Consider the following 119379-nt stretch of genomic DNA (forward strand, 5'->3'; position numbering starts at 1 on the left):
TGGAAGATATTCAAAGGTGAAATGTTGAGAGTACAGCATTTCTATGTTCCTGTCAGGATTAAAGTTAACAAACATAGGGAACCTTGGTTTTAGAGGGATATAGGGGATCTGGTTCAAAAAAAGAGCGAGGCATACCGCAAATATAGCAACAGTGAGCAAATGAGGTATTTGAGGAGAATAAAAATGCAGGAAAAATCTTGAGGAAAATCAGGAGAGCTAAAAAGAAGTCATGAGGTTACTTGGGCAGACAAGATGAAGGAAAATCCTAAGAGCTTCTACAGGTATATTACAAGGAAAAAGGAAAGTAAGGGACAGAATTGGTACTCTTGAAGATCACAGTGATCAGATATGTATCAAGTCAGAAGAAATGGAGGGGGGGGGGTTGGGGAGATCTCAAAAATTTTTTTTTGCATCTATATTTAGGAAACTGACATAGAGTCTAGGGAAGTGAGAAAAATATACGGTGAGGTCATGGAACCCATACAGATTAAAGAGGAGGAGGTGCTTGGTGGATAATTCCCCAGGGGCAGACAAGGTATTCCCTTGAGGGAGGCTTGTGCAGAAATTGCAGGGGCCTTGGCAGATGTATTTAAAATGTCCTTGGGTGAGGAGATAAAGTTTTGGAGGGTAGCTTGTATTGTTCTGTTTTTTTTTAAAAAAAAGGCTCCAAAAATAACCAGTAAATTATAAGTCAGTGAGCCTGACATCAATCATAGGTATGTAATTGGAAAGTGTTCTAAGAGATTGGATAGTCAGGAACTGATTAGGGATAGTCAAAATTGGCTTTGCATGTGGTAGATTGTGTTTAACAAATCTCATAGTTTTTCAATGGTGGGTAACCAGTAAAGTTGATGAAGGAAAGGCTGTGAATGTTGTCTACATGGACCTGTTAGGCCTTTGACAAGGTCCCACATTGGAGGTGAGGAAGGATCAGTCGCTCGCTATTCATGGTGAAGTAGTAAGATGGATTTGACATTGGCTTTATGGAAGCCAGAGCATGGTAGTGGATGATTGCCTTTGACTGCAGGCCTGTGACTGGTAGTGTGCCTCAAGGATTGTTGCTGGGTCCATTGTTGTTTGTCATCTCTTAATGCCCTAAATGGTTATATGGTAAATTGGATCAGCATGTTTGCATATGACACAAAGATTGGGAGTTTAGTGGACACGAATAAAGGCTTTCAAAGCTTGCAAAGGGATCTGGACTGCGTGGAAAAATGGGTTTCAAAATGGCAGATGGAATTTAAAGCAGATGTATGAAGTGTTGCATTTTGGAAGGACAAATTAAAGAAAGAAAGATATACAAAGTAAATGGTAGGTCGCTGAGGAGTGCAGTCGACATGGGAATCTGGGAATACAGATACATCATTTCAGCTTTTTAAGGAAATGAAGTAATATTTGCCACACCCATTATTTTGTATATATAACAATTTTTATAGTACTTTTTTTAAAAAAAGATTACAAAATGTGGAGTTTAAAAAAAATGTAATGCAATCCATGGAGTAAAAGATATTGTCTATTACAAAACTGGTAGAATTATATTGTCGCCAGAATTAAAAATTAACTTTAGAAAAGGCTAGTCTTTGAATTAAGCTTCCAGATGTGGATCTGGTCAATTTTGATTCTTTATTTTAATGTTCTTCTATAAAACATGAGGCTGAAAGTAGCCACTTAAGTTAAGAAATTGCAGTGTCCAGTTTAGCTGGACCAAGTAACAGACATACACTGTTATAATGATCATTGAAGATAGGAACATCAACAGGCAAGCCAAATGAATACAGACAGAAACATTACCTGCTCAGTAAATAAACCCATTGTTGGTGACAAACTGCTTCTCAGCCATTAATAATTTTAAATCCTAGTTAGTAATGAGTTATTTCACTTGTAGAATATCAGGTAGGAATACATTATAATTTCACCAGGGTTCTGTTTTGGGTTTGGATCCTTGCCTTTAAACCAGCCAAAATACATAATGCTGTTTGTCCCATCCATATTCACCTGATGAAGAGAATCAAAAATAAGTTGGTAATGGTTCAAATGAATTAATATACTTTACATTTTGACATTAATACAATTTGCACCCAATACAATTGGCTCGATGGGCCATTTTTGGCCTACTCCTGTTCCTACTTCCTATGTTCATTCATTTAGAGAAATCAATCTCAAGTTTTCACATAATTCTTATCCAGTTATTTTTACTGCACCAAAACAAAAGCAATTTTGATGAAAGGTCCTCAACCCTAAACACTAACTTTATTTTCTGTTATATTCCTGCCTGATCTGATTTTCTGTTACCTTTTGCTGTTATATTACCTTTAATGTATCATTGTTTGGGATGCCAAGTATATTTTAAAACAAGACAGTAATTTAAATTAAATTCCTTCAGTCCAATAATTTGTATTTGTTGCCTATGTCTTATGAGGGCAAAGTTAGCAGCCTAGGGCTTTTCTCTTTGGAGCATAGAAGGATGAGAGGTGACTTAATAGAGGTCTACAAGATTCTGAGAGGTACAGATAAGGTAGGCAGCCAGCACCTTTTTCCCAGGCCAGGAGTAGCAAACACTAGAGGACATCTGTACAAAGTGAAGGGAGGAAGGTTTAGGGGAGACACCATGGGTAATTTATTTTTTAAACAGAGTTATGGGTGCCTGCAATGCCTTGCCATTGGTGGTGGTGGAGGCTGAAACATTAGGGCATTTTTTAGACAGGCATATGAATGAAAGAAAAATAGAGGGTCACAAGGAAGGAAGGTTTTTTTTGTTTTGGTAGAAAGAGGGACACAACATCGAGGGTCAAATGGCCTGCACTGTGCTGTGGTGTTCTCTGTTCTATGCTCTCCACCTGCTCCTGCTTTGCTGGGGAGTTTTGAACGCTGCAGCACCTGCAAAACTATATGCCATAAAGGTTCATGTGGAACCTTTTATAAATATCCTAGCAAAATTCAGACCACAAATTTAGTTCTAATTGCATTGCCTTTTCTATCCTCTCCTCAGTTATCAGGAATGAAGATGGCTTACTTCACTCCTGTTCTCTCGGCTCTGAGGTGGCTGATGGGATCTGCAGAGACCCACAGATACTGTGTGATGAGGGGGCTTGAGGTTCTTGGTGGTATCCCAGCTAATGTTTTTACATTTTTATCTGTCACAGGCTGGAGATTCCCAGGAATCAGTGAAAATGTGCTCTTACTTGTGCACTTTATTGATTTTCTTTGCTCTCCCTAAATTACACAGTTTGTTTACATTTGTTATGTATTTATAGTTCTTTTTACATGTTCACCCTTGGTGCAGATTACTTTTTGCACTAACAATTAGTGGCGATTCTGCCACGCCCGCAGGAAAAAGGAATCTCAGGGTTGTATGTACTCTGAGAATATTATATATATTCTAAATATATATTTTTCAAGGAAACTCTCAGAACATTCCTGAGGATTTATTCTCTACTTTTCAAGTAATTTGCAGGTGGAATCTTATTAACAAAAATATTGGAGAAACTCAGCAGATCATGCACATCAGAAGGAAGTAAAGGGTAACCATTGTTTTGGGTCTGAGCCATTCATCAAGGTAAGTAGGTGCCTGAATAAAAAGATGGGGGAAGGAGAGGAGAGGAAGGAAGGGACAGGCCATCAGCAAGAGGCCATCAGCAAGGTTCCAATACCTAGGCCTCAATACCCCACTGTAATTGGATCCTTGATTTCCTCACTACCTGACCCCAATCCATGAGGAATTGTAAGAACATCTCCGCTATCTCCATTAGTACCAGAGCGCCACAGGGCTGCATTCTTAGCATCCGCTCTAATCGCTTTACACCTATGACTGTGTGGCTAGGGACGAGAACCACACCATCTACAAATGTGCTGATGATACCGTGGTAGGAAGTTGTATAAAAAGGGCGATGACTCAGCATACAGGAGGGAGATTGAAAACATGGCCAAATGGTGTACCAACAATAACCTCACACGCAATATCACCAAAACTAAGGAGCTGATTGTGAACTTTAGGAAGGAAAAAAACTGAGGTGTACGATCCAATGGTCATTGGGGGTTCAGAGGTGAAGAGGGTGAGTAAATTTAGTTTCTTGGGAGTCACTATCTCAGTGAACCTTTCCTGCACCCAACACACCAATGTCATCATGAAGAAAGCTCGTGTCTACTTCCTCAGGAGTTTGCGGGGATTTGGTATGAATGATTTTGAAAACCTTGGGAAACTTCTATACACTGTATGTAGTGGAAAATGTGCTGACTGCCTGCATCATGGCCTGGTATGGGTCACCAATACTTCTGACCAGAAAGTTTAGCAAAAGGTTGTGGAAACAGCCCAACATCAAGAAAACTCTCCCCACCATCAAGAAAATCTACACAAACACTATTGTCAGTGTGCAGTGACAATTATCAAGGATCCACACCACCCAGGACATCCTCTGCTCTCTTAGTGCTGCCATCAGGAAAGAGGTATAGGTGACATAGGTTCAGGAACAGTTGCTATCCCTCCACCACCACACTCCTAAACAACAAACTCAATCGGACACTTATTGAAGGACTCCTACTTTGCACATTATTTATTATTGAATATTTATTTTTCTTCTGCATTGCAGTCAGTTTGTTTACATTTCTTTCTTTGTTTAGATTTATCTTTTGTATGTTTTTGCATTAACGGACTTCAAAACTGATATGGGAAGGGAAGAAGAGCAAAGGGCTGGGAAGTGATCAGAGGAGGGGTGTGGAGAGGGAAGGGAAGGGGGTGGGGATCTAGAGGAAAGGAGAAGAAGATATGGAATGAGGGAGACTTCAGGGAGGAGTTTCAATGGAAACTAAATTCTTTGATGTTAATGCTATCTGGATGGAAAGTGTCCAGATGGAATATTAAGTGTTTTTCCTCCAATTTGCAGGTAGCTTCAGTTTGGCAGTGCATGAGGCTTTGGACAGACAATGTCAATGTGGGGAAGGTGTGTGGAATTAAAATGATTGGCCACTGGGAGGCCCCAGTTATTGCAATGGACAGAATGATGGTGCTCAACCAAGTGATCTCTCAGTCTATGTTCAGTCTCTCCAAAGTAGAGGAGGCCACAAAGGGAACACCGGTTGCAGTAGATGACCCCTGCAGATTCACAAGTGAAATGTTGCTTGGAAGGACAATCTGAGGCCCCAAATGATGGTGAATGAGGAGGTGTGCATGCAAGTGTACTATTTCTTGCGATCACAGGGGTAAGTACCAAGTAGGAAAGAATGAGTAAACAAGGGGAGTGCTGGAGAGGGCAGTCCCTGCAGAAAGTAGAAAGAATGATATGTCTGGTGGTGGGATCATGCTGTAGGTGGTGGAAATTAGAAAAATAATATGCTGGTGGGATGGTAAGTGAGGACAAGAGGAATCCTGTCCTTTTTGTGAAGGGCTTAACAAAGGGCTCCAGCCTGAAAAAATTGTTAACTTTTACTTTCTATAGATACTCGATGACCAGGTGAGTTTCTTCAACATCTTTATGTATTACAGTATATAGAGAATTCTTTATTTCACTTGACTACTATTTCATTGTTCAGACAATAAATCTAAACTTTTAAAGTGTGATTTAAATTCCATCTTTTTCGTGTAGAAAGCCAGCATGTGACACCATAAACCAGCAATCCTGTTTGCCTTGATACATGTAATAGCAAATATAAATGAAATGTCTCCATTTCAAAAAATGCTTTCAGGTTCTTGACATCACCTCGACCCTCTGTACATATCCAGCAATTTCTCCTTATTATAAAGCAGCTAATCCATAATAAATGATCTTACATGATCCAATATTGTGCTCTGAAATGCAAACCTAAAGAGCTTATTTTAAAAAAATGTTCACATTTGACATGAACAGAATGGTACATGATTACATGGAAAATATATTCTATGCTTTCAGAAACAACTTCATTCTCTGAAATGCAGACTTAATATTTCATGGGGTACATGCAGCTTGATTTTCAGAAGTTCCACTCAAAGAACACCAGATCCATACATGATCTAGCATATGACAGTCTCAGTATTAGATAGTGAAAAAAGTGCTGAATTAAAATCCCAACTGCAAAGAGTGAACGGATGAAATGCAATCTATATTTTACAAACATATGCCCTGTAGAAAGTGGAGTTAGAAAATAAGATAAATTATTTAAAATCCTGAGGAAACTAGAACAGAACATCTTTCAAGTTAAAGTTGGTGTGTTTGGTGAAAAATGCTAAGCTAATCAATATTTTATTATTGTTTTGCTGGAAGGCAACTGTTTTTAATAGGAACTTTTCTAGCAAACAGTTACATTGCTTTAGGACATAAACAAGTAATAAAAGAATATTTTCAGAATTGATCTACTAAATAATATTTTTATTACAGAGAGAACATAATTGATGAAATACAGAAAACCGGTAATGGAGACCAGGAAATTACTGTAGTCCAGTATACATCAAAGAACTATTTCCCTGTAAATTGGATTATTTAGCATCTTGTCTTTGTGCACTCTGATCCATTATCAACAAGAATAAAGGAGTTCATATGGCTGAGGGCCATTATAGCAGAAAGTGATCAGTGGTTGTGCAGAATATATTGAAAAAAAAGCCAGATTTAATCCTCTTTCTATTACAATTGCTGTTCATCCCACAGAGTCTTCTGATTTATAAGATGTAAAGAGTACGTGTAGACTGCTGAGAAGACTAGCAGACGTGAGTCAGGTTGCACCAAGGGCCTGACCGGGACACTGGTGTGGAGGTGAGTATGGTTGTACCAAGGGCCTGACCAGGACACTGGTGTGGAGGTGAGTCTGGTTGTACCAAGGGCCTGACCGGGACACTGGTGTGGAGGTGAGTCTGGTTGTACCAAGGGCCTGACCGGGACAATGGTGTGGAGGTGAGTCTGGTTGTACCAAGGTACTGACTGGGACACTGGTGTGGAGGTGAGTCTGGTTGTACCAAGGTACTGACCGGGACACTGGTGTGGAGGTGAGTCTGGTTGTACCAAGGTACTGACCGGGACACTGGTGTGGAGGTGAGTCTGGTTGTACCAAGGGCCTGACCGGGACACTGGTGTGGAGGTGAGTCTGGTTGTACCAAGGGCCTGACCGGGACACTGGTGTGGAGGTGAGTCTGGTTGTACCAAGGGCCTGACCGGGACACTGGTGTGGAGGTGATTCTGGTTGTACCAAGGGCCTGACCGGGACACTGGTGCGGAGGTGAGTCTGGTTGTATCAAGGGCCTGACCGGGACACTGGTGTGGAGGTGAGTTGGGCTGTCAGCGCGAGGAGAGGGGGTTGATTATCTAAGCGCAAGGAGAGGGAGTTAATTATGTCAGCGCGAGGAGAGGGGGTTAATTATGTCAGTGCGAGGAGAGGGTGTTAATTATGTCAGCGCGAGGAGAGGGGGTTAATCATGTCAGCGCGAGGAGAGGGGATTAATTATGCCAACAACCAGGGTTCGAATTTAAATTTTGAAAGTTAAGGGAATTACCTGATTAAAGTAAACTTTATATAAGTAAAGACTACAATTTTTTTTATAAATTGCTTTACATTTTGCACTGTCTTTTGTCTTTTAAACGATGTATTCTTAATGCAGGTGGATTAGTTAGGCATTGAAAGAATGAGTCTCAGTAACTGGAAAACTTGTATATCTGACATCCGCGATCCCTATCAGTGCTGGATGTAATGTTTCTTTTATTGTAATAAAGAAACTCGGGTCCTTTTAAAACAACTATATTTTATTATCTATAGACACAAGATCATGTGGAGGCATCTTTCTTGAATCCAACTGAAGCTGCCATAAATGAGTCTCTGACTTTCTCTCGTGATCAGGCGTATCACTAGCACTCTATAACTACATCCCCTTTCCTTGAGATGTTCAATCTAGCAATATCACATGGTGATACAGTGTTCATTTCAATTTAAAGTTCAACACCAGCGTAAACACATCAGTAGCACAAACTTTTTAAGTGCTTTTTTTTCTTTTGGTGATTCAGTCTGTCAGATGCTTTGATGACACATGTGGATCTTCTTAACATGGGTGCTCGTGTCAACTCTGCTGGTCCACTACTGTTTAGCATTGGTGGTGTTTCCTCTGTTGCTGTGCAGGTTGAATCTTCTACAATTGTCTGTTTCTGCAGTGTCTTGTGTTTTCAGCAGGCTCTTACAATTCCTTACCAGTATTTCACCATCCTCAGTTCTGACAGTGTAGGATCTTATATTTATTTCTCCCAGAACAGTAGCTTTTTTGTCTCACTGTGTCATGTTGTACCAGTGGCTCTCAGCTTCTTGCTGACCTATCATAGTTTGCCTTTTGTCTCTATTGCAGATGCTTTTGTTTCCATTCAACATCTTCGACATCTCTGTTCTTGTTTGGGTCTGCGGAGTAGGGAAGTGTGATATGTAGTCTACGTCCCATCAGAAGCTCAGCGGGAGACATGCCATGTTCAAGTGGCAAAGCTCTGTAGTTCAACAGAGCTGGATACAGATCTGAGCCACTGTCTAGAGCTTTCTTGAGCAACTGTTTAACTATGTGAACTCTTTTCTCTGCTTTACCGTTTGACTGTGGATGCAGAGGACTTGAGGTGACATGTCGAAAAGCATACTCTTCTGCAATATCACACAAGCAGCAGACAAATTAGAAAGCACCACAACCTCCGGATAGTTTGATAGATAATCAATAACTAGCAAGTCATTCTTTCCATCCACGTGAAACAGATCAGTCCCAATTTTCTTCCATGGATTAGCATAGGTTCCTTTTTCTGCTTTGTGTGATGTTTTAAACAATTCTCTCACCTTTAATCCATCCTGTCCATATCAGCATTTATCCCTGGTCAATAAACAGCAGTTCTGGCCCTCCTCTTGCATTTTTCTATTCCAAGGTGCCCCTCATCCACCATTGTTGCAGTGATGGAGGAATGATAATTCTGCTCTAGGTAGAAGCCCATTGACAACACTCAGCTCAGCTCTGATATTGCTGTATGGTTGACATTCACCTCTAGCCCATGCCTCATTCAGATTCTTGTTTCAGCTATGATCTGCTTGGATTTCATGTCAGATATGGGAAGAGATTCAGTGATCAGGTTCATGTGGAGATTCACACCTGTTTCTATGGAACTCTCATTATGTTCTTCACTCTGCATCATTGCCCTGGATAATGCATCAGCTGACACCATAGGTTTCCTTAGTGTGTACACCCTCTTGACTAGGTTTAAGTTTTCACATGCTTTGTCACCAAGCAGTTATTTATATCCATCTGGGACCACTGTAAACCTGAGGTGGTGCTCTTTAACTTTTCTTGAGTTTACATGTCAATGTTCTCTCCATTGTAGGCTTTGAGCTGTACAAGATTTGCAAGGATGTATGGCTTTATCTTTATTCCCCTGATGTCACGCTCTCAGATCAAATTGATCTTTGCCCCTGTATCCAGCTTGAAAGGAATATTTGTTCCATTTGCTTGCAATGATACAGTCCATTTTTCCTGCTCAACTCTGTTCGTGTTTGGCCTGTTGGTTTAGAATCTGCATGATCATGCCCGCGAAGAGTATATCACTGAGAGCAATTTCTTTTATAGTGTGTAGTTTCACTTCTATTTTGTTTCCCTCTGGAAAAAACATTCCTTTGCATAGTGATTTTGCCCTTTGCACTTATTATAGACTTTTCCATAGGCTGGGCATTGTTTTGGTGCATATTTAGTGCCACATTGTTTACAATTGAATGTTTCTCCATCTTTTTGTTGTTTCCTAAATCTCATTTTTTGTTTATGTATGTGGACACATACTGTGACCATGGCAATGCCTTCGTTTTCACAGGCTTTTGCACTATCACCGAACTTTTTTTTGCGGGCTGCAGAGGTATGTCACTGGTGCGATATATCTTCACTGCTCCAGCTAAGGTAAGCCCTGTCTCTCGCAGCAATCTCTCTATTACTTTCCTACCAATAATCCAAACACAATTTGATCATGGATCATTGAATCTTGCAGTGACCAAAATTGCACTTTCTTCCTTTAAATTTCAACTTGGTTAAAAAAGAATTAAAGTTCTCTCCCTGCGGCTGTGTGCGCGAGCAAAACACGTACATCTTGAACATTTAATTTTTCTTTGATGAACAGTGTTCATCAAACATCTTGATAAACTTGTCGAACTTGCCCTAGTCAGCTGCGTCGGTGAAAACAAATGTGATGAAAACCATCATGGCTTGAGGTCCCACCACAGTAAGTAGTAGTGCAATCTTCCATGCATCCGGTTTGCTCTTGACTCCAGTGGCTTGCAGGTACAGGATGAATTGTTGTTTGAAAAACCTCTGCTCTTGGTCAACATTTCCAGACCAATTTACAGTGTCAGGATTCTTTAAACTCTCCATATCTTTGCTGATAACAAATGAATCACACTCTGCACACTCCTGGTGTTTCTTCCACTTCTGGTACCATGTGATGTTTCTTTTTATTATAATAAAGAAATGGGTTATTTTAAAACAACTATAGTTTATTAGCTATAGGCTTCAAGGCCATGTGGTGTCATCCATCTTGAATCCAACCAAAGCTTCCACAAACTCCCTCTAGTGATCAGCAGTATCACTAGCACTCTATCACTACATTGAATAATGGGGATTTTACTGTATTCAGATCCCAGCAGCAGTGCTAGTTGAGTATGGGGCCATCTGATAGTCACAGTCTCCAGCTCAGTGCAGCACGATTACTATAGCAGTTAGTGCAATGCTGTTACAGCATCAGTGAACAAGGTTAGAATCTGGTGCTGTCTGAAAGGAGCTTGTACATTCTCCCTGTGTCTACATGGGTCTCCTCTGGTTTCCTCCCATCCTTCAAAATGTACCAGGGTTGTAGGTCAATTGGCTGTAATTGTGGGCAGCACAGGCTCATGGGCTGGAAAGGCCTGTTACAGTGCTGTGTCTAAATTTAAAAAAAATTAAAACATAATTTGAAGCATGAATGGAGACACAAGAGACTGCAGATACTGGAATCTAGAGCAAAAAAACAAACTGCTGGAGGAACTCAGTGTGTCAGGCCACATCCATGGAAGAAAATGGACAGTTGACATTTTGCCTCAAAATTCTGCTTCCAGTCTGAGAAAGCGGAGGGAAAACAGAGAGTATTAAAGAGAGGGAGAGTAGTTAGTGGGTGAAAGTTGGATCAAGGAGGGGTGGAGGATGATGGACAGATGAAGCCAAGAGGGGTGGAGTAAGGAGATGGTAATAGGGGATGACAACAAAGGAAAAAAGGAGCAGGGGTGTTGCAGAAGGCAGGAGGGGTGAAGGGGAGAGAGAAGGTGGAGACAGCTGCTGCAGGAAGTAGATTGATGGCACCATCCAAGGCATGGATGATTCCCTGATGGGAACAGTAGGGGTTTATGGGTGGAGGGTAGGTGGGAAGAAGGAAAGGAACTGGGTAACAGAAATGGAGTCAGAAGTAAGGTATGCTTTGGAAGGAGGGAGAGGTTGAGGGGTAGTGGGTTACTTGAATTTGGAGAATTCATATAACCATATAACAATTACAGCATAGAAACATTCTAGTCCATGCCAAACACTTTCTCCCTCCTCACCCCACTGACCTACACTCAACCCGTAACCCTCGATTCCCTTCCCGTCCATATACATAACCAACTTCTCCTTAAATTCTAATATCGAGCCTGCCTCCACCACTTCGTCTGGAAGCTCATTGCATACACCCACCATTCTTTAAATAACAAAGTCCCCCTTCATGTTTCCTCTAAACTTTTGCCCCCTAACTCTCAACTTGTGTCCTCTCATTTGTGTTTCCCTCTTTCTTAAAGGAAAAAAGCCTCTCCATATCAACTCCATCTATACTCCTCTTAATTTTACTGACCTTAATCAAATTCCTTCTCAACCTTCTGTGCTTCAAAGAATGAAGACCTAACTTATTTAACCTTTCCCTATAACTTAGACCCTGTAACCCCAGCAACATTCTAGTAAATTTTCTCTGCACTCTCTCCAATTTGTTGATATCTATCCTATACTTTGGTAACCAAAACTGTACATAATATTCCCAAGTTTGGCCTCATCAATACCTTGTGCAATTTTAACATAACTGAGTTCCTCCTATACTAAATGCTCTGATTTATAAAGGCCAACATACCATAAGCATTCTTCACCACCCTATTCACATGTAACTTCACCTTCAGGGAACTATGTACCATTATTCCTAGATCCCTCTGTTCTAATACCCTATCATTCACCATGTATGTCCTATTTTGATTAGCACCATTTTGATTAGCCCTACTAAAATGTAACACCTCACACTTAACTGCATTAAGTTCCATCTGCCATTTTTCAGTCCACTCTCAAACTGGCCTAAATCCCTCTGCAAGCTTTGAAACCCTTCTTCACTATCCACAGCTCCACCCATCTTAGTATCATCACATACTTACTAATCTAATTTACTACCCCATCATCCGGATCATTAATGTATATGACAAATAGTAATGGACCCAATACTGCACCCTGAGGTACATCATTAGTCACCGGTTTCCAATCTGACAGTTATCTACCACTACTCTCTGGCATCTCCCATTCAACGATGTTGAATCTAATTTACTACTTCAGTGATTGAACTACCTAACTAACCTTCCCTGAGGAACCTTATCAAAGTCCTTACTAAAGTCCACATATACAACATCCACTGCCTTACCCTCATCAACTTCCTGAATAACATCCTCAAAAAATTTGTTAAGATTTTCCCCTCACAAATCCATGTTGACTGTTCCTAATCAAACCATGCCTATCCAAATATTTATATATACCATCTTTAAGAATACTTTCCATTAACTTACCCACCACTGATGTCAAACTTACAGGCCTATAATTACTAGATTTACTCATAACACCTTTTTTAAACAATGGAACTACATGAGCTACCCTCCAATCCTTTGGTACCATTCCCGTTACTAATGACATTTTAAATATCCCCGTCAAAGCCCCTACTATTTTCTACACTAATCTCCCTCAAGGTCCTAGGGAGGTTATCAGGACCTGGAGACTTATCCACCTTTATTTTCCTTAAAAGTGCCAGACTTTCCTCTTTAATCATCATCATTTCCATAAATTCCCTACTTATTTCCCTTTTTTTACACAGATCAATATCCTTCTCCATAGCAAATACTAAAACAAAACTGTTCAAAATCACCCCCATCTCTTTTGGCTCCATGAATAGTCATCCACTCTCATCCTCTAGGGGACCAATTTTATCCCTCACTATCCTTTTGGTCCTAATATATCTGTAGAAACCCTTTGGATTTATTTTCACCTTACTTCACCAACTTCATATTTCCACTTAGCCTTTCTAATTTGCTTCTTAAGATTCTTTTTACATTTCTTTATATTCCTCTAACATGTCATTTACTTCATGCTGTCTATACTTTTTGTACACCTCTCTCTTTTTCCAATAACCCTTGAAAACTAAAGCTCCCTAAAACTTTTAACCTTTCATCCTAACAGGTACATAGCGTCTCTATTTCCTTAAAATTTCACTTATTCATAAGTGAAATTTTCCTTCTACATTTTCCTTCTACATCCTTCCCATAAAACAATTTATCCCAGTCCACATCTTACAAATCCATTCTCATCTCCTCAAAATTAGCACTTCTCCAATCAAAAATCTCAACCCTGGGTCCAGACCTATCTTTCTCCATAATTATTTTGAACCCAATAGTATGTGATCACTGGACCCAAAGTGCTCACCAACACACACCTCGTCACTTCACCTAAATGATCATTTCATTGGGTTGTTGATTACCCAGGCAGAATACTAGCATGGCCTGGATAGATCCAGAGCAAAAAAGACTTGTATCCACCATAACCAATGTGGCTCTGTCCCTACTCCTTTTCTTCTGCAATTGTGGCTACAGGGAGAGGCATATCTCTCTTCTCACTATTTGGAGATGTTTCTTTCAACTTCTGAGGAGAATTATGGATAATACCCAATATGTAGCTGGTATGTGGATTGTGAAATTGTGCATAATGTTATTACCATAAGTCATAATAAATCTCAACATGCCTTGCTCAAAGACAAAAAAAAGGATTTTCTTTCAGGTTAAAATTCTATTTTTTTTAAACTTACAATGCAAAAATTATAATCAGTGCTCATACTCTTTAATTACTGCAAAACATGATCCATTTGCATGAAATAAAGAGTCAATGAATCTTCAGAAATAATTATTAACTAGAAAAAATGATGGAATATTCTGAAATAACAATTAAATCCAGAAAGGTATATTAAAAAAAGGACAGCAATTTATTGGAATATTTACAGTTCTTTTCAACTCTTCCATTCACAATGAATAATTAGTTAATTGTTACCTGCTTAGTGACATCTCTCGTCCAAGGTAACACATTTTGTCCATCGCACCAACCATTTCTGCCATAGAGCCATGTGCCATGTTCATTTGGGACTACACCCTCTGAAACCTTGTTGGCGCAACCAAAAGAAGTGCCTAGATGGAACAAACTTGATATTTAGTTCCTGTTCATTATATATAATTACATTTGTTATGCGATATCAATTCATCATTATGCTTTGGCAGAAGAGCTTAACAAGTAGCCAAACTGCACCTTTCCTCATTCTCATTTTAGTTTTTAATAAGCTGAGTTTTGAAAATAAATTACCAGTAAGCCTCTAAGAAAAGGCGAGAGAAAGAAAGAAAAATTAAGTTGGATTTTCTTAAAATCTTTCTCAACTTTAAGACGCTTTGCAGCTATTAAAGAACCCTTTGTGGGATAGTCACTGTCAGAGGTCTGCTTTGGAAATGAGGCAGCTAATTTGTCTAGAGCAAACTTTCATACAAACAACCAGATAATGACCACATGATGGGTTGCATTCTCTGTGGCCTTGCACCATTTGTTCAAGCGTGGCCCCTCGAGTGGTTTCCCAGCAGAAGCCTAGCTCCCAGCATTCTAAGTGGCTGAGTGGACAGAGGTGCAATCTTAGTGCAGGCAGGTGGCTGGTTGCACTCAGAATCACTGCCAACCAATCACTGTCTCCCAATGTAGACCTACAGGATGTCAGTGTAGTCAGTGCTGTTGATATTCTAAAAGTTTAAAAAGTGAAAATATTTTGTTAAAAAATTATGATATATAGAAAACAAACCCATTCATGCAATATCATTAAAATAACTGTTTTTATGTATTATTACATGACAATAAAAGGAATCTTGAACTTATTAATGAATCCTTGCAATTGGTTTCTCACATTCATTTGAATTGAGATGACTGCTTCTCCTTCACTTAACTTAGTCCATAGCCAAGGCCTGTACTGCTGCTCATCTGGCTTAATAGCCTATCTCTGCAAAGCCCCTGAGGATCACCTCTGTAGCAGTGAGTAACTTCCTGTGCCAGCCACCATCGAGCCTCTTGATATCGGTGCTCCTTAAGGATGCCATTTTGATACAAAAGATCTTAAAATCTTTGCACCCTTTTAGATCCCAGTCCAAATCCAACAAATAAACGCCAGATCCACCTCTCTGTGGAGCTCTTGGCTGATGGCAGACATCACCTGGTAAATGATACGTGATGGAATGGCAAGATTCAGCCACAAAATACAACCCTGTATCTCTTAAATCTAGGGGAGGATGTGGGGCACCTGCTCAGATACTGGATCAACATTTTAGTGAAAGCATCGCCAAAGAGTCCAAGTCAAAGTCAATCCCCACCAAGTTGAAAGCAGCAGGGTTCCACTTTAATTATTTCATCAAGAATTCCTAGCGTCACAAGGTCAGAGTTTAGTTGTTTGTTGAAGAGTCTCCACTCTGCAGCAATGTTGCCAGCTGCTCTGATAATGAAGCTAATGCAAACCAACCTGAGCAGTCATCAGCCTTGGATTGACAAATAGCTGACAAATAAAAAAAACGAATCCCCTGCCCATTCTTCCCTCCTCCCCTCATCTTTTTATTCAGGCCCCTGCCTGCATTTTACTAATGCCTCAATGAAGGATTTGGGGCTGAAATTTTGGCTACCCTTTACTTCCTATGCTGCCTGACCTGCTGAGAATCATCAGAACTTCTTTGTATTATTCGCAAGAGAAAACCTAGCTATATCTTCATTAAAAACCTCATGACTATCATCGAATTTCTAGTCATGAACAAGACATGCAATTCGTTGTTTTGCAGCGGGAGTCACTGTGCAAACATCAAGAGAAACAACATTAAAATTCTGGGGATTACTCACAACCAGAAACTGAAACGGATCTGCCATCATCAACAGGAGGATAGTGCCTTGATACTCTATTATAAGGCTGCATATTTCCCAAATTTTGGAAGCTTAGCCAAACATCTGGCTCAAATCAAAAATGGGATGGAACATTCAGCATTTACTTCACTGGTTGTAACCATACAAACAGTTCATAAAGGTTCAGTGCTCCCTCAGTTATTAGATGGAAAACCCATTCTAAATCATTGTAAGTTTGATCCAGAGGATGAGTTCCAGTTTATAATCCAAAAACCTCCTAAAAATGACAGTTGCTAAGACCAAGGCTCAGCAATGTCACAAGAATGCTGCGATCTCCAATTACATGCAATCTGCTTTTCATTCATCAGTCATCAAAACTGTGCTATTTCATTGTACATCACTACAAAGACTGCATTCGTTTAAGGAACAAGTCCATTGCCACTTTTCCAGGGTCAATAGGACTGAGCGCCACGCCTCTGAATTTAACAACAAAATATTCAAGATAAACTTAAAAGATAGAGTCAAAGATTTAAATTGTGCTTTCTTAAGTTATTACAATGTACAATTTGCTCTAACTGACAGAATAATGTTAATATTGACTATTTTCCTTTCTAATATGTAGATATAAATTTTGGAATATTTCAAATTTAGGAAGGTACAATTACTAATTTGTAGGAAAATAAAGTGGCTGCTTATTTACTGCCAACTATCATGGACAATTGTGAGGTACAATTCTGTTCTTAATAACTGGCTCAAGGAGGATGTCACAGAAGCTACAATATCCAAGTGAACAAGCCTTAGTTTAACAATAAACATGTAGGAATCCTCAATATCTCCATGGAGATCTAAACTACAGTATGTTCTGAAATAAATATATACACCTTCAGTTTACAACTCAGTGACTCTGAAGCGAAGATATTACTGGGTGAACTATGCTGACATGGAAGCAGTCAAACAGCAGCGTGTTGTGTCTTTGAAACTAATCTTTTGATGTTATTAGTGTGCAAAATTTAACATCTTTATTGATGTTAGAAAGATACAAATACTCCTTTTATATCTATAAAGAGGGATTTTTGCAACCAAATTTATTCTATTAAGTATCATTCAATTGTAGCCTAATTACTATAAATCCTAGTATTCATTATTCTTCATATAAAATATAATCAAATTCTCATAACCAATTAATATCTATCACTAATATTTATCTTTATTTCATGAAGCCATTATAACACATGGACCAGACCGACTCTCGGTATTTCCAAACAGTTATATAACCCTGAAGTGCAGAGAAACTATTTCAGATTATATTCTGATTTTAAACTTTAACCTTCTACTGGCTGAGCATGCATTTGCAGATCTCACTCGCTTTCATTCATTCTACACCTTTGTACATGATACACTAATCCTAACCCAATTCTACTTCCATGGCTTCAATGTAAAATTTGTGAAGTGACAAAAAATGGAAAATATGAACACAGCAAGAATTTCCAAGTTTCTTACCAGCGTTGTCAAATATCCTTGAATTATTAAATATATAATTAATTATAAAATGATGAGAAGTGACACAAAACTCTCCACAGCCATTCTCATCACTTCCATGGCCTGTGATCACAGCATAGAGTTCAACCTGCAAATAGAACAAAATGTGGGAGTCAAAAATACCCCTGAAAAATTCCAGTGGCTTTCGTTCCACTCACATAGGATTTTTAAGTATTAACTATGCCATCGGTGCTCTGTGATTAGTAAGGGATTGCTTAAGGTGGTATGTGAGTAGGAAAGGAAGGTTGAGAATCACTGCTCTAGACTCAATTGTTACTGAAATATTTTGCTTGAGAAAATTTCCTTTAGAGTTATGAAACCGTGCACATAATGAGTCAATTAGGAACGATTAAAACTGTGGTTTTCAAACATCTTTCTTTCCAGCCACATACCACCTTAAGCGATCCCTTACTAATCACAGAGCACCTACAATTAAAGGGCATAGATTTAAGATTAGAGGGGGAAAATCTTACAAGGGACCTAAGAGGGCCCTTCCTCTGGCAGAGGGTTGGTAGAACAAACTGCCAGAGGAACAGGTAGAGACAGAAACAATTGTAATGTTCAAAAACAGGAAAAAAAAGAATCTCAAGGTTGTATGTAATGTCATGTACATACTCGGACAATAAATCTGAAATCTGAAATTTAGACAGTACTTGAAGAGGAAAGATTTAGAAGATGAAAAGCCAAAGGCAAGCAAACTAGATTAGCTTGTTCAGTATGGACTTGTTTGGTCGAAGGGTCCAATTCCATGCTGTAGAACTATCACATTTCAATGAATAAGAATAAAATATCTATTAAAATCCAGGGTACAAGAATTTCCATGAAAATCCATGTGTTCTAATATTATTATTGTACTCTATAGTTGTTTCCAAGAAATGCATCTTGTACAGGTCTCGTTGGGAAACACTGAAATGAGAGCCTGTTTGAACTCAGATTACAGTAAAGTTACATCTGTAATATTATAAACCCTTCAATAAATTTTGTCAGCAGGGTAAAGCAGCTGGATCAACAGAGAATATTAACAAAGTTGGAACCACAACAGTTTGAATTAAACAAGCCTTAAATGCACATTTATAAGTGCAAAGTATTTATACAGAGGTATATCCTAATTTCCACAAGGTATCCCAATAATAGTAAAGAGGAGCCAGATAAATTCATATGCACCTCAGTCATTTCTTGATTAATAAGGGTGTCAAACATTATGAGAAGGTAGGAAAATAGAGTAAAAAGGAAAACTACATCAGCCATGATTCAAATGCCAGAGCAGGCTCAATGGGCCGAAAGGCAAAATTCTGTTCATACTCTTATGGTACGCTTGGAGGGAGTGGGCAGAACCAGCGCTAACAGCTCCCGTCTTGTGACGGCTCGACACAACAGCCTCCTATCTACTGGCAATTAGCCATTACAGCCACGAGGCATAGTGATTCAGCAGAACCCGCAGGTCTACTGAGAAGCCTTGGTCTACTCAACGTACCTATGTCATGAGATCATTCGCACTTCAGATGTCATGATTATATTAAGCTTGATAGCACGTCAATAAATGCTTCTACTCTTCTCTGGCTGACGACTTCGGCTGTGGTCTCGTTATTCCTAACACTTCAACATGATGGCATATGAGCATAAATATCATCCACCACAACACTGTCATATTTCCATTTAAAAGCAACCCTTTCAGTTCACGCTCTCTTATCAAGTTCTTACAATCCTGCAGTCATGATTTACATAAATTAGAATATTTTTGTAAAAAATTGGCTGACTTTTTGTGCACTCTAATACAAAAGTTACTTCAACAATACTCCATTCATGGGTATATTTGAAGAAGAGTTGATTAATAATTGATCAGTATTGAGATAACGGGTAAAGAGTAACCTTCCTTTCTCAGTTACTTCTATTTAAAATAGAATAGTCTAAGAAACCTGGTATAGTAATTCTGGAAGTAATGGAAATATATTATCACAATAAATAGAGGGAAAATATAAAACACCAATAAATGTGGGGAGGAAGATAGAAACATGCTGACAGATCTTTAGTCCTCCAAGCTGGATGAAACTGCATGTGGTTAATATAGCCATTATATTTCCAAAACCAGTCAATATCTTTTGTTGCACATTCATTGCCACGCTATTGAATTGGGGAATGAAAAATTTATGGCAGGAATGAGGTGTAGTAACTCAAAACTCAAAATCATCTTCTTTCACAATACCACAAAATTGTAACTATACCAATTTGAGTATAATTTATTTTGAAGTTCTTGTGAAATAGAGTAAGTCGCTAGGGTAGGTCTCTATTTTATTGAATGCATATATTAATTTACAAGGAAGGAGAAACAATGTTCTCAGTGTTAATATGTTGAAACTATGATTAGATCTTCTGTCGTTTATATTTATTAAGCTTTTAAGAACTCTTAAAAGGAGGGTACATTATGGATCCAAATGCCCATAATAGTTTAAATTGCACAAAATGGAAAATTATTTAAAATGTCGGGAAACAATTCAAAATAGCTTTCTAATATTCATCTATAATCCATTATGGGAATATACAATATCAACATTCGGTGCTGTTTTAACTGCATCATCTATGAACAGCTCGAACAAATGAAAACTTTGACATTTTGAACACTTTTAAAATTGGCTCTGATGCACTTCCAATAGAGTGGAGCTAAAAATATTCTTCTTCAAAGTGCTATTGAATTTTTTTAAAAACAATGAAATGATGGTCTAGTCTGAATGTGCACTAGCAACACTGAATGTCAATCCAGAACTAGGAGGGTGAGCAGAAGCAATGGAAAATTATCAAGATCATTGGATGGGTCATCAAAAAAGTACCTTTTGATTCATCATTATAATAATTTTGCTACCTGGAAGGAAAAAATACATAGAGTGGGTTGACGTGTCGGAGTAATTCTATTCTAAGATGTACATCTGTCAGTCTTCCTGCAGGGGTCCTGCAAAGTAGACTGATTCTTCTTGAAGATGAAAAATATACTCCTTAAAATAAAGAACAGCATCAGAACAGGCTGGGTTGAGGTCGATGAATGAGTCATTGCTGCTTCATTGTGTACAAAGTAAAGAGACTTCCCAATATAGAGCTTGGATCAATACTTGGAATTATGATGTTATCACTATTACAGAGGGACAGGACAGGACTGGCAGCTCAATACTTCCTGCATTAAAAGAGATGGAGGAGTTTGCATTATTAGTCAGGGAGAGCATCACGGCTGCACTCAGAGGGAATGTAATGGATATGAGGCAGAATGGGTTGAGATAAAAAATGTGAAAGGCATAATCATTCTGATGGGATTGTACTGGAGGCCTCCCACTGGCCAATCCAATATAGAGACACGGGTATGTGGACAGAATACAGGAAGGTGCAAATACAACAGATGTTGTAGTGGGAGACATTAATTTCCCCTAATATTGACTGGGAAGTCCATAATGCCAGAGGCTTTGATAAGGTAGAATTTGTTAAGTACATCTAAGAGGGTTTCTTGAAGCAGCATGTAGACTTATATTGGCAAATGAGGCAGGCTAGGTGTTTGGAGTTTCAGTGGGAGAGCATTTTAGGAATAGAGATCATAATTCCACAAACCTCATGTGGAGTTGTTTAAGAACCAACTAATTTGTGTTAGAACCAACATGTCCCAGCAAGGAGGAAGGACAGGATGGCAAGGTAAGAGAACCCTAGAAAACAAGGGAGATCATGGATCTAGTAAACAAAAAAAGGAACTATTAAGGTTTAGGAAGAAAAAAATGAGACAGGTCCTAAATGTTAAGATTGCAGGATAAAAGATCAAGCAGGACATAAGGAAGTTCAAAAGGGGTCATGAAATCTTATATTTGCATTTAAAACAAGAGGATGACAATGGAAAGGATAGGTCCTCAACGGCAGAGGAGGGAATCTGCCCTTAAAACCAGAGGAAGAGGGAGGGTAAGGCTCTAAAAGAGTACTTTGCATTGGTATTCACCAAATAGAAGGACATAGAGGACAGTAATAGTGTCAAGAATGCTAATGTATTGGGGCATTCTGAGATGAAGAGAGAGGGTGCTGGGTCTTTTGAAGAACATTAAAGTGGATAAATCCCCAAGGCCTGATGAGGTGTATTCCAGCTAATTGAAAGATGCAAGAGAGATTGCTGGGGCCTTGACAAAGATCTTTCTATCCTTGCTAATACTAGGCGAAGACCTGGAGGACTGCAGACTAGTCTATGTTTGTTCAAGCAGGAAATAGGGATAACCCAGGAAATTATAGACCCATGAGCCTCAAATCAATGGCAGGGAAACTATAAGATAACTGGGATTAGGATTTATGCACATTTGGAGAGGCATGTGGTCAGATTAGGGACACTCATCCTGGCATTGTGAAGGTCAGGTCAGGTCATATCGTACAAATCTGAGTGAGTTTTCTGAGGTGACAAAAGTGGTTGAGGAAGCATTTGACAAGGTCCCTCGTGGTAAACTAATCCAGAAGATATAGATTCATGGGGTCCATTGTGAATTGGTAGTTTGAATTCATAATTGGCTGGCCCATAGAAGACAAAGGGTAGTGGTGGAGGTCTGGGATGCATGGCAAGGATCAGTGTTGGGACTTTTGTTACTATGATTTATATAAATGACCTGGATGTTGGGTGGGTTAGTAAGTTTGTGGATGACACTAAGATTGGTTGATCTGTGGACTGTATAGAGGGTTGTTAAAAGGATAAAACAAGATACAGATCAGTTTCATACATGGACAGAGAAATTGCACTTTTGGAAGGGGGAGAGAATACATTAATGGCAGGACTTGAAAGCAGTGATGTGCAAAGGGATCTTGGAGTTTAGATCCATAACTCTTAAAAGTAGCTATGCAGATAGATAGGGTGGGTAAAGGCAAATAGTAAACTTGTGTTCAATGGGTGGGCATTTAGTATAAAAATAAGGATGTACAAAATATTGGTTAGTCCACACTTGGAAAAGTGTGTGAAGAGATTAGTGGGTTTGAGAGAAAGGGAGAGGTTGGACAAACCTAGGTTTGTTTTATCTGGTGTTTCAGAGGAAGAGAGTTAAACTGATAGAGGTTTATAAAATTATGAGAGGGATTGACAGGGTAGACAGTCATAAGCTTTTTCTCAAGGTAAAATATCACATTGGAGGACATGCATGTAAGTAAGTTGAAGGGAAGGGGGAGTTTAAAGGAAATGTGTAGGACTAGTCTTTTTTTAAATAAGGTGCCTTGAATGGGCTGTCAGTAGAGGTGGAAGAAGACTTGAGAGGTTTCAAACAGGCACATGAACATGCAGGGAACAGAAGGGTATGTATCAAATGCAAGCAGCAAAATTTGTTCTGTTGTCTTGACATTTAAACAATGGATAATTCACTTAATACTACAATTTCGGAAAGATATTCAAGCACAATGCCCAAGAACCTATAAAATAGCAAGAAGATAAAAGTAATCAATAGAAAGTCAATATAAAGTGACATCCACGGTGAAGATGAGATGGTGGGGACCAGGAAATCAGAAGTCGTCAAAGAGGTGAAGGACATTGGAGGTATCCTGGATGTAAATAGGAAAGGATTGGACAAGGGAAGAGAGGATGGAGTCAATATACGATGAGATATGTTCAGTGGGGCAAAAGTAGGTGGAAACAATGTGCCTGCCCGTCCTGTAGAACACTCCACAGAATTTATTTTCTCACATCTTGACTCCATCCTCTCTCCCTTTATCATTCACCACATTGACAACATCCAATTCCTTTCCAAGTGAGGAAGGGAGGAAGAATAAATGGATAGGGAGGTGGAAACAGTGGAACTGGATACAATGTGGATCCATAGAAAGTGTAGGTGAGCAATCTTTTTTGGCTCAATTTCTGTTGATATAGGATTCAACAGAATGTCACATCCCGACTTAAGAAGCAATCAGAAAATAATTTACAGGATTTTTATTAGATATTAAATTGGAGAAACAGACTACATAATAAACAAGCACCATCAAGATACCTTTAAAGAAGCATCTCTGAAATCAGTGAACTGTGAAGATACATGGGTTATAATTTTAGCAATTCAACTGCAGAATTGAAATCTACATGAAGAAACATTAATCATTAGATCTCAACCCATCTCGTGTCTTTGCTGAAATGTTAGTGAAATTATGTATTGTGACTCATTATATTGCGCTAGCTATGAGAGTTTTGCGGGGAATTTAACAATAAGCCTTTGATTGTTACAACATTATTGTATCAAAATGAAATAATTTTTGCTGAATAAAATCTATCAAGCTGTGATGGGTTATTTTATCCTCACTTAAGTGTGAATATTGAAAATTTACAAGAAAAAAAATTAAATATCGGGGTGTAGTAAAACTGGCATGTTGGAGATGAGCTGTTGTTATAGACAACCTGCTGATCATCCTAAGTTAGACTGTGTTGATCTATTATTCCCAATTTTATACCACACCAAGGCTAAAACTGATCTCCAATTATGGCAAAAGAATTACAGAAGTAGTCATGAACTTAAAAGTTTATTTAATTTCAAAACAAGGTCTCTGATACTTTGAAACAAACTGTTTAATGTTGTCATTGTCTACATCATGCTGAAGTCTTGCCTGATGAAAATCTGCGCTCGGAAAAGGCCTGTTATCAGTAATAGGACTTGCATTGTGAAATGGGACTAAGGCTTTCTGCTTGGTTTACGTCTTCTAAAACTTCCAGTCTAGATGAGAACTTTCTCTTGAGAGCGTGCACAAGCAAAAATGATAAACTGCAAAACTTTAAAATCTGTCATTTCTGCTATAAATAAAATACATTTTAGAGAGGATGTAGTAACAGATGGACACAATGCCAGGCCTCAAGCCTTTTTACACTTTCAATTAATTAATGTATTGTAGTGACCCGCGCGTCGGGCCAACACATGAAATAGCTGTCGAACACGGTGGCCAGCAAGGATCATGTGGGCTGAAAAACCCGATAACGTAGGCTGCTGGCAGAGCGGTGAAATTGGCCATTCACCACCGGTAAATCGCAGGGGACCCAATCGGGGCCCAGGCATCCAAGGTAACCAATCGGCAGCCGGCCCGCTCAAGCTACACCCTGGTGATGATGCAGTCGAGCTGACTATAAAAGGTAGAGTTGCCGCTGAATAAACTCAGTGTCGAATACATTCTACTGATGTGTGTGTGGGTCTTTCTTCTCCTGCAGATTCGAGTTATAGCATTAGGGATATAACCGAGAGCTATAACCTAGCTGTAGCCATAGCGACCTCACTACAGTGGTGACCCTAACTGGTCTAAACGGAGCTTTGGACCAGAAGATGAAGAGCAACCTGCGATCAACACTGTAGTGTTGAAGTTGCCCGGCTTCTGGATGTCATAACCAGGTGTGTGGGTCCAGCAAGCGAGGCACAGTTCACCATTCGACAGATCTAGACCAACAACGCGCTACTACACCCTCGATCAGGACACTGCAGCCTGCATCATCGACTTCCTTCAGCAGCCCCCAGAACAAGAAGGGTATGTGGCCATCAAAGAGCTGTTAACCCGCACTTTCGGGCTCTCAAATTGCGAGGGTGCTGCCCGACTGTTGCATATCGATGGCTTGGGGGACTGGACCCCTTCCGCCATGATGAGTGACATGCTCGCTCACTATGATGGCCACACCTCCTGCCCACTGTTCCAGCAGTTCTTCCTGGAGAGGCTGCCCGAGGACATCCAGCTGCTCCTCGCAGAGGAAGTCTTCGATGACCTCAGGAAGGTGGCTGCCCAAGCAGACCTGTTGTCACCTGCACTTCGCTCGAGCAGGTGACAGCACCAAGTCATCAGCGCTCAGCAAGGAAGACCACCGACAATCATCTGACTAACCACCCGAATGCCACGTCCCACTGGTGAGCAGTACTATCACTGATGGTGGGGTTCTGAGGCCCATTGATGCTGCTTCCCCTGCACATTCCAGAGATATGCCAAGGCCAGCCATTTTTAATCGCTGTGACGACCAGCCAACTGCATAGCCTGCTACATATTAAAGACTCCCTGTCGGGCTGCCACTTCTTGGTGGACACTGGGGCACAATACCGTGTCATTCCCCCAACCAGCCTGGAGGCCCGCTATGGCAAAGGGAGCTCCAAGTGGTAAATAGCTCCAACATCCGAACATTCGACACCCATACCATACCACTGCGCTTCTGGGACAGACAATTCACGTGGAAGTTTACAGTGGCGGCCGTGCAACAACCATTATTGGGTGCAGATTTCCTGCGGGCCAACTCACTCCTGGTAGATATTAAGGAGCGCCGGCTGGTGCGTGCCCAGACATTTCAGTCACTCTTGCTCAAGAGCATTGAATTCACCAGCCCCCAGCTGCACTCAGTGAGTACTAGTGACAACACATTCGCTCGGGTCCTAGCAGAATTCCCCTCCATCACCATCCTCACTTCCATTCAGCAGAACCCAAGCATGGGGTGAGGCACCAAATTGTTACAGAGGACCCTCCCCTCCATGCCAGGGCGCAGCATCTCCCCCCTGAGAAACTCAACCTAGCCAGAGATGAGTTCAAAAAGATGGAGGAACTCGGCATTGTGCGGCACTCTGATAGTCTTTGGTCCTCCCCTCTTCACATGGTCCCCAAGGCAGTGGGTGGTTGGAGGGTATGCAAAGATTACTGCTGCCTCAACGAGGCCACCACACCAGACAGATATCCCATGCCACATATCCAAGACTTCTCCGCTAATCTCAAAGGTGGACCTCATCAGGGGCTATCACTAGATCCTGACACACCCTGAAGACATCCCAAAATCACCCATCATAACCCCATTTGGATTGTTTGAATTTCTTCGCATGCCCTTCAGAATAAAAAATGCGGCTCAGACTTTCCAGAGGCTGATGGATGCAGTGGGCCCGGATCTGCATTTTGCTTTCATCTACCTCAACGACATTTTAATCGCCAGCCACACCCGCATGGAGCACGCCCACTTAAAACAATTATTCTCCAGGCTGAGCGATTTCAGCCTAATCATCATCAGTGTGACCGAGAGACTATTGATTTCCTGGGCCATCGTATTGACCAACATGAAGCCAGACTGTTGCCCACTAAGGAGGATGCTATTCATTCTTTCCCCACGCCATCAATGGTGAAGGGACTATAAGAGTTTGAAGGTATGGTCAACTTTTATCGCTGTTTTATACCTGGTACGGCCCGCGTCATGAGCCCACTCTTTCCCCTCTTGGCAGGACCCAGTAAAAACATACAATCGACCCAGGAGGCAACCAAGGTCTTCCGGCCACCAAAAATGTCCTAGCACCCGCAGACAGACATTCCGACCACCTTCATGACAGACACCTCTAGCACACGGTTGGGGGTGTACTTGAGCAACTGGTGAATGGACAATGGCAACCGCTGGCCTTTTTCAGTAAACACCTCAGGCCACCAGAGCTCAAGTACAGGGCCCTTGATAGAGAACTGTTAGCCTTATACTTGGCAATTCAGCAATTTTATTATTTCCTGGAGGGCAGGAAGTTAAAAATTTACACGGACCACAAACCCTTTACCTTTGCCTTCAGTAAGGTGTCAGATCTGTTGTCAGCCAGGCAACAGCAGCACCTGTCCTACATTACCGAATTTACAATGGACATTGAATACGTAGCCAGCAAATTCAACATGGTGCCAAACGCCCTATCCCATCCAGCTATCTTGGTGGTATACAACCCTACCCCTGGCATCAATTACGCGGCCCTGGCTGATGCGCAGCAAGCAGACCCTGACATTCCGGCATATCAGATAGCGCTCACTGACTTACAACTGCAGGACATCCAGATTGCCCCCGGCAATCGCACGCTGCTCTGCGATACTTCGACGGGTAAACCTTGCCCTGTCATTCCGGCTGCATGGAAGAGGTAGGTTTTCAACTTGGTCCAGAACTTGGCTCACCCCGCCATCAGGACTACAGTCAAAATGGTGGCGAATAGGTATGTCTGGCACGGCCTCCACAAAGAGGTCACCCTGTGGGCCAGGACTTATAAAATCAGTGCCAGTCATCCAAACTCCAGACTCATATCAAAGTTCCACCAGAGACATTCGAGCCAGCTCGTCGCCGCTTCAGCCTCGTGCACATTGACATTGTGGGGCCCCTACCCATATCCAGAGGTGCACGTTACCTTCTCACAATGGTTGACCAGATGGTCAGAGGTGGTGCCACTATCAGAGGCTTCCAAAGAAGCATGCACATGGGCTTTACTCAATACTTGGGTAGCCCGTTTCAGGGTTCCCAAACATCTTACATTGGACAGGGGGGCCCAATTCACTTCCGATCTGTGGACTGCCATAGCCCATGCCCTGGGGACCCAATTCCACCACACCATAGCATTTCACCCACAGACTAATGGGTTGGTGGAGAGGTACCACAGACACCTTAGGGCAGCCTTAATGGCATGGCTTACCAATCCTAACTGGGCCAACAAACTCCCTTGGGTCCTGTTAGGTATCCACACCGCATCCAAGGAGGACCTCGAGGCATCCTCTGTCGTGTTAATCAAGGCACACCCCTAGTTATACCAAGTGAATTCATGACGGCCCCTGAGGACTTAGAGGAGCCCCTGGTGACCACAATGTTTTGACTATGCGAGCGCCTAGCCACCCTGGCTCCCGCTAAACCTGGACTCCACAGCCAACCCTGCACTTACATCTGAAAGAACTTTACTGATTGTAAATACATGTTTATTCAGCGCGGGGTTCACTGGCCACCTCTATAGCAGCCTTACAAGTGTGTGTGTGTGTGTGTGTGTGTGTGTGTGTGTGTGTGTGTGTGTGTGTGTGTGTGTGTGTCCTCATACACACGTTTCCATCTGTATTTTGGACATTGGTGGCAGGGAAGAGACTTTCACACTCGACTGGTTGAAACTGGCCTACTTGGACTTTGTCCAGCCCATCACTCACCTGACCCCACGGCACAGGGGTCGGCCTCCTAAAAAGTGCCCCGATCGCTGGTTCTGGGAGGGGAGGGAGGAGTCATGTGGCAGGAAACGGCCGTCAAACACAGTGACCGGCAAAGCATCATGTGGGCTGAAATGCCCGTTTCCATAGGCCACTGGCAGAGCGGTGAAACTAGGCAATCACCACCGGTGTATCACAGGGGGCCCAATCGGGGCCTGGGCATCTGAGGTTGCCAATCAGCAGCTGGCCTGCTCAAGCTGTGATGCAGCCGAGCTGACTATAAAGGCCAGAGTTGCCACTGAATAAACTCAGTGTCGAATTCACTCTACTGGTGTGTGTGTGTCTTTCTTCTGTGTCAGCGTTAGGGCTATAACCGAAAGCTATAATCTAGCTGTAGCCGCAGTGACCTCACTACAGTATAATTGATTTCCAAAGTCATCTACTTCTCTTTGCTATGTAATCTTAAATATCAACCTTCTTCCTAATTTAAAATAAATGAATTAGTATCAATTGAGAGACTTACTTTTTTGTGTGAAGTTTTCTTGTTCTTTTTCTGAATGTGTTGCAGTGCCTGGAACTGTACACAGTAAATCAGAATAAATGGGGAAGTTATACCATTACTAATAAATCCAGTCAGCGCAGTAGAGGAACAGGTCATTCTGCCCATGTGTCTGTGCCAAATGTGATGTTCAAATCAAACTAAAAATATGTCGCTTGCACTTAATAGATATCTCTCCATCCCTTCATGTTCATCTTTCTACCTGGAAGTCTCTTAAACACAACCATTGTACTAGTTTCCACCACTACTCCTGGCAGCCTGTTGTCCTGCACATCACCTCTGAACTCCCTCCTCCTCCTCACTTTAAATACATGTCCCCTAGTACATGATACCTTTGCTCTGGGAAAAGATTCTGTCTACCTTATCAATGATTTTATACACCTCTATCAGGTCACCCGTTAGTCTCCTACTCTCCAGAGAAAACAACCCAAGTTTATCCAATCTCTCCCCTGAACTCAAACCCTTTCAACCAGGCAAAATCATGGTCAACCTTTTCTGTACCCTTGCACAACCTTCACACTCTTTCTGTAATGGGGTGATCAGAAATACAAGTAGTATTCCAAGAGTAGGCTCACCAAAGTTTTATACAGATGCCACATGACCTCCTTATTTTAATACTCAATGTCCCTCCCAATGAAGCCAAGTATTCCAAATGCTTTCTTTACCATCTGATTTACTTGCATGGCCACTTTCAAAAAGCTATGGACTTGGGCCTCCAGGATTTTTTTTTCCAAAAATATACTTTATTACAATAAATTATTTACAAACAAGAAAACCTTTCAACACATTTTACATTCATGATACGAGTCAATTTTTTCCAAAATGTATTTATTGAACATCAAAAACAACTTTATGCACATTATACAGATGTACATTGTGCTCCTGTGGTTTTTTTTTTTAAACTGAAAAACCAACATACATATCCACAATTGTTCACATACACCCTTAGATACATGCCTAGGCACCCCACCCCCTGACCACCTTGGCATCTTTGCTGACTGTATCATCGGTATATTACCGATTGTATTTGTACAACCATTTCACAGTTAGTCTTTTACTCCGTAAACACTCGTAATGCAAATAAAAAAATGCATAAAGGGATGCCATTTTTGATAAATATTCCTGTGGACCCTCTTAATGTGTATTTGATTTTCTCCAGTTTAATAATGAAACTGATATCCTTCATCCATTATGTAATAAGGGATCTCCATCAGACTTGCAGTACCACAAGATTAGGGAAATTGCATCTTTCTGCAGGGAATTTAGGGAGTTGTCGGCAATTCCAAATATTCCAGTCAATGGGCAGCGTTGCAAATTGACTTTAAATATTTCAGGTAATGTGCTGAAGACTCCACTCAGAACCCTTGTATTTTTGGGCACTGATAAAACATACAACTTAGGTGGCATGGGGAGCCATTACACCTATTGTATTTTTTCTCTATTTCAGGATAAATGGCTGATAGTCTGGATTTTGAAAAATGAACTCTGTGTACTACCTTAACTGAATGAGTCCAAAGCCTCTTCCCACAGTTTTTCCTCAATTTCCATTTAACTGGTTCAGAGGGAGAAAATGTTTCTTTGGATATGGCTTCCCATTCCTCTGATATTCCAACTGAGAAATCTGACAGGCATACCCCCGCCAGGGGTGCTCATTTTCATTGGATTATACATTCAGATTTTGTGGGCTGTACCACCCTAATTGAATGCCAGTGTCAAGGTGGTCCCCTCACCCCACCCCATCCCCCACAATATACAGAAATATATCTGAATACATGCCCACATACTTATTAAGCCATGGGGACAACACACATCCACATGGTCTAAATGTCCTTGCCCCGAATTGTCAAGGACTCAGAGAATGAGCTTAAATAGAAAAGAAACATGACCATCCATCCCGCAAATTTTGAATTGGGTTTACAGGCACATTGCAAGGCACTTCAGTCAGCTCTATGTCATTCAACCCAATAAATTAACAGTAGTAATGCCGTATTATACAAGTCTTGGAATTCTGCCTTAACAAACTTAATAAGTTTGGTAACTGCAGATTAAAATAAGAATGCCCAACAAGTGTAAATCATAAATCAAAGTATTGAGTACAGGACTGGGGATGTTATGTTAAAGTTGTATAAGACATTGGTAAGGCCAAATTTGGAGTACTATGTGCAGTTTTGGTCACCTAATGACAGAAAGGTTGTCAATTAGATAGAGAGGGTTCAGAGAAGATTTACTAGGATGTTGCCCGGACTTCATGAATTGAGTTACAGAGAAAGGTTAAACAGGTTAGGAATTTATTCTCTGGACCATATAGAGGTTTTTAAAATTATTTGGGGGATAGACAGAGTAAATGTAGATAGGCTTTTTCCATTGAGGGCAGGTGAGATTCAAACAAGAGGACATGGGTTAAGGGTAAAAGGGGAAAAGTTTAGGGGGAACATGAGGGGGAACTTCTTCACTCAGAGAGTGGTAGGAATGAGAAACAAGCTTCCAGCTGAAGTGGTAGATGTGGGCTTGATTTTAACATTTAAAGGAAATTTGGACAGGTATATGGATGGGAGAGGTATGGCGGGCTATGCACTGAGTGCTGGTCAGTGGGCCTAGGCAAGAAAAAGTGGCTCGGCGCAGACAAGAGGGTCCAAAATGACCTGTTTTTGTTCTGTAATTGTTCTATGGTTTCTAAGTGGCAGTGCCCCACTGCACTCACGATTTAATCAGTTGTTTTTCATCATCTTGACATATACTCTCGTTTCTTCACTCGAGAGGAAATCCTTCACCTCGTCGTCGTAAGTGATCCTAGTTGGGCTGGGTAGATTAACCCATAATGGACCCCCTGCAGGGTACACAGTTCTCGTCTGACATCATTGAATACCGCCTGCACTTAGGCCACTTTCACAGGAAGTCCATGGAAAACCTTGCGGCATTCTCTGGCATGGCATAGGACATCCACGCAATCACTGTTATAGTAAAGTCTGGCCAAAATGGACCTTGGGTGCTCCCCAGTCCTGGTATCAGCTGTGGGGTGTAATGTGCTTGGTTCACCAGTGACTCTTTATGCAGTCCAAACACCTCTTTTAATAAAGATGATACTGTGTTTTTACTCGTGTTGTCGGTTTCTTCAGGAACCCCCCATTACCTTATGTTATTTCTCCAGGACCTCGCTTCCAAATCCTCATATCTATTTTCCAGCTTCATTATATCGGTGGTGAGAGTTTTAATTTTCTTTTGCATTGAGATGTCATCAGCATACCCCGATGTTGAACTTTCTATCTCCCTAACAGTATCCTTAATTTCTCTCAGTTTGGTGTCTGTGGGTACTTCTTCAGCCACAAATTGTGTTTTTACAGTCTGCTGCTATGCCTTAAGGGCAGCCATTTCTTCTCCAATATGTATTCTTCTCTCTACAATGTCTTTACTAAGTCAGTCAATGCTTTTAGTGGTCTGACAGTGAGCTGCCTGGGAAAACATGATCAGGTGAAGCTCAGGCTTTAGTTTGCAGGGTGGGCCTGTGAGGCTGCTGCATGCTGTCTCTTCTTTTAGCCTTCGTGTAGGCATTTCAACACTTTAAAATCCACCCATCACTTCAAAATGTTGCCAACTATAATCAAATGGTATGGCATTCCCTGAATTGCTATTAAATACTGTTTTATCAATACAACTCACAGGAGTTCTGTAGGTTGTGACTTACTCCATCAATTGCTCTCTAGTGCCCCTATGTCAGTCATGTCTAAACATTCTCATCAATGTACATTGTTACCTCAATACCCCATACCACTATTGTGGCACCTTGTTGTTTCTCCCCCCTACGTTTGACTGAGCGGCTTCTCTTCAGTCTCAGCCCCTCAGAGCCAGGTAATGGGAGGACTCTAGACTATGGTCCTTCCCCACAGCACCCTCGCATTGGCTGCATCAAGCCTCAGTGCATTCCTCGGCAAATACTCCAGCAGCTTGGAATGCACCAGTCAGCAGCATTCCCCCACTGACATCTCACTGTGCTGAAAGACCAACAGGTTTCAGGTAGACAAAAGAGCATCTTTCAATGAGTTGATAACCTTCCATCAGTTCTGGATGTTGGACTCACAGGAAGAGTCCACAGATCAGAGAATCCTTTGTCACGCTGTTGCTGGGGATGAACCGTGACCTTGCATCCTTCTCCGTACACCTTTTAAATCTGCATTCAGCAAAAAGGTGGCTGACCGTATCCACTCCACTGCAGCCATCCGAGGGCAACGTGCATGGAGGGTGATGTTCTGGTTGTACAAGAAGGATCTCACTGGGAGGGCTCCTCTCATTGCCAGCCAGACCAAGTCCTGGTGCTTGTTTGTGAGCCCTAGTAATGAGGCATTCCACCAGATGACCTGAACGGCTTGCTCAGAGAACCACCCCAAGGAATCCATTGAGTCCTCGTGTCTCAGTTTCTACAGGACATTTTGTGCTGATCACTGTCTGATGGCATTGTGGTCAAAGAGGATGTTCAGGAAAAAACAACCACAAAGGATAGGTGGCATGGCAAAGTCCAGCTGACTGTGACATTCCACGGCAACTAGGCCAAGCCTATTCTTTGCAAAACCTGGGGTACTGACATGCTTTCTTCACAATTACATTAGTGTGTTGGGTCCAGGAAAGGTCTTCTGAGATAATGAATCCCAGGAATTTAAATTTGCTCACCCTCTCTATCTCTGATACCCCAATGATCACTGAATCATATACCCAGCTTTTCCATTCATTTTCTTTAATTTTGCTCACCAAGGACATTTCATGAACCTTACTGATCTTCTTCATACTCTGTCTAAGCTCTTTTCTGCAATCTTTATATTCCTCCAGGGCCATCTGCATTTGTAGATACCTAATCCTTACACATGCCTCTTTTTGACTAAATTTATGACCTCTCTCATCATCCAATCTTCTCTCACCTCACCATCCTTATCCTTCCTTCGTACTAGAACATTGTCTGTCCTGGACTCTAATTGGTCAATCCCTGAACAACTTCTATGTGTCAGGTAACAACTGCTCTCAATTACCATCCCCAAGCTTGTCTAATCATGTCTTAATTTTCTCTCCCAAGGCCCATCTTATTTTTCTCCATAACAATCTTGAAGGTTTAGGAAGAGTAAACAGTATTCTCAAAATGTTCCCCCAATGAAACTGAAAGCTCCTGGCCACCAGGCTCAGTTGCCAATGCAAGGAGTAGGGCACTCTCCTTCCTGTTTGAACCATCTAGTCACTGCTTCAAGAAACTCTCCTGGATACAAATAACAAATTCTTCTATCTCCCAGAAGCTACTGAGAAGCTATAGTATAGTCTGATCAGAGTGTTTGCATCTTTCTGATTTCTGATCTCTAAGCATGGCTAGTAATTCCCACTCTCCTTTTATTGGCTGCTATGACTCCAAAGAGCCAATCACAATTCAGGTCAAAGCACTGGTTTAGCTGTTCACTGGACTATCTTTCTTTACCCAGGGAGTTATTGGAAGGAGTTTGCTATTTGAAGGTATTTTTGAAGTAAACAGCATTTGTGGAAAAGCTGGATAAATTCACAAAGTATTATAAGGACCTGTTGATTGTGTTAAATGAAGTAAACTGAAGGAGGTCATGAAGTGTAATCACAAATATAACCAGATATACTGAATGGGTACAGTTTAACTTGTCACTTCTTTAAAAGTAACAAGGCAAAAGAAACCTAGAATAAGATATAACTTCAGAAGTATGTTATTTTTCTTTCTTCATTACCATAATAGAGTATCACAATCTACAGGAGAAAGCAAAAAAAAACTGCTGATATGGGAAAATCAGAAATTAAAAGAGAAAATGCCCAAAGATACTAAGGTCAGGCAGTGCCTTTAGAGATAGAATAATGCTGTCTGATCAGCTGAATATTTTCTGTCTTCACCACCATCTGCAGCATTGGTCTCCCTTTATCAATCCCACCGTGTTTGGACTTACAGCATGAAATAAAGGACTCAATTTCTCTCTATAATAGAAAGTGGCATCAATTTGGATTGCATCAACAATCTAGATCACTTTCTTTGAGAAGGTAAAGACATAAAGGATTTTTAAAAAAGTTTATTTACAATCCTTTTCATTATAAATATCATATTTCACTCACTCTTGACATTGTCAATTCAACATTGTTGTATGTGACGTCAAATTGACATAAGTCATATGCCAAGACTTTTCTGATAATTGTCACTATAGATTGTTGAGCACCCATATCTGGTCTCCAACTCTCCTGAGTGCTCCATGATCTCCCATTGCAATGATGGCAAGATGGAGAGAGAGTCGTAACAGAGTTACAACATATATTCATACATGGAGAGATAGCATTGAGCAAGAGTGATTGAGAGGAGGCAAGCCAGAGCAAAAGGATGTCAAGAATTGCACATTCCCCTCTCCCTCTCCCCCTCTGCAACTGTGTCAGCATGAATGTTTGGAGTCAAAGAATTAATATTGCATCTTTAAGCCTGCTAGAACTTGTTGGTTATAAAACGTGTATATTATGTTGCTTTAAAACAAAATGTAGTGACAGATGCATTACCACTCGTGTTTGGTTTACCTCTCGATCACTAAACATGCTTTTCACAAGCTAAGTTGCAGAAAATAGTCATTCAGTCTAGGATACCAAACATTGGAGTTAATACCATACACAAGTCTTCCGTGTATCACAGTTAAACACATCATATTTTGCTATTCTTTACCTTCCTGGTAGAGGGTGGCACAACAAATTTAATAGGCTGATACTTCTTGTTGTAATTCTTATCAAAAGTACCACCAGTAAAGAGCTGAAGTAGTTGAAAGGGATGCAGTGTTGAATTGTAGCCTATAAGATAAAATATATATACATGTCGAAGTACATAGAATGGAATTACAATTATAGTCGGAATAAATAATGCAATTGTAGAGCTCGTCGAAAGAACCAAAGACTTGTTGATCCAAACCAAGGCTTTTATTAGCAAAAGACCAGAGCTCTTCACAGGTGGCCGACCAGTCCAGAATGATCCGACCTGGCTAGGGACACAACCCTTTAAGGCCCAGACAATAGGTGTGGCTTAGCTCTCAGCCAATCGCTGTAAGCACAGTCTAGATACAGTAACTATACACACTATGTGATAGATCTGTACTATCACAGCAATGTTGCAAGAAAATTCACTAATAGTTTATTGTATTTATAATTGGTTCACTGATCATCATGTTCGCCTTGTGCAGAGTAATTTTTGAATGGATATATTTCACCAGGGAGTCTGTCCGTGGGTCTCACACAGAACAATTCTAATGCTTGTTGTCATGCACATAAATAAAATGTAAACATGCACCAAAATTCTTACTTGCTGCAATCAAACAGGTAGTTATGTAAAAAAAAATCGAACTCCAATAGTAAACATTTAATTGCCCTAGTACGGGAAGAGATAATAAATATAAAATATTCACATATATCAACAGTTCACAGTCTCAACATCTTAACTGCCTTGGTTTGGCATGCCGTTGAATATTCTATCAAACTTCTAGAGGTACACTGTGGAAAGTATACTAACTGCTTGCATCACACCCTGGTTTAGAAATTTGAATACTGAGAACTGCAGAAGGGTCCAGAGGGTAACAAACATAGCCAAGTCCATCAGAATCTCCGACTCCCATCTACAGGTATTGAATATATGAGGTGAAAAGAAAAGAAGACAAACAATATCATAAAGGACCCACACCACCCTGGTCACAAACCTCTTCTCACTTTGGGCAGAAGATACCAAATCCTGAAGACCTGCACCTCTACGTTCAAGAACAATTTATTTCCCACGGGCTTTTGAACCTTTCCTTGTTACACTTCTCTGGCGCCACTGAAGGACTAACAACACAATTGCAAAGTTGTTTTATTTTTAATGGGATAAATATATTATCTATTTTTTTAAAACACTCACTTTTTAAATCAATTCAATATAATATTGTGGAGTATTTTTTGTGTTGTTTTTGTAGTCTTTTATACAAAGTACCTGTTTGGCTGTAGCAAGTAAGAATTTTGGTGCACATGTACATTTTACCATGTACAGGTACACAATTCTTTATCTGGAACCCTTGGGGGACAATGTGTCCCGAATTTCGGATTTTTCCAGATTTCGGAAAGCCAGATTTAAGTCCACCTGAATTGTGCTGCCGTATCCACCCCCACCCCCTTCCAGTCGCGCTGCCATCTCCCCCCCACCACTCGCCCACCCAACTCGCGGTGCCGGTCTCCCCCTTCTCGCCCGCCCGCCCGACTCGTACTGCCGGTCTCTCCCCCTCACCCGGCTGACTCGCGCTGCCGGTCTCCCGCCCGCCTGACTTGCACTGCCAGTCTCTCGCCCGCCCAACTCGCACTGTTGCTTCCCCCTCGCCCGCCTGACTCGCGCTGCCGGTCTCTCCCCCTCGCCCGCCTGACTCGCGCTGCCATCTCTCTCCCCACTTGCCAAATTTTGGAGCTTTCCAGATTTTGTACCTATATAAGGATTGTGTACCTATATATGGTAATAAACTCATTATTATTATCTATTATTCATCTTATCTAACATAGATGACATTTACAGAAATTGTTTGACTGTATTTAGTTTGCTTTGGCTTTTTTTTCATCCCCAATGTAACTTTTAAATTTAGGTGATCAAAAAGGGTAACTTTTTTCTTGATTAATGATGATTGTCAATGGAGGCACAGAAAGAGGCTTCAGGTGTAACGTAGACAGCAATGTCCATCATAGTTTGCCTAGAATGGTGGATAATTTGTACAGAATTGGATGCCACTAATAGTTGGTAAGGTACAGCAGGAAAATTTACTTCCATGGGGCCAAATTTCAGAGGTTAAGTATAATCATGAGTTTTTCAAGCTTTGTTGGGACCAAGGAAAACTGCCTCAGGATCTTCGTGATGCCACCATCATCACCCTGTACAAAAACAAAGGCGAGAAATCAGACTGCTCAAACTACAGGGGAATCACGTTGCTCTCCATTGCAGGCAAAATCTTCGCTAGGATTCTACTAAATAGAATAATACCTAGTGTCGCCGAGAATATTCTCCCAGAATCACAGTGCGGCTTTCGCGCAAACAGAGGAACTACTGACATGGTCTTTGCCCTCAGACAGCTCCAAGAAAAGTGCAGAGAACAAAACAAAGGACTCTACATCACCTTTGTTGACCTCACCAAAGCCTTCGACACCATGAGCAGGAAAGGGCTTTGGCAAATACTAGAGCGCATCGGATGTCCCCCAAAGTTCCTCAACATGATTATCCAACTGCACGAAAACCAACAAGGTCGGGTCAGATACAGCAATGAGCTCTCTGAACCCTTCTCCATTAACAATGGTGTGAAGCAAGGCTGTGTTCTCGCACCAACCCTCTTTTCAATCTTCTTCAGCATGATGCTGAACCAAGCCATGAAAGACCCCAACAATGAAGACGCTGTTTACATCCGGTACCGCACGGATGGCAGTCTCTTCAATCTGAGGCGCCTGCAAGCTCACACCAAGACACAAGAGAAACTTGTCCGTGAACTACCCTTTGCAAACGATGCCGCTTTAGTTGCCCATTCAGAGCCAGCTCTTCAGCGCTTGACGTCCTGCTTTGCGGAAACTGCCAAAATGTTTGGCCTGGAAGTCAGCCTGAAGAAAACTGAGGTCCTCCATCAGCCAGCTCCCCACCATGACTACCAGCCCCCCCACATCTCCATCGGGCACACAAAACTCAAAACGGTCAACCAGTTTACCTATCTCGGCTGCACCATTTCATCAGATGCAAGGATCGACAATGAGATAGACAACAGACTCGCCAAGACAAATAGCGCCTTTGGAAGACTACACAAAAGAGTCTGGAAAAACAACCAACTGAAAAACCTCACAAAGATAAGCGTATACAGAGCCGTTGTCATACCCACACTCCTGTTCGGCTCCGAATCATGGGTCCTCTACCGGCACCACCTACGGCTCCTAGAACGCTTCCACCAGCGTTGTCTCCGCTCCATCCTCAACATCCATTGGAGCGCTTTCATCCCTAACGTCGAAGTACTCGAGATGGCAGAGGTCGACAGCATCGAGTCCACGCTGCTGAAGATCCAGCTGCGCTGGATGGGTCATGTCTCCAGAATGGAGGACCATCGCCTTCCCAAGATCGTGTTATATGGCGAGCTCTCCACTGGCCACCGTGACAGAGGTGCACCAAAGAAAAGGTACAAGGACTGCCTAAAGAAATCTCTTGGTGCCTGCCACATTGACCACCGCCAGTGGGCTGATAACGCCTCAAACCGTGCATCTTGGCGCCTCACAGTTTGGCGGGCAGCAACCTCCTTTGAAGAAGACCACAGAGCCCACCTCACTGACAAAAGGCAAAGGAGGAAAAACCCAACACCCAACCCCAACCAACCAATTTTCCCCTGCAACCGCTGCAACCGTGTCTGCCTGTCCCGCATCGGACTTGTCAGCCACAAACGAGCCTGCAGCTGACGTGGACTTTTTACCCCCTCCATAAATCTTCGTCCGCGAAGCCAAGCCAAAGAAGAAGTATAATCGATAGCCAGTTCTTAGGAACATAATCCTCATTAATGCCTAAAAGACAAACCTGTTTTCCTTCAACATGTTACAAATTATTCATGTGAGTTTTTTAAACTCAATTAATTAAATAACTGGAAATGTAATGCAATATGATTTCTATGCAGGGATACACAAGTGATAAACAGTTAGGTGTAATCAATGGATCTAATGCCTGATTTTATTTTCACTAATTTCAAATTGCTTTGATGAAATTATTCCTTCTATGCAAACCAGTAGAGGCAGAATGAATTTCTAAGCTCCTTTATATACCGTGAAAAATAAATTCTTCTTTTCTTCAGGATTTATGCCCTAAGCTTTATCATACATCATTTGTAAAACACATCAATGTTTAGAATAAACTGAAACACTTACTGAACTGTGTATGGGATGTCTAGCTGTACTGCTCACAACACAAACTTTATCATTGCACCTAAAGTCATAGGTCCTTCAGCTCAATTTGTCCATGCTAACCAAGTTGGCAATTTTGAGCTCATCCCATTTGCCTGCATTTAGTCAATTTCCTTCTCAATGCTTTATTTAAATGTTTTAAATATGTCCAAATGTTTTCTACAGCTTCCTCTGGCAGTTTGTTCCAGACACGAACCACCCTCCGAGTGAAATGATTTGCTTTTACATCCCTCTTAAATCTTTCACTCTCACCTTAAATTTACGCCCTCTAGTTCTAGAGTCATCTACCCTGGGCAAAAGACTATGAGCATTCACTTAATCCATGCCCCTTGAGCTATTATAAACCTCCATATGATTACCCCGCAATCTTCTTCACTCTAAGGAAATAAGGACCCAGCCTATCAAACCTCTTCCTATAACTCACCCGCTTCATCCCAGCATCATCCTAGTGAATTTCCTCTGCATTCCTTCCAAATTATTGAGGTTCTTCCAATAGCTGGGCAACCAGAACTGCATAGTGATCTCATCAAAGGCTTGTCCAGCTGTATTGAGATTCCAACCTTTATACTCAATACCCCACCCAATGAAGACCAACATGCAAAATGCTTTCTTCACCATCTTATCTATATGAATTCCCGCTTTCAAGGAACAATGCACCTGTACCCCAAGGTATCTCTGTCCTACAAAACTCTCCAGGGTCCGGCCATTCATTGTGCAAGTTTGACCATGTTTCATACTTGTCAGAGTTAAATTCCATTTGCAAAACCTTGGCCCACCTCCCCAAATTATTTAGGTCCTGTTATGAATTCCAAGGTTGCTAAGATTTTTCTCCCTGGTAATTTTAACATGGTTGAACTTCTCATTATTCATTTTCTCCAATTTCTTGGCCCATGGCTCCACATAAAGTCATGTTTGTTGATCATTAATGAGAGTAATTGTCCTCCTAGCCATCCTTTGTACTTATTATATCAGTAGAATCTCTTGATAAAGGAAATACTATTTCCTTTATCCTGCCTGCCAGCTCCATCTCATGTCATCTTTTTACCCTCCTGATTTAGATGAGATTTTTGGATAGAAACTTTTAATAGCAGTCATGGGCCAGTAGAATACAAGTAAAACTGGGTTATTTTGTGTCACAAGGCAATTATTACAATTAGCAATGGATTTTGGACACATGGACAGTCACAATTTAAAATTGCTCAATTTTCTATTTTTCTATTAACTCACATTCTCACATTTTGACCGGAATTCAAGCAAAACCAATGCAGTATTTTAGCATTCTTTCCATTAGATTTCTCCTATTAAATATTTGTTCCTTTCTGTTTCCTTTATCAGGTACAATAAAAAGAAATCAAAAATCTTGGTGTGATTTACTTCATCTCCAGTCACAAACATATTAATCACAAAATAAAATGCAGCTGTTTCCTACCTGTTAATTCCTGGTTTACCTTACTGAAACGTAGATTTAGTGTTGGTCTCCAGGGCATGGCCCATGGCACAGTCTTCATTGTGAACGTGCATTTTGCAGCATTAAGTAGGGGTAGAAGAGGAGAGACATCTGTTAACCAATGGCCAATGCGTCTGTAATTATAAGTTGGAAAGATAAGAATAACCATTTTGGCAAAGGGAAAAAATATAGATGAAAATACTAAAAGAGGGCTTACCTTGAAATAGAGCAGGGGTGGCTAAACTACCCACCTCTGGCCCGCTGCCCATAGTGTCTAACAATAAATTGCACTATATGTACATTGCCCTTGTTAACTTTAACACTAGATGCCGCTGCCATTTTTAACAATACTATGCTACCATTGCATTTCTTAATTTCAACACTAGTAATTTTGAGTCTCCACTCTTTCCTACTCGATCTTTCTCCACAAATGGATTTGTTGGAGGTGGAAGTGGGGGGGGTGTGCGTATTTTCTCCTCTTCTCCTGCTCTTTTTAAGTGGGCTGAATCTTGAGTTCAGGAAGCCATAGATCTGGCTGGAGTTGTGGTGGGGAAACCCAGCTCAAGAGAGGACAGGACTTGACTTCCTGTGTGCTGACTTGATGCTACCTGAGAAACAGATCCAAGGCAGCTGCGATGTCTTCCTCAACTGAATGGCTCATTGGTGTTCCCTGCATTGGCTCTGACACAAAGCTGAACTGCTTTGAGCTTGGGGGTTGGGCAAGGAGGGAGAGGTGGGGGAAACAAGAAGAGTCAGGTGAGGAGTCCTCCTCTGGTCCAACTCCCATTCCTGTAGTCACCTGCTCTACTCGTGTTGCAAGCTCTCCGCTCCCAGAGACCACAGTGTGGTGAACCAGAGGTTGTGACACTGCAGTTGTGCATCGCTAGATATCGACATGATGAGCCAGGAGGCACCAGTTGCAGCTGGATCAGCTGTGTCAGTGCACGTGGACAAACGGGTGAAAGGAACATGCTGTGTACATCTCCCCGAGCCTCCCAGGGTGCCCCGTAATCTATACCCACTAGGCGCGGGGAAGCACATGGGCGTGTGACACCATACATGGTATCCCATGAGGCAGCTGTGGGTGCCATGAGATCAGAAGGTGTCTGCAGCAGTAAAGCTGTGGGATCTTGCTCTATGTAGATTGGTCATTGCATTGGTGACCAGAATTGTGAGGTGGTGGAAAGGGTAGGGCCATCCCAAGGTGACTTGTCTGCTCCGTCACATTCTGAACACACAGCTCCATCTGAGACTTGGGGGTGTTGGATTAGCGGATCCACATTTCTCAGCCTCCAAGGCCTCCACAGGGAGGAACCTGAATCTCTCCAGCACCCCTTGTGTCTATTTCAGAGGGTCCCAACAGTCTGCTCTGCATCAGTCCCTTCTGCCTCCTGCAGCTGACAGCACAGCAAGATCCCAAAACTAGGCTGCCAAATAATCTGTCTGACAGTAATGAAGGTAGATACCGAGCAGGACAGGGCAACTTCTCCACATGGCATCACATGAGACACCCTGCACAGTTGTGGTCTGACAGCCCTCTGACATCTCCAGTGATGCGGCCTCAGCATGACTCTTCAGCAGTGCAGCTCTCCCTCGCTGCAGCACTGGGGTTTTCTGGTCCAAAAACACAATCTTTATTTGAGGGTAACTGGTTAAAAACTGCTGGGGTTAATATTGTTTGGCTTGTGACTCCTTATATTTTTCTATATGTGGCCCACAACCAAAAAAGTCATCATCCCTGATGTAGAGTATATATTTAAATGTCACAAAAATCTATACTCTCTGAGGTACATTTGCTGAAATTATTGTGAGGGAAAATCTGAGAAATATTTGAAGAAATTATCAATGTGCATCTCCAGCTGATTGTCAGATTGATAATCAACTAATTGAAGATTTCAGATGTGATTTTCTCATAAACATTCCCAATGATGCAGTTGATAAATATTCTACTATCAGGGCTGAATTATTTTGGGTTTGCTCCTGAGCCAGTTTGTCTGAGCCCAAGTAAAAGTGCAGAAAGAAACAGCCAGGAATCAACTTGTTTGATTCCCAGTGACTGTTAACTGTTTAAATGGAGAAGGCCAGCATTTTACATAGAACAGAGAACATTTCAGCCCACAATGTTGTCCAACCTGTGTAAACCTAATCTACAACAATCTAATTATTCTCTTCCTCACTTATGAACCTCTATTTTTCTTCACCACTCTACCTACCCACCCAGGTTGGCATCTTAAATGCTCAAATGACGTACACCAGAATCCATTTCTCAAAATTCCCTTGGGCCCTTCTATCCACCGTTTACTGTAAATATTCGAGTATAATGTGAAAATTTTTTCCCCCTTTTTCCACTCAAAAATACGGGGGGTGGGGGGGTTGAATTACACACAGGAGTAAAATTTTTTTTTAAAATTTCGACAAGTCACGACTCGCGCTAGAGAGACACCAGCGCGACTCAGGCGGGTGGGGGGCTGGGTCTTGAGAGATGGCAGCGCGACTCGGGCAAGTGGGCAGAGATACGCCAGTGTGACTCAGGTGGGTGAGGGAAGGGGGGGTCATGAGAGACGGCAGCGCAACTCAGGCGGCCGGGCGGAGAGACGGCAGCGCGACTCGGGCGGCCGGGTGAGCGGACGGAAAGACAGCAGCATGACTCAAGTGGCCGGGCGAGCGGGCGGAGAGTCGGCAGCGCGACTCAGGCGGGTGAGGGGAGGGGGGGGGTCATACTATACATGGAACGCATTATATACTAATATTTACGGTACATCTTGCTCTTACTTAACCTACCAAAATGCATGATTTTGCAATCAGGATTTTACATTTTATTTGCCACTACTCTGCCCAAATTGTTATCTGATCAATATCTGTAATCCGGGACTACTCTTCACTGTTAATTTATGTTATCTGCAAACTTTCTAATCATTACTACATTTATGTCCAAATTATTACCAATTTTGACAAATAGTAAGGAGCTTTCAAATTCAATTTCAGATTTATTGTCAGAGTACATATATAACATCACATACAACCCTGACATTCTTTTTCCTGCAGGCAAGGCAGAACTACCACTTATTAGCAGGGCAAAAAATAAACTGAATCAATGAACATGTGTAAATAAATTGTGCAATACAGAGAGGAAAAAAAAATCAATAAAGTGCAAAAGTAAGAATTCGTAAACAAGTCGTTGATTGAGTTTGCTGTTGAGGAGTCTGATGGAAGAGGGGTAGCAGCTGTTCCTGAACCTGGTGGTGCAAGACTTGTGGCACCCATACCTATTTCTTGATGGTAACAGCGAGAACAGAGCATGGTGTTGTTAATTGCAGCTGCTCTCCGACAGCAGTGCTCCCTGTAGATGTTCTTGATGGTGGGTAGGGTTTTGCCTGTCATGTCCTGGGCTCTGTCCACTATCTATTGCAGGGGTTTACATTCAGGGACATTGGTGTCCCCATACCAGCACACTTTCCACCTGTCGAAATTTGCCAGGGTTTTCAATGTCATTGGTCAGGGCATTGAGTACATGAGGAGTGGCGTCATGTTACAACTGGACAAGACATTGGTGAGACAACTCTTAGAATATTGGGTGCAATTCAGTACTCTGTGCATTTCTCATCAGTGAGCAATAAGAATGGTGTCATTAAACTAAAAAGGCTTCAAAAAGATTTACAAAAAAGTTACTCGGCCTGATGGGCTTGAATTATAAGGAGATGCTGCACAAATTGGGCCTTTACTCCCTGGAGCGTAGGAGACTGAGGGGGGATTCTTAAGTTTATAAAATTATAAGGTACATAGAGAAGGTAAATGGTCAGTCTTTTTTCTTCCATAGAGTGGGAATCTAAAACTAGTGGGCACAGATTTAAGATGAGAAGAGAAAGATATAAAACAGACTTAAGGGGCATTTTTTAACATAGAAGGTGGTGGGATATGGAATGAGTTCAAATTACGGGTTTACCTCCGGAATGGTGTAATCCATCTCCCAAGTTCAAGGTTGCAGTACGAGCTGTTCGCTTTACAGCAAACATAAAGTTGAACTTTGTGATCCCAGTGAGCACAGGTTTCATCTGCTATTCCAGGACATGACAATGAAACATCAAGATCTAGATGGTTGAATGAAGGTAGGTCTATGGAAGACAGAAAGGAATTTTTTTTTTTTTTTTAAACCAGATATATATTTGCAATACCCACTTCATCAGATTTTGTACGAGATGACTATTCCCATGAGAGTTTCCAACTCTTTTATTGACAATGTAATTGTTTATGAGTTGTACAAACACCAAGTTTCATTGTTTAACAATTTGGTTCAAACATTAATAATTCAACAGTTCAGTTCAAATGTCATTATCCATGGTCAAAAACACGAGCCAACCTGCCGACTCAGAGAGAGGAAAAGAAACCGTCCAGCCTTGCGCTATTAGTCTGCTGCTAGCACCCGATAACATGCCGGGGTCCTGCTCTCACAAGAGCCCGAACCTCCGAATGATGGTTTGAGAACTAAGTGGTGCGATCCGCCACAACACCATCAAAAATTCTGGTAGGAAGTATAATTTTTCATAACCGGTATTAAGAAGCTGTAGCAGAAACAAACAATATTGAAAAACTTAGTTGGGCCATCATGAGCACCTTGAACATTCTGATATAGATCCATCTGGAATACTTTCCTAAAGTTGATCACACTGCCATATTTATGAGGGCTACATGTATGAAAATTGATGGTAATAAACTAGCACAGTTTGCCTGCGTGCAGGTCAAATTACACTATTCAATATTCTAACTTTTTCTTTCATTTATTTTTCTCCACATAACTTTGAACCAAGGTCTGATGGCTGAACATTATTCACGATCTAAGGAGTTATGAATGAAAATTAATAATGTGCAATCATCACCCACCCCCCACCCCCTTCCACCTTATGTGGAGAAACTTCATTAATGAAAAAGTGTTTGGACCTAACACACTCCCAAAGCAATATCCTGAGATGGCCTCCAACAGCATCAAAATGCAATTTTTGAAACTCTCTAGCAGAACATTTCTTCCATATTTCCATTGATTATTCCTTCTCAATGAAATGTTCAATCAATTTGTGTCTTCAAGCTCGGTTTCTTTTACTTCTTCTTCAGTATCTTGCCTATTTGTGTATATTTAGACCAATATATATATTACAAGCACTTATCAATTAATTGGTTCTGAGTGTCTGATCACACTTCAAGTGACACCTTCCATTTCTTCAGAGGACTACAAATGGCAGATTAGGTTAATTATACGATTTGGTAGGACATTCTGCAATGATGTAAATACCAGTTTTGTAATTGTACAGGATTAGTGCAATAGGATGTTAAAAGGACTGATTGCCATCACTGCATTCATTGTGCTGAGATAGTTCTTGAAATTAAGAATTGTGCGGTCTTACTTCTCTGTAGGTTGTCAGACTAAACTGGGTGTCAACTTAATACAAGTAAAGCAGCTCCTTCTGAACAATTTTAGTCACCGCGTTGTTACATTGATCAAATCCGGTAAATGGCTTGAGTGGCAGTCAGCCAAATATAAAGTATTAATTTAAAATAATGTCCGGATCAACTACTAGTGCTGCAGAGGTTCAGACTGATGCAATTTAGATTTGAATGTGTGAAGAAGTAATCATTAGGAAGCAGTCATGATGTGACATCCACCAACTATCACAACAATATTCAATTAGCAATATTATAATTGACAGGCTTTATATTGCATAAAGATGTATGAAATGTCAACATTAAATGTTCCAAGGGAGCTATTCATAGGCTTGTTTTGAATGAATATCCTCTGCAAAGCAATTTCAATTACTTTGCAAATAAGCACCATAATTATGAAAATGAAAAGTATTATTTTCCCTGAACACCTCTCTCTACATAATAAAGAAACCAAAGCAGTCAATTAAAATCTGTTTTAAATCTTTTATATTTCATATTGTGTGAATACTCTCCCACTCTGGATCTTTAATGATCAGGAAAATTCTGGTTGTAAACAGCATATCCTTACTTATAGTTTTATAATTTCAAACACTTTTATTTTATTACCTTACGATGCATCACCAGTGTAATTCCTTTGGTATTCATAATACCTTATCTATGGACATAGTGATTGATGGATTGTTTTAGGCAAGGTTGCTGTAGATAATCAAATGAACACTACAGTAGCTTACTCCCTGATATTTATAATATCTAGGATATTCCTTGGACTTTATTCCTTGGAGCAAAGAAGAATGAGGGGAGATTTCATAAGAGGTCATGAGAGGTATAAACAGAATGGATGTGAGGAGGCTTTTTCCATTTAGATTGGGGGAGATAAATAAGAGAGGTCAAAATTGTAAGCTGAAAAGAAAAAAGGTTTAGGGGGAACATTAGGGGAAAGTTCTTCACTCAGAAGGTGGTAGGAGTGTGGAATGAGCTGGCATCTGACGTTGTGAATGCAGACTCGATCTTAAGTTTTAAGAATAAATTGGAGAGATACATGGATGGGAAATGTCTGAAGGGTTATGGGAGCATGTCAATGGGACTCGCGAAATAATGGTTGGCACAGGCTAGAAGGGCAGATTGGACTTTTTTGTGCTGTAGCCTTCTATGATTATAGGATCCCATTAATTTTATTGCTTCCACAATTATTCTTCCTGCATTTAAAAATCCTTCTAAAGCTTATTTGAAATTAAACATTAAATGATATAATGGTCTCTAATTGGCTTCCTGATGAAAAATTGTACATCCAGTAATTTATTTTTATTTGATTGAAAGCAAACTACTGATATATAATTAAGGAGACACCCAGGAAAATGCAGAAGCTAGAATCTGGAAAAAAACTGCTGGAAGAACAATGCAATACAAAAAGTGTTGGAGAAACTTAGCAGGTCACACAGCATCCATACGAAATAAAAGATAATCAACGTATCAGGCTTGAGTCCTTCTTTGGGAATTGTAAGGTAAAACATCATGAGATGGGAATGTGTAGGGAGTTACCCTGTACAGGGCTGTAACAAGAAGGGGAGGTGTCCTTGTACTCCTGTTAGGTAAAACATCATGAGATGGGAATGTACAGGGCTGTAACAAGATGTGAATGCATCCTTGTACTTACAAGATAAGAGAGACATTGATGGATTGAGAGGCAGGAAGCTAGCAGGGAAAGGATAGCAACAGTTTTAGTCATTGGACAAGTAATGATATGATGATGTTCTAAGCACATATCCAAGGGTATAAAAAATCACCATTTTGCTGATAACGGCAGAATGCATTCTCCGACTAACATGGTTGGTCGCAAGTGTTACAATCCGGTAATAAAGAACAAAGAACCCTGATTTCGACTCAGCCTGGTGTTTGTCTCACTCATTCATGAACAAAGCAGACCTAACAGAATCTAAAAAAAACATGTAGACACCTGAATAAAACCCAGTAAGCTGAGCAACATCTGTGGGGGGTGTTTCTTCCTTGGTTAGTGTACCCTCCTGTAATACAAGAGACCAGTGCTTAATTCCCCAATTGGTTGATGACATGATTAACTATTTTTGCCTGACAGCCACGCCACTTATCCATTCCACTGATGCAGTGAATCTATCGATTTACTGGTATTTTTCAGCTGATAAATTTGAATGAATATCCTCTAGGTAGTATAATACCCTTCAGATAGTACAATATGATTCAATCACCTCAATCTTTTCCAACAACCAAAATCTTTTAAAATCAGTGCTTAAAATGACTCAATATTCTAAAAAAAAATCACAACACTGAGGATTATGCAATTGCAATAATTTCATCAGATGCCTTTCAAATGTAGCCATGTACTTAATTATTTTTAAAATTAAAAAAAATAGGAGCAGGAAAAATTATTCTTGAACCAGACCTGATTCAATACAATCATGGCCTATTCTATCAAGTCAAGTTTATTGTCATCTGATTGTACAAGTATAACCCAATGAAACAGCATTCTCTGATCCTCAATACAAAACAGGCAGACACACATACAAACAGTGCATATGCAGGACAAGTATTTCATCTATACCAATAAATAGATTTTGTTTCATGAATATGAATCTTGGATGGTTAATGTGAGCATACATTATGGTATCTCAATACTACATTCCTGCTCTCCCCTTATACCTTACTTCATGTTGATTGTAAGTATTCAATCTTCACACAAATGGTCTCCTATTCCACTTTTATTAAGGAGCCACCTTTCCTCATTTTTTTTCCAGTGCCTCACGAAATACAAAACAGTTAAATGATATCATCCTTCAAGCATGGCTCAATTTGCTCAAACATGCACTATGAGAAAATAACAGTTCCTTGAATTTGCTCTTTGATAGCCTGGTTAATAAAGAAAAATCCACAGGAATATAGGACATACTTATGGTCTGCACACACAAGAACTATTTTTTTCAACAGAAATGGGATCAACATTTTTCTTATTGCTAACTTAAATTTTATTCGTAAAGTGTATTCAAATGACTTTTTTTGCAGTAGTTGATCACGTGACATTAGTTTGAATTGTGGCCACATACTTAAATACTAACAAAACAACGGATAAATGTAATGTGATATCACATCAACTAAATCTCACCACTACATCATTAAGGAAGTTGTACAGTGAATCAGCCAAGAGCAGAGTTTACTGAGGGGTCAAAAAGATGCCATCTGTCCTTATCATGGTTTATTGCTTAGTCATCCAGGATTGGAAAGTGAAGGAAATTCCTGTGGCCATTCCCCTCAATAATAAGTATATCATTTTGGATACTGTTAGGTGAGGTGCGGAGGTGGGGGGTGTGGGGTGGAGAGAGGAACCTACCAGGGACAAGCCACAACCATCAGGTCTCTGGCATAGAGTCTGGTCCGGTGACTAAGAATATGAAATCTGACAAAAATATAAGAATATGAAACGAGCTGTAGCAATAGAGGATTTCATAGTTAGTGGGACAGATAAGAGGTTCTGTAGAAGGGATCAAGATTCATGGATTGTATGTAGCCTCCTTGGTCTAGGGTTCAAGATATCTCAGATCAAATTCACAGAATTCTCAGGAGGGAGTGTGAGCAGCCAGATGTCAAGATCCATGTAGGGACCAATGACATGGGTAGGAAGGGTGATGAGGTCCTGCAAAGAGAGTTCAGGGAGTTAGGCACAAAGTTGAACAACAGGACTACTCGGGTGGTGATCTCAGGATTGCTATCCTTGCCACGTGCTAGTGAGATTAGAAATAGGAGGATAATGCAGCTGAATGTGGCTAAAGACATGGTGTGGGAGGGGTGCTTCAGGTTTCTGGACCATTGGCCTCTCTTCCAGGGAAAGTGGGACCTGTTCTGACAGGATGGTTTGCATCTGAACTGTAGGGGGACTAATATCCTTGAGGGAAGGTTTGCTAGTGTTGTGCTGGGTGGGGGAGGAGTGTGGAGAGGGGGGTTTAAACCAGTTCTAAACCAGATTTGCAAGGGAATGGGAACCAGAGTGCCAGAGCAGATAGAAGAATGGAGGAAGGAAAAAGATGATGTGAAGACTGTACATAAAGTCAGAAATCAAAGGGTTGCATGTGGGGGAAATGTTCTCAGGTGCATCTATCTCAATGCAAGGAGTATTGTAGGGAAGGCAGACGAGCTTAGAGCATGGATTGACATGTTGAATTATGACATGAGTAAAACGTGTACAAGAGGGGCAGGACTGGCAAATCAGTGTTCTGGAGTTCCATGATAGATCAGGAAGGATGAAAGAGGGAGGAGTGGCATTGCTCATCAGTTAAAATATTACAGGTGTGCTGACACAGGACAGACTAGAGGACTCATCGCCTGAGCCTGTATGGGTGGAGCTGAGGAATGGGAAATGTATGACCACACTCATGGGTTGTATTAAAGACCACCCAATAGTCAACTAGAATTTGAGGACAATTGTAGAGGGATAGCAGACAGCTGCAGGAAACAAAGTTGTGATAGTAGAAGATTTTAACTTTCCACAGATTGCCATATATACAGTACATTCCCGTCCTTAAAAAGGCTGGATGGCTTGGAGTTTGTCAAATGTGTTCTGGAAAATTATCTAAAACAATATATAGAGGTACTAACCAGAGAGAGTGCAATATTGGATCTCCTATTTGGGAATGAGACAGGGCAGGTGACAGAAATATGTGTAGGGGAACATTCTGGATCCAGTGATCAAAATGCCATTAGTTTCAAGTTCATTATGGAAAAGAATAGGTCTGGTCATTGGAGAAAGGCCAATTTTGAGGAAATGAGGAAGGATCAAGAATGTGTGGATAAGTTGTTTTCTGGCAAGGATGTGTGAGGTGAATAAAGACCTTCAAAGGTGAAATTTTGAGAGTACAGAGTTGCATGTCCCTGTCAAGAGTGAAAAGCAAAATTAACAGGCAAAGGGAACCTTGGTTTTCAAGGGATATTGGAGATCTAGTTTGGAAGAAGTGAGAGGTGTCTAGCAGGTATAGACAGCACGGAGCATAAAAATGCTTGATGACCATAAAAAAATGCAAGAAAATACTCAATAAAGAAATTAGGAAGACTAAAAAAAAAGGCATGATGTTGGTTTGGGAGATAATGTGAAGGGAAGTCCTAAGGGTTTCTACAGGTATAATAAGAGCAAAAGGATAGTAAAAGATAAAATTGGCCCCCTTGAAGATCAGTGGTCAGCTATATACGAAGTCAAAAGAGATGGGGGAGATCTTAAATGGCTTTTTTGCCATAGTCTTTGGCTTGGCTTCGCGGACGAAGATTTATGGAGGGGTAAATGCCCACGTCAGCAGCAGGCTCGTTTGTGGCTGACAAGTCCGATGCGGGACAGGCAGACATGGTTGCAGCGGTTGCAGGGGAAAATTGGTTGGTTGGGGTTGGGTGTTGGGTTTTTCCTCCTTTGTCTTTGTCAGTGAGGTGGGCTCTGCGGTCTTCTTCAAAGAAGGTTGCTGCCCGCCAAACTGTGAGGTGCCAAGATGCACGGTTTGAGGCGATATCAGCCCACTGGCGGTGGTCAATGTGACAGGCACCAAGAGATTTCTTTAGGCAGTCCTTGTACCTCTTCTTTGGTGCACCTCTGACATGATGGCCAGTGGAGAGCTCGCCATATAACATGATCTTGGGAAGGCGATGGTCCTCCATTCTGGAGACGTGACCTACCCAGCGCAGTTGGATCTTCAGTAGCGTGGATTCAATGCTGTCGGCCTCTGCCATCTCGAGTACTTCGATGTTAGGGATGAAGTCGCTCCAATGAATGTTGAGGATGGAGCGGAGACAACGCTGGTGGAAGCGTTCTAGGAGCCGTAGGTGATGCCGGTAGAGGACCCATGATTCGGAGCTGAACAGGAGTGTGGGTATGACAACGGCTCTGTATACGCTAATCTTTGTGAGGTTTTTCAGTTGGTTGTTTTTCCAGACTCTTTTGTGTAGTCTTCCAAAGGCACTATTTGCCTTGGCGCGTCTGTTGTCTATCTCGTTGTTGATCCTTGCATCTGATGAAATGGTGCAGCCGAGATAGGTAAACTGGTTGACCGTTTTGAGTTTTGTGTGCCCGATGGTAGTCATGGTGGGGAGCTGGCTGATGGAGGACCTCAGTTTTCTTCAGGCTGACTTCCAGGCCAAACATTTTGGCAGTTTCCGCAAAACAGGACGTCAACCGCTGAAGAGCTGGCTCTGAATGGGCAACTAAAGCGGCATTGTCTGCAAAGAGTAGTTCACGGACAAGATGCTCTTGTGTCTTGGTGTGAGCTTGCAGGCGTCTCAGATTGAAGAGACTGCCATCTGTGCGGTACCGGATGTAAACAGCGTCTTCATTGTTGAGGTCTTTCATGGCTTGGTTCAGCATCATGCTGAAGAAGATTGAAAAGCGGGTTGGTGCGAGAATGCAGCCTTGCTTCATGCCATTTTTAATGGAGAAGGGTTCAGAGAGCTCATTGCTGTATCTGACCTGACCTTGTTGGTTTTCGTGCAGTTGGATAACCATGTTGAGGAACTTTGGGGGGCATCCGAGGCGCTCTAGTATTTGCCAAAGTCCTTTCCTGCTCACGGTGTCGAAGGCTTTGGTGAGGTCAACAAAGTTGATGTAGAGTCCTTTGTTTTGTTCTCTGCACTTTTCTTGGAGCTGTCTGAGGGCAAAGACCATGTCAGTAGTTCAGGAAACTGGCACAGAGTTAAAGAAAGTTAGGAAAACAAGCAGTGAGGTCATGAAACCTATACAGATTAAAGAGGAGGAGATGCTTGCTGCTTTAAAACAAATAAGGGTGGATAAAACACCAGGGCATGACAAAATATTCCCTCTGACTTTGAGGGAGGCTAGTGTAGAAATTGCAGGGTCTTTGGGAGAAATATTTAAAATGACTTTAGCCACAGGTGTGATGACAGTTTTGGAGGTTGCTCACGTTACTCCATTGTTTTAAAAAGGCTCCAGAATTACAGATTGGTGAGTCAGACATCAGTAGCAGGTAAATTATTGGAAGGTGTTCTAAACAATTTGATATACAAGTATTTGGATAGTCAGGGACTGATTAGGGACAGTCAACATGGCTTTGAGTATGGTAGGTTGTGTTTAACCAATCTGGTTTTTTGAGGTCGTTGCCGGAAAAATTGATGAAGGAAAAGCTGTGGATATTGTCTATATGGACTTTAGTAAGGCCTTTGACATGGTCCCACATGGGAGGTTAGTCTGGAAGGTTCAGAAACTTGGTGAACATGGTGAAGTAGTAAATAGAATTTGACATGGACTCTACGGGAGAAGCCACAAAGAGTGGTCGTGGATGATTCCTTCTCAGACTGGAAGCCCGTGATTAGTGGTGTACCTCAGGGGTCAGTGCTGGGACCATTGATGTTTGTCATCCATATCAATGCTCTGGGTGATAACATAGTCAATTGGATCAGCAAGTTTGCAGATCATACAAGGAGACATTGTGGAAAATGAGTAAGGCTTTAAAAGCTTGCAGAGGGATCTAGACCAGCTGGAAAAATGGGCTGAAAAAGAGCAGATGGAGTTTAATGTAGACAAGTGTGAGGTGTTGCATTTTGGAAGGATAAACCAAGAAAGATCAATGGTAAATGGTGTGGTGGAACAGAGGATCTAGGAATACAGATACATAATTCACTGAAAGTAGCATCACAGGTAGATAGGGTTGTAAATAGAGCTTTTGCCATATTGGCCTTCATAAATCAAAATATTGAATATAGGAGTTGGGATATTATGGTAAAGTTGTATAAGATATTAGTGAGGCCAAATTTGGAGTATTATGTTCAGTGTCGGTCACTTAACTACACAAAAGATATAAGAGTTCAATGCAGATTTACTAGGATGTTGCCTGGACTTCAGGAACTGAGTTACAGGGAAAGGTTAAACAAGTTAGGAGCATAGCAGAATAAGGGGAGATTGGAAAGAGGTATTTAAAATTATATGGGGTATTACTAGAATAAATCTAAGTAGATTTTTGTTTCAGCTGAGTGTAGATGAGGTACAAACCAGAGGATATGTGTTAAGGGTGAAAGGAGAAAAGTATAGAGGGAACATTAGGGGGAATTTGGATGTATATGGATGAGGGATGTATGGCGGGAAAAATAGTTTCACAAAGTCTAGAAGGGCTGAATGTCCTGCTTCTGTGCTGTAATGTTCTATGGTTCTATGGGTTAGAGCTACAATATTCCTACTAAAATTGGGAAGTCAGAAAATTAATCCTATTTTTTGTTTGTCTATGAGTAACATTACAGGAAGTAGTGAATATCAATCAGTGAAAGTACTATTGCATTTGGCATCATAGTAAAATGGTTGTGGAAAAGATCAGTTATATTACCTTCTGGAAGGTCAATACTTGCAACAGTTCCCTTGTCACCTTGCATTAGAGAGTCATTGAACACATTTGTTTCAAAAGCTGGCTTCTGGAGCTTTGCTTCTAAATTTTTCATGTAATTGAACCTGTAGAAATTCAAATTATTTAATGCGACAGGCAGTGATTTTATTCAGTTTTGGACAGAAACACAGTTCTGAAAATCTAAGCGTGAAAATTCATATTCACAATGCAGCTTTTAGCACATTACACATATGATTTTTTTTTCTACCTAGTTTGTGCATATTCCACTTTGTAAATTTAATCAAGAATTTCTATGTATGTGACGCAAAAGCATGAGGTTGTTCAATGGCATCAAATGGATTGTATTCGATGCTTTGCGGCAAACCTTGTAAAAACTCTGTGGGCATCTGAACCCTGCACACCTTCACACTGGTGTGAAGCCTACTTCTGCTTTAGTTAATACCTTAATTCATTATTAAGTTATGGTTTAATATGCACTTTTGGTTACCAATTAAGAAAATGATACAATAAATGGTAGGGCCTCAGAGATTGAGGAACAGTGATGTACAATATTGAGTATTGATGTACAGGTCCAAGGATCCCTGAAGGTGACAGTACAGGTAAATAGGTTGGTAAAGAAGGCATATGAGATGCTAACCTTCATTAGCCAGAGCACAGAATATGTGCACAGTAATTATGATACAGTTTAATAAAACGGTGAGGCCATTCCTTATGTTTCCAACTTTTAACCACCTCAACTCTCAACTGATGCCTCAACTGATTAATAAATTTCATTTGTGCATGCAAACCCCTTCCTCAAATCTTTGACTGATTGTGTCATTCCCAACAGGCTGCCAGATTTCAGCTGCATCCAAGTCCCAACTTGATCACTGAACTAATGTCCCATTGTGACTCCTATCTGTCAAACTCAATTACAGAATTAGCATCTCCCGTACCAGGAGATGCATAATTGTTCCTTCAAATTCCAGAAGGAATGCTTCAGCTTCTACATTCCCTTGCAAAACTCATCATAACTTACTCAAGAATCAGTAAAATCTACTTTATTTGAAGAAGGAAAATCATAGTTATTTATTAATATCAAGAACATTCTAATTTAACTTTTTTAAATTATTTTGTGTACTTCTGATAGGGGTTTCCTCCAGGTGTTCTGTTTTCTTCCACACCTCACAGACAAGCTGATCAGGTGATTGTCTACTGTAATTTATCTCTTAGTCTAGGTTAATGTCAAAGAACCAAAAAGCAATTGACGAGCGTATAAGAAAGAGAATATGTTGCAGAGTGAAGCCAGCTAAGAAGATGGGGAATGGGATCAATAAGGTTGATTCTCTGGGAGACAACCTGAACTTGTTGGGCTAAAGGAGCCCTTTAGTCATCAAAAATATGAGGCTTCACTTTCAAGACATTGAAAGTCAGAAATTAAAAAGAGTAAAAGTGTAAACTTAAATCAAAGAAAATGACATTTGTAGAGTTATATTCATTTTTTGGATGTTTTTAAGGGCTACTGTTTAATATTTATTAGTTTCTTACCATTCAGCTTGCCAGGTGACAAAATTAAATGATGGATAGAGCAACCAACCCATTTCTGACAATTTTCTTTCCATGTTAATTCCAAAGAAAAAGTTAGGTGAGGGAGTTTGCTGAAAGGTCACGTTCACCTTTGTATGGTTTCTGCAATAGTAAAGCAATTGAACAAATTATACAAAACAATGATGTAATCCTTTGATTATTAATATTCTTACTGCACTCGCGTCAAATGTAACTTTATTTTAAGCCACGTGCATTTCCTGTGGATTTTTTCTTAATTTTCTACTTGAAGATTACTTGTTTTGCTGCTGTAACAGAGGTGGCTAAACATGTAAGTATGAAGGTAAACTGAGAAATTCCTATAAACTGCCTGTGTACTCATGAATAATAAACTCACAAAAGGATACTCATAGATACCATAATCATATATCCCAAGTCTAAAAGGAACAAACTTATAAATCATCAATTTCATCTGTGATGATTTCCAAGTGCCTTCATGCACTTGTGATACCTAAAATGCTGTGTTCCAGGAAAAGACAATTTAATTGCCTTAAATTTCAGGGGAAATAAATAAGATTAAATGATAATTAAGATGTCAATAAAGTGTGGTTTCAATGAAATGTGGCTTTCCCTCTACTGTCATCATCCCAGCCCTTACCTGCATCTGCCATGGCCCACTCTGGTTCGAGATGGAACAAGGACAGGATTCCCCTTGTCTCATCAGCCTTCACATCCAACATATTAGCCTCCGCAATTTCCACCACCTACATGAATCCCCTACCAGACATATCTTCCCATCCCTCTACTCTTCCTGCAGGGACCACTCCCTCTGGAACTCCTTCGTCCACTCATTCCCTTCCCACTAATCACCCCCATGGTACCAACCCTTGTGAACACAAGAAATGCTACACTTGCACCCATACCTCTTCCCTCACTACCGCTTGGGCCACCAAACAGTGCGTCCAAGTGAAGCAACACCTCTTGTGAATCTGCAAAGGTTACCTAGTGCATCCAGTGCTCCCGTTGGCCTCTCCCACATTGGGGAGATTGTTTCGTTGAGCACCTCCTCTGTAAATTGGAGGAGCAGCACCTAATTTTCTCTCTGGGCGCTCTCCAACCAGATAGCATTAACATCAACTTCTGATTTCTGTTACCCACTCCCTGTTCTCCCTCTCTTCCTCATCCCTCTGTTTTCTTTCCTCCAGCTCTCCACAACCTTCTCTCTCCATTCACAGCCATTCCCCCCTCCTCTAGCTTATGGGTGTGTGCTCTCTCTCTCCCTTAACAACTATTATCTCCTGCCTATGGGACTATGCTCCTCCTCCCCCCCCCCCATCCACCCACCATTTTCTTCAGGTGCTTGCCTACATTTTGCTTAAGCCTGAAACATTGTAATGCATCCTTATCTTTGCAATATGAAGAACAGTGTTTGACCTGCTAGGCTTATCCAGCATTCTGTTTTTACAGTTAGTGTAGTGATTACCACAACACTATTACAGCTTCAACAAGCTGGGTTTGAACTCAGTGCTGTCTGGAAGGAGTTTGTACATCCTCCCTGAGTCTGCATTGGTTTCCTCCCTCATTCCAAAAATGTACAGGGTTAGTAGATAAATTAGTCACCTAAGTGTATTTGGACAGCACAGGCTTGTAGGCCGGAAGGGTCTGTTACCGTGCTCTATCTATAAATTAAGTAATACATTTCAGCTTTTGTGGAGGACAATAGCCAAAGACAGGATGAGGGGGAGGGGGGGGAGAAATTATAGGGATACTTCAAAATAGTCTTAGAGATAGCTGAAAAGAAAGGAAACTATTTGAAATGAAATTGTAATCATATTGGGAAATTGTTCAGCATGCAACAGACAAGGATAATAATAAAACCATTTCAGGTTGAAGCTATCAAAATACATCACTGTACATCACCAACTCATAGCAGAATCACAGTAAAAAAAAACTTGTGGATGAAGTAACTACTATGCTCATAGTTGAGAAGGTAAAACAGAAGATAAATTACTAAAGTGAAGGAAAAAGTGCTGTATTCTCCTTATGTTGTGTATATAATGAAATATTAATAAAAAGGAAGAAAGAAAAATTGAAGGAAATAAGCATTAATTAAAAAAAATTGTGTTGGAAAAATTAATGGGAATGAAAACCATTCAATTCACAGGGACATGATGACTTTCTAATCATAAAAGGATAGGTTTTCAGCTTCCAAAATGGAGTAAATTCTAGAAAGGTTTCCATATACAGTACATTTCCGATTATCCAAAAAACAATCCAAAATCCTCGAATATGTTTTTTCTGGCTGAGACAAGTTGAAAACAGTTGAATTTTTTTTTACCCACCATGCTGGAATCAGTTTTATAAAGGAGACATTGGTTACACATTGAAGGAAAGGATAGCACTGATTATTTATTTATAAATTGTCATTTTCTTTTGCCATGAATTACTGCAACTTTGTGATAAATTGCACTGTGGCACTCTCAGAATTTCCCCACTTGCCTGCCCGAGCCCCGCTCTCTCCCTGCTCGCCCAAGCTGCGCTCTCTCCCCGCTTGCCCGAGCCACTCCCTCTGTCAAGTACCCTTTCAGCGGGGATGCTGAAAGTCTGCTGGCAACTGCACGTGCAATCTCTTATCACTTACAGGTGAGGTGAGACCTCGGGCTCTCGGGCAAAATTGGGAACAGCGGTAGGGAGATGTCAGGGATCGGCGACAGCTGATACAGGAATTCTGCTGATGCTACTGGGCTGCTTGAAGAAATTTCTCAATTATCTGAAAAATCTGTATAACTGATATAGGTCAGGTCCCAAGCATTTTGGATAATCAGAAACACGCTGTATTAGAAAGTAGCAAATATAACAACAAAGTTTAAGCAAGGAAAAAGGCAACATCTGTGATATAATTATCTAGACCTGAAACATCATCTTTCAACAGATGCTGTCTGACCTGCTGAGTGTTTCTCTTTTTATTTCAGATTTCCATCATTTAGTTTTTATATATATAACATTTTCATTAACTGTTGATCAGTTCAAACACTCCACAATCCATAAAGAAAAAAAATAGGTTTCAATATGTCTATGTCCAAGTCAATTGTGCTCTGACTGTCAGAACAGAATTGAGTTATAAGATTGCTCACAGCAAAAGATGTTAGAAGTATTTGTAGAGGCCCTGGTTTGGAGCAATGCATTATTCTTGAAGCAATCCAATAAATTATTACATTAATATATTAAATTGATATATATCAATTTTAAATAATAAATCAGCAAATCCTTTTTCTTCACAAGAGAAATAGCAGCAACCCAGTATAGTCTGATCGAGTTACATAACAGTTCACAACTGTATTGAATGAGAACATTCACCGTTTGAAGATTACTTAAAGTTAAACAAATGTACACAACAGGAGGTCCTGCTCCTGGAGTACTGTATGTATTTCTGATCTCCTTACTTGTGAAAGGATATACTGGCTTTGGAGGGAGTGCAGAAGACATTCGTCAAGTTGATTCAGGAGATGAGGGGGCTAGCTTATGAGGAGAGGCTGAGTAGCCTGGAACTATAATGGGGAATAAGGAAATGGCAGACCAATTAAATTCTTACTTTAGTTCTGTTTTCACAAGAGAGGATACAAATAACCTCCCAGGGATGTTGGGAAACATAGAGACTAATGCAAGGGAGGAACTGAAAGAAATCAGTATCTCTAAGGACATGGTCTTGGGGAAATTGAAGGGATTGAAGGTCGATAAATCCCAAGGGCCTGATAATCTACATCCTAGGGTACTTAAAGAAGTGGACATTCAGATAGCAGATGCTTTAAGAATTATTTTCCAGAACTCGATAGACTCAGGATCAGTACCCATGGATTGGAGGGTAGCTAATGTTACCCCACTATTTAAAAAGGGGGGTAGAGAAAAAGCGGGGAATTATAGGCCAGTGAGCCTTACATCAGTAGTGGGAAAAATGATGGAATCCATTATTAAGGATGGAATGGCGGAGCACATGACTAGCAGAGAAGGGATCGGACAGAGTCAACATGGGTTTACAAAAGGTAAATTGTGCTTGACAAATCTATTGGAATTCTTTGAGATGATGACAGGTAAAATAGATGGGGGAGAGCCAGTGGATGTAGTGTAACTGGACTTCCAGAAGGCCTTCGATAAAGTCCCACATAAACAACTGGCATGCAAAATCAAGGCTCATGGGATTGGAGCAGGGTATTGATGTGGATTGAGAACTGGTTGGCAGATAGAAGACAGAGAGTTGGGATAAACGGCTCATTTTCTGAGTGGCAGGCGGTGACCAGTGGGGTGCCACAGGGATCTGTACTGGGACCCCAGCTGTTCACAATTTACATTAATGATCTAGATGAGGGGATTGGATGTAATATCTCCAAATTTCCAGATGACACTAAGCTAGGAGGGGTTGTGTGCACTGAAGAGGGGGTCAGGAAACTCCAGTGTGATTTGGATAAATTGGGGGACTGGGCAGACACATGGCAAATGCACTACAATGTGGATAAATGTGAGGTTATCCACTTTGGTAATACAAACCGGAGGGCAGATTACTCTTTGAATGGCAATAGATTGGGAGATGGGGAAGTGCAGAGAGACCTAGGGGTTCTTGTGCACCAGTCACTGAAGGTGAGCATGCAGGTACAGCAGGCGGTTAAAAAGGCAAATGGTATTTTGGCCTTCATATCAAGAGGGTTTGAGTATAGGAATAAGGATACCTTACTGCAGCTGTACAGAGGCTTGTTGAGACCACACCTGGAGTATTGTGTGCAGTTTTGGTCGCCTTATCTGAGGATGTTCTTGCAATGGAGGGAGTGCAAAGGCGATTCACCAGGCTGATACCTGGAATGGCAGGAATAACTTATGAGAAAAGATTGTGGAATTTGGGATTGTACTTGCTGGAATTTAGAAGGTTGAGAGGGGATCTCATAGAGACATATAAAATTCTGGCAGGACTGGACAGAATGGATGCAGATGGGATGTTTCCAATGATGGGAAAATCCAGAACCCGGGGCCATAGTTTGAGGATAATAGGCAAACCATTTAGGACCGAGATGAGGAGGAATTTCTTTACCCAGAGGGTGGTGAATCTGTGGAATTCATTGCCACAGAGGGCAGTAGAGGCAGGTTCATTGAATATATTTAAGAGGGAATTAGATCTATTTCTTCAGCATAAGTGAATTAGGGGTTACAGAGAGAAGGCGGGGACGGGGTACTGAACTTTAAGATCAGCCATGATCTCATTGAATGGCGGAGCAGGCTCGAAGGGCCGAATGACCTACTCCTGCTCCTATCTTCTATGTTTCTATGTTAATACTTGCTGGAATTTAGAAGAATGGAAGGGGATCTTATAGAAATCTAAACAATTATGAAAGGGATAGGAAAGTTTGTTCCATTGGTAAAGAAACTAGAATTGGGGGATATAGCCTCAGGATTCAGTATACTTTGGTCTGAGATTACGAGAAACTTCTTTTCCACACAGTAGTGAATCTGTAGTGAATTTCTTTGCCTTAGGAAGTAGGAGTGTCTGCCTCATTAAATATATTCAAAGCACAGTTAGATTTTTCCAATTAGGGGAATTAGGGACTGGGGAAAAGGTAGGGAGGCCTGAATCTACAACCAGATCAGATTTGATGTTATAAAGTGACGAAACAGACTCAAATGGGCCACATGGCCTACTCTTGCTCCTACTTCTGTTCTAACTGAGACCTGATTCCTTAATAATGATACATCTGGTAAAAGTTAGTAAATGTTCGATCAAATCAATGAATATTTACATTTTCTTCATTTAAAATAAAGTAAAATCCCCATTATCCAGCACCTATGCAGATCGCGTATGCTGGAAATATGAAATTTCCGGTTGACTGAGACTCGCTCTTTCAATGCCTAACTAATAGAACGTGTATTAAGAATAGTCCATTTAAAAAAAGACAGTGAAAAATATAACATCATTTGAAAAAAAAAATCAGTAGTGCAGTCTTTAATTATTTAAAGTTTGCTTTAATCAAGTAAATCCCATAATTTCCAAAATTTAAATTCGAACCCTGGTCACTGGTATTGAAACAGCATTGCAAGAACTGCTGCGCTAACCATGTCGCTGCCATAATTAACTGATAAAGACTTACTAATATATTTAATGCTAATAAAAATAAAGACTTTTACTAGGCAGAAATAGGAGGCATTTTGGGAGAGCTGCCCCAGATCTTCATCCTGGGCGCCACCTTTTATTCAAACAGCTGCTGCAAGCAGGACATAACTGAGGCGCTCCATTGACTAAATATTTGCTCCCAAGAAGTTGTGTGTTGCTTCAGATAACATTTACTTTTACATTTTTTAAATTTTAAACTTTCATTTAAATCAGTATTTATTTTAAAATTCTATTTATTTTCTTCCTCAGAATTTTTTTTGCCGGTTGTTTGAGTTTCTAGTAGATTGAATGCCAGATAATGGGGATTTTATTGTACTTATTTGTTTTACTACCCTCTGAAAACCCCCTTAATCTAAAGCAAACCTATTGTCACCCAGGCACAAGTTCCCAATTTATCTATTTCTTCCCTATCTCCCCTGTAACTTCATACTTACTCACTTCCTTTCTTTCCCAGTTCTAATGAAGGAACTTTGATTTGAAACATTAACTCTGTTTCTCTTTCCACAAATGCTGGCTGATCTACCAAAAGTTTCCAACATTTTCTGTCCTTATTTCAGATTTTCAGCATCTGCAGTTTTTTTAATTTTCAAAATGTAATGATTATGCCTTAGCTTTGTGGCTCAGAGGTCTTTGTCATAAGTTCAAAGGAAGAGTCCATTTCAAAGGCCTGAAAATAAATTCAAAATAATTTTTTTCTTTTCTTTTTAAAATATTTTATTGACTTTTATAAAAGAACATAATAAAATAATATATAAACAAAAAGGGTGCAATGCAATAAGATAGTATGGACAGTTACATACATAGATTGTAAATCATATCCATAATTCATATCCTAAATAGCTATATACCTTTTTAGGAAAAACTAATAATGTAAAAAAAAAAGGAAAGAATAAAATAGTAGAGGAGAACAACTCAAACCCATTACCTAACCACATTGCCAGATGGTGCATATGATTATTATTAAAAGAAAAATGAAGGTTTAAAAAAATTAATATAAAGAACGTGGAAAAGATACAAGTCAAACAATTTAATCACAGATTAAAATTATAAAGGACGATAGTGAGTCATAAATGACCCCCATAACTTTTAGAATCTTACATCTGAATTATTACTTGAATAACAAATTTTTTCCATATTTAAAAAGGACATTATGTCACAAAACCACTGATCATGAGTAGAAAGGGCCACATCCTTCCATTTAAGTAAAATCGCACGCCTCACCAAAGAAGCATAATTATTTTTAACAAGAAACAGGAAGAAATGTTGACGTGGGCCAATGCTTGCACCGTACAACTATTTTTTTTTCAATTTAATTATTTTTTTTGTATGTCTTAATGTATGCCAGCTAAAATTAAATTAGCTTTTGGATACCATGGATGTGGAATTGAAATCCTGTCTCACTTTCTGTCAGTGAGTCACCCTGCAAGATGGTAACACTTGCTCTTCCCTTTAGTTTCCTTCCTCAGTGCTGCTGCATTAACTTCTTGATTTAGTTTCCCTTCCAGTGATTGGGGAACAAGAGTGCTTAACACTTAAGTTAAAAAAAATAATGAGTAAAATCTGCCACAGGACATTTCTGATTATCAAAAACTGTTCTACCAAAATTCTTGAATATCAAAACTTTTTTTTTGACTCACAAGTTGAAATAAGTTGAATTTTTTTAATCACTGTGCTCAAATGGGGCTTTGACATGCTGTTAACACCAGTTTGGTAACCACAGAGCTCAGAACCAGCTGAAACAATTCATGATATGAAATTGGAGGGGGTGGGGAAAGGGAGGGGAAGAGATCCTACTACTATATTTGAAAATGCTGCAATGGTTTGTGTTGCTGCAAATCTTCTGGGCTTTATCTGGGGCAATACAACTACTGACCTTTGTGAGACAGTGTGTTCCTATATCAAGGTGGAAGGCATCCTTCACATCGAGGCCAAGACGAGAGGCATTTCTGACCTGCAGCATTACAGTGAGCTCACCTCCTGCTCCCCTGAGCCACACCCTCTCCCCTTCCCTGAGATTGTCCCTCTCACCAACCCGAGCCGCGTTGTCTCCCTACCAAGACGCGCGCTCTCCCCATCCCCCCGAGCCATGCTCTCTCCCCGTCCCCCCGAGCCACGTTCTCTCTCCGCCTGCGCCCCCCCCCGCCCCGAGCACTCCCTCTGTCAAATACCCTTTCAGTGGGGTCACTGAAATTCTGCTGGAGGACAATCCCTGTGACTGTGCAATCTCCTACCACTTACAGGTGAGGTGAGACCCCGGGCTCCCAGGCAGGATTGGCAGCAGCCATGGGGAAGTGTTGGGAATCGGCAACAGCCAATACAAGTATTCTGCTGATGCTACTTGGCTGCTTAAAGAAATTTCTCAATAATCTGAAAAATCCGGATAACCAATATAGGTTAGGTCCCAAGCATTTCGGATAATCGGAAATGTACTGTACCAGCTTTAAAGATCAAAAGGTTATTATATTTCTATTTTAAAACAAACCTGATGTATTTCCACAAATGGATGTATTAATTTGGGAAGATAGAAGAACTGACATCAGTGTGCTACATGAAGTACTGAGGCCTATGTCATCAAGAACCAGCTAAGATGGAGTGGTCACGTTGTTCAGATGAAAGACGAACACCTGCTGAAACAAATCCTCCACTCTCACCTTAAAGAAGGTAAATGTAAGGAGGCAGACAACAGAAAAGAATTAAAGACATCTCAAAAGCCAACATGAAGTAACGTAACATTGACATCAACAATTGGGAAACCAATGCCAAGGGTAGGAAACTCAGGCAAACCATCATCCAAGAAGGAAGAGCAACTTTTGAAACCAACAGATGTACAGAATGAGAAGAAAATGGAAAGCAAAGCAGCAACAACCAAAGCCCGACCTGCTACTGGAACTACCTGTCCTTAATGCGGAAGAACTTTCAAAGCCAAGATTGGACTCATAAGCCACCTGAGAGCTCATAAATAGATCAACAGAATTAAGGCCATCATCCTCAACCACGAGGGTTAGCTATGACAATGACATACAAGCTTTAAAGATTGAAAGATTATTATATTTCAATTTTTTTTAAATGATATATTTCCACAAATGTATGTATTAATTTGAGTTCCATTTGGGCCTACATACAAGATGGACTTGATGATAGAGATATTGATTATACCAATGGCAGCCCATTAGATTCATGCATTAATTGGTAATTGACATATTTTATGTCCAAACATATTTTCAATGGCAACTTTTATGTTATTAATTAAAAATAACAAACACACAATTTTCCAATGAAAACATATCATCGTAAATATGGTCACTGAAGCGATGCCAATGAATAATGGGGATTTCACAAAGTTTAAGAAAGAATCACCATTTAAATGGCAAACACAAGCAATCCGATACCTAGGTATTCAACTAGATAATAATCTGGGCCATCTATACAAATTAAATTATCAGCCATTAATGAAGAAATTACAAGCTGACTTAGAACATTGGAAAAATTTACCACCAACACTGATAGGAAGGGTAAATTGCATTAAAATTAATATCTTCCCAAGGATACAATACCTATTCCAATCGTTACCAATTCACCTAACAGAGAAATTCTTCAAGGAGCTAAAGAAAATTGCAGGAAATGCAACTTTTGGATATATGGAGGAAACAACACCCAAAGGAAAAGGAATATTCATATTATTCGGGTAGACATAAAACATACTTAAGGATAGACCTATTCCTGTTATCAGCCCACATTCAAGGAAGAGTTAAGAAAATGGAATATAAAGCTAGATTGTTATCGGATCATTCACCCCTGTTATTGGTAATAGAGCTGGAGGACATCCCACCGAGAATGTATAGATGAAGATTAATCTCCATGCTACTTAAAAGACAGGATTTTAGAGAATTCATTGAGTGACAAATTAAAATGTACTTTGAAATAAATACGAAATCAGTGAAAGATAAGTTTATACTATGGGACGCAATGAAAGCAATCATCAGAGGACAGTTAACAAGTTATGTAACTAAGATGAAGAAGGACTACAATCGAGAAATAGAACAGTTGGAAAGGGAAATAACAAATACAGAAAAAGAATTAGCAATAAAGGAAGATACAACTAAAATAAGAGAATTGACAGACAAAAAAATAAAATATGAAACACTAGAAACATATAAGGTGGAGAAGAACATAATGAAGACAAACCAGAAGTATTATGAGCTAGGAGAAAAAACGCACAAAATACTACCGAGGCAGCTTAATACAGAACAAACTAAAAGAATGGTATTGGCATCAAGGAAAAAGGACAAACAAATTACATATAACCCAACTGAGATCAACGAAAACTTCAGGGAATTTTACGAACAACTATATCAAACTGAAAACGAAGGGAAAGAAGACAAAATAGATGAATTTCTAACTAAAATTGAACTACCGAAATTGCAAACAGAGGAGCAAAATAAATTAATAAAACCATTCGAAATGGAAGAAATACAGGAGATATTAAAAAAAAACTACCAAACAATAAAACACCGGGAGAGGATGGATTCCCAATAGAATTCTATAAAACATTTAAAGACTTACTAATTCCTCCTCTCCTGGAAGTAATGAACCAGATTGAAAAAACACAAAACAAACCAGATTCATGCAAAACAGCAATAATTACAGTAATACCAAAGATGGGGAAAGATCCACCAACACCAGCATCGTATAGACCAATATCTCTACTTAACACAGATTATAAGATAATAGCTAAACTATTAGCAAACAGATTGGCCGACTATGTACCAAAAATAGTAAAACTAGATTTATTAAAAAAAAGATGAACAACGGACAATATCTGTAAATTCATTAACTTAATCCATGAAGTTCAAGGAAACAAAACTCCAACAGTAGCAGTGGCTTTAGATGCAGAGAAAGCCTTTGACAGAGTAGAATGGAATTATTTATTCAAAGTACTACAAAAATTCAACCTACCAGAGAAATATATTAATTGGATTAAAGCATTATATAAGGGAACATTGGTGAAAGTGACAGTAGATGGATATATATCAAACCAATTTAAATTTAGCAGATCAACAAGGCAGGAATGTCCACTATCTCCCTCACTGTTCACGTTAGCTATAGAACCACTAGTAGAACTGATAAGAACAGAAAATAAAATAAGAGGGATAAAAATAAAAGAGAAGGAATATAAAATCAGTCTATTTGCCAATGACATTATAATATACTTAACAGAACCAAAAATATCAATAAAAGAATTACATAAGAAATTGAAGTATCGGGGTACAAGATCAATGCAAATAAAAGTGAAGCAATGCCAATGAATAATGCGGATTTCACAAAGTTTAAGAAAGAATCACCATTTAGATGGCAAACACAAGCAATTCGATACGTAGGTATACAACTAAATAATAATCTCGGCCATCTATATAAACTAAATTATCAGCCATTAATGAAAAAAATTACAAGACGATTTAGAGCACTGGAAAGACTTACCACTAACACTGATAGGAAGGATAAACTGTATTAAAATGAACATCTTCCAATGATACAATACCTATTTCAATCATTACCAATTCACATAACAGAGAAATTCTTCAAGGAGCTAAAGAAAATAATAAGGAAATTCTTATGGAAAGGGGGGAAACCGAGAATAGCACTAGATAAATTTACAGAATGGTACAAACATGGAGACTTACAACTACCAAACTTTAAGAAGTATTATAGAGCAGCACAATTAAGATATCTATCAGATTTTTATCAAACAAGGGAAAAACCAGATTGGACCAGATTAGAGCTAGATAAACTAGGGGAGAAGATACCTGAACATATACTATATAAGTACGATGAAAAGCTGATGCAACATGGGAATTCACCAGTACTGCACCATTTGCTCAACATTTGGAAGAAGATTCACTTAGAAAGGAATAAAATAAATTATCAATTACCAAAATTAATATTGACGCAAAATCAACCAATCCCTTTCACAATAGATAACCTTTCCTTCAGAGAATGGGAGAGAAAAGGGATCAAAAGAATAGAAAATTGTTTTTCAGGAAATAAATTATTATCTTTTGAACAAATGAAGGACAAATATAATATAACTCACGATACAAGGTTTGCACACCACCAACTGAAAACCTACTTGAAGGACAAATTGGGTAACAGTCTGAGGTTACCAGAAAGAAGCAATTTTGAATATATGATTACAGACACAATGATAATTAAAAAATTTATAACAAACATGTACATGTACTGCAAGAAAAGGAGAACGAGGAAACAAACTTTAAATCTAAAGAAAAATGGGAACAAGATCTAAACATAAATGAAACATGGGAAAAGCTATGCTCCTGAACTATGAAAAATACAATAAACACGAGGTTACGCATGATACAATATAATTGGTTACACAGGCTATACATCACACCCCAAAAGTTAAATAAATGGGACCCAAAGGTATCAGACAGATGTTTTCGCTGTAAAAAGGAAACGGGAACAACAATACATGCAATTTGGACATGTGAGAAATTGAAAACATTTTGGGAAGATCTAAAGCAGATATTAAATAAAATCACAAAAAGCAATATACCAAAAAACCCAGAGATCTTCCTTCTAAGTAATTTAAGAAATAAAGAATTTGGACTCGATTTGGATGGAACACAAAAAAGATTTATTATGATAGCCTTAGCTGTAGCAAAAAAATGTATTATGTCAACCTGGAAATCAGATTTTTATCAAACATTGGAAAAACCAGATTGGACCAGATTAGAGCTAGATAAACTAGGGGAGAAGATACCTGAACATATACTATATAAGTACGATGAAAAGCTGGTGCAACATGGGAATTCACCAGTACTGCACCATTTGCTCAACATTTGGAAGAAGATTCACGTAGAAAGGAAAAAAAAACAAAATATCAACTACCAAAATTAATAAAAATCAACTAATCTCCTTCACAATAGATAACCTTTCCTTTAGAGAATGGGAGAGAAAAGGGATTAAAAGAATAGAAAATTGTTTTTTGGGAAATAAATTATCTCTTGAACATACAATGTTTGCATACCACCAACTGAAAACCTACATGAAGGACAAATTGGGAAGCAGGCTGAGGTTACCAGAAGGAAGCAATATTGAATAAGTGATTACAGACACAATGATAATTAAAAGATTTATAACAAACATGTACATCAAACTGCAAGAGAAAGAGAATGAGGAAACAAGCTATAAACCCAAACAAAAATGGGAACAAGATCTAAACATAAAGATAAAGAATGAAACATGAGAAAAGCTATGCTCCGGATCTATGAGAAATATAATAAACACGAGGTTACGCATGATGCAATATAACTGGTTACACAGGCTATACACCACGCCCCAAAAGTTAAATAAATGAGACCCAACAGTATCAGACAGATGTTTTCGCTCTAAGAAGGAAACGGGAACAACAGTACATGCAATTTGGGCATGTGAGAAAGTGGAAAAGTTTTGGGAAGATCTAAATCAGCTATTAAATAAAATCACAAAAAACAACATACCAAAAAAATCCAGAGAACTTTCTTCTAAATAATAAGAAGTAAAGAACTTGGACTCGATTTGGATGGAACACAAAAAAGATTTATTATGATAGCCTTAGCTGTAGCAAACAAAATGTATTATGTCAACCTGAAAATTAGAAGATAGAAATGAATAAATGTATTCCATTGGAAAAAATAACATATAATTTAAGAAATAATATCACAGTATTCGAACAAATTTGGGAACCGTACATGGAACACAACAGAGAAGTCCTACCGCGGACCTCCACCACCTAAAATGACAGGAGAAGACGAAATGAACTGACCCAGTATGTAAAAGTGGATGACACAAATTTATTGTTTATTTTCATTGTGTGATGACATTGTTTAATGGGTTTAATGTATCATATATATTGAACGTTCAGTAGTTGGGGAGGGGGGTGTGAAGGAGGGAGGGGAGGAGGGAAAAGGGGAGAAAATGACACTGTGTATATTCAAGAGGGAAATGTTTGTGTGTATATTGGTCAGTATGGTACATAGTGTGAAAAATTAAAAAAAATTAAAAAATAAATATGGTACCTGGAGATTATGAAGATGTGAGATTCTTTTTTCTAGAAAATACTCCTACAACATCTTTATATACACAATTATGTTAATTGTTGCAGATAGATAACTATTGACAAGACCAACACTAATTTAAAAATAGTTTTTGAAGATTTTCATGCCTGCATACTAAACAATGAAATAAAAGTTTAAATCTCTACTGCTGATATCCATACATTCTGGATTCCAACAGTCCTGGAAATAATGATCAAAATACTCTTAGAAGTTCATAAATAAGATTTTCTGTCAGTAAATAATGTGCTAATATTCATAGTGTTGGTCTTAATATTCCCATCAAATTCTGTCTTTGCATATTCTGTCTACTTTCTTCAGTCACAGATGGATAATTCAAAGAGTGATATTACCATAATTTCATAAAATACACATTTTTGCAAAACAAATGAATACGAAGTTACATGCAAGATTCATGGCAAAGTTAAGTAATCTGTCGTGCGTTGAACTGCAACATTTAGAATAAATCTTAAGCCCTCTGGCACTTCATATCACATTGATATTTTACTCTTGATTTCTGACTGTTTTTGTCTTTCTTATTAATATTTAATATTTCTGAACATCAGCACCATAATTATGATTTAGGACTAATATCATAGAGTCTTGGAACAGGCCCTTTGACTCAACTCATCCATTCTGGTCCTGCCCTATTTGCCTGAATTATGTCCATATCCTTCATAAGTATTTTTGAAGATTGATCATATTTAAAGTTTGCACTTTATTAAGTCATGGAACAATAGAACATAACAGCATAGAAAATAAGCCCTTCTAGTCTGTGCTGATCTATTATTCTGCCTCCACCCAGTCCATATTACTACCATGCATGGATCTGTCCAAATTTGTCTTAAATATTAAAATTGAGCCAACTTCAGTTCTTAGCTCTTTCCATATTTCCACCACTCTGAAAAGAATTCCCCCTAATGTTCCTCTTAAACTTCTCCCCTGTCACCCTCAATTCGTATCATCTCACCTCAGAGCAAAAAGTCTAATTGCATTTACTCTATATTTACCCATCATAATTTTATATACCTCTATTAAATCCCCCCCCCTCATTTTTCAACACTCTACATTTACTCTATCGATATCCATCATAATTTTAGTACCTCTATCAAATTTCCCTTCGTTCTTGTATGCTCCAGGAAATAAACTCTTAACCTGTTTAACCTTGCCCTGTAAATCAGTTTTTCAAGTCCAGAAAACATCCTGGAATATCTTCTCTGCATTCTTTCAATTTTATTGATATCTTTCCTGTTGTTAGGTGACCAAAACTGCACACAATTCTCCTAATTTGGCCTCAGCAATATCTTATATAACTTTACCATAACATCCCAAATCCTATACGCAATAAATTTCATACTTATTGTCAGAGTACATAAATGATATCACATACAACCCTGAGATTCCTTTCTCCTGTAGGCCTAGCAGAATTACCACTAACAGTGTAAGCATGTAAACAAATAAAAGAACTGGAAATAGATAATGAATGTAAACAAACTGACTGTGCAATACTGAGAGAACAAAGAAAATCAATAAAGTGCACAAGAGTCTATAAATGAGTCTCTGATTGACTTTGTCATTGAGGATTCTGATTGTGGAAGGCAGCAGCTGTTCCTGAACCTGGTGGTGAGAGTCTTGTGCCACCTATACCTCTTTCTTGATGGCAGCAGTGAGAACAGAGCATGTGCTGGATGATGTGGGTCTTTGCTGATTACTGCTGCCCTCATTAGTGGGGAGGGTTTTGTATAGTAGCACAGGCAATTAACTGAGAGATAACTAAGGCATGCAAGAACAGAAAGGAAGTTGTCATGGGGGACTTTAACTTCCACATAGATTGGGAAAATCAAGTTGGTCAAGGTAGTCTGGAGGATATCTTCATAGAATGCATCAGTATAGCTTTCTTGAGCAGCATGTTAAGGAACCAACAAGGGAGAACGCTATTTTAGATCTATTGTGCAATGAGATAGGTAAAATTAACAGTCTAGTAGTTAGGGACTCTCTTAGAAAGACCGACCATATTATGATTGAATTTCTCATACAGGTGGTGGGTGCAATAGTTAGATCTAAAACTAGTGTTTTATGCTTGAACAGGGGAGACTACAACAGGATAAGGGAGCAATTGGTCAGCATGGACTGGGAGCACAGGCTATTTGGCAGAACAGTTGAGGAACAGTGGAAGACTTTCAAAGAGATTTTTTACAGTGCTCAACAAAAATATATTCCCATTAAAAATAAGGGCAGTAAGAGAGGGAAGAACCAGCCTTAGTTAACTAAGGAGACAAAAGAAAGTATAAAATTAAAAAATCATGTGTACAAAGTCACCAAGAGTAGTGGGAAATTGAAGGATTAGGAAAACTTTGAAAGGCAACAAAGGACAACTAAACGGGAAATAAGGAAGGGGAAGGATTATGAAGGTAAATTAGCACAAAGTATAAAAACAGATAGCAAAAAAAAGTATATAAAATGGAAGAGGGTGGCTAGAGACAACTTAGGTCCCTTGGAAGGTGAGAAAAGGAAATTGATATTGAGTAATAAAGGAAAGGCCGAGGCATTGAACAGACATTTTGTGTCAGTCTTCATGGTGGAAAACACGTCCAGCATGCCGAAGTGTGGTGTAAGGGATGTGAAGGGAGGTAAGGGCTTCAATAAAATAATTGTTGTAAAAGAGATAGTGATGACCAAACTAATAGAACTGAAGGTGGACAAACCCCTTGGTCCTGACGGGATGCATCCCAGGGTACTGAGGGATGCATTGGTAGTCATTTATCAAAATTCTCTGGATTCTGGGCAGGTCCTGGCAGATTGGAAGACAGGAAATGACACACCACTTTTTAAAAAAGGACGTAGGCAGAAGACGGGTAACTATCGGCCAGTTAGCTTAACGTCTGTAGTCAGGAAAATGCTTGAAGCTGTCACTAAGAATGAAATAGCAAGACATTTAGAATTAAGGAGTTCTATCAGGCAGATGCAGCATGGATTCAGAAAGGGCAGGTCTTATTTGACAAACTTGCTGGAGTTCTTTGAGGATATAACGCAGTGGTTTTCAACTTTTTTCTTTCCACTCACATACCACTTCAAGTAATCCCTATGCCAAAAGGAGCTCTATGATTAGTAAGGGATTACTTAAGGTGGTATGTGAGTGGGAAGGAAAGATTAAAAATCACTGCTCTAGTCCCAATTGTTACTGAGATATTTTGCTTGAGAAAAAATGTCAATGGCCTATTTCCTTTGGAGTTATGAAACCATGCACATAATGAGTCAATTGGGTATGATTAAATCACTGGTTTTCAAACTTTTCTTTCCACCCACATACCCCTTTAAGCAATCCCTTACGGATCACAGAGCACATATGGCATAGGGAATACTTAAAGGGGTATGTGAGTGGAAAGGAAAAGGTTGAGAATCACTGATATAATGGGTGCGGTAGATAGAGGGGAACAGATTGATGTTGTATATTTGGATTTCCAGAAGATGTTTGATAAGGTGCCACACAAGACTTATCAATAAGATACAGATGAATGGAGTCAGGGGAAATATATTGGCATGGATTGAGGATTGGTTAACTGACAGAAGGCAGAGGGTTGGGATAAATGGGTGTTTTTCTAATTGGCAGACAGTGGTAAGTGGGGTGTCTCAGGGGTCAGTGCAGGGTCTGCAGATGTTCATCATTTACATTGATGATTTGGAGGAGGGGGAAGAGTATAGTGTAGACAAGTTTGCAGATGATACTAAATTGAATGGAAAAGCAAATTGAATAGAGGATATAGTTAAATTAGATGAGTGGGCAAAGATCTGGCAGATGGAGTACAATGTTAGTAAATGTGAGGTCATCCACTTTGGTAGGAAAAACAGAAGAGAAGATTATTATTTAAATGGTAAAAGTCTGCAGCATGGTGTGGTGCAGAAGGTCTTTGGAGTGTTTATGCACAATTCGCAAAAAGTTGGGCTGCGGGTACAACAGGTTATTAAGAAAGCAAATGGAATGTTGGCCTTCATCGCTAGAGGAATTGAATTCAAGAGCAGGGAAGTCATGCTGCAGCTAATCAAGGACTGGTGAGGCCATACCTGGAGTACTGTGTGCACTTCTGGTCTCCGTACTTGAGGAAGGATATTCTGGCCTTGGAGGCAGCCATAGGAGGTTCACCAGGTTGATCCTGGAGATGATGGGGTTATTTTACGAGGAGAAACTAATCGCTTAGGATTATACTCAGTCGAATTCAGAAGAATGAGAGGAGCTTTTATACAAACATATAAAATTATGAAAGGGATAGATAAGATAAAGGCAGGAAAATAGTTTTCACTAGTAGGTGACACCAGAACGAGAGAACATGGCCTCAAGATTCAGAGGAGTAGATTTAAAATGGGGAATAAGGATAAACTACTCTCTTTTTCCAAGAGAATAGTGAATCTGTGGAATTCTCTGCCCAGGGAAGCAGTTGAGGCTACTTCATTGAACTTATTTAAGATTCAGTTCGATAAATCTTTACATAAAAAAGGAATTAAGGGATATGAGGAAAGGTTAAGTAGGTGGAGTTGAATCAATGGTCAGATCAACTATGATCTTATTGAATGGCAGAGCAGGCTTGATGGGCCGATGGTCTAATCCTGCTCCTATATCTTATGTGATGTCCTGGGCTGTGTCCACTTTATGCTGTTCCCATACCAGACTGTGATGCAGCCTGTTAGCACACATTTGTAGAAATTAGCCAGAGATTCAGGTGTCATACCAAACCTCTCCAAACTCTTGAGGAAGTAGAGGTGCTGACATGCTTTCCTCATGATGCCATTGGTGTGCTGGTTCCAGGAAAGATCCTCCGAGATAATGACTCCCAAGAACCTAAATTTGCTCACCCTCTCCACCTCTGATTCCCCAATGGTCACGGGATTGTATATCTCTGGTTTTCCTTTCCTGAAGTCAACAATCAGTTCCTTAGTTTTGGTAACATTTAGTGCAAGGTTGTTGTTGTTGCACCATTCAGCCAAGTTTTCAATCTCCATCCTGTATGATGACTCATCACCCTTTTTTATACAACCCACTACCAAGGGCAAATATGTAGATGGTGTTACTGTCAAACTGCTATACAGTCATCGGTGTAAAGTGAGTAGAATAGGGGGCAAAGAACACAGTCCTGTGGTGCTCTGGTACTGATGGAGATGATGGACAAGTTCTTACCAATCTTTATTAATTATGGTCTGGAAGTGAGGAAATCCATGATCCAATTACACAGCAGGGTGTTAACTCCCAGGTCTAGGATTTTGCTGATCAGTTTTGAGGGGATGATGGTGTTAAATGCTGAACTGTAGTCGATAAAGAGCATTCTGATATAAGCATCTTTGCTGTCCAGGTGTTCCAGGGCTTTGTGTAAGGACAGTGAGATGGCATCCACCGTAGACCTGTTTCTATAATAGGTGAACTGGAATAGATCCATGTCACCGCTCAGGCAGGAATTGATATGCTTCATTACCAGCCTTTCAAAACACTTCATAAATTCTTTGATTTATGAAGTCTAAAGTATCAAAAGCCCTCTTTACGTGACATATCCACAAGAGATGCAACTTTAGGGAAATTATGTATCAGTATTCTTAGATCTCTCTGTTCTACCACACTCCTCAGTTCCCTACTATTTACCATGTATGTCCTATCTTGGTTTGTCCTTCAAAAATACAACTCCTCACATATATCAACATTAAATTCCATCTGACATTTTGCAGTCCATTTTTCCAGCTGGTCCAGATCCCACAAGAAGTTTTGAAAGCCTTCATCACTGTTCACAATGCCTCCAATCTCTGTTGACCCAATTTACCACATTATTAACGAGATACAATACAACTCCGATTATCCAAAATTGGGTTATCCGAAATCCTCATTTCCAAAATTTTTTCGGAGCCAAACTCACCAGGGACATCAGGGTCTTGGCGCTGGTGGCAGCAGACCTCGGGTTCCTGGCGGCAGCACTGTGTTAACCGCTATGCTAAACATGCCATCCTGATACTGTCATGAAGATATAAATTGTCCAAGCTAGCAAGATCTCCATGATTATGTTGTATGCCCAATGCACAAAAGTGTTGGAGAAACTCAGCAAGTCACACAGCATACATAGGAAGTAAAATGCAATTACTGTTTCAGGCCAACAGTATGTCCATTTACATTAGCGTCAATAAATATAACTCAATATCTACCTTCATGGTTAACTTCTCTGTTTGTTTTGTGAAACAGAGGTTTTTAAAGCATTAATATCACCTCAATTTTACATATTTTAAGAACAACCTTCAAATTTAATTTCAAAATTCACTGTTTCATTATGGAAGAGAGTGCCTTTTAAAAAAATCTTCAACAACATTGCCAACTTTCTCAAAAGGTTCTGAGCTATAAGAACAAACTGAAACTGAAATTGCTTCAAGGTTTCAGTCACCTGCACACCAGCCTGAAAGAGGTTCCATCCCTCCCAGGGCAATATCAGGATTCACCCTCTGTAAAATGGAAAATATTAATAGAGAATTATGAATTGATGTAAACAGGATAGCTCATGTATGGCACAAACACTGTAATAAAGAAAAGTTCTCAAATGCAAGAATACTCAAAAGTATCCTGCATTTTTACACTGGATAGTTTTTTGCATCCTCTTGAGATTTCAGTTGGGTTTCAGCCAATTACTCTTCTGGGTCTTTGTGTGGATTCTTTATAAGGAAATATTCTCCACCATGAAGCAAACATAAAACTGGAAATTGTGCTGAGACTATTTTACACAGTGCTACCAGATTAATGCAGGTTCCTAAAAGTGTCAATTACCAACATAAATCTTATTCTGATGTATAAATGTTCCTCATTACAATGGGCCTTGAAAATATCATGGGAAATCTTGCAGATTATATCATAAAAATCCTGGTATATGAGCCCCTCAAGGTAATGATACTCTAAATAACCAGACTTAGCAATTGAGGCAATTTGCTCATTTCTGTGTGATTGGTGGCATAAGGGAGTGTTCATTCAGTAAGTGTGTCAGAAAGTGGGTACAGGCTAAGATCTAAATAAGATCAGTGACAATAAAGGAAAGGTTAAAAGTAATATTAAAGCATATAGCTTGCAGATGGAAATATCATAGAGGTAAAATAATTTTTAAGTCATAAATGCTGCAAAAATAGGATTGTCTTAAAACCTAATGAATGCAGTCCAATATATTATGATATTCATGTAATATTTTTAACTTAAAAGAGGAGTGGTAGGAGATGGAGGGCATCACTGATAGAACCGAGATTATACAAGGGATAGTTTGTAGTGTGGGTGCAATGCTACCTTCCAAAATGACAATCAGATGGCACAGTGAAATAATAAATGGAAAACGTATATAAATTTAAATAATAGAAAGGCAAGAGTAATTCTGAGATAGCAAAACAGAATCATTTCATCAGACAGTTGGAAGACAGAGATAGGAGGAAAAAGGTTCCTCTTAGCCATGAAGTCAAAATGGAGAAGACATTCAGCAACCCAATAAAAATACTGATTCCCAAAGATCTTCAAAATGATGGGGAAACACAAATGCTAGAAGTATTACAATAACAATACCCATTTATACAGGGTCTTTAGTAATGGAATTATATAATTAATAGGCACTTTACCCTCAGGCAAAAAAAGGGCTGTACTAGAAGAGAAACACAATTGAAAATGCATTCATACACTTGATAGAGATCAGACTTTAGAGATAAGGACAAAGGAGGAACCAAAAAGGGAAGAGGAGAGCAAATTATAGCTCTAGCCAGAGGAAATAGATGTATAAAGATCATCAATTCTGGAGTGGAGAGTACCAAGTTCCTTGGAGTTCACTTCATTAGTGACCTATCGTGTCACTCAACATCTCCTCACTTGTTCTCACTTCCTGAGAAGATTGAAGTGAGCAAGGCTATCTGCCATCATTATGTCTACCTTCTATAGGAGCTCTATCGAGAACATCCTAGCCAGCTGCATCACCATCTGGTATGGCTGCTGCTGAGAAATGGATCAGATGTCAATCTACAGGACCACATGAGTAGTTGAGAGGATCACTGGAGCCTCCCTCTCCCCCATTGACGTGATCTACCAGGATCGCTATCTGAAGAGGGCACACAAAATCATTGAGGACCCCTTCCATCCTGCACACATTATCTTTTAGCTGCTCCAGTTGGGGAGAAGATACAGGATTTTCAGAGCCAGTACCACCAGGCTGAGGAACTGCTTCTTCCCACAGGCTGTGACAATGCTGAACTGTTCACACTATCTGAGACTCTCATATTCATGAAACAATATATATTTATTTGTATAGATGAAATACCTGTCTTGCATATGTAGTGTTTGTCTGTATATGTGTTATGTCTGGTTGTGTGTCTGCATGTTTTGCACCTAGGACTGGAGAACATTCTTTTGTTGAGTTGTACTTGTGTAATCAGGTGACAATAAACTTGACTTGATAAATGAAAATCCCAGTAACACAGGGATAAGTTGAGGGAGGCAGATAATATTGGAATTTAATTATCTATTTGTGCAAATTGTAGATGGGTCTAGAAGCTCAAATTGTGTCAAGTGGAATGTTAGGAGATAGACAACCCGATTCTTCCTCAATGTCTGGGATAGTCACATTGTGGGGAAGGAGTTGGAGCAGTAGAACCACTCATAAGAGCATAGAGTTTGGAAGAGATGTTGAAGATAATTAGTTGAGCCTGCATCTAAAAGTGCTTAGTGGCTAAACAACACTATAGCAAGGGAATACAAAGGGAAACAAAGAGAACTTGAAGAGAAGTAGTAGATGTTGTTAGTGTATAGAACATGAATAGAGTTAATGATGACTCAGGGCCAGCATGTTGATCAGGATGAGGAAAAGGCCAAAGGTATCAGTGTCAATGCAGGTAGATAAATTTTGCTAGATTACAATTGGAAAAATAATCATGGAAATTATCAAGGCAATTTCAATGAAGGAAACAATGGAGGATAATACTTTGTCCAACATTGATGGAAGTTACAAAGGTTCAGGGAGAATGAAAGGAGATAAAACACCAGAGTCACAGAGGATGCCTTTAAACGACAAATAGTTATTGAATCACTGAACAATTAAGCATATTAAAAGCTATTTGGATTACTTGGAAAACAAAATTGGTCATCATGATCGAACTGAATGGAGGCACTGAAAAAGGCTATTTGTCCCAATTATCTCCTGTTAGTGATTTAGTGTACGCAAATCTTCTCCAGTTTTTCTTCATCTAAACCCTCTGCTCACTTCCCTTCATATGCTGAGTCCACGCAGAATTTATACTATTGCTTCTCAACAACCACTTTCTGCACCAGTGTGTGTCCATAGACCATTGGCAATGTGCAGGAGCAACTTTATATGCAAGTTAAGATTTGAAAAAATAGATACAAATGTTTAAGAAATGTAAAAAAAAATAATGAATTCTTAGATTTCTGAATGGAGTGGAATTTCACAAAATCCCAAACAACTCATATTAAGTGTACATTACAAATACATTATAGCTCAGCTTGAATGCAGTTTTCAGCTGAAGTTAACTTGAGTGTAAGCCAACAAGTAAGGGTTTTATTTTGCAAACCATGTAGAACTTTTGGAAAGTAGGAGTTTGGGGAAATGTAAAAGATGAGACATGTGATGAGCAAAGTAATGAAAGAAAAGTTGGCAAAGATGAGGAAGTATTTGGCATGAAATTGAAAATGCAATGCATATATAAAATATGATTTTTTTTTTCAGGAGCAAAGAGGAATGTCAAACTGGAGTGTCTTGTGTTTGGTGTGATTCTGAGCAACAGGGCAACTGAAATTAAGTGATATGAAGTAGTGTGTCAGCAGGCACTGCAGACCCCAATAACAAGCAAAGGTATGATAAAAGTGTCTCCTGGACCATCATATTGCCAATTGTAAATTATCATTTAATAAAGACTTCAATTGAACTACTGAATTGGAATTTCACTAAAGGAAGGGCAGACATTCAAATATCACGTCCAAGGTAATGGAAATTACACTGGTCATTGAAGCGACATATTGCTTCATTCATGGAGAGGATTGGGTACCCAAGATATTGTCTTCAGAGCTTAATAATATAATTGCATTGATGAAAATTGTGGATTTCATGAAAGCAAATACTCTCAATTTTCACATCTTTGCTGCTACTTGTAAAGATAGGCAAGCTTCCATCAACACAGAAGGCACAGACATTTCATTAGGATATGATTTGAATCGTTCTTCAGCTAAACTACTCACATTGTCCAAGTGTAGATTAACAGTGAAATATTGTGATTTTGATATTACATCTTTAGTTATGTTTTTGTTAAAAGTATGTGCTGGTATTTATTTTGAGGATGGCATGTGCGTAAAAAAATAAACCATGCACCTCTAATTCTACCAGAGAGACAGGATCTATGTTTTTTTTTAAATAAATCAACATTCCCACTTGATGTTAAACATTTGATTTGAAATGGTAAATATTAAAATAAAATACTTTTTTAAAAAAATTGTAATAGGTGAGGTTTCACATTATTCAACTCAATTAAACCCAAGTGTGTGTCCTATCATTTATTCATTGCATGCACAAATCCAGTCATTAAAAAAAGACAGCAATGGCCAGGACCTTAAAAGAGGTCCATGTTAACTGAGAGAATTAGACAGCAAGTTGTAGGTATTGAAAAGATAGAGAAACTCTTTTCTCCTTTATACCCTTCATCCACTCTAAATAGTTGTGAGTTCCACATTCTTGAAATTCTTTGGATGAAAACAAAATCCTCTATTGGAGTTTCTTAAAATCATGACCTCCAGTAATTCTCTTTCCCAGAAATAGAAATGTTCTCCCTGGTTCCACACTTATCAAATCTTTCATAATTTCAAAACGGTCATCTTCCTTAACTCAAGAGAAAGGAGGCCTAGCCATCTTTTCCTGAAATGCATGCATTTCCATTTTTGATCTCTCCTTGCAAATCTCTTCTGTGCTCTCTGCAATTCCCCCATATTTTTTGACCAGAACTCTCAGGAGTAATCTAATCTAACCTCCTCAAAAAAAACTCGATCAATTTAATGAGGCATGATCTCCCATGTGTAAAGCTATGCTGACTCTACCAAATTATCTTCGTCTTTCCAGTTTCTCAGAATTCCCTTCTATAACCTATCCGCCAATGATGTTATGTAAGTCTTGGTAAGGCACTTCAGGATATGGAGTTCCCAATTTTTTCCTTGTAGCCTTCCTTAAATAAAATCAACATTATCGACCATCTCCAGTCTTGCAGAACCTCACCCCATGGCTGATAATAATACTAATATCTTTGCCAAAGTTCCTGCAATTTCTTTCCTAGCTTTGCACAAAATCCTAATTCCCTTAATCAGGGCATGGGGATTTACATATGTGTTTTAAGACATCAATATCTCCTCTTTTGTAATGTGGCTCTCTTTAGGACATTACTGAATTCCCTACCATCCAGGTTTTTCTCCACAATAAATACAGATGATAAATACTTATTTCGGGCCTCATCTTAGGCTTCGCACAAGGACAACCTCTTTGATCTTTGAAGGGCACAATTGTCTCCTGAGTTACTTTTTTGTCCTTAATATTTTCAGATTTTCCTTTACTTTATCTGCCAGTGGTATCTCATGTCTCCTCTTGGCCATCTGATTCCTTCATGAATATACATCTATATCCCCTGCATTCATCAAGGAATTATTTGATCCCACCTGCCTACACCTGACATCCTTTTCTGGACCAGAGCCTCAACATATCTATTCATTTAAATTTCCCTAATCCTGCATTTTGCCCTTCACTCTAACAGGAATATGTTGTTCCTGAACACACTTTTTTGAAAAAACTGATCAAAAAAGTAGCTAATCAGAATTATTCATTATATTTTTTTTAAATGTTGTGGGAAGTGCACTTGAAGAACCATAATATTTAAGTCAAGGGACCTACTGCAAGTGTGATAGAGTATATAGATATGTTTTTAGGAGATAATTTGGGAAAGGTTTGTTAATGTAGTCACATACAAACACCTTAAAACAGACATTTAAAATACTGGAGATCTGCTCATGCTAGACATATCAGCCCCACAGCCTTTGCAAGAGCTTTGGAGAGTGCCCAAGAGACTTCACTCATGGATTGTTGTCTACAAAAAGATGAAAGAGCTTGTTAGAGCTACCTTCTGTCTGGAGGGGAACTTTCTGTTCTAAGAAGGTCATGTGGTTTTGCAAGAAGAGAGAGTCAAACAGGCTTTTTCTCTGAGTGAGAGAGAGATAGATCAGTTCTACAGTGTTACAGTCAGCAACAGCAGCTAGGACTGGAACAGGACAAGCTGGCAAACTTGTGGAAACCCCATTTGGAAGACGGATTGTGAGTTCTTAGTTCAGCCTGGTCAGAGCCCTTGTGGTTCATGCAAGAGGAGAGGACTGCCTGCCTAATGTTTCACTTGGAATAAGAGAAACAAAAAGGAACTCTGTGGTGACCTGAAAGAAAGAGGTTATTATCTGGAGAACCCTTAGGGGGCAAGTTTTGTCAGCAAGACACTGAAGTGGCTGATGGAAGTAAATTAGTTGTGACTGTCCTGAAACAACAAATTTCTCTCTGAAAACAAACAAGAACCTTCCTGAGCAGTAACCATTTACCTTTCAAGCACTAAAGCCTGGTGAACTTTATAAATATTAAATTCTGTGCATAATATAAGAATTCCCTGCAACCAATAAACTTGGAGGAATGAGAAGTGAAATTGGACTGTGAATCAAATAACTTTTCTGAATTTACACACATATTACATACACGTGAGCTTAGAATTAGAAGGGGGTTAAGTTAGGATAGTTAAATCAATAATGATATGTTAAAGTATGATTCTGTTGTCAAGTTTAAAGATAATTAAAAGCAACTTTTGCTTAAGGAACCATTTGTCTTGGTGAATATCTATTGCTGCTGGGTTTTGGGGTCTTCTAGGCTCGTAACACAAGAAGGTCGGATTATACCATGTTGCTCTTTTATTGACTGATACAGAACAATGGGCTGAATGGCCCATGCATTACATTGTTGCCGTGAAAAATATCATGCCACTCCTGCAGTACTCCTGCAACATTGTATAATATCTGTATATCTCCAATGTGAAGAGAGGAAGAAGATTTAGAATTTACCTTAATGAATCAATCACATCTTTCTGAAAATGAATCATCGAAGCTGGTATGCCTATGGCAGTTTGGCACTCCTGTCCTTCACAGTCCATATCCTGAAGTGCCTTACCAAGACTTACATAAACTAGGACCCCTAATGCTGCAGAATTTTCCATATTTTTGATCTGAAAAGAAAAAATAAAATACTTCTATGAAAATTAAAATTCAGAACACAACAACAGATATATAGGTGTCACAATCAAAATCTAAAATAATTTACAGAAAATGTTAGAAATATTCAGCCAGTCAGGCAGTATATGTGGAGACAAAAAAAAAAGCAATTTACCATTCAGGTTGATGAACCAATAGCAAAGCTTGAACCTGTTACCAAATGTAAGCAGATATAAGAGAGAGGTGCCAGGGTAGAAAAATGTATTTGAAAGGGAAAGCAGGATTAGCTGCTGTGCTTAAGGAACAAAGTAGGTTTGTGAAAGAGGATTAATTAAAAACAGATTGATTATCAGAACTTACTTCTAAAAAACAAAACCTGCATGACTGTTCTGAAATTGAACCCACTCTAAACGAAGTCTTGTTTAAGTTAATTGAGTACACTGGAATGACATAGAGGGAGGAGACCAGAGAGATCAAAATGGTTGTGAGATGCAGATTCAATTATTCCTGTCAGGTTTGTCCTATGTTTGGTGGTCAGCAGTAGTCTTGGACAGGATCAGGCAGCTCATATAACCATATGACCATTTACGGAGCAGAAACAGGCCATGTTGGCCTTTCTGCACCACTTCACTGATTTTGTGCGCCCTCTTCAGGCATTGATCCCAGTAGATCTTCATTCAATAACGATGGGTAAATTCAATGCAGGTGGAATCAGATAATAGCAAAACTATGAGCAAACATGTCTTCACTGTTTACTCTGGTCTACACCAGCCTTTTGCAGACCTGATGAAAGATAGTCACCTGAAACAGTCAGTCTGTTTCCCTTTTTCCTGTCTCTCTGGAGTCATTCTGGATTTTTTTTAAATTTCCACTTTAATGAAGTTCAATTTAAACTCAAGGAACAGCATTTCATCTTTCAACCAGCTACTTTACAGCCTTTTTTTAAAATATTTTAATTTAAAAGTCTCAAGCAAATACATACAATCAATATAAAACATTTTTTTTTTAAATCACACAATATTATATACAGAGTCCAGTTTTTTTTTCCTTTCCCCGGATATTAAATAAACCATAAAAGGTAAAGGAAAAAACAAAAATAAAACTAAAAATTAAATCTAAGCAATTTTATGGCTTTATGTCACAGCATGAAATTCAACAATTTCAATTATTAATTTTACACATTTTTTTTTGCCCATCATTTATTTCTTTACCTTGAGTTATACTGTATGGAAACTGATGCTTCAGCCTAACTTGTCTGTGCCAGCCATTTCCTTTGAAATCCCCCTTTTCTTTCAACAATTAACCTTTGTATTATTTTATCACAATCACATAGTAGCAAAAATGGAATAGTTAAGATGAATTTGTGGCTTTGGTACATGGAATGACCTGCCAGGGAAAGTAATCGAACCAGGGGTAATTGTGATGTTCAAAAGACATTTAGTCAGGTACAGGCTTAGGATAGATTTAAACAGATATGGATTGAACAGAGTCAAATGGGACCAACTTGGTTGACATGAACAAGTTTCCATGCTGTAGATCTCTGACTCTCTTTAAGGTGAAATTTTGTTGCAGAAGCCTATCAATTCAACAGAAATGATTATACCCCAGGATTAAATGTTCAACATTTTTGACCATTCACCAGATCTGAATTGAAATTTCTAATCCTTTTCAGAAAGCAATATTCTTGATACAACTTTAACAGGCAAACAGAATAAACCTGATAATAATCAAATCTATTTATAGGAAATATTTAGTCTGTCCATTGTGCTCAATAGTTTGCTAACTTTAATTGAGAAGTATAAAAATAACAACGAGCTTTTATATTCAGTAAAATTTCAATAATCTGCCATCCTTGGGAATTTGGTGATTCCAGACAGGCAAATTTTCAGGATAAAATTATCCATCAAAACACCAAAAAAGTTTTGATTTACTTTTATGAACAACCACTTTTACAATAAATTTACCAGTGAACTAAGAAACTTTAAAGGAAGAATTGAGGGAGGGGGACATCCTGATGAAGAGTTGATGAGAGAGTGAACAAGGGAGGGACACATAAAAAGTGTCTTAAAAGATTACTGTAATTAACTAAAGTGAATAAAATGAAGGACAGCTTAAGTGGAGCATCCACTGCACAAGTAGCACTTGGAAGATTTGCCAAGCAGAGGCTGCATAGGAAACCTTAAACCTTCCTCTTTATACCACTTAAACACCCTAATAATCTGGTGGCCTGGTGCTTGAGACAAAACAAGGTGAACAAAATAAATGGCAACAAAATAAAGATGCAGGATCAGGTGATGTACTGGAGTTGCATGATATGGGAGGTGGTGGACTCTGTTGTATTTCCAGGTGACCACATCTGTAGTAAGTGTTGACTGCTTGAGGAATTCAGGCACAAAGTTGATGACCTGTAAACTAAGCTTCAAACACTGTGATACACAAGGGAGGGGAAGAGTTATCTAGACACGGTTTCAGCAGGGAGTCACACCCATTAGATCAGTGGTTCTCAGCCTTTTTCTTTCCACTCACATTCCACTTTAAGTAATCCCTATGCCATAGGTGCTCTATGATTAGTATGGGATTGCTCAAGGAGGTATGTGAGTGGGAAGGGAAGGTTGAGAATCACTGCTCAAAACCCAATTGTTACTGAAATCTTTTGCTTGAGAAAAATTGTCATTGGCCCATTTCCTTTGGAGTTATGAAACCGTCCACATAACGAGTCAATTAGGTACAATTAAAACAGTGGTTTTCAACCTTTTTCCGGATACTGAGTGACAAAGGTTGTTCATTGGTTACCTCTTACATCTTTCTGCTGTTACTACAACTGATGTTCTCAGCCATAATAGATGATGTTGGAACTATTTTGCCCATAAATGCAAAACTATTTTGAGAACTTGTCCTATGAGTGATTATTACAGTGGTTCTCACCTTGTTCTTCCCACTCACATACTACTTTAAGTATTCCCTATGCCATGGGTGCTCTATGATTAGTAAGGGATTGCTTAAGGTGGAATGTGGGTGGAAAGAAAAAGTTTGAAAACTACTGTTTTAATCATACATAATTGACTCATTATGTGCACGGTTTCATAACTCCAAAGGAAATGGGCCAATGACAAATTTTCTCAAGCAAAATGTTTCAGTAACAATTGAGTCTAGAGCAGTGATTCTCAACCTTCCCTTCCCACTCACATACCACCTTAAGCAATCTCTCACTAATCACAGAGCACCAATGCCATAGAGATTACTTAAAGTGGTATGTGAGTGGAAATAAAAAGGTTGAGTACTAATGCTTTAACCTAAATGATGGAGGGGGGGTTCAACAGATAGGAAAAATATAGATAAAGTTAAAGGGAAGGAGAGTGCAGGAGAGGTTATTAAAGTCCTCAGAATAAAAGATAGGAAAAGGTTTAGTAAAGGATAACATTTTAAACTTTTGCAATAAGGAGATAAATGTAAGGAAGGTGGTGAATACCAGACTGAAGGTGTATTTAAATACATAGAGTGGATGAAACAAGGTAGATGAGATTAAATTGCAGTATGAAGTTGGCAGGTAAGGTGCTGTGAACATAATGGAGATGTGGTTGAAGGAGGTGTGGTGAATGTCTGCCAAGCTTCCTGTCTCCCCTCTGGCGAGCCTTGCTGTACTAACATTGGCTGTGCATTATCTCTACTGTTAAGGACACTCCCCTTGGATATAACTGTATATGCATCTATTGTCTTTCATTATTGTATCATGATTTTCTGCAAATAAAAGCAATGATTATTGTTTGACCACATCATCTTTGTCTACTTCATCAACTGGCACTTCAATTTTATTAGCAAAAATGGATACAGCACTCAAGCCAGAGCGGCTGATAATCGACCAGTCTGCCCCAAGGGCCAGAGAAATTTTCAACCACTGGATTGCTTGTTTCGATTACTACATGGCTCGAAACAACATGGTCGATGAGGTGATACAGTGGGGCCACCTGAATTCTCTGCTGGGTGAGGTCCCTTTTGCCGTAATGCAAGGGGCTACCGCTCTGGCTATAGCCCGGGAACGTCTGACTGCTTACTATGCGGTGCCATGAAACATGGTGCTTGCTCGACACCAGTTGCTGACTAGACGCCAGAAACCCGGGAAAAATGATGCTGCCTATGCACTGCCCTTCGACTTGCTGGGAAACGGATTTGATGTCAGGGCAGTCAATGTGCAACAACACCGCAATGCCTTGAAGCTGGAAGCTTTTGTCAACGGGATTGACTCCAGTTACATCCGACAGAGGCTGCTGGAGACGGAGCCCTTAACCTATGACCAGGCAGTCACTCTAGCCAAAACACTGAGAAGTGCCATGCGGTCCAGTGAAATGCTAGAAACCGAAAAGGAAACATCCAAGAGTCCTGGAACCCCAAAGGAAAGAAAAGGGCAAACCTCTGAAAAATGCTACTTCTGTGGTAAGAGCTGGCACCCCAGACGGAAGTGCCCGGCTCGATTTGCAACCTGCAGTTATTGTGGAAAACTTGGCCACTTCGCTAAAGCAAAAAACTACTCTCACTGATAAGAAGAAGAGAAGCACCAGGAAAATTTGTCCGGGAGCTGCAGGAATGGAAGACAATTGTGAAAAGGGGGAATCTTCAGATGAGCAGGCTGAATCGACTTCAAGTGACGGTGAGGTGAGATCCCCTGTGATAGCTCAATTGACTGTAAAGCTTGGGGGATGTTACGGACTGGAACGGTTGACTACGAAGGGGGAAGTGAATGGTGAGATTCTTGATTGCCTAATTGACTCGGGGAGTACTGACAGCTACATCCACAAGAAAGTTGCCAGAGCCTTAAATTTGCGGAGATATCCAGTGAACCGAAATATATCGATGGCTTGTAGTGAACTTACAAAAACTGTATGGGACAAGTGTAAAGTTACTTTAAATTTGCAGGGACATTGCCTTACTGATGTTTGGTTCTTTATTATGCCAAAGCTCTGCGCCCCTGTGCAACTGGGGTTAGATATTCAATCTCAGATGAATAGTGTAGTGTTAAATTTTGGTGGGCCACTACCCACACTTACCATCCCCTGCGCTAGTTACTGCAGTCTGTCCGCATTAAAAATCAAAGCTCCTTCCCTTTTCAGTGATTTATCCCCTGAATGTTAGCCGATTGCCACTAAGAGCCGTTCTTATAGCACAGAGGATCGTGAGTTTATCAAAGCTGAGACCCAGAGACTGCTTAAAGAGGGAGTAATTGAAACTAGTAAGAGTCCGTGGCGGGCCCAAGTGGTAGTCGTGAAAAATCACACTAAGAGACGACTGGCTATTGACTACAGCCAGACAATCAACCATTACACTAACCTGGATGCCTACCCCTTGCCACGCATCAATGAAATGATTAATCAGATAGTGCAATACAAAGTGTACTCTACTATCGATCTCAAAGCAGCTTATCACCTAATCCCCATTAAGAAAAGGGAACGGCCCTATACGGCCTTTGAGGCTGATGGGGGGGGGGTTATACCAGTTTAAAAAGGTACCTTTTGAGGTTCATGGTGTGTCTGTGCTTCAGAGGGAAATGGATAAGATTGTTAGGATGTATGAGTTACAGTGTACATTTCCCTATTTTGGACACTAAATCTTTTCCTCTCGCTCCAATGGCCTTGAAGGCTTTCGAGAGAATTAAAGCTGATATTGTCAAAGCTGCACTCTCGTCCATTGACGAGAACGTCCCATTGCAAGTGGAAACTGATGCCTCAGATTGTGGCTTGGCAGGAACCCTTAATCAAAAGGGCAGACCTGTGGCATTCTTCTCCCGCATGTTTAACGGACCTGAACTTAAACATCCTGCCATTGAAAAAGAAGCCCAAGCTATTATTGAAGCTGTTCGCTACTGGAGACACTTTCTAATCGGCAGAAAATTTATTCTTGTCACTAATCAGAAATCTGTAGCTTACATGTTCAGTACTAAACACAAAAGTAAAATCAAGAACGATAAGATGGCACGCTGGCGAATAGAACTCGCAACTTATAATTATGAGATCCAGTACAGACCGGGCAGGTTAAATGATTCCTCTGACGCATTGTCACGATCTGCTGCTGGTGTTCAGCTGGAGGGGCTAAAAGAGATCCATAGCAGACTGTGCCACCCAGGAGTCACGAGATTCTTTCACTACATAAGGGCCAACAACTTTCCTTACTTTCTGGAAGAAGTCAGGAAACTGACTAAAAGCTGTCCTGTTTGCGCAGAATGCAAACCGCAATACTTCAAAGCTCCGGAGGCCACTCTCATCAAGGCAACCCGACCTTTTGAGAGGATTAGCTTAGATTTTAAAGGGCCATTACCTTACAACAACAAAAAATATATTTCCTTACTGTAATTGACGAATATTCCAGGTTTCCCTTTGCGCTACCCTGCCCTGACGTCTCGTCAGCATCTGTCATTAAGTCACTTGACAGGATTTTCAGCATTTTTGGTTTCCCCAATTACATTCATACCGATAGGGGTTCAGCATTCATGAGCGCTGAACTGCGGTTAGCCCTGCTACGAAAGAGGATTGCCACCAGCCGTATCACGAGCTACAACCCGCAGGGCAATGGGCAGATCGAAAGGGCTAATGCTATAGTCTGGAAAACTGTTAATCTTGCTTTAAAAACACATGGTTACCCTGTTACCCGGTGGCAGGAGGTGCTACCTGAGGCACTACATTCTATTCAGTCTTTTTTTGTGTACTGCAACAAATCAAACACCTCATGAACGTATGTTTGCCTTTCCTAGGAAATCAGGAACTGTGATTGACTGGCCAGAATTATCAGTGAATGTTGGTGGCCTCATTGTTATTCTTATTGCAAATTCTGTGCTGATAGTTTGAGGATGTTAAGGAAGGATGAAGGTTAGCAACAATAATAAAAAGGTTGGAGCAGCTTATAAAATAGGTAACTGTGAATCAACTAACTGCGATGCCTACTGACACGTCCACTAATTTGCCTTTCTCCTGTCTTCCACCAATGCCAACCATGCTGAAGGTCAATTTCACTCTCAGGGAAACTGGGAAAATTTCAACGTTTAGTAATACAGTGACACAACTAGTCAAGTTGCTGCTAAGCAGCTCCACTGAGCTTGGTTCAATCCTGAGCTCTGATACAAATAGAAAAGAAGCAAGTGAAATCGTAGAGGAGGGTAGGCAGATTGGGTTGCGTAAAAGGGAGATCACGGAAGAAAGAACAATCAAGGGAAGAGATTAGGAGGAGAAATGGTTATAAAGAGACGAGTATTAAACGAAACAGCATAGTATTTTACAAATATAAAACTGTTAAATTGTAAAAGGTCTGATTTGAAAGTGAGGGTTATTGAATTCTCAAAGGTCAAGCGGAAATTGACAGATTGAGGTACTTTGCTTCATTATTTACAAAAGATATTGGATGAATTGGTTAAAAAGATGATTGATATTATAATTAAAGGAAATTGTTGGAGTAGTTAATTAGGTTAAAGCACAATTTGCTAGAATTTGATTTCAGAAAGCACAAGATGACTAGGAGGAAATTACATGGCTATGAGGGAAAATGACAGATAAATAGATTAAAACACATTAGTAGGGATGAAACTGAATGGAGATTGAGTATATATTTGTGAATGGTTGAATAAATTAACAGTATGCCATGTTCTGTTCTAAGCTGCATTTGTTCATTGAACACAATGATTTGAGTTTCTTTTTTCTTTGGCTTGGCTTCGCGGACGAAGATTTATGGAGGGGGTAAAAAGTCCACGTCAGCTGCAGGCTCGTTTGTGGCTGACAAGTCCGATGCGGGACAGGCAGACACGATTGCAGCGGTTGCAAGGGAAAATTGGTTGGTTGGGGTTGGGTGTTGGGTTTTTCCTCCTTTGCCTTTTGTCAGTGAGGTGGGCTCTGCGGTCTTCTTCAAAGGAGGTTGCTGCCCGCCAAACTGTGAGGCGCCAAATTGCACGGTTTGAGGCGTTATCAGCCCACTGGCGGTGGTCAATGTGGCAGGCACCAAGAGATTTGAGTAAAGGGTCAGTAAAACATGCAGAGAATTGGAAAATAAGTGCATTAACGACAATTATGACTATCAATGGAAGAAAGTAATAAACTGGTAGAATGGGTAGAAAATGCATAAATGAAATAACTAAATTGTAAAAGGTAGAAGGTTTGATGTGGAAAGCCAGGAGGATTTGTGGCATTGAGATTCTAGCAGCAATTGAAGTGGTAATACTATAAATTTAAAGTAATCTAGAAATTCATTGGAATTCTGCATATTTTTACACTGTGAGATGAAATAGAAGAGGCAAAGTCCATGCACAAATAAGTAGAGCATGTGAATTTCAATTGCTCTGTTTTGTGAGCATCCATGGATGAAAACTACTGGCCTTGTTTCTGCACAGTCTGTCTTGATAGGAGTGACAAATGAGGTCCTGGGAGACTCGCAGAAGAGTAGCAGCATGGAATTGTGAAAAATAATCTAAGGCAAAGGTGATCAAACACAAGGCTCCAGGGTAGAATCCAATGAAGTCCTGGGCATGTGTTGTGTAATATTTTTGAAAAGTGCATGGAGAAACACTCTTGCTCCTCCTAACCCAGAAATAATAATAAAAAACCATACCTTGTTCTGTATTGTTGCTTTCTGCTCCCCTGTTTTTAGCCCACCACTGAGATCAGATGATAAAATTTGACAGGAATCTAAAGATGGAAAATTGTGCCCACTAGGAGAAGTGGGAAAAACCAATGGATGGAATGGCAAGTAAATGAGATTAGAAGGAATACAAAGTTCAAATTTAGTGTTAGAGTACAATACAACCCTGAGATTCTTTTTCCTGCAGGTGAAAAAAGGACAAAATATTTGCTGTCTGACAGCACTTTCTTACTTTGAACAAAGAATGAGAAAGAGAAATCTTGATTCCCTGAATTCATGTTCAAGTAAATAATTTTAAGAATTCACCTTGTTGGTTATGACCTGTGAGGTGATAGGACATACTAAAGTTACAAGCACCATCTTACAAACTGCAAAATATTATATGGTATAGAATACTCCCAACATAACAAAATAGTGCATTCCTTGATCTACCATTAACCTTGTAGAATCTTTGGCTTGGCTTCGCAGACGAAGATTTATGGAGGGGTAAAAGTCCACGTCAGCTGCAGGCTCGTTTGTGGCTGACAAGTCTGATGCGGGACAGGCAGATACACAAATTCCCACCCTCTTCCTCATGATCGTTGGAAAATGGGGTAAAGAAGAAGTTCTTGAATTTTATCCATATAGCCCCTTATTTGCATATACTATGGGCCCAAAGCCTGTTTCAGGAATGATTCCTTTGGCCTTCTCTTCCATAACAGGGACACCACTCAAAAGTGAACATGTGCTTTCTGCCAGTGATTTTTAGAAAAAGACACGGGGGTCTGCTTGGCATGCAAAAAACTAGTCCAAGGCAATATCAGAGTTATCGCCTACACTTATTTGAAGAGGTTGAAAAAAATTCCAGTGTAAATATATAATTCTATTCATTCTTCCTTCAAAGTTTGCATCACATTTTGAACTAAGAAGTCTCAAGTTTAATGTTAGAGAAACAAAACATCAAGATGCCATTTGTGACCAGAAAACCATTGCTTTATGAAAGACTATAATGTCTTCAGGGAAATGAAAGATGCTCAGATATTTTATAGACTGGACTCTTGCATGTTCATGATCTAAAATATAAAAGTCAAAATAATCGAGACAAAACGATTTTAAAAACTATCAAAAATGTCAACAGAAATAGGTGGATTAAAACTGATCTACATGTGTACTTTTTAACCATTGTAAGAGGAGTCTGAATATTTTGTAGGGTAAAAGATGTACATCTACAATCTGTAAAATGTATATCTACAATTTGTAAACATTTTATTTTAATCTACAATTAAATCTGGAATTCAGCACTGTAAATTCCTGCCTGGATGCATGCAATGTGTAGGCATTGTCACTGGCCCCTTTAGGAAATCAATTTAACAGTTTCCAGGTCTTCATAAATCATGTGTAAATCTTTCAGAGTTGTTGCCTTCATCATATAATTCAGTATCTATTATATGTGATTCTATTAAAAAGGGCATTTACTAATTTAAAAAAAAACTCTGTTGGAGGCACAACCCCAATAATGCAATGATTCTCACCCACTTTGAATGGTAGCCTATCTTATTTATACTGAGAAAACTATGGATCTGCGCAATCCATAAACATCTGATGTAACAAGGTGCTCCTGATGAGTTAGGGCTGCTGTGGGAAATCCCAGATATAGCTAACAATCTTCAGCCAAGGCAAGCAGCCTACCAAATACATTATTTATTTTTACTTACTCTTTTAACCTTCTAACTCAATGGCTTAATATTACTTAATATTATTAAAGTCCTACAGAGCCTCTGTGATCCAGAGGATCTGAATCCTAAGTTGAGAACCACTGTATAAAAGAACTTACAAAATAAATTATTTTAATTAGTACCTTTGTGAAGTATGAACAGTTCCCTCCTTCAGAGACCAAAGCCACAGCACCTTTTACTGCGAAGGTAAGATTACAACCATCTCCGCCATCCTTGAGAATATATGGCACTGATTTCCAGCTTTTCATTATCCAGTCATACCTTGCATCCAATCGTTTGCCAACAATTGTCATTCTTGATTCTGAAATAAAACAAGTGGCACAGATTGATGCAGGGCGATTATTTTCTTATGAAGAAGGAGGTGCTAATCGACAAGGAGAAGAAGCAGAAGCCACACCCCATCCATATTAATGGCACTAAAATAGAAAGAATAGATAGCTTAAAATTCTTATGAATAAATATCTCCAGTGACCTGACCTGGGATTAAAAAAAACATTGATGTGACAGTCATGAAAGTGCACCAACACCATTACTTTCTTAAAAGACAAAGTACGGCATGTCCCTCTTGTCCCGCAACAACTTGTACAGGTGCGCCATCAAAAACATACTTAGTGGATGCATCACAGCACAGTATGGGAGTTTCCCTACTCAAGCTAGAAAAAGTGGGAATGCAGCTCAGAACATAACAGAAGCATTGCTCCTTTATATGGCCTCCGTTCGCATTTCCAGCTCATTCAGAAAGACAGCTAACGTATTGAAAGACTCATCATACCCTGAGCACATTCTCTTCAGTCAGAGGGGAGAAGGTTTACGAGTGTGAAAATATGGAACTTCCCTTTCTTCTTTCACAGTGCTCTCCGTCTTGGACCTGTGCTCTCTCTCTCTCTCTCTCTCTCTCTCTCTCTCTCTCTCTCCCCCCCCCCATCATCTTTTAGCTTTGTTCTCTTGTACCTTCCCATCTCTTGCCTGTTATCCTGTGTTCTTACCCCTTCTCCTTCCTCCTTCGTCAGTCTCTTTATTCAGGTGTCTTACTAATTTGCTGCATTCCTGACACAGGGATCAGGCCTGAAATGTTGACTGCCTTTTATTTCTTATAGATATTGCGTGACCTGCTGAGTTTCTCCAGCACTTTTGTGTACTTGACAAAAATAGTGGTAGAACTAAAGGAAGATGGGATGTTCTTTTCCCCCCGCCCCCAGTGAGACTTAAACTCCATGTGTACTGACAAGAAAGTTACGTAAATACATATGAAATGCAAGCAGCAAAAGATGTAAAAAATTTTTTAAATCTCGATTGTTTAAACCATCACATAAAATGCTTACTCCTTTTCTGAATATATACACACTATACTAAAAACAAATGGTTTTGGAAAAAAGTTAATGCAATAGCTTCAGCTTTTCTTCAGCAATTTTAATACCTTGGAATGTTTATTATTTAGAGCAAGAGACTGTAGATCCTGTTGAGTTGGGTTGTTGATTTTCTTAAAGTTAACTTAGCTTTTTGATAAAACTACATAATAATAACACAATGAAAAAATATATCAATTATTTAGTGCCAAAGGATGTTGGGTATTGGACTTTCCAAAATATTCCAGTTTGAAAAGTAATAGTTATACCTGATGAAGTGAAAAGAACTTGAGATAGACCACAGTTCTTCCCCTGACATCTCCAGGAATAAAAGACAGCAGGAATCCAGTTACCCAGAGCAAACACGGGAATTGGTACAAAGTGGAGCCGAGAAAGCAAGTCTTTAATTTTCTTGGTATCATTCACCCTGTCAGTAACATAATAACATAAAATGTCATCTTAATACAGTAATAATTTTATCAGTTTCAAATGTTTTTTTTATTGCATTGTGACAATTTAACTATATTTTTCAAACAAAAAATATAAAATATGCAAGTAAAAACACAAAGATGGAGAAACTCAATAGGTCAATCAGTGTCCTTCATTTTGCAAAGGTAAAAATACATAACCAACGTTTCAGGCTACAGCCCTTCATCAAGGCATATACATGCAACCCAACACCCAACCAATTTTCCCTTGCAACCGCTGCAACCACGTCTGCCTGTCCCACATCGGACTTGTCAGCCACAAACGAGCCTGCAGCTGACGTGGACATTACCCCTCCATAAATCTTCGTCTGCGAAGCCAAGCCAAAGAAAAATATGAAATGAAAGAAATGTATGGCTGTCTTGTGTGAAGTTTCTATTATAACAAGTACAAAGTAGCATATCTATAGTATTTTTTTCAACAGTGATTCCTAGACATGGATCATATGTGCAAAGAACAGACTAATAAAAAGAAAGGTACCTTGACTGGGGAACAGGGAAGAACAAAAAGCACAAAGGGTGCACACTGACAACTAATACACAACATCTTCAGCAAATTTAGCTGAAGATAAAATTGCCACATATCCATTTAAGTTGCCAAGAAACATTTTGTGAAAATGTGTAAGAGCAGCAGGAAAAGAAAGTAAAACAGAACAGTTATTTAACCACATTTTTAAAGTTTTTGTTGAAGTTCTTTCTCCTGCACATTTTTTTTCATTATTAATCAACCTCACAAGCATCAAGCTGTGCAATAAACCATTGGACAATCAAAGTTTCTGAAAGTTTTACAATTCAGCAGCTGCAACAAAAGACACTGCAGTGTTCTTTTGGTTCAAAACCCAACAGTCTGTTGGTTCAAGGCACAAAAATAGTTCCTGTGTCTGGACAGAGGCAATATGTTATTCCAAACATTGTAAAAAGAAAACATTATCAACATAGTAATATGTATTTATGATATGTTTGACTACATTAAAGTATTTTTGGTTCAATCCAACTCACTGGACTATTTGGAGTTCCTGATCTGAGACACAATTTTGAATCAACAAGAATCTCTTTATAGCATATTGGCTAACTCTTAAGCTCACTCACACATTTTCTTACCTCCCTTTTCATAGGCCTCTCTATTCAATTGTTCTCATCTCTCTCTCTTCAGAAATATATTTTTCTCTAATCTGCACTAGGAGTAGGAAGATTTAAATGAGTTTCTAAATTAATACTTTTCACTGGTATTCTCGAAGGATGAATTTATAATTTGAAGATTCACAGACAGAGAAGGTGAAATTCTGGTGCAAGTCTCAATATATAAAGAGAAAATGCACACAAAAGATACTGGAAAAGAATTCTCAGAGAGCAGATTAAATATCATATGGAAAAACAGAAACTAATCCTATTTGCTCAATCTGATTGAATATAAAATGATCAAATATATTGATAATGACAGTGTAGAAAAAGTTGTTTACAAGTAAGGCCTTTGACTAAGTCCCCAAGGGGAGATTGGTCCAAAAAAGTTCTCAAGCCCATGAAATGTAGAGCAAGTTGACAAACAGGTCCCTACATGATTGGAAAGATGTGGATATTAGCTTGGCCTCCAGAGCATCAGGATTGCATCTGGTGAAACCAATGGATTTCTCAATCTCCCCATTGTTCTGGGGTTCAACATCTGGATATTAATTAACTCAATAAAAAATTGAACTCAATTAATGTACTCCCTTCCAAGCCTGAAACAATGTCATCGAAGTCTGACTTTCCAGTTAATTTCTTGATTACATGGATCACCTTCACACCACTTTAAATGATGCTTATAAATGTAGGACCAGTTCCAGTGTTTATTTCTGGTAGCAGACTTTGTACTGAGCATTCATTCAGCCCAGCAAGCAATTACTCCAGGGTCTAGCCAGAAAAGATGCATCAACATCTACATCGAGATCTCTCAAGGCTGTGGAATCATAATAATAATGTTATCAGACCGTCATTAAATTTAAGACTGCAATAAGTATCTGCATTTTATAATACATAAGTCAAAAAGAATATTTCACTTTTAAAGGTCAATATATGTCAACTTTATTATAAATAAATATTGTTTTCAGTCAGAATACAATGTGCTCGGGAAAACAAGTGGATGTTTTGTAAGCACTCATTCCTTATATGTGCAACTACCAAGGAATATCTCTCCTCTCACTCACTTAGGCGCAGATCTAAATGAGAACATGCAACCCCTTCTCTTGTGTGATGTAAACTTGACCCAGATCGACAGAAAACATCATTTGAGTTGCAGACTGGGTGGGAAAAATGAGAGATGAAATTAGAGTTTATTATCATACACACATATACAATGAACAAATGCAATGAAATTCTTCCTTTGGTGCAGATACACATGTATGTAAAATACTCTAATAAACAGGAAGTATGAGCAAAAGATTCTGAAGGACCCGGGTCTATAGCACCCTGAAAGCAGATAAGCTGGTAAAGAAGATGTATGGCATGTTTAACTTCATTAATTAGGTTGCGTAGAAAAGTAAGGAAGTCATGTTGTAGCCAATTAAAATTAGGATGAGGTCACCCTTGGAAAACTGTGTGCGATTCTGGTAACTCCATTCTAGGAAGGATATGGAAGTTTTGGAAAGGGTCCATTATATTTCGATATTAGAAAATGAGGTGAAATTTTCATAAGGATATTTCACTTTTATTTGAGAATTATATATGACAATGCATAACTTATATCTGACTCAAATTCTGTATTGCATTATAATTAATTAATATCTAAACAATATGTAGATGTAATATTTCTCTCTATCAAATTAATAAAAAGATTTTAAAAGAAAGGAAAGGGTACATAAGAGATTTACCAGGATAGTTTCCTGGAGTAGAGGGTATGAACTACAAGGAGAGGTCGAACAAACTTGGGTTGTTTTCTCTAGAGCAATGGAGGCTGAGGTGAAACCTGAAAGAAGTCCTTAAAATAGACGGTCAAAATCTTCTGGGATAATAACATAAAATACTAGAAGACAAGCATTTAAAGTGAGGGGAGTGGAATTTTAAAAATGTTATTTATTTTGCTTTTTTACATTGACTAGTAGGGTTAATGGTGGAAACAGATCTCATGAGGCTTCTAGATAGATGAGGAATATGCATGGAATAGAAGGATATGCATGACATGCAAGCAGAAGAGATTTGGCATAATCTGCTATCATCATGGGTTGAAGGGATTGCTCACAACTTACAGCAGAACTAGTTGAATCCAAGTACTAACAGAGAAAGCAACTTACCAACAGTTGTTGATTTTGAAACTGATTCCAGAAGATTGAATTGTGGTTCTCAAACTTGCATTGGTCCTCACTATAATAATACAGGGTCAGAGTGGGAGTGGACGGAGAACTCAAGTTGTAGTCAACTGCAACCACCTCTCTCTGGCGTAGCCTTCTCATTCTCCCATACAACAGATCAGTCACCTCTGATACCAGAATGCTCAAACTTTTGATCCTGTATTCAAACGCTTTTACAAAAAATGTCAATATATCATTTGCCTTTAGTTCTCTGCATGTTACCTGCCAGTGACTTGCGTACAATGACACATTGTTCATGTTAAATATTTCCTAATTTCATCCAAAAGATGCTGTTTTCCACAAAAGTGCATAACCTCGTGCTTCTCCATATTATTCTTTATCTGCCATGGTATCATTCATTTAGCTCGTCTGCTATTAAAGCCCCTGCATCCACTCATTTCCACTAAGTTTCATGTCAACAACAAACTCGAAAGTGTTACATTTGATTCTGCAACACATTGTTGTTAAGATTTGAGACTCAGGTCCAAGCACCAAACTCTACATAAGATACCAGTCACAAAAACTTGAGAAGAATTTGGTTATTTTCGCTCTTTGTCTTCCATATGTAAGACATGTCTCAATTATAGAAAATCCACATTCAACACATCCACCTTCATCCTACCTTTTCATTTATTTTCAGTTAATCAGCCTCGAACCTCCCCTTGGTACACTCATCTTAGACGACTCCGACAGCACAAAAGGACAGTTGCACAATTACAAGTCACCTTTTTTGCAGGAAGATTACCGTGAATATCTAATATCTATCTTGTGTATTTATCGTCCCTTTTAATTTAATCCAATTACTTTACCAATGTAGTTTTTCTTTTCAAGTACCTGTTCTGTTTTAGCAAGTAAGATTTTTTTTTTAATTATTTATAGATGCCATACAATCAATTACATTACATACATTTCATTCACAATTAATCATACATGGGAGTAAGTAAGATTTTCTATGCATGTGTGCATTTGTACAATGTGCTTGACAATAAATTTGTGGTCAATGGTAACTTACCAACATATCACTGATGCTCAGAACAAGCTTATTTGGCTCCAGATCTTATTAAAATAAATTTTATGAAACAGATATGGATTAAGTAGGTAAAACTTGCTTCTCTAGATTTCTCTAGATTTCAATGCAACATTTCTCTGAATGTGACAAACTGAAACTCAAATCACCTCCATAAATATACAATTACTCCACTATCCACATACCCTGGCTGCACGAATATCTTGTTCAAGATCCATTACACCAAAGCTATTTTTTTTGACAGAACTTGCAAGACTCTCAATTTCTAGCTTGAGGGGGAAAGGCAGTAGAAGCAGGGAAAATATCACCTGCACTTTCCCCTCATACATCATCCTGGCTTGGATATACATAGCCATTCCATCAGTATATTTACGTCAAAATATTGGAGTTTTCTACACTTTAAGAGTGCCAATTCTTCAGAAGGAGGCACCTTATTATCTTTCTCAAGGGAAAATATGATGGAATCAAAGGAGGAGACTGGGTCCTTGTCGGGCAAACACGTCAGTCCCATTCCCTGTTCGTTCTCAGTTGCCCATAAAATTATCGTCTTTCCAATGTAAAATTAAATTTTAAAAAATGCTGCAATTCTCTTTTTAAAGGTACTGAATGATTCTGTTTCCATTACTCCCGCAAGCAATGAATTCTACATCTAAATAATTCTTTTAAGTAAAATGAACTACACATTCCCTTTGAATATTTGCTCTAAATTTTATATCCATCCCCAATCCTTGAATCATATAGTAATTGGAAACGTTCCCTCCATTTATCCTTTCTAATCAAAATCTTGTATTTCCTCTCAAGATTCTTGGCTTCAATAAGCAACTCTGGATTCTCTCGTTTTATCCATTATAAATATCCTCTGGACGACTTCTACTCCATTCCTGAGCAAAACAGGATGCATTATTCCAATTTTAGCCTAACAAGAGTTTTATACAAAACCAACGTAATCTCCCTGCTTTGAAAGACACAAAGAACCTGGAGAAAAAAAACAAATCTGCTGGAGGCAATCAACAGGTCAAGAGGCATCAGTGGGAGATAAAGAATGGTCAACATTTCAAGTAGGATCCTTTCATCCAGCAAATTGCCTGCTTTTCCCTACCGCTTCCAAATTCCAGATATGCTTTATTAACCATACTTCAAGGTAATACATTAAAATGTAACATACATGACACAATTTAATTTTTGCCTGCGTAAGGCAGACAGAATCGGCATTAGTATTGCCTGATGCTTCTTACGGTATGAAAGAGAAGCAAAAGAGGCACTGAGTACTGACTGAGTAGATTCACCTCCAGCACTCCCACAGCCTCTGCAGCTGTACAGAATCCTCTTCGATTCATCAGTAACCTGAGCTCCAAGTCCAAACATTCGACTTAATCAGGAAGCCTTTAGTGCCCAAGGATTTCTGGAGCCCTTCTTGTCCTCAGCACCCTCTTGTAACCCAGCTCCAACACTTGGTTCCTATGAGTTAGTATACAGAGCCTGCAGCCCATGCAGGTTCCCCAACCACGAGCTTTCCAACAACTCCTTCAACTTTCAAAATGTATGTGTAGCAGGCTGCACCAAAGGAAAACACAGGCACATTACAGTTTGGGGCAACACAGCTTTATTGCATTCACATAAATATCTAGTTGGCTGTTGGCTGTGCTTACAGTGATCCCGGAGAGAGAGAGAGAGAGAGCACACGGTCGGGACCTCAGCTTTATACCATGGGCCCTCTGGGCCCACCTGGTGGTCGGATGTCATTAGGCTGGTGCCGTGTCCCTAGGCCACCTGTTGGCCGAGTGATGTACCACAGTGTATCATCACAGTATGTTCATATACCATTTTTTTTTAAATCAGTGGTGAATTTCCTTTTTCAAATATTTCAAATGTCCTTTAACGTCTTTCCTCATTGTGCAACTAAGATTTTATTTTCATAGTATTTCTACCAAAGTGTATCATGAATCAGTTCTTTGCACTATCTTTCACCTCTTGCTTATCTCCCCATTCAGCAAGTCAATCTAAGTCTTCTTGGTATCTAACACTAACTTCCTTAGTGTACAATGCTGTTTTGAATGAAACATGAAAGTCTGCAGATGCTGTGATTGTAGTAAAAACACAGAAATGCTGGAGGAACTCAGCAGATCTCACAGCGACCATAGAAGGTAAAGATAGAAAACCGACATTCCAGGCCTGAGCCCTACCGAGAAGAGCAGCTCAGGCCTGAAACATTGGTTATATATCTTTACCTCCAATGGACACTTAAGAACTGCTCAGTTGGTTTAGCATTTGGTTTTTACAACAATACTTTACCAAGATTTGCATAAAATGCAATTTGGAAATTTTACCTAATTTCCCCACATCTTAGCTTTTTGTTAAAAAGAGAAAACAGTCCCAACAATAAACCCTAGAGAATAAAACTGGCTTCCATCCTCCAATCTGCAAAATAACTACTATCCTCTGTTTTTAGTCTGTGTGTGAATTTCATATTCACACTGCGAATGGTCCTTGAATTCATATGTCTCAAATTTATGAAACATGCTTTTGTGTGGAATTTTATCAAACATTTGAGAAACCATGCAGAGGACATCTACTGCATTCCTTTCACCAACTTTCTCTATTTCTTCATTAAATAATTAAATTAGTTTAGTTCATACAATTTTCTCGTTTTTATAAATTGTCTCCCTAAATATTGTATCTTAAAGCTTCTCCACAACACAAGCTTAACTGACTTGCTTGTAGTTGCATAGATTGTCCTCACCCTTCTTTTTTGAACAAGGTTGTGATTTCTGCCATTTACAAACCCTTTTCCACCTCCTAGAATAGACAATAACTGCTTGCAATGCCAGCAATGTGCACGTGCCATGAATGAATGAATTATTTGGATCCATCAACCTCTGAGTGAATAATTACATTTCATGCAAGAAATAACAGTAAAGAAATCTTGGGAAACAGTTCAATTTTTCAATACCATCTTTACACTTCATGGCTACTCTATTGAGATGTCTGCTGCAACAGATTGTATTGAGCAATTGTTCTGAGTGCTCACCAAGGTCTAGGAGGTGATAATGTAGAAGTAAGGTCCTTTCTAGTTTAGATGGTGTTGATTAATACGTCAAGTATACGCCACAATTAATTAATCAAAATATATTTTTTTAAACTTTATTTAAAATTTTATGACATGAATAAAATAAAAATTACATTTAAAGAAATAATAAAAAATAAGATAATAAAAATTAGAATACTACATCATTAAACTACACAAATTAACCCCCCCCCCAATAATTATAACACAACATTAATCGTCTAATTTAAAATTAGTCCAACCCTCCCCCCAAAATAAAGAGTGAAGAATTAATTAACAATGTTGCAAATAAAATAGAAAAAAACCCACTTACAAAAAAAGATAAAACTTAACAACAAAAAAAATTACTAACAAAAAAAAATCAATACTAAAATAATACCCTTAAACATATATTTAAATCAAACATAATACATGCATTTAACAAATGAAATCCACTTTAAAACTAAGTTAAAATATTAAAATCATATATCAACCACATCTGTTATACAAAAAATCATAATTAATAATACATAAATACAGAATTTCCATTAATACCAAGTTTCCTTTATAATTCATCGAGAGAACAAAAACATCCCTTAGAAAAACAGTCAGATAAACTTTTTATTGCCTTCCCCTCCCCTTATATAAAAAAAGGAAAAAAAAGAAAAAAAAGTTCAAACTCTTATAAAATTCTCCATATTCTTCATTTATAACATCTTCAAAATTCTCTATCGAAATTAACTTAATTTTATTAAACTCTTCTCCCTCAATGTATTTGTACTTGGTTTTCTTTTTCTTCTTATCACCTTTCCCCTCATCTTCCTCTTCATCTAATTCAACATCCTCAATTTTTGATTTTATTATCTTCTGTGACATCATCCTCTTAAAAAAGAGAGAAAAAAGAGATAAAAAAAACCCCCAAAAAAGAGAAAAAAAGGGAGAGAAAAAAACCCTCCTAATTCCCTCTCAATTGCAATCAGAAAACAAAGAGTTTTTTAAAAATTTATTTATTTAAAAAATAATAATAAAAAAAAACCTTCACTTCTTAACCCGAAAATTAAAAAGAAAAAAAAAACAGGTCGGAGGTCACGACTACCTCCTCCTGTTTAAACCGCCCAAAGCGGTAACTCCCCCAAAATATTGCGTGTGAGATAACTCACAGGTAGCTGATGACTTCTGGAAACTAGTGCCCACCCAGTTCCCTCTACCAACTCCCATTTCATTAAACTATCATTATTATTTAAACTATTTAAACTCTTCTCAAAAAAAATAAAAGATTTATTTTTTTTTAAATCAACGTTACCACTTCGGCCACCATTGCTTCCATTTCTTTTAAAAATTTGGATCCCACCTTACATCTCTACTCTCTTTGGAGACCTTGAAGGACTACATCGTTCCTGAAACTGCATGATTGGTAGAGACTGAGCAAAGTCCATAACCTCTTTAGGATTGTCAAAGAACTTTGGCTGATTTCCATCCTGAAAAATCTTCAGTACTGCAGGATACCTGAATGTTGCCTTATGTCTTTTTTTCCACAACAGTTCTTTCACTGAATTAAATTTGCGTCATTGAAACATAATTTCTTGACTCAAATCTTGATAGAAGAAAACAGGATTATTCTGAACCATCAAAGGAGATCTATTTTGCTGGGCATTTCTAATAGCCGTACGTAAAATTGTCTCTCTGTCACAATAGTTTAAACAACGGATCAGAACAGGTCTTGGATTCTGTCCTGAAAAAGATTTTCTTCTTAAAACTCTATGACCACGTTCCAATATTAAACCTTCAGGGAATTTATCCTGTCCTAACACTCGTGGAATCCATTCAGTAAAAAATTTTCTTGGATCTGGTCCTTCTATGCCTTCTGGCAAACCAACAATTTTCACATTGTTCCGTCTAGATTGATTCTCCAAATAATCAACCTTTTTTGCTAAATTTTTATTTTGGATCTGCAATGTTTCAATTATTCTATTTTCATCTTGCAGTTGATCCTGTACATCGACTAAACCTTGATCACACATTTCAAATCTTTCAATGGTTTCAAGCTTAAAAGCTCCATTAATGGCTTCCGCCATCGCATTAATCTTGGAAATAAACAGGTTCACAAAATTAGCTAAGTGACTCAATACAGAATATATCTTATCTTCAAGATCCTTAACAGACATTTCAACAGAAGTAGATTCAGGCATAATGGGATCTTGCTGTTCCTTAGAGACCACGGGATCTTCTGTCCCTTCTCTTAATTTAGTATCTTTTCTAGCAGTTTGACTTCGTATAAAAATCCCTCTCAAAGTCCCCCCAGCAATGCCAGGAGACTGAAGATCAGGGTTATCTTTAAGCCAAATCTCTTTAATCATCTTCACTGAATCGATGTCTGGAAAAACTGTTGTAATTGAAGATGCATTTTGCAGCGCCACCACTGTAGCAGTCGAATGACAGCTCTTTAACTCTCCAGCTGGTGGCGCTCCAGCTGATTCAACTGTCAAAGTCTCAGTAACAGCACTCACAGTGGCCATTGTGTGAAATACTGGCACCCGGCCAGCTCTTTGTTCTGAAAGCTGCTGAGTGCGACCTTCAGAGAGCCTTACCGGTTCAAAACGGAGTTTCAATGCCGAATTCTGTACGTCTTCTTCTGGATCCATTCTACGTTGAGTCCTGGCTTCTTGTAAACAAGTAGGCTCACATAATTTCGGAAAATGTAGTTTTTTAACAGTCTGTTGATGGTTTCTTTTATCTTTTTTATCTTTCTTTTATCTTTTTTTTGCATATAAACCATTATTAATTCAGCACCTCTTATTATTTATAAACTTTTAAAAGAACTTTAACGGGCACTTAAAGACAAAACAATAAATCAGAGTCAGGAGAGGTCTGGAAGGCACGTCTGTTCCCTACGCCATCTTGCCACGCCCCCATTAATCAAAATATTAATACATAAAATATAACTTGGTTTATGCTTATGGTGGGATGGTGGCAGATACCCAAGAACAGCGAGAGGCTCCAGAATGTACGTTGCCTGATAATAACAGCCTGGCTGATAAATTTTCAACAGTCCTGTTTCTGTCTAGAATAGTTTATTTACAAGAATTAGGGGAACCAAAACAGTAAAAAAAAATACCTGAGAAAAGGGGGACATATCTCTGGGATTGGTTCTCAATATCGACATTGCAGAGCTTAATGCTGATAGGATAATGCTTGCTGCCTGGGAGGTGATAGTTTAGAGATTGGTTAATGTTAGATAGCGCTGGAGAATTTAAATTCATGCATTATGTTCGGAGAGTACCTTGATCCTCTACAGAGGATCAAGTGGTAACTTCCCACAGGCCTGGCTATTAAATCAAGGGAGAGTAATTTACTGATTGGGACCTCACCCTAGAACCTGGATCGAGGATCAACACCTATTGTCCACAATAGGAGGAAGAGGGCCAAGGAACTTGCTCTCTGAAAGGAGGACAGTAGTCAGGGAATGAAAGGAATAGAGTTGGGAAGCTAAAGGAAGAAAGATGTAGGTAGTGAGCTGGTAGAGGATGGGGAGGAAAAAGAGACGGAAAGAGAAAGGAGGAATGGGTCCAGAGAGATGAGAGAAACCAAGAGAGGGTAAAGAAAACAAGGGAAGTGATTACAGGAAATTGGAGGTTAATGTTGATGTCATCTGGTTAGAGACTACCAAGATGGAATATAGGATGCTGTTCCTTCAATTTGCATGTTGGCTCAACTTGGCAATACAGTAGGCCATGGTCAGAAAGTATGGGGATGGAAATGACTGGCCACTGAGAGATCTTGGGTGCTGTGGCAGACGAAGTAAAGATGCTCAATGAAACGAGCCCCAGTCTGCGTATGGCCTCCGTGATGTAAAGATGCAGCAAATGACCCCTGCAGATTTTCAGATAGAGTGCTGCCCATTTAGAATGACTGTTTGAGGCCCTGAATGGTAGTCGGGGAGGAGGTATAGGTGCAGATGTAGCATGATGTGGTTGCAGGGAAAAGTGCTGGAGGACTATTAGTGGAAAGGGATGTGGACAAGGGAGTCATGGAGGGAGCAATCCCTTCAGAAAGTGGACAACAGAGTGGAAGATGTGTCTGGTGATGGAATCCCATTGGAGGTGACAGAAATTGAGAGTATAATATATCGAATGTAGAGGCTTGTGAGGTGGTAGGTGAGGACAAGAGACATAATAGGAGGGAAATAGAGGAGTTGCATATGGCTCCAGTTTATCAGCATCTGCAGTCTTTCTTGTTTAGTTTCTCTTTACGTTTAATGCACAGTCCCTCTAGCCCAGTGTTTCTCAACCTTTTTGTGGAACCCTTGAAATAGTTTTCATGTCACAGGGAACCCCTGCATAAAAATTATTATATACCATTATTAATATCCATCTCTTATATTTTTATTGTAGTTCAAGTGGTAAACATTTTTTTTTTCAGATAACGTTTAAGGAAAAAATGACCCTTTTTTTGTCAAATTTACTGGCAATGCAAAAAAAAAAAATCACACTGCTCATATATGAGACCTCACACTGAGGTTTTCATTTTAAATAACGTAAGAGGTTGAAGCCTTTATTACAATAACCAAGGATTTTCCAACAATATGCCATCCGTGTAGAGTAAAATTACAAATATAAAATTAAACAAAAATTACTCAAAAATGCATTAGCCTATTTATCACTGTTTCTCGCGGATCCCATAACGACCTCTTGCAGGACCATAGGGTTCTGGGGAACCCTGGTTGAGAATCACTGCTCTAACCAGTGTACACTCAGTGAGGTCCCACAGATAGAGGAGAGATAAGATTTTGGTATTTGAGAGAAAAAAATGTTCATAAAGAAACTGAGAATCCTTTGCTCTTTTGGTGTTGTAAAGTGAATATTTTTTTTTCCCCCCAAAAGTTATATCCATCTTTGCAGCAACTCTGTTTCAACATTTACACCTCCAATTGTGATGTGATACACTGGAGATTCACAAGAAGGATGTCTGGGATGGAGTGCTTCAGCTATGAGGAGAACTGGAGTGACTGGATTAGTTTTCCTTGAAATGAAGAAGTCTGAGCAAACAAAATTAAGATATACAAAATTATAAGAGCTAAAGACAGGTGAGATAGTGAGACACTTTACATCTTACCAGAGGGGTTAAGAACCAGAGGGCATTAACCTGTTAAGTACCGTTACTCAGCCGATATTGCAAGAGTTAGCTCAAATGAAAGATAGTATGAGGTCACAATTCATTACAGTTAATACACGAATGGAAGTATTTTCTGAAGATTTAAAAAAATTTCAGTCTGCTTTTTTGGAATGTAAACAGCAAGTGGCCTCTAATACAGAAAAACTGACGGAGGTGGAAAAATCCATTAAAGAGTTGCGAGAACGTGAAAAGAAGTTAGAGAGGAAAGTAGATTATTTGGAAAATCAAAGTAGAAGGAATAATGTGAAGATTGTTGGTTTGCCGGAAGGTATGGAAGATCAAGATCCTCTTCGTTTTTTTACAGAATGGATCCCACAAATATTGGGACGAGAATTTTTCTCTGGAGGCTTGGTATTGGAAAGAGCTCATAGAGCCTTAAGAAGGCCTCCACCTGATCAATTACCGAGACCCGTGATAATTCGATGCTTGAATTATTTGGACAGAGAAACAATACTTCGTCTAGCAGTGCAAAATGCGAGACAACGACAAGCTCCGTTAATGATTCAGAATAGTAGAGTTTTTTTTTATCCCGATTTGAGTCAAGAGGTTATTCAGCGTCGGCGTCGATTTAATCCAGTTAAAGAAGTTCTGTGGCTTAAAGGCTATAAGTCTACTTTTCGTTATCCGGCAGTGTTGAAGGTGTTTTGTGGGGACTTTCAATCTCGTTTTTTTGAGAATGAGCATGAAGCAATGATTTTTTCTGATTCGTTGCCAGATGTACGAGGACCAAGACGTAGTCCATTATTGTCTCCTAAAGAAAAATCTGGTTGTTCTGGAAATGGAAGAAATGGTAGAAATGGGAGAAATGAGATAGAAAGAGTCTAATTTCTCCTGAAATGGGGTCATCGAGTTTGGAATCTCTTGGATGAATAGAAGAACTTACTTATTCTTACTTTATTTTTATGTCATTATGATATCTTGTTGTTATTTTTTGTTTGGCTGGGAAGGGAGAGATTTGCTCTATGTTCTATTAGTCATCAGCCACTGGTGGGTGATCCACACCCAAGTTTGGTTTAGGGATTACTACCTTTTGGTAGGTTTTCTTTTGGGTTTTTTTTAATTTTATCTTTTTGTTTCTTTTTATTTTATTTAGACTTTAATTTGTGGTTTCTTTTTCTCCAATTGGAGGGCCTACTTACATTACTTTGAGTTTTTATATATAGATATTATTAGTTCTTAGTAGTATTAGTGGATATGTCAAAGTTGAGGTTTGCTACTTTTAATGTTCGAGGTTTAAACACACCGATTAAGCGTAAATGCATTTTGGCATATATTAAGAAAAAGAAAAATTGATGTCACTTTTTTTAATATGTTTTTTCATGAATCAGATTTGTGTTTTAGATGTGGTTACACTGTTGGAACTTTTTTTCATGTTTGGTCAAATATATATATATTATATATACAATCTTTTTGGAAGAAAGTACAATTGTTTCTGGAAAACCTGTATAAGATTAAGATACTTTTAGATCTGACAATATTTTCATTGGGTAGTTTGCAACCTTTGAAAGGTCTGGGATTAGATAAATTTCAACTTGCTTTTGTATATTTAGCATTATCGATAGTAAAAAAATGGTTTGTTAGTACGTGGAAAGATACGAATATGATTGATGTTAATAGATGGCATAATGAAATGAAATATTGTTTAATAATGGAAAAAAATCACATATGTATGTTTCGCGTGATAACTATAGTTTTTTTTATTAATAAGTGGTTGTTATATTCAGAATATTTACATTTTGATTTACATTGTTTAGATTTTCATATGTGTGCTTAATTTTTCTTTTTTTTATTTCTTTATGGCTCTCCTTAGGAGAGTTGGCTGAAAAGGGGGGGGGTCCTGTTTTTTTTCTTCTCTTTTTTCTTTTATATATATATATAAAATATATCGTTCATGTTTAGTTTATTGTTATTATGTTACTTATCTGTATTTTGAACGAATAAATAAAGTTTAAAAAAAAAGAAACAGAGGGCATGAATGAAAGGTAAGAGCTAGGAGGGGAGATCCTCATCAGATGTCCAGTCAGTGTGGATTGGTAACAATATTTCTTTCTCACTAACAATCTCAAGGATGCATGCTTAGCCTACGGCTCTACTCTCTCTACACTCATGTCTGTGTGACTAGATATGCCATCTACAAATTTGACTATAACACCATGGTCGTCGGCAGAATCACAGACTGCAATGAAGAAGCATACAGGAATGAGATAGATCAGTTAGTTGAGTGGTGTCACAACAACAACTTTGCACTTAACATTAGAAAAACTAAGGAACTGATTGTGGACTTCAGGAAGGTGAAATCAGGAAAACGCAAACCAGTCCTCATTGATGGATCAGCAGTGGAGAGAGTAAAGAACTTCAAATTCCTAGGAGTCATCATCTCTGAAGGTCAACCGTGGGACCTCCCACGTGAGAAGGCTCAACAGCAGCTGTTTAGTTAAAAGTTTGAGGAGATTTAGTCACCAAAGATGCTTGCAAATTTCTTCAGGTGTACCGTAAAGAACATTCTGACTGGTTACATCACTATCTGGTACGGAAGAGCCAATGCATAGGACATTAAGGATATCTTTAAGAGGTGGTCTCTCAAGAAAGCAGCCTCTATCATCAAGGACCCTCACCACCCAGGCCATGCCCTCTTCCCACTGCTACCATCAGGAAGGAGATACAGGAGCCTGAAGAAAAACATCATTGTGACAAAAACAGTTTCTTCCCCATCACCATCAGATTTCTGAATGGACAATGAACCACAGACACTACCTCACCTTTTTCTCCTTTTTGCACTAATTAGTTATAGGTGCCTAACCTTTTATCTCAGATTGTCGGGACCAGACACGCCATTGTTCGAAATCATTTCGATTGCCATCCCTTTAAGCCTGCCCAAATCATACTGCTGTATCTACTCCCCACCCCCTCCTGAGTGGCGCTGCTGCCTCTCTACTCCCTCTCATTGCCTGCCCAAGTTACACTGACGTCTCTACCCCCCTCGCCCACCCAAGTCAATCTGCCGTCTCTCCCCCCTCGCCTGCCCAAGTCGTGCTGCCATCTCTCTCCGCCCCTCACCCACCTGAGTCACACTGCTGTCTCTCCTCCCTCGCCCACCCGAGTCACGCTGCTGTCTCTCCCCCTCGCTGGCCTGAGTCAACTGCCATTTGTCTTCCCCCCCCCCCCCCCCCCCCGCTGTACCAACAACAGGAGAACAGCCCCCTTCTCGATTCCTCTGCGCTGGTACTGGTACAGCAGTTTCAGCTGTGTGGGGGATTAAGGGTAGCAATGACAGCAATTGAGCAACTGCTGGGCCAACTGAAAGTGCCGCAACATTGGACAGGCATCAGTAAAGGCAATTCGGAGGTGCTTATAAAGTAGTGGAACGCAACGGGATACACGGGAGTTGAGCTAGGGTCACGTCGGGTCATGTTTGGTGCCAAACTCCATCTTTGATGAGCATAAGTTATCCACCGAAAAAAGCATCAGTTTTTGGAGGTTATCGGTTTTCAGAATTCTGGATAAAATTTTAGGCAGCTATATTTTTAAATAGTTTATTTAAGGAAATGTAATTAATAGCAATTTTTGCACCTGTAATGTACAATACTGCTGCTGCAATACAACAAATTTTGTGGCACATGTTCATGACAATAAACCTAATTCTGATTTTTTTTTTCACTTGAAAGACAAATGAAATCTGGACTACATTGATCGGTGGTAAAGGATACAAGCATGACTTGAAATGCTAAGTGATGGTATAGCACTTAAGACTATGAGCTGAGTGCTGAAAAGCATGATTAGTATCACAGTATCTTAAAAATCTTGTTACTATGCTGTATAACCATTGATTATTGCCTTGTAACTGTACCAGCATAGATTAATTGCCTGCCAAAAGTAGATTAAACCCAGGGCTTTTATATTTGGAAACAATTACGTTTAGAGAACACAAAACGAGCAAGTTAGTTCTGAAATTTTTAACCAAACAGTTATGAGAACTATAATGAAAAATCCACACTGCTGAAGACCCAACTGCGCTGGGTGGGTCACGTCTCCAGAATGGAGGACCATCGCCTTCCCAAGATCGTGTTATATGGCGAGCTCTCCACTGGCCACCGAGACAGAGGTGCACCAAAGGAGAGGTACAAGGACTGCTTAAAGAAATCTCTTGGTGCCTGCCACATTGACCACCGCCAGTGGACTGATATCGCCTCAAACCGTGCATCTTGGCGCCTCACAGTTCGGCGGGCAGCAACCTCCTTTGAAGAAGACCGCAGAGCTCACCTCACTGACAAAAGACAAAGGAGGAAAAACCCAACACCCAACCCCAACCAACCAATTTTCCCTTGCAACCACTGCAACCGCGCCTGCCTGTCCCACATCAGACTTGTCAGTCACCAACGAGCCTGCAGCAGACGTGGACATACCCCTCCATAAATCTTCGTCCACGAAACCAAGCCAAAGAAGAAAAGAATGAAAAATAAATTTTAAAACTAACTTTTCCATGAATATTATGGACTCTGCATGTTTGGGGTATGTAAATTAAAAATGAGGGTGAACTCAGACAAAATCATCAGATCCCAGATTCCTGGATGATACAAAAAGATTGTTAAACTAACAAAACTCTAAAACAAAATAGATCCAGTGTTGATGAATTTTGTGAAGGTTATTAAAATATCAACCAAAGCACGTCGTGAAAAGCACATAAGGCAACCCCCTTCACACTTTTCCAGCTGCCGGAATCATAAAATTAAATAACTATCACAGATTGTTGCAAGTAGATGATATATTAATATTCATAAGACAACCAAACTAAATTATTACCACTGTGTTTTTCTATTAACTTTCAATTTTATTCTTGGCATTCTTTTTTTAATACAGTGAATTTAAGTAGAGCTATATGCCAACATGACTAGTTGGTTTTCAGTCTGGAACTAAAATATAGATCTCTGAATATGGGCTTTGCGTATTTCTACGAATGCTCTATCCATCAGTTTGCCATACAGGCAAATGACGTTCCTTCCATCATTTTGTAGAGGACAAGTAACCTTTTACTTTGATGAAGGGCTCAAGCCCGAAATGTCGGTTATGTATTTTTACCTTTGCTATTGTAATGGATGAATATTAGGAGGAATTTGGTAAGATTAGTGGGTTACATACATACACACATTTTAAAACAGATCTTATTTGAAAGACTGAAGAATTCATATTCAGGAACATTGCAAAAACTATGGAGAATTTTATGCATATTTCACAAGTAGGTACTAATTGAAATTACATCATAAAATGAATAGTAATTCCAATTGTTTGGAATTGGAGACAGGCTGGCTGGTCGGATAACTACAAGGCTTCTGACCTTTCTGCAAAGTGCTCACAGAAGGGTCACTCCTGGGTTTTGTTTATCAAAGACAACAGATAGAAGCAGAGGATAACTCCTGTTGTTTGCTCAAGAAGGTGGGTTTTTTTTTGCAAGTGAGAGAGTCACATGGGCTTTTTGGCAGTTGGAGAGAGAGAAGACCAAGCTCAACAAGCTCTCTCAGCCAGTGTGTGTGTATCACTGAAAGAGACTGAACAGTCACTGCTGAAACAAGCCAGGAAAAGCTGGTGGGAAACAGAAAGTTCCAGAGTGGCGGATGGCTGGAAGTCCTATTTGTCTGATGTTTCTCTTGGAATAAGTGGAAAAGAAAGGAACTCTATGGCGACCTGAAAGAAAGAGAACCCTGATGGGGCAAGTTTCAGACACTATGGTGGTACCTCAGTTGTGGAAATCCTGGAACAACAAATCTCTCTCTGCAAACCCTACAAGAACCTTCCTGAGCGGTAAACATTTACCTTTCAAGCACCAAAGCCTGGTAAACTTTATACATGTTCAATTCTGTGCACAGTATAAGAATTGGAAGAAGGAGAAGTGAGATTAACTGTGAACCAAAGAACTTTTCTCAAATTTACATACACGTGCGCTCAGAATTAGAAAGGGATTAAGTTGGGTTAGTTAAGTATAGAGATAAGTTAAAGATTGGTTCTGTTTCCATGTTTAAAGTTAATTAAAAACAACGTGCTTAAATAACTACTTGTCTTGGTGTATGTCTGGGTTTTGGGGTCCTTTGGGCTCCTAACCCTACACAGCTGAGTTTCTCCTGTTTTTACTTCAACCACAGTGTGGACAGATGTTCGTGTTTTACTTCTTCCAAGCAACCTTTTTAAGCCGGTTGGAGACGAGAGACGTCCATCAGAAGCAGCCAGCCTGTCACTGCAGAACTCTGCCCGATGCGCAGCGCCCCAGGACGAAGCCCACAGGTTGCAGCGCAGGAGAAGGGGGAGGTGCGGGTTGTGGTCCTGGGGATGCAGGCATCCGTTGCTGGCGCGCCGATCCCCGAAGCTCCCATGCCCCACTCACCGCTGCTCCAGCACCTGGACGATCCGCTGTTTCATCCACCGGACGTCCCGCGGCGCGCTGTCGTCGAACGACATGAAGATCACATGGCTATTGTTGGGCAGCGCGTCGGCCAGGGGGGCGAGTGCCGGCTCCGAGGCCCACAGGCACTCCAGGAAGCCCGACTTGTTCGTGAAGGCGTGGAAAATGAACGAGGCCGGGCTGCGCCGCTGGCTCGACGGGAAGCTCAGCGGCCCGTCCAGGGTGTCGAGCGTGAAGGGGGGCGCGCTCATGCCCGGATCCAGTGGCGAATCAAGCCGCCGGCCCAGGCCCGAGCCCACGCCGGCCCGTGGTAGGAGCAGGTCGGAGTTCCAGCCCAGGGCCGAGCGCTCCTTCGCCTTCCACAGGTGGTCGCAGCCGGGCCCATCGGATCTCCGGCAGGGCCGCGGTGAAGGCACAGCCTCGTGGCTGGATAGGCCGAGGTCAAAGCTGAGGAGGAGACCCAGGCCCAAGCCCAGGGCAGCTGGTCGCTGAAGCATCGCTCCCCGCTGCAGCGGCTCGTCCGTGCACAGCGCCCGCTGGAATCGAACCGCCCACAACCTGTTCCGTTCCCTGTCTCTTTAATCTACAAACTTCTGCTTTTACATCCTGAGCAAGAATTCAGCTCATTTTTTTTTCTTTTGAGGCTTCAAAGTTCCTAAATTGCTGTTCAGTTCTCAGTGTTCAAATGTTCTGATTCCATTGCTGCCAGGGTCGAAAAAAAACAGGGGGAGCGAACCATATCTGAACTAGTGTTTTGAGAGAGTCGAATGTCATAACTTCTGAATGTTTGAAATAAAAGACTGCGGCTGATCGAATTCTTAAAAAGGAGAGTGTAATTAATATTATCATCAATCCAGAGAAATGAATTATTGTGGGCAAAACCAGTCTTTTTTTCTTAGGAGGCTAGATGCTGGAGTAAAAGAATGGTCACCCTTCATCTGACCATTGAGAACTGTTCAAATCCAATTTATCTGCATTTGTTCTATAGCCTCATATTCTTTATTAATTGAAGTGCTTTTCAAGATTCTTAAAGACTTTGATATTCTTTCCCTCCGCCACTCTCAGGCAATGCATTCTAAATTCTAACTACCCTCTGGATGAGATAAATATTTCCTTGGATCCCATCTCAGCCTCTTACTCTGTACGTTAAACATATTCCCTCTAGTTATAGACACCTTTGCCGTGGAGGAAAAAAATTGCCTATTTTATCTGTTGTTTATATTTTTGTACACTTACAAAATATTATGTTCCTTCTTTACCACACTAAATGAAGCAAAAGCAACACCTATTGTTTTCTCAACCACATACATGCCAGGCAATAAATGTCTGGAGTAATCTAGTCCTTTCTCTATTTAAGCCACTTCAATGTGTTATAAAACTCTGATGTACTTCCCTGTTCTTGCCTTCTCTGGTTATCACCCCATCTATCTGTGCTGCCATGTTCAGGGATCTTTGGACTGTGATGTTTCTTCTATTGTGATAAAGAAACTTGAGTTATTTTGTATTACTTTTATTACTAACTCAGGACCTCCTGGAACACATCCATTTTGTGCATCTAACCAGAGATTCCATCTTCAACTCTCTCAGAGTAAAATAAATCCAAAGGGTTTCTATACAGAGTAAAAATAAATCCAAAGGGTTTCTATAAGTACATTAAAAGTAAAAGATTAGTGAGGGATAAAATTGGACCCCTTGTAGATAGTGAGGGTAGGCTGAGTGAGAAGTCAGAGGAAATGGGGGAAATTTTGAATGATTTCTTTGCCTCGGTATTCACTAGGGAAAAAAATATTGAACCAGTTGAGGTAAAGAAAAATAGTGGGGAGGTAATGAAGCCTGTAAGGATAACCAAGGAGGTAGTGATGGCTGTGTTGAAAAAGATAAAGGTGGATAAATCTCCGGGACCGGACAAAATATTCCCAAGGACACTCAGGGAGGCTAGTGGACAGATAATGGGGCCATTAACAGAGATATTTAGGATGTCACTGGCCACGGGGGTAGTGCCAAAGGATTGGAGGGTGGCGCATGTGGTTCCGCTGTTTAAGAAAGGGTCCAAATGTAAACCTGGGAATTGTAGGCCCGTGAGTCTGACGTCTGTTGTGGGCAAGTTGATGGAAAGTGTTCTGAGGGATGGTATTTACAAATATTTGGAGGTGCAGGGATTGCTAGGGAGTAATCAGCATGGTTTTGTCAGGGGTAGATCATGCTTGACAAACCTGATTGAGTTTTTCAAGGGGGTTACAAAAAAGGTTGATGAAGGGAAAGCTGTGGATGTTGTCTATTTAGACTTTAGTAAAGCTTTTGACAAAGTTCCCCACAGGAGGTTAGGAAAAAAGGTAGAGGCATTAGGTATAAATGAGGAGGTAGTGAAATGGATTCAGCAATGGTTGAATGGGAGGTGTCAGAGAGTAGTGGTAGAAAATTGTTTGTCCAATTGGAGGCCAGTGACTAGTGGAGTTCCTCACAGGTCGGTCCTCGGTCCACTATTGTTTGTTATATAAACGATCTGGAAGTAGGGGTGGAGAATTGGATAAGCAAGTTTGCGGATGATACAAAGATTGGTGGTGTTGTGGACAGTAAGGAAGATTACCATAGATTAAAAGGTGATTTAGGAAGGCTGGAGGTGTTTGCTGAGAAATGGCTGATGGAATTTAATACAGATAAGTGTGAGGTGTTATATTTTGGAAAGGCAAATCTAAATAGGTCATATGCATTAAATGGTAGGCTATTGAGATGTGCAGAGCAACAAAGGGATTTAGGAGTTGTGGTAAATAGCACCCTCAAGGCTGATACTCAGGTAGATGGTGTGATGAAGAAGGCATTTGGAATCTTGGCCTTCATAAATAGGAGTATTGAATTCAAGAGTAGGGAGGTTATGATGAAATTGTACAAGGCAATGGTGAGGCCAAATTTGGAGTACTATGTACAGTTTTGGTCACCAAATTATAGGAAAGATATAAACAAAATAGAGAGAGTGCAGAGAAGGTTCATGAGAATGTTTTTTTTTTGAAGACTTTATTTAAAATTTTATAACATGAATACAATAAAGAATTACATTTAAAGAAAAATAGAAAAAAAAATTAAAAAGGTATTACAATATTACATCAGAAAACTACACAAAATAACCCCCCCCCCGTTAATTGTAACACAATATTAATAGTCTAACTTAAAATTAGTCCAACCCTCCCCCCCAAAATAAAGAGTGAAGAGTTAATAAAATTGACAATATTATATATGAAAAAAAAATACCCACTTACAAAAAAGAGATAGTTCATGAGAATGTTGACAGGATTTCAAGGTTTGAGTTACAGGGAAAGGTTGTGCAGACTGGGGCTTTTTTCTCTGGAGAGTAGAAGTTTGAGGGGACTTGATAGAGGTGTTTAAGATTTTAAAAGGGACAGACAGAGTAAATGTGGATAGGCTTTTTCAGTTAAGAATGGGGGAGATTCAAACTAGAGGGCATGGTTTAAGATTGAAGGGGAAATTTCTTTACGCAAAGGGTGGTGGGGATGTGGAATGAGCTTCCGACAGACGTGGTCGAGGCGGGATCATTGGTTACATTTAAGGAAAGACTAGATAGTTACATGGATAGGAGAGGACTGGAGGGGTATGGACCGGGTGCTGGTCAATGGGACTAGGAGGGTGGGGATTTGTTACGCATGGACTAGTCGGGCCGAACTGGCCTGTTCTGTGCTGTAAGTGGTTATATGGTTTCTCTGCTTTACAGTTTGGGGATGCAGAGGACTTGAAGTCACGTCAAAAATCATACGCTCCTGCGATGTTCTGGAATTCTCTACAACTGTACCATGGTCCATTGTCACTGTAGACAATTTGATAATTTCAGGTCTTGCAAAGATCAACCATGTATCTGATCATGCAGGCAGCAGACATGTTGAGAAGC

The 119379-nt window shown here is 39.6% G+C and overlaps 1 protein-coding gene across 3 annotated transcripts; it reads right to left on the bottom strand.

Moving 5' to 3' along the window:
• Positions 1–1579: 1579 nt before the first annotated feature.
• Positions 1580–116132, bottom strand: LOC138751432 (uncharacterized). 3 transcript variants are annotated; one of them, XM_069913681.1, is made up of 13 exons: positions 115464–116132; positions 96310–96467; positions 94817–94995; positions 84223–84383; positions 56841–56981; positions 55296–55417; positions 45476–45644; positions 41515–41666; positions 35833–35954; positions 29109–29162; positions 17657–17783; positions 14294–14427; positions 1580–1995 (listed from the first exon to the last, which is right to left on the bottom strand). In XM_069913681.1, the coding sequence occupies exons 1-13, from the start codon at positions 115976–115978 to the stop codon at positions 1876–1878; spliced, it is 2154 nt and encodes a 717-aa protein (XP_069769782.1). In that variant the 5' UTR covers positions 115979–116132; the 3' UTR covers positions 1580–1875. The 3 variants fall into 3 exon arrangements, with proteins under 3 accessions (XP_069769782.1, XP_069769784.1, XP_069769783.1); XM_069913683.1 differs by lacking the exon at positions 115464–116132 and adding an exon at positions 98709–98783; XM_069913682.1 differs by lacking the exon at positions 29109–29162 and having other exon boundaries at positions 115464–116118.
• Between the last annotated feature and the right edge of the window lie 3247 nt (positions 116133–119379).

This window comes from Narcine bancroftii, chromosome 1 (assembly GCF_036971445.1).
Source record: "Narcine bancroftii isolate sNarBan1 chromosome 1, sNarBan1.hap1, whole genome shotgun sequence".
Lineage (NCBI taxonomy): Eukaryota > Metazoa > Chordata > Chondrichthyes > Torpediniformes > Narcinidae > Narcine > Narcine bancroftii.

Excerpts from the sequence above, each read along its gene's own strand:
- LOC138751432 (XM_069913681.1), bottom strand. The coding sequence starts at position 115,978 with ATGCTTCAGCGACCAGCTGCCCTGGGCTTGGGCCTGGGTCTCCTCCTC. Across the intron at positions 96,468-115,463 it reads GTCCAGGTGCTGGAGCAGCG|GGTGAATGATACCAAGAAAA; the intron begins GTGAGTGGGGCA and ends TGTTACTGACAG. Across the intron at positions 29,163-35,832 it reads TGCCACCCTCTACCAGGAAG|TTCCAGGCACTGCAACACAT; the intron begins GTAAAGAATAGC and ends TACTGTGTACAG.